This window comes from Mustela nigripes, chromosome 5 (assembly GCF_022355385.1).
Source record: "Mustela nigripes isolate SB6536 chromosome 5, MUSNIG.SB6536, whole genome shotgun sequence".
NCBI lineage: Eukaryota > Metazoa > Chordata > Mammalia > Carnivora > Mustelidae > Mustela > Mustela nigripes.
Window position 1 is genome coordinate 56,828,180 of NC_081561.1, and position 144,179 is coordinate 56,972,358.

The 144,179-nt window shown below is 42.2% G+C and overlaps 2 protein-coding genes and 1 long non-coding RNA gene across 11 annotated transcripts in view; 2 read left to right on the forward strand and 1 right to left on the reverse strand.

The window, feature by feature from the left end:
* Positions 1-12,145: 12,145 nt before the first annotated feature.
* Positions 12,146-55,362, forward strand: ADGRF1 (adhesion G protein-coupled receptor F1). 3 transcript variants are annotated; one of them, XM_059400294.1, is made up of 16 exons: positions 12,146-12,303; positions 21,181-21,243; positions 29,190-29,346; positions 30,651-30,708; positions 32,981-33,130; positions 34,341-34,514; positions 36,155-36,255; positions 37,113-37,171; positions 40,630-40,790; positions 41,942-42,105; positions 43,723-43,911; positions 45,602-46,975; positions 48,890-48,931; positions 49,965-50,024; positions 53,632-53,698; positions 55,145-55,362. In XM_059400294.1, the coding sequence occupies exons 3-16, from the start codon at positions 29,272-29,274 to the stop codon at positions 55,216-55,218; spliced, it is 2,748 nt and encodes a 915-aa protein (XP_059256277.1). In that variant the 5' UTR covers positions 12,146-12,303; positions 21,181-21,243; positions 29,190-29,271; the 3' UTR covers positions 55,219-55,362. The 3 variants fall into 3 exon arrangements, with proteins under 3 accessions (XP_059256277.1, XP_059256279.1, XP_059256278.1); XM_059400296.1 differs by having other exon boundaries at positions 21,186-21,243; XM_059400295.1 differs by lacking the exon at positions 21,181-21,243.
* On the reverse strand, positions 32,714-68,008 carry LOC132017987 (uncharacterized). Its single transcript, XR_009404433.1, has 3 exons — positions 67,786-68,008; positions 62,148-62,239; positions 32,714-33,017 (listed from the first exon to the last, which is right to left on the reverse strand). It is a non-coding gene; the product is annotated as an uncharacterized LOC132017987 (long non-coding RNA).
* Positions 68,009-102,527: 34,519 nt separating this feature from the next.
* ADGRF5 (adhesion G protein-coupled receptor F5) overlaps positions 102,528-144,179 on the forward strand; it is a 97,148-nt gene continuing 55,496 nt past the window's right edge. For 4 of the 7 annotated variants that reach the window (XM_059400297.1, XM_059400303.1, XM_059400301.1 and 1 more), the window contains exon 1: positions 130,449-130,730. The gene's annotated coding sequence lies outside the window, so the exon portion shown is untranslated. Of the gene's footprint in view, positions 102,685-130,447; positions 130,731-139,963; positions 140,032-144,179 lie in introns of those variants that run through there. The other 3 variants (XM_059400299.1, XM_059400302.1, XM_059400300.1) reach the window with 3 other exon arrangements.

The following is a 144,179-nucleotide window of genomic DNA, read 5'->3' on the forward strand; positions in this document are numbered from 1 at the left end:
CCTGCTGCCTAACTGTGAGCTGCTATTACAAGAGGGAACTAGGAAAAAGAATATAGGTTTATAAAGATAAATTTATACTACCCCTTAAAATCCTCTATTTGAGGATTTATATGGATTTTTCTTTAAAAGTTTCTGTTAAAAAGTTTTGTATACGACAAATTACAAATTAGGTCTCCAGCCTGCAAAGTGTGAGTGTGAGAATGTGTTTGATCAAGTTTATGAATAAAGGTTTAGAGAGTACGTGAAAGAAGCATTAAATTTGAGAATCCGCCACATAAGAGTTGCTTTGAGGTCTGAAAATTAGAGTTAAGTCAAGTTAAAAGAAGTCTTTTAAGAGAGGTTGTCACTAATCAGTACCAATGCTTGCCTGGGCACCAAACACATATCTCAAAAGAAACATTTTAGATTTCTTCGTCATCATCTGTAGTACCCTCCCCCACCATGCCTTAAGAGGCAGAGGGACTGCCAACATGAGGAAGAGATGGAAGGGAGAGGAGTAAAACAGGGGGGTAACAAAGAGAGACTGGTAATTAAGCATGCTTTGACCATGCTTACATTTCATCTGTGTACAGAAAAATAGAAGCTGTCTGCAAATGCACATCACATCCCAAGGGCATAAAGAAGGAGCAGCAACAACCATAAATAACCAGAGCAGCAAAAGTGAGTTTTTTTTTTTTTCCTCACCCTGTCTTCTTTCCTCTCCCCAGCCACCCTTTCTCTATGAAAGAAATTTCTTTCTAAAGGTGTATCTTTTTTTTTTCACCTGTTTCTCCCAGTAGCTCCTCTTTGCACTTTCATAGTAAACTGGCAATGGAACATTATTCTGAGTGAAATTATTTCTCAACATCACGTTAATTTTGTTTTGTATTTAAATGATACATGTGAGCATATGCACGTACTTCACAAGCCTTGGATGTAGTTCTCTTGTGTTCTTTAGTAAATTTGGAAAATTTCTTCATATTGATCTTGTATATTTGTTGGAATCATTCCTTACTATTTTATTTGAACAAATAGAAAATCAAGCAATATTAATTATGGGAGCTTGGCATTCAAAAGACATTAATTATGGGGCGCCTGGGTGGTTCAGTGGGTTAAGCCACTGCTTTCTGCTCAGGTCATGATCTCAGGGTCCTGGGATCGAGTCCCACATCGGACTCTCTGCTCAGCGGGGAGCCTGCTTCCCTCCCTCCCTCTCTCTCTCTCTCTGCCTGCCTCTCTGCCTACTTGTGATCTCTCTCTGTCAAATAAATAAATAAAATCTTAAAAAAAGATATTAATTATGCTCAAGTTTAACTATACATTTAATATGATCTCAATAAATATATTAATAGATTTGGGGGGCACCTGGGTATCTCAGTCAGTTAAGTGTCTGCCTTTGGCTCAGGTCAGGATCTCAGGGTCCTGGAATAGAGCACTGCATCAGGCTCCCTGCTGAGAGGGGAGTCTGCATCTCCCTCTCCCTCTGTCCCTCCCCCTGCTCATGATCAATCTCTCTCAAATAAATAAATATGTAAAATCTTTAAAATAAATAGATTTTGAAGGAGGTAGTATCTGTTGAAGGGAGGGACTCACAAGCTGATTTTAAAGCCTAAATGGAAAATTATTCCAAAATTTCTATAAAAATTATTTAAAAATACAAAGAAAAAAATTGAAAAGGAAGAATGATAAGGGAGAACTATTATATTGGATACAAAAATGTATCATGAAGCTACAGGAAAGTTGAGCTTGCTCTTGAGTAAACACAGATGAATGAAAAGAACAACAAAGTCCATAAATAGACCCAAGACACATAAGAATTTCATATTTAATGAAACTGACATCTCAAGACAATGAGGAAAAGATGGATTTTTCAAACCAGCAGTATTGGAACAAATAGCTAGATAACTGGGGAAAAAAAACAAAACAGTTATTAGCATGATTTAGCTGCTACTGGCCCTCTTAGACTACATAGCCCAAGAAAACAATGATGAGTTCTCAAGCAGGAGTAAAACGGAGAAAAAATAAGAACAAAAATTCCAGACAGAAGGTGCAACTAATTCCCACCTCTAACTAGTAAAATATACAACTGAGATAGACTTTTAGTGATTAGGACCAATTACAGCTAAACCTCCTGACAAGGAGCAAGTCAGCATATGGCCATCAAACCTGGTTGCTTAAACAACTAATTAAGGTTTTAAGTAAATCCTTTCAGTTATAAAAATTGCTCAGGGAAAAGAGGAGACCAAAGGTGTGGCTGTCCCCATGGAGCCTGAGTCCCTCAAGGTATCTTTTGGAGAAGAATGGGGGGCATAGCTATTGACACTAAGAGTTCTGTATCCAGTTCCAATGCATGTTGGGGGGGATGGGTTCCCCCACATGTCCAAGCAGTTTTTGGACACTAGCTGGGTGACCTACAATTTAACTCAATTCTGACATTGTCTATCTGGAGACAGCATCAGATTCCGTAGGTTAAGAGCTAGTCCCACAAGACTGTCCCCACACCCCTCACTTCAGATGCCAGTTGTATAACTCCAGGTTGTTATCTGTACTTATAAAAGACTGGCTATAAATCAGAGGTTCCCACCATGACCTTCTTGGGGTTGTGCAATTTGCTAGAGTGGCTCATAGAACTCAGAGAAACATTTTATTTACTAGATTACCAATTTATTATAAAAGGATATTACTCAGGAACTGCCAGCTGGAACTGATACATAAAGCGATGTTTGGGAGAGAGCTGGAGCCCTCTCCTGGTGTGCCACTGTCCCCAAATCGCCACATGTTTGCCAACCTGGAAGCTCTCTGAAACCTGTCTTTTTGGATTTTTATGTAGGTTTCATTACACAGGCATGGTTGATAAAATCAATTGGCCACTGATTCAACCTCCTGCACCTTATCCCTTCCAAGGAGGGGTGGGGTAAAACCTTCTAATCTTTCAATCACTCAGTTAGTTCTCCTGGCACCCAGTGCTCCCATCCTTGGGTGCTAAACAAAAATTATCTCCTTAACATAAGACAGTTTTACTGCATTCATTACTTAGGAAATTCAAAGGGTTTTAGGAGCTCTGTGCCAGAAACAGGGACAATGTTTCTTATTAGTCACGGTATCAGAGGCACATAGAGCTAATTGGAATAAAACAGATTAAAAGCCAACTATGTTTTTAAGAGAGCTGTACTGTCAGGAGAGCCTCTGTTATACTAGAAGGGATTCTAGCTTCATTGCCTAAAGACACAAGCTTGGTTAGCACCTCATCTGCCATCCAACTTCACACAAATGTTTCACTGTATCCCATCAACCACCTCTGTTCTTTTCCAATAAGTTTCCTTGTTTCCCATTTGCCAGACCAGAAGTAAATGCTACAGACTTTCAGATTTCTCTTAAGAAAGACTCTGTCCCACTCTTGGTACCTTTTTCTGTATTAACTTAAGCTAATTTACACTGTACTAACAATTTCAGGATTTCAATTACTTAAAACAAAGAAAAAAGTTTATATTTTGGACACATAGCATATTTTAAGCAAATATTATCCACCACATCTACCGATGGACTTTAAAAAAAAAAAGATTTTATTTATTTATTTGAGAGAGAGAGAGAGAGAGATCACAAGGAGGCAGAGAGGCAGGCAGAGAGAGAGGAGGATGCAGGCTCCCCGCCGAGGAGAGAGCCAGCACAGGGCTTTATCCCAGGATTCTGAGACCAGGACCTGAGCAGAAGAGAGATGCTTAACCCACAAGCCATCCAGGCACTTTAATTCTTCCCTGGATATATTTGTATAGATATTGTATTTGTATAGATATTGTACTTGAAAAATATATTTGTATCACTTGGCACACCAGCAAGCATATTTGTAGGTTATATTTCTAGAAAGACAGGCATACGTTGGAGACACTGACAGTTTAGTTCCTTCCCACCACAATAAGGTGAATAGAGCAATAAAGCAAGTCAAATGAAATGAAATGAAAATTTTGGTTTCCCAGTGCATGTAAATTTATGTTTACACTACAGTCTACTAAGCATGCAATAACATTATGTCTAAAAATACAAGGTACATTCCTTAATTAAAAGTACTTTATTGCTAAAAATTGCTAACCATCATCTGAGTTTTCAGCCAGTTGTAATTACTGATCACATATCACCATAACAAATACAATGGAAAAGTCTGAAATACTGTGAGAATTACCAAAATGTGACACAGAGACAAGAAATGAGCAAATGTTGCTGGAAAAATTGGCACTGATAGATTTCCTTGATTCCTTGATTCAGAGTTGCCCTAAACCTTCAACTTGTAAAACATGCATTATCTGTGGAGCACAACAAAGGGAAGTGCAATAGAAGGATGGATACCTGTAGAATGGCTTGGCCAAAGGTTACATGCATTTTAAAATTTGATACAGAATTACTAGATTATAGGGGCGCCTGGGTGGCTCAGTGGGTTAAAGCCTCTGCCTTCGGCTCAGGTCATGGTCCCAGGGTCCTGGGATCGAGTCCCGCATCGGGCTCTCTGCTCAGCGGAAGCCTGCTTCCCTTCCTCTCTCTCTCTCTGTCTGCCTCTCTGCCTACTTGTGATCTCTGCCTGTCAAATAAATACATAAAATCTTAAAAAAAATACTAGATTATACACCCATTAGCTGTATAGGAGACTCTCTGTTTCCCCCCTAACTACAAAAATATTATCAATTCTTTTGATTTTTTCTCATCTGAGGGGTAAAAACTAACTTTTCCCCATTTTTATATATCTTAGAACTATTCATATCCTTTTTTGGTTTATTCCTGTTTGCCCATTTGATTCTCTGGTTGCGTTCTCTTTCTTACTGATTTATAAGAACTAATTACACACTCAAGAGTCATTTATGATATAAATCAAGGTTATTTTTCCTATTACTTACTTATATTTGGATGCTGTTCACTGTATGTTTTGCCGTGAAGAATTTTCCCCCCTTTTTAGGTAGTCAAATACCAACCTGTGTGTGATGTCCAAGTGATGGTCTTTCTTTACAAAAGGTCTTTTTCATAAATGAACATATTATTTAAAGTATACAGTGGAAACAACTTTTTTTCTTCTAGTATTTGTAGTTTCATATGTTGTTTTAAAATTTGTAATACAGTTAAAATTAATTTTGGGGTAAGGGAGGGATACATTCAATCTCTAACTGGTAATAATATTGAGGGTCTTTGTAGGTGATGATTTGGTGGTGGTGCAGCAAGGCATAGTGGAACCCAATTTTCCAATGAATATATTCTTGTAATTCTGACTTTTGCATCCCGTTTATATGACATTTACTAAAATTTCACTGAAATAAGTAAATTCATTGTTGTTAGGAAAAAAGGAACAGGGAGGTAAAGAGCCCCTACTCCAGCTTCAAGAACTCCAGTCAAATATCACCCTAGAGGGATATGGAAACAATGTTGTCAGATCTTCTGATTTTTCAAAAGAAGCTGAAATCTGGATTTCCCTGTGAAATCCCTGATGTTTAAATGTTAGCAACCAATTCAGAGTTTTAAAAACACTGCATGGGCCAAGCAAAACACATGTGCAGGCCAGATGGGACGCACAGGGTGCCAGTTTGAGACCTGTGGTTTAGAGATTCTCACCCTTGGGGATACATTTAATTGCCTTTTCGATGGGCCACTACAATATAGAGTGGTCAGCTCTTATCACATGTATTTTAGCTGATTTTTGCTAGCCTAGTCTTTCTAGTAAGCTACAAGATCCTTGAAGGCACTATATACAGATTTTTGAGGTCCCCATGGCCTAGGAGCATCTTGTACCTAGTTGATATTTAACATGGGTTGTTTGTTGAATGAATAAATGGAGAAATGTTTGAACTCCACTGCACGCGGACTCCCTGCCAAGCATCTAAACAAAGTGACTCAGGGTCTCAGAGGTTACCTGATTCAGACCATTCCTTCTTTTTCCTCCCTTCTCACCTAATTCACCCTCATGGCAACTAAACCTCTGTACCCTACAGGGATTTTGTAAACAGGTGGCCTTGTCCACGGATGCGAGTCTTGGCCACTAGGTGTCTCCCTTTGCCTAAAGCACGATCTGAAGCCCTGGGGTCAATTGGCGGTTTGCTAAACAGAAACACTTACGCAAAAAAGAATGTCTTAATCTTAGGCCACATCTTCAGATATTTGTCCTCAGGAGGAAGTTGAGCACAGCCACAATGTCAAAGCAAAAATGCCCAGGCATAGGATCAGATTTATTTTGTTCTGGGAGAGCTTCTCACGCACAGGAATTCTCCCCTGGAGGACTGAGTGACAATCTGTTGGGTTTCAGCCTCTAATTCTGCAGACCCTACGCTGGTCTTCTGGAGCCCCCTTTGGATTTTTCTGCTGTTATCGGCCAACGGAGAAGTGCGTCTTACTGTTAAGGGTCTGGGGTTCTACAACTTGCATTGTAAAAGCAGGATTCTTCTCAACTGTGTCAGATCAAGCTTCACCGAGGCTGCCCTGATGCGCATGCGCATTTCCCCACCTCTCCTGGCTGCAGGGGCACGTGTTCCCTTGCCTGCAGCAGTGCCTTCCTTGCAGCCCCAGGAAGGTACCCCCAGCTTAGACAGGAGGAGGCTTGATACTGTGTAATTCTCATCTTAAAGACAGGTAGACGGAAGAAAAAAAAAAAAAGCAAAATTAATTGCTTTTATTGTCCATGGCTTTCTCGGTGTTAGCTCTGGCATTCAGATACCCTACGCTCTGAACTGATGAAAGGCAATATTGCAATTTTGCCTGGTGCTGCTAAATTTGCCAGGCCTTGGATTTTAGTGACACTGGAAGCTTCCTTGTTGGACGAAATGGAGAGGTGGAATCTCTAGGGCTTTGGTGGCTCTGCAATTTACTATGCAAGGTTCAGATAAGAATGGTTGTCTCATTGGCACCTAAAACATAATGTCACTTTTGCCTTTTCTTTGGTTATTTTGCATGGGTTGGATACTCCTGTTTGCACTTCTCATCTGTATTTGAGAAGTAGCAGAGTACAGAATTTAATATATCACAGACTTTGAAGGTGGGCTGGCTTGGTACCCTGGCCCATCATTTGCTTAGCCTCTCTTATACCTCCATTTTCTCACCTGTGAAATGCAGTGATCGTTGTAGTGCCTCACAGGTTGCTGGGAGTATAAAAGCACATGGACACTGATCAGAACAGTTCTTGGAACATAGTAAGTGCTTAGTAAATGAGAGCTGTTACTAGGGGCTTGATCATTGATCCCTTCTCTGGTTTTCTGTCCAGGCCAGAGTTCATGTCTATAGATTGTTACACTCGTCTCTGATACCAATGGGAAAAGTTTTCCTACAGTTTTGTGAATTTTCCCTCTGTTTATTTGAATGTACTTTATTTTAAGGCTAAGTAGCATTTACAATTATTATTAAATACCACCTCCCCCAAACAGTTTCTCATAAGTCCCTTCGACTAAGCTTTATCCTCAAATAGCTCAATAATTCCCTGTCCACCTCTTTTTATTTTAGTCCTAGTTCTGAGTGTTAAAAGACTATATCTTGCGGTGCCTGGGTGGCTCAGTCATTAACATCTGCCTTCAGCTCAGCTCATGATCCCAGAGTTCTGGGATTGATCCCCGTATTGGACTCCCTTCTCCACAGGGGACCTGCTTCTTTCTCTCCCACTCCTTCTGGTGTCTTCCTTCTCTGGCTGTGTTCTCTCTCTGTCAAATAAATAAATAAAATCTTAAAAAAAAAAAAAACTAAATCTATTATGATAAAATCTTATCATATTAGTTAAGAAAACTTTCTTGCTATAATTTACATTTTATATTCAATTCTTCTTCTTTCTACGGTTCCTTTTAGGGTTTAAAAATATATATACCTGAAATATTTTCCTTTCCTTTCCTCTTTCTTTCTCTCTCTCTTTCTTTTTTTCTTTCTTTCTCTCTCTCTCTCTTTTTAGAGAAAGAGAGAGTAAGAATGAGTGGGGGAAGGGGCAGAGGGAGAGGGAGAGAGACTCTTTTTTTTTTGTTTGTTCTTAAAAGGGAGAGAGACTCTTAAGCAGGCTCCACACCCAGTGTGGAGCCCAATGCAGGGCTTGACTTCACAACACTGAGATCATGACATGAACCAAAATCAGGAGCTGGATGCTTAACAGACTGAGCTACCGGGCGCCCCATACCTGAAATATATTTTTTAAGATTTTATTTATTTATTTATTATTATTTTTTAAGATTTTATTTATTGATTTGAGAGGGAGCACCAGAGAGAGAGCAAGCGCAGGTGGAGGGAGGAGCAGAGGGAGATGGAGAAGCAGGCTCTCTGAGGAACAGGGAGCCCAATGCAGGGCTTAATTTCAGGGACCCTTGAGCTAAAGACAGACACTTAACCGACTGAGCCAATCAGGGGTCCCTAAATTTTTTTTTTTTTTAAATTTTTATCTATTTAATTACATCTTTGAGACAGAGAGAGTGAATGTGAGCCGGAGCAGGAGGGGGGAAGAGCAGAAGGAGAGGGACAAGCAGACTTGGCACTGAGCCTGATGTGGGGCTCGATCTCCTGATCTCCTGATCCCGAGATCCTGACCTGAGCCGAAATCAAGAATCGGATGCTCAACCAACTGAACCACCCAGGCACCCCTCAGATACTTCTTACTGCACTGAATCATTTCATAATATGGAATGAAACACCTGAAACAGCTCAGGGCCCGTCTCACTCTTGAGTCACCATATCATTCAAGGTGACCAACTGTGTCTGCAGCCCCGGCTTAGACTGAGGCAGATAGAGGGATAGAGACTGCTGCTGGCTCCAGCCCCTTTGCATCTCTGGCTCCCCTTTGCTCCTGCTAAGGCCATGAAAAGACCCAATAGCCGTCCCCTTCGGTTAGGATAAGATAACAAGTCCTAGCTCCTGCTGAGACAGGAGAACAAGACCAGAAGCCTATCTGTTTGAATAAGAAAAGAAAAAGAAACGGTCCCCTGGGGTGATTTAGCACTCTCCTGAGACCCCTCCGCAGAGATTATACTGCCACAGGAAGGGGCCTTTTGGCCTTGGGAGACCCTGAAAACTTTCCATTACCATCCCCCATCACCCATAACGATAAAAACTCACTCCTAACCCTGTCGGGTGCTCAGCTTTTGGGAGGGGATCCCACTGAGCCCGCTGGTGATAATAAAGCTTAAGCTTTCCCTGCTTTCCTGGGTGCCCCTTGAGTTTCCTCGGTCACTTCAGATTTTCCGCAACAAGATCTCTGAGACCAAGGGCACAGAATGCCTAGCATCTCCGATGGATATACACTGTTGTCCAGAATCCTCTTCGGGTTCACCTGCTGACCTCATTCAGATAGCACCTCCACCCAGTGATAAGATGAGATGAAATTTAGGAAATGAGTTCTAATACTATGATTCTGTTTGCCAGTTCCTTTCTTCAGGGTCTCAGGTTTGTTGCTGTTTATTCCTGTAACTCTTCTCTTTTGCTGGGAAACCAAGCGGTCGGACTGTTCGGGAAACCAACAGAAACAAACAGATGACATGGCAGGTCTTAACATGCTCCTGCAGCCTCTGGTTTTCCTCCTTGTTCTCTTGGGCATCTACAGGATGCCAGGCCCTGCCTAATCAAGGAAGCTCTGTGGTCAGGATTACCAGGGAAGAGATGTAAAGTAGACCAGATGGACCAAAACACATTTATTTACCTGCTTTTGTATGCTCAGGTTAATACCTTTTTCCAGGTGAGCGTGTGTGAGATTTCTTAGCAGAATTATACCAGAGGAGCAAGCCTTCCTCAACTCTGCCGTCACGGAAGGTCAGCTCTTCTTGGGCACAGAACAATATGTCGCAATAATGCCACAGTGCTCAAAATCCATGTTGCTTTCTTTTGGTCTCTGTCTTCTGCAGGGAAGGGAGAGCCCCATAACCTGACCAGGAAGTATAGAGGAATTCAGCATCTCATATGTTAGTAGGTTATTAGGAGGAAACTAGAAGTGGATATGTGGCTTACTGGTGAGTCATCAGTAATTCAAAAGCACACCTTAAACATTGGGCATACACTATGATCTTCTTCCATTAAATATGGAATCAACAAGCAATTAAATATATTCATTTCTTTGGATTCAGCTCTTCCCCCCAAATCAATGTGCTCAAGAAATTATTAACGTCTATTGGTTGCCTAATTTTCTACTATCTGCTAAAACGTTTTTGATCTAATAAGACACTGTAGGGATCCCTTTGTTTCCTTGGGCCATAGACCAGCCCTTAGGAAGTTACTGGGCTTTAGAATACAATGAACTGGAGGTCAGTAACAGACCTTCTACTTGAGGTTCAAGGTTTCCCCACTTGAAACTCCACAGTGACTGGCCATTTTGTCTGCCTTACTCCTTCCCTTTATCCTTGTCCAGTTCCACAGTCACTTTCCTCCCTAAGTCATTGGTAGATTATTAGTCCCATTTTATAAACACACTGATACTAAGGTATCAGTCAGTGACTTCTGTGCTCCTACAGGCACTTAACGATTTTATATAGTTAATAGAAAAAGGCCAGCACTGAACTGAAAAGACAGCATCTAATCCTAGGACTTCAGACACTGGATCAACTGAGCGAAGTTCTTCTGGAAGCTCTCCATTCTCTGTGTTTGGTCTCCACATATAACTGGTGGATCAGGAAAGAGGCAAAATCCTACAGAAAGAGCACAGAGGAGAAAGGAATTAACTTGATTAACTTATGAGATCAGCTTTATTCTACCCAGGTTGGTGGGAGACAAAGGCTGTTGATGCCTTTGAACAGTTAGGGATGGTCATGTAGGCCTTGTTCTCCTGATAGCTTTTTCCTGGATTCCGACATGAGCATGAAAAACTGTGCTAAAAACCAAGTGGCTCAGCTGGAAACAAGAGGGTCACGTTGTGTTTGGGCCCTCTTAGCACAAAAGGTCTTCAACATGAAATTATGGGCTCCAATCTTATTTGGAGTATTGTTCACTCTATAAAAGATTTCTATTCCAGTTTAGTGCTCTGAAGATCATTTTCTCCTTCCTAAGAAGATGAATGTTTCCTCTTTTGTGATAAGAACAATATACCTGATTAGCTTCCCTTTCTCTTTGAGTGCTAGGAAGCTCTGTCCCTGAAGGGAAGTTTCACATTTATAAAATAGTGTAGATACCTCATATTCGCATTATTTTTCTTAATTGATGCTCTACTTTTATAGACTTTTTAAAATAGTTTGTGTAGTTTATATAGAAATTTTGTAGTTTGTGTTTCCTTATTTCTATTCTTTTTTTTTAAGGATTTTATTTATTTATTTGACAGAGAGAGAGAAGAAGAGAGAGAGAGAGAGAGAAAAGCAGGAGGAGGGACAGAGACAAAGGGAGAAGCAGGCTCCAGAATGAGCAGGGGGTAGGTGGGGGACTAGATCCCAGTACTCTGGAATCTTGACCTGAGCCTAAGGCGGACTCTTAAAGGACTGAGCCCCCCAAGTGCCCTCCCTATTTCTATTCTAATATAATTTTTTTTAGTGCACTGGCATTGTGAGCCATCCTAAGTCATTTGCAAAACAGGGAGTGGCTTAAGGCCACTTGAAGTCATTTGTAATACACACAGTGTTAGTTTTCATACCAGATGGGTACTTAGGTAGGAAAGAAACATTTATTGAAAAGTTGAATATACAGAAAGCATTCACCTTCAGCATCTACACTGCTACTCTGTTTCGACAGTCCCGGTTCCATGTTATCCCACCAGCGGGTCTGAGCTTCCTTTGTCTGGGAAAGAACCAAGTTGGGGTTCTTCAGCTTTGAGAGCAAAAGCCAGAAAAGGAATAATAATATGGACCTCTCCTTTCACTCCACTGGTATTGCCCACCTCCCCCAACTGGAATGATACATGAAGGTCACATTCCTTCTGCTTTATGCAGGTGACGGGGTGGGGGGGTTGGAGGGGTGGGGGGTGGTGTCCTGAGGCTGGACTCAAAAGCTTGATAGAGCAGCATTTTGCAGCAGACAGATTTAGGACAGAAGTGTTCCGCATTCCCCTAGAGCATTTTTCTCCCATTTTCCTTTTGTGGTTTCTGAAATCTTTTTGTGTCAGCGGCAAGAATCATTAGGTCTTGGGCTCAGAGCTCCTTCCTCTTACCGGCCTGGTATTGACTCCACGTGGGAGGGAGAGTCAGCAGAAAGGTATTTCTCTTTTCCTTCTGGAAGGGGGTGTGTCCTAGGCTTGTCTGCCTTCAAGGGCAGCCACAGGAACCAAGAGTGGCTTAGGTGTCAGTGGATCTGCAGGAGAGCCCAGGAGCAGCTGTTCAGATGTTAATTAGCGATGTCTTTCTGAACATTATTAAGAAGTGATTGAACCCTAAGTACAGTGGAGGAAGGGCTTCCAGAGGCTGTGAGGAGAGGAGTCACCAGGTAAGCCCGACATCTGTGATTTGATGCCTTAGAATGTGTATGACTATCACCAGTATTATCTGTTACTTTGAGATACCCCCCCCCGCCCCCACCCCAGGTAAAACTCTCATTTCAAGATCCCATTTCCGGAGGAAGGTTGAATAAAGGAATAGGGAAGGAGAAAGCAATGAGAAGAGAGACAAAAGAGTTCATCCTCGTGTGACTGTATTAACTGAGGTGATTTGCTGGTTCTGACTACAGGTTTTCTGACTCAAAGCACAAAGTTCTCTCTATGCCTTAGAACGGAGGACCTCCTGTTCCTCAGGTGTGTGAGGTAGATCTACTGGAATAAAGAAGGAGCCACCAAGGATACTTGTTAAAAACATCAATTTCACGACTGCTGCTGGTCAGTAATACATTAGCTTTAGCAAACTCTTAAAATAAAAATATGCTGGAGCAGATTCAGTTTATTTTTACTTTAGATGAATTCATAAAGCTTTGCTGAACCAGTATAAATTTGAGAAGTACTTTCCAACTTAGCTCCTACCTTGGACTCAGAAAAATCCCCAAATCGGCCCTTATAATCATTTCTCCTGTTCCTTCCCAGTAATAAATACAAAGTGATACCCTGTATTTTCTGACAGGCCTTGAAAATTGGCAACTTTTCCTTTTCCTTTTCTTTCCTTTTTTTAAAGAAAAATCCATTTGTGTAAACCCAATATCCTAGATGTTGGGAAATTACTGAAGAAAGTACACAAAGAAGATCAAAGTGGAAGAGATGCGGAGAAATGATGCCTGTGGCTTTTCCACAATGATATCCACTAAATGAATTCTGATAATAACACAGATAGGTGGGAAATTACAGATAGAAAAGAAATAATAAAAATAGATAAACATATAATTTATTCAAATATTAGCACAGCCTTTTATGTTCTTTCCCTGTAATAGAACCACTGCTAATTATCCAGTCATAACCAAAATTCAAAACAGTATTACAAAATGGCTACAGAAATAGCACTTTATTCAACTATTAGCAAGTAGAATGGTAGAACGTAGAATGTAGAATGTAGAATGGTGGCAATAAGCATCGAGATTTAAAGTAAGATCTAAATTAAGATTTGAAATGTGTGTATGCATACTGATGCTTCTCTGGCTGTCTTGCAGACCCTTCTATTTTGTGCACAGCCACACATTGATGGGAATTACTCTCTAAAAAGGGAGTAAATTTAATTTCTTTCTCAAGTAGGGATAGGGTTACCATTATAGGATTTATCTCTTATTGTGCTGAAGGTAAGGGGGAACACCAGACTTGCACCCATACGCCCTCTGATGTCATAATTAAATGAATGCAACTGTTCTCCTAGAAAAAAATAAATGAGCGCATTCATTTAAACTAGGGTATAAGCGACTAATTTTAGTACTTTGGTTGGGAGTGAAAGCAAGCTGGAAGCAGCAAGAGGGTCCAGGTTATTGAAGGTGAAATGCCCAAATTCCGAGACCCCTCCAAAGACGACCACCAGAGTCCAGAGTCAAAGCCAAACAGCAAGGGTCGTTTATTACAAGTTCGAACCCGGACCTCCACGCACTCGTTACCGGTGACGCTAAGAGGTCCCGAGATCGGGATCACAACACCTGTTATACATTATTTTTGGGGAGGCAGGGACTTAGCATACATCATAGTATCTTGTAACAAATCGCCACATACCGCGGGAAAATCATAAAGCAACTCTATAATATGACTGGCGCGCTACACAGCGGGAAAAGGCTGGGAACAGATTATTGGTTAGGTCAAAGGGCTGTCATTCTTCGAACTGCTTGGTTGGCACTGCTAGGGTATGTGTCACCTCAGGATTGGTCGGGGTCTCCCTGTCAAGCCAGGGGGCGCCAGATGGTTATTATCTCTTGCACCCAGAGCCAGGTGGGGGGTCCGGGAGCAGTCATGCTGTCATTTCCAATTCTGGGTGGGGGTTTCTCTGGTACCAGATGGCTTGTTATCTCTCAGCCCAGAGCCGGGTGGGGGTCCGGGATTGGCCATTCTGTCAGGTTCAGTTCTGGGCAGGGGATGTGTGGTTACAGAGTGTCTATAGAAAGTCTGCTGGTATTTTTCCATCTCCTCATGGGTTAGCAAGCGAAGGTATAAAAGCAGAAATAGTGGTAATGGTCATGATTTTATTCCCTAAGCTTCTCAAAGGGTGTCACCAGTGGTAGGGGTGTGTCACGAGGGTGAAGAGCTCAGAAGATGGACAAGTGGCATCCTTGGGACAGTTTCGCTGAATTCTCAGTTTTGCTGAATGCCACTCCTTATGAAACCATGTTCCACCCAATCCAAACATGTATTTGCAGCTTTAACAATATTCTACCTTGTTCTCTTTCTAAAGTTCTTTGGCAGGAACTACCCATAGCTCCAGAAAAGGGGAAACCCTGTTCCCAAACATGGCAGAGTTTGAGTTGTGTGCGAGCAGGGAAGTGCTCACGGGATGTCCAGGTCTCCATGTTCAGTCTGAGACAAGCTAGAAACCTGATCTTAATAGTTGTGAAAATAATCTAGAAACTTGGGGGGATGGTGCAAAAGGTCTATAGCATCATGGACTGACACATCATCTCTCACACGCCCCGCTGGTTCCAGCCTTGCTGAAATCTACAACCACAGTGTCCAAACCCATGGAAAAGGGAAGTTTTCCTCCCACACCCCTCCCCAGCAAGCCACAGAGAGTGTCAGAGGCTCCTGTCTGATAGCAAGTGGAAACCTGGAATTCTGCAATGTTGAGAATGAAAAGCCATGAGAATTAATAAGTGGGAAAGTGCCCTGGCATTTCCTGGAGTTGAAGTAAATTCCCCGTGCACAGTTGGTTGGGTAAATGGTATGTAAAGAGGAAAACAATGGTGAGGTATGCAGCCCTCAGACTGTGCACACTGGAATTAAATCTTGTTGATGGGGCTTCTCAGGCCCCCGTGAGGTCTCCAGATCCTCAGTTCTAATGTCCAGTTTTGATCTCTGTGGCCTACAAACCTTGGAAACTCTAGTTTTTTCATTTTGTTTTAAATAAAGCCCTTTAAAATGAAGACTTTAAAGTCCAAGATAATTTCCTTGTTTGCTTTTTTCATCCTAAGATAACATTTAAAAAAGCTGATTGTAGAAGTTCCTTGATTGTTTAGGGATAAGCAGGCATTACTATAAATTAGCGGAGTTAGGTAACTTGTCACAATGGAACAGATCCACACCTGCAAAATTTTGGGTAAAGAGACTTTGTATTAAGCAGATTATATTTTCCATGAAAACCCTGCATACTTGTGTTTGTAGTTTTGCTCAATTTTGCTTAAAGACTTCCCTGTGCTTAATGTCTTAGAAAATCAGGCTAATTGTTTCTCATAAGAAACTTAAGGATATAGTTCTTAATCATATAACACTGTATGATGTTGTTGACCAAGGTACTAATTAAGTAAATAGGAGAAAAAAAAGACACAGCAGTAGAATTTATACATATTGAAGTCAGAACTTTATTATACAATGAAGGTGGCCTTTAAAACTGATAAAGAATTATCAAGTTATCTTGTTAAAGAATGGTTTAGTCAAGAAACGTAGTTGGGATAATTGGTTGTTTATTTGGAGGAAAATCAAAGTAAACACTTATTTCATACCAAAACCTAAAGTAACTCCAGGAGGATTAAAAGTTTAAATGTATTTTAAAGTTAAAGAAGGTTTAAAAGAAAATATATGTATATTTTTACAGTCCTTTTATAAAAAAATTTTTTGAGCATGATCCCTAGTTTAAAATACATAATGGAAAGGAGTGACAGATGTGATTTCATGAGCTCTTGTGCAGAACACAGGAAGTTAAAAAATTTTTTAACAGAATTTATAATGGAAGTGACAAAGAGCTAATATCCATGTTATATAAAAGTTCCAAAGAAGCAGTTCTTAAGAAAAAGGAAACATTCCAATAGAAAAACTTAGAATAGTGACTTAAAAAGTCAAGCCAGAAAAAAACAAAAAGCAAAAACAACAAATGACTAATAAACATCTGAAAAAAAAAAATGGCATACTCTTTGAGATAATCAGAGACATGGAAATTAAAACAATTAGACAAAAAGTTTGTCTTTTTGTCGGCAAACATTAAAAAAGGTACTGGGGACAGTGTGATGACATTGGCATTTCTACGCCTCCCTGGAGTGTGTAGCTGGGTACAAATGGGAGGGCATTTGGCCATGCTGATCAAAATTTAAAAATGTGTGGACCTTTTGAAGCAGCACTTTACTCAAACCTGGAAAAAAAATCCCAGGTTGCCCAGAATTAAGAACCCACAAGAAGAAGCTTAACAGGAGGAACATTTGAGGGCAGATTATAGGAGTCCAAATAACGAACCTGCCACCATAATGCGTGTGCTCTTTATCTGAACATAGTGTGGAGCCTGGAAAGCTTTGGAGTATGGACTGACATAATATTTGCAGGATAGATGGAATGCTAGGAAACTGGTTCTTTGTCTAGTAGAATAATTTAGGGAATATGATTGGGAAACTTAGTTTTATTCATTAGGAAGCTATGATGAAAATACTGTTAATAGGCATAGGGAAACAAAGAAAGAGTGTCTTTTAGTATACTTGAAATAGTTGAGATTTATCGGTCTAAGCCTTGAATGAAAGTTGGATATCAGTTTTACTCTTGTTTAGAAAGGTACCCAAGAGGAGCCTGTAGCATCTTCAATCTGACAATTAACATAGAAGATGCCACAAACGCTATTCTCTGTTCTTTCCAATAGGCCTGATAAAGTGTGTTTTCATCCTTAGACACTGACGACACACATTTGCTAGGAGGATAGATTTGAAATGTATATTCTTCTTTTTCCTGAACAAAGAAGTTTTGTAAGGAACTCGGATGGACATTAGATGAACAATCAGGACCTTATTAAAAATCATATCCCAAACAACAAAAGGCACTGGCTCAGAGTCCAAGAGAAATATTAGATTCTTCGGGGAGAGAAATTTGAAGAAATAGTTGATAAATTCTTTTTATTTAGAATTTAAAGTCTACCCTTCTCATTTTCGGCAAGCGTGAAATGGAAATAATCCCCACTTTATTTACAAGATTGCCAAAATAACCAAAGGGATACATATACGAACATTTAGTGAATTACAAAGAATTTTTCTTGTTTCTTATTATGTAACCTAACCATCACCTCCCTCAAGAGCGATTCAAGTACTTTTTCAAGGGAACAATCTAAGAGGAAGTTCAAATTCCATGGGTTTTTACCTGTTCTAAGTAAGCAGAGTCATGTGGGGAAGATGGGAAAGAAACCTGACCTGGGGATTCCCGGTAGGCTGGTCCCCACTGCTAAGCGGAAGGATTGGCTGGAAGAAACAACTGGCACGTTCTCTGGAATGCCATTAATCGTCCTTTAAGAGCTTGGTACTAATGTTGGCTCTACTGAACCATGAATGACAGGAGAATATCTTCAGTTATAAGGGGTTGGAAAAGAGCCAGCCCCTGAGGCTGGCAGTCAGGCTCTTACAAAGGGATTGAGCTGAACTTGGCTGTGGGAAATGAACTCTACCAGCACATGGGAAGAAGTGTTGGGTGATGAGCTAAGAACAATAGATCATCCTGTATCTTTGCTGAGATATAAAGTACAGAACCTTTGTTAGTGGGGAGCACACAGCCATGCCAGGCTGACAGCACCAGCAATAGGAGAAAGTTTTGTAACCAAAGTTCCCACGAGTGAGAAAGGACACACAGACTTGTAAAAAATATTTCTCAATTTGGGGATCGAAGGGGATCCGGTGAAGATGTAGGGTCACACAATGACTCTGAAGGGAGATCCATTCAAGGAAATACTGCAGGGTTTAAAATAGGGAACAGGGGTGCCTGGGTGGCTTAGTGGGTTAAGCCTCTGCCTTCAGCTCAGGTCATGATATCAGAGTCTTGGGATCGAACCCCACATCGGGCACTCTGCTCCGCGGGGAGTCGCTTCCTCCTCTCTCTCTGCCTACTTGTGATCTCTCTCTCTCTCTTTATGAAATAAAATCTTTTAAAAATAAAATAAAATAGGGAACAAAGAGACCCCAGCCACCCAGCGGATGTCTTCAGAAGTGGGTCTGGAGAACAGCTTTTGGAGTTTCCCTTACTGGGTGGAGCTAGCGTGTGTGAACTGCCCGTGCTGTGAACTCCCCCACGTCTGGCATAGTGCCTGGGAAATTGGAGGCGCTCAATATCCAAATTAGAGTTTAGCAGATTGGTAAAATTAGAATTTAGCATCCTGGGGAAGGAATGACAAGCTAGGTCATTCCTTTTGTCTCATCCAGCCTTATGATTCTAAGATTTTTAAAAACCACACCTCTCTTCTCAACTCAAGGACTTTATTCTTAGTAGGTGCTCAGCGCATCTCAACAGATAGTGCAGAATTATAATAACCAGTTTGAGGAGGAAACAGGTATAAACCCCAGGAAAACATATTACCCTTTCCCAGCTTAGATGTAATGGCTGACAGACACTAAAGAAAAGAATAATTAAATAATTAATACCCAAAGAGAAACTGGGAAATGGGCATAGAATCTGAATGTGAGTAGATCTGAGCTCAGCTTATACTATTGCTTATTTTATAGAAGAGAAAACTGAGTTCCAACATTTTTTTTTTCCCTTTAACTTTCATAAGTTCTGACCCATGGGAGACAAACCTGGGGCTAGGTTCTAATTCATCTAGCTCTTTTCTGTTACGTTGCTACAACAGAAGAACACTAAAAACATGCTAAAATATAAAACATGTGCTTTAAATTGTACTACACACTCATATTTATATAGATACTCACAGATTTTCGGTAACTAAATTGTAGTTCTTCCAAAAGAAGGGTGTCTAACTGAAGATTCACCAAACCTCCCAATATTTTTCCAGATGTGAATTGGTTGTCTTTTCTGTCCCCACCTAACCTTTTCACCTGACTTCTACTAGATCTGTCCACTTAAAGGAGCATAAAGAAACTCTTCTCAAAGACAAAAGGCCCAAGGATTCCTCCACAAAGACAGAACCCAATGAAAGTGTTACCAAAACGTTATAAAATAAAACGTGAAATAAAACCAAGCTTTTATAGGTCCTCTGTTGGTAAAAACAATCGGTTCTATTTGAGTCATGATGTCCTTCAGATCCTAATTGGAGATCTGCTATTTCCATGACTGTGTACATGCAGACGCTCGCATGTGTGTGTGTTATGCCCCTGTAAGTCCAAGACAGAGAGGAGGGAGACAACTATATTGGGAATTCTATTTATAGAGGAAGAAACAGTCCCATAAATATTAGTGCCAGGAAAGCGGCCCAAGTGTGCAACAGGGTCTAAGATTAGAATGTTGCTGCAAATGCTGGGAAGTGTAGGTGTGAGCAGTTCCAACTCAGCACCACTGTTGATAAGGTGACAACTGTTGACATGAATAAATAATATTTGGAGCCCATAAATACGTAACTGGAAGAATGGAGAGACAATGGACAGCCTTCTCTAGAGGCGTAGTAGCAAATCCTAATGATTGTTCTCTGCAAACTGAAGGACAGGGATTATCAAGAATGAATTCACTTGAATGAATTCAAGGAAGTGAGGGGGGGGTTTTACTGTGGCCAAGCCTTCCCACTGCAGCTGGTGCCAACACAGCTGTGGGTCAGGCATCATCGGCCCCCAGCTGCCACAGGGCGAGTGATATAAACACAGGTACTCTGATGTCAACAACAACTCCTCGTCTGCGGCAGGGGCACACAGATTCTGAGAAGGTTTTTAATAATCAGGACACTTTCCGCTTGGAAGGAAGTGCTGAAATACCCTGAGGATTGCCTCTAGTAAAGTCAAAGTTAGGTAGAATTTGAGATTACCCTAGGCACACACACACACAGACACACACACACACACACACACACACACACACACACACACACATTTCTTGATATCCACACTGTCCAGGACTCTCTTTTGAGTCAGATAATTCAGTTACTGTAACAATGTATTTTTATTACCTTGTAACTGGGGTCCATCTTTTCATTTATATCGTGTTGGCCATTGACCTGGAAGCACCTTTTATTTGGTGAGCTAATTTGATTCACAACTGAAGTCAAATTCTGCACAATTCAATAAGTAATTATAAATAATAGTGATGAATTTAAAATTTAGTAATGCTAGTATGAATCGCTAACCATAATTGAGGCTTACCACCTACCAGACATTGTTTTAGGTATTGTACATGCAATAATGCATTCAAATCTCTGAATTAATACCATTTCCTCCATAAGACAGATTAGTAAACTGAGGTATGGAAAGCCTGAGAAAATGTCAGGGGACGCCCACTTGATCAATGTCAAAGCTGGTACCTGAGCCCTGGGCAATCCAGTCACAGTGCTTGGGTCCCATTCGTCTTGAAACACTATTTTCCCACCTTTGACTAGTTGTCAAATAGAGGATGCCCGTTTACAAGTTAAATTTGAATTTCAGAAATACGACAGATAATTCTGAGCAATGAATATGGTCTCAAATATTGTGTGGCACATACTGAACACTAAAAAAAATTAGTCATTTACCTGAAATTGAGTCTTCCCACCTTACCCCAGAAGGAGGTGCATGTACCAAGGAAGCAAAGAAAACATTTTGATTAGTTTGAGCTTTGGTTCCAAACGCCACAGCAGAATCCAAATCACAGGCTTGGCCTTGGAGCTGAACTCCTGTTTTCTATCCCAGAACCAGTCTAGAGTAACAATTCTTAAACTTGCCTAGAGGTCAGCATCCCTCGGTTGCTTTAATTATGCACCTGGCTGGGCCTGGTGGAATGGGGGCACCTGTATTTTCTAATGAGCTTCCAAATATTTTCTTTTCTCTCCCTCCTCTTTCTTCCCCACACTCTCCCCACGCCCCCTTCCTCCTCCTCCTTTTTTATAGTCCAGCTATTCATGATTGGCCTAGAGAGCAGTGACCGGGAATCACTGGTCTGAAACCCTGACCGTAAGTAACAATTTGTCATTTCTAGCAAGTCCAAGGAGACCGCCCAGAATTCACCCTCCACATGGGAGGCAGAGGGGATAAACAAACCAAGAGTATGAGAGAGCGTTTCCTCACAGTGCCCAGGCTGCCATCCAGGCCTCCTTGAGATGGGTTTACTGTCTCAAGCCTAGACAACATGAGGGAGAAAGAAGGTTTTTCAGAGAGAGAGGGACTGAGAGAAATGATTGAGAGAAAGAACCGTAAAAGGGCCAGGCCTCTCATTGGGAAGCCTCCCTTCTCCTCCCCGGCATGAGGAGAAGATAGGTCACACCCACATGCATGGGTGGGCTCCAGCACTAAAGACCATGGTCTAAACAGTGCTCAGTGTCAGGAACTTACATTAAAACGTTTTCCCTGAAGTAGAGAAAAAGTGAGAATGATATTTTTTAAATAATTAATTAAGCAATCATGCAAAGATTTTATTTATTTATTTATTTATTTATTTATTTATTTATTTATTTGACAGAGAAAGATCACAAGTAGGCAGAGCAGCAGGCAGAGAGAGGAAGGGAAGCAGGCTTCCCAGTGAGCAGAGAACCTGATGCGGGACTGGATCCCAGGACCCTGAGATCATGACCTGAGTTGAAGGCAGAGCCTTAACCCGCTGAGCCACCCAGGCACCCCTAAATTTATTTATTTTTATTATCTATGTTAGTCACTGTATAGTACATCATTAATTTTTGATGTAGCGTTCCGTGATTCATTGGTTTGCATTTAACACCCAGTGCTCCTTACAATCTGTGCCCTCCTTAATACACATCACCAGGCTAATACATCCCCCCACTCCTTTTCCTCTAAAACCCTCAGATTGTTTCTCAGAGTCTGTAATCTCTCATGGTTCCTCTCCCCCTCTGATTACCTCCCCTTCATTTTTCCCTTCCTTCTCCTAATGTCTTCCGTGCTATTCCTTACATAAATAAGTGAAACCATATGATAATTGATTTTCTCTGCTTGACTTATTCCACTCAGGATAATCTCTCCAGTCCTATCAATGTTGATGTAAAAGCTGGGTATTCATCCTTTCTGATGGCTGAGTAATATTCCATTGTATATATGGACCATATGTTATCCATTCTTCTTATGGATAAGATGAATGGATAAGAAGGGAACACTCTTCAATTTCATAAAATCCATTCTCAAATTTCATAAAATTCATTTGCTGAAGGGCATCTTGGCTCCTACCACAGTTTTGCTATTATGGACATTGGTGCTATGAACACTGGGGTACATATGACCCTTTTCCTCACTACATCTGTACCTTTGTAGTAAATATCTAGTAGTACAACTGCTGGGTCATAGGGAAGTTCTATTTTTAATTTTTTGAGACACCTTCACACTGTTTTCTAAAGTGGCTGCACCAAGTTGCATTCCCACCAACAGTGCAAGAGGTTTCCCCTTTCTCCACATCCTCTCCAACATTTGTTGTTTCTTGCCTTGTCAATTTTGGCCATTCTAACTGGTGTATGGTGGTATCTCAATGTGGTTTTGATTTGAATTTCCCTGATGGCTAATGATGATGAACATTTTCTCATGTGTCTGTTAGCCATTTGTATGTCTTCTTTGGAGAAGTGTCTGCTCATGTCTTTTGCCCATTTTTTGACTTGATTATTTATTTTTGGGGTGTTGAGTTTGAGAAGTTTTTTATAGATCTTGAATATCAGCCCTTTGTCTATAGTGTCATTTGTAAATATCTTCTCCCATTCCGTGGGTTGCCTCTTTGTTTTGTTGACTATTTCCTTTGCTGTGCAGAAGCTTTTTAACTTTAAGTTCATTTAAGTTCATTTTATTTAAGTTCATTTTAAATGAACTTTAAGTTCATTTTTGCTTTTGTTTCCCTTGCCTTTGGAGACATGTCTTGAAAGAAGTTGCTGTGGCCGATGTTGAAGAGGTTATTGACTATGTTCTCCTCTAGGTTTTTGATGGATTTGAGGTCTTTCATCCATTTTGAGTTTATATTTGTGTATGATCCAGTTTCATTCTTCTGAATATAGCTGTCCGATTTTCCCAGCACCATCTATTAAAGAGGTTGTCTTTTTTCCACTGGATATTTTTTCCTTCTTTGTCGAAGATTATCTGACCATAGAGTTGAGTGTCCATATCTGGGTTCACTATTCTATTCCATTGTGTCTGTTTTTGTGCCCGTACCATGCTGTCTTGGTGATCGCAGCTTTTAATATAGCTTGAAATCAGGTAACATGATACCCCCAGCTTTGTTTTCTTTTTCAACATTTCCTTGGTGATTTGGGATCTTTTCTGGTTCCATACAAAATTTAGGATTGTTTGTTCCAAAACTTTGAAAAATGCTGATCGTATTTTGATTGGGATGGCATTGAAAGTATAGATTGCTCTGGGCAGCATAGGCATTTTAACAATGTTTATTCTTCCAGTCCAAGAGCATTGAAGGTTTTTCCATCTTTTTGTGTCTTCTTTGATTTCTTTCATGAGTGTTCTGTAGTTTCTAGAGTTTAGATCCTTTACCTCTTTGGTTAGGTTTATTTCAAGATCTTATGGCTTTTGGTGTTATTGTAAGTGAAATCGATTCTCTGATTTTTCTTTCTATAGTTACATTGTTAGTATATAAGAAAGCAACTGATTTCTGTGTATTGATTTTGTATCCTGCCACATTACTGAATTGCTGTATGAGTTCTAGTACTTTGGGGGTGGAGGCGTTTGGGTTTTCCACATTAAGGATCATGTCGTCTATGAAGAGAGAGAGAGTTTGACTTCTTTGCCAATTTGAATATATTTTATTTCTTTTTGTTGACTGATTGCTGTTGCTGGGACTTCTAGTACTATGTTGAACAATAGTGGTGAGGGTGGGCATCCTTGTCGTGTTCCTGATCTTAAGGGAAAGGCTCTCAGCTTTTCCCCATTGAGAATGATATTTGCTGTGGGCTTTTCATGTATGGATTTTATGAAATTGGAGAATGTTCCCTCTATCACTATACTCTGAAGAGTTTTAATCAGTAAAAGAGGCTGTATTTTGTCAATTGCTTTTTCTGCATCAATTGAGAGAACCATGCAGTTCTTGTCTCTTCTCTTACTTATGTGTTCTATCACATTGACTGATTTGCAAATGTTGAACCACCGTTGCATCCCCCAGGGATAAATCCTTACCTGGTTGTGGTGGATAATCCTTTTAGTGTACTATTGGATCCTATTAGCTAGGATCTTGTTGGGAATTTTGGCATCCATGATCATCAGGGATATCGAATGAATGAAATTCTCATTTTTGATGGGGTCTTTGCCTAGTTTGGGGATCAAGGTAATGCTAGTTTAATAATCTGGAAGTTTCTTTCTGCTTTGATTTTTTGAAACAGCTTGAGGAGAATAGGTATTATTTCTCTTTTGAATGTTTGGTAGAATTACCCAGGAAATCTATTAGGTCCTGGATTCTGTTTTTGAGAGGTTTTTGATCACTGTTTCTATCTCATTACTGGTTATTGGTCTATTCAGGTTGTCAATGTCTTCCTGTTTCAGTCTTGGTAGTTTATAGGTTTCCAGGAATGCATCCATTTCTTCTAGGTTGCTTAACTTACTGGCAATAGCTGTTGATAATAATTTCTGGTAATTTGTGTTAGTCATGATCTCTCCCTTTTCATTCATAATTTTATTAATTTGGGTCCTTTCTCTTTTCTTTTGGGTAAGTCTTACAATGGTTTATTGATCTTATTAATTCTTTCAAAGAAGCAGCTTCTAGTTTCATTGATGTGTTCTACTGTATGTCTGGTTTCTAATTCATTGATCGCTGCTCTAATTTTAATTATTTCCCTTCTTGTGCATGAGTTAGGCTTAATTTGTTGTTGATTCTCTAGTTCTTGAAGTTGTAAAAAATAGTTTGTGCATTTGGGATTTTTCTATTTTTTTGAATGAGGCTTGGATGACCATGTATTTCTCCCTTAGGACCGCCTTTGCCATATCCAATAGGTTTCGGACTGATGTGTTTTCATTCTCATTGATTTCCATGAATTGTTTAAGTTCTTCTTTGATTTCCTGGTTAACCCAAACATTCTTGAGCAGGATGGTCTTTAGCTTCCATGTGTTTGAATTTCTTCAAAACTTTTTCTTGTTTCAAAAAACAAAACAAAATAAAACAAAAACAAAACTCTTCTTGAATTCCAGTTTCAAAACATTGTGGTCTGAGGATATGTAGGGAATAATCTCATTATTTGGTATGGGTTGAGACCGATTTGTGAACTCGATATGGTCTATTGAGGAGAAAGTTCCATGTGTGTTCAAGAAAAATGAGTATTCTGTTGTTTTAGGGTGGAATGCTCTCTCTCTCTCTCTCTCTCTCTCTATATATATATATATATATATATGAGGTCCATCTGGTCCAATGTGTCATTCAAAGTTCTGTTTCTTTGTTGATTTTCTGCTTAGATGATCTATTGCTGAGAATAGAGTGTTAAGGTCTCCTACAATTAATGTATTATTATCAATGTGTTTCTTTATTTTGGTTAACAGTTGGCATCTGTGGTTGGCTGCTCCCATGCTGGGGGCATAGATATTTACAATTGTTATATCTAGTTCTTGGATATACCTTTAAGAATGATATAGTGTCCTTCTGTATCTCTAACTACAGTCTTTAGCTTAAAATCTAATTTATCTGATATGCAAATTGTTACCACAGCTTTCTTTTGAGGTCCGTTGACATGAAAGATAGTTCTCCATCCCTTCAATTTCAATCTGGGTGTAACTTTAGGTTCAAAATGAGTCTCTTGTAGACAGCATATGGATGGGTCCCGTCTTTTTATCTGATCTGCAACCCTGTGACGTTTTATGGTAGCACTTAGGCTATTCATGTTGAGAGTGATTATTGAAACATATGATTTTATGGTCATCGTGTTGCCTGTGAGGTCGTTGTTTCTATAGATTGTCTCTGTAAATTTCTGTTCTATATCACTCTTGGGGTCTTTCTCCTTTTATAGAATCTCCCTTAATATTTCTTGTGGGGCTGACTTAGTGGTCATATATTCTTTAAGTTTTTGCCAGTCTTGGAAGCTCTTTATCTCTTCATCCATTCTAAATGACAGCCTTGTCAGACAAAGTATTCTTGGCTGCATGTTCTTTTCATTTAATACCCTGAATATGTCTAGCGAGTCCTTTCTGGCTTGCCGGGTCTCTGAATTTTTCCCGTGTTGAGGGTTCCTCTTCTTAGTCATTCTATTGAGGGGTGGTTGAGAGAATATATAGAGTCCAAGTTATTGACCACAAACCAAGCAAGATGTGCCTGTTTTAAAGGGACCTTAGGGTTGTTCTTCTTGTTCTTCTAGCTTGTCTTCTGGGGGAGGGGCCTGCCACACTATTACTCAGGCAATGCTATTTGGGCAGAGTTGACCTGCCCCCTTTTGGGGTGGGCAGTGAAAACTGGTTTGGGCTCAGTGAAAACTGCTTTGCGGGGGCTTTTGTTCTCGGTGACTTTCTTTGGTAGCTTTCTGACTCTCTTCCAAAAGTCAGAGCAGAAGTAACTGAGAGACCTCAGCCTGTTCTTCAGTAAGCACTGTAGGCCACACTGACTTCATTTTTGTCTATACTGCTAAAAAACCACAGTGTACTAGCTTGTGTGCCCTACAGCCACACTCCCAGCCTTCATTTCCAGGCTCAGGCACGTCTCTGCCCTTTGTGCTTCTAAAACTGCCAGCCACCCCCAGTTCACATGTGTGCCCCACAGATCTAGGTTTCATTCTGGGGGGCTGCCCCAAAGTCTGCAGGCAGTTCCCAGTGTGAGAGGATTTTGCCCTCTGGTGCAAGATCCCAGAGGATCCCTCCCCCTTCCATTTATCTTCTGATATCTGCCTGCAGAATCATCCCTCAATAGAATGATTTCAGGGTAACAGTTATGCAGACAATGGCTATGTTGGAGAAAACCACTAGTGGAAAAATAGATTCTCTAAGGGCAGAAAAGAGAACTTATCTGGCAGAACTTAAAAATGCTATCAGTGAGATCCAATCTAATCTAGATACTCTAACAGCTAGGGTAAACGAAGCAGAAGAATGAATTAGTGATCTAGAAGTTACTGTACCCAAACCTCTGTCTCAGAACAGAGAGTGGTGTTCACCTAAGGGGAGATGGGAAACATAAAAGTTGTATGTGTTTCATTGCTTGCTTTTCATGCTTCCCTAGAAAGCCCTGGAAAGGCTCTCTGCTGACATGTATGCCATTTCTGTGGTATTCTTTATCCTGTCTCTATCATCTTTTTTATTTTCTTGTAGATCAGAGAGCAAAGTGTGGGGTAGTACTTTCAGGCATGGCAGGGTTTTATGAGGGTTAAGGTATACCTGAGAAACAAGGGAAAGGCTGGAATGGAGGGTCCACCTTTGCATTTTCTGTGCTGCTAATCAAGGACACTTATTCTCGTGGTGGGTTAGTGAGTTTGGGAATTAGAGATTTTCATTTTTTCCCATGGAGATGTAAAAGAACATGGAGAGGCCATAAGGATGCATTCCTTCATTTCTGTCAGTGCTGTCCAGTACAACTTTTCAAAATGGTATTAAAATGCCACATAACACAAATGTACCATCTTAACCATTTTTAAGTGTGCAGTGTCAGTAGTGTGAAGTATATTCATGTTGGGCATGATATCTCTGGAACTTTTTCACCTGATAACATTAAATAACAAGTCCCTGTTTTCCCCTCCTCCAAGCCCTTGGCAACAGCCATTCTACTTTCTATTTCTATGAGCTTGACTTCTTTAGATACTTCATAGAAGTGGAATCATACAGGATTTGTCTTTTTCCGATTGGTTTCTTTTTTAAATCTAATGCCCTTGAGGTTTATCCATGTTGTATCATGTGACAGGATTTCCTTCTATTTTAAGGCTAAATACTATTCCGTGACTAATACAACTTTGGGCAATAATGGAAGTGTTTTGGAGTGCCTGGGTGGTTCAGTCAGTTGACGTCTTGATTTCAGCTCAAGTCATGATCTCAGGGTCGTGGGATCAATCCCTGTGTCCCGATCTCCACTCAGTGTGGAGTCTGCTTGAGATTCTCTCCTCTCCCTCTGCCCCTCCCTTTGCCCTCCCCCTGTGCATGTCTTTCTCTCTCTCTAAATAGTCTATAAATAATCAATCAATCTTTAAAAAAAATAAAAATAATAAAAATATAAAATATTTAAAAATTTAAAAATAAAAAATATCTTAAAAAATAGTGGAAGTGTTATGTGTCTACACTGCCTGACATTGGTGGCCACTAGCTACATGGCCACTAGCTATTGAGCCCTTGAAATGTGGACATTGTGACTGAGAAATTTCATTTCATTTTGTTGTAATTAAAATTAAAATTTAGATTGTCATATGTAACTGTAGGCTAGCATATTAGACAGAACAGTTCTAACTTACCATGATTTTAAATTTTTGTTGACACCAAATAACCTGGGTATATGCAGTTAATTTTGTGACCATAACTATGTGTTGAATTTTGTCCAAATTATTCTGATAGAAGCATAAACAAGGATAATTTGTTTATAATTACATCAACTATAAAGAAAGAAATTTGCTGGATTTGTTCATTATTATTTTTATGCTTAAGCACTCTGATTCTATCCTTATATTCATGGTTCTAAGGATCTTTGGTTATTTTAATGCTTGTTTTTCCTGAGATGAAAAGAAAACCTTGAAATATAAAAAGGCTGGATGTCAAATGCATTTGGTTGCAAAGTTAAGCAAGTCATGATTTTAAAATAGCCTGTGTTTAGTCAAATGTGATCTTCGAGAAGAGAGCTCTTGAGCAATTTTCTAGGCAGTTTGTAAAGATGGAAATTTACGACTTCTGCTACTGGAGTGGAAGTAATGGTCTTGAAGTAGAAAAATCATCAATCACTCAGGGCTTCTGATACACTCAGTTAGGCCCTACCACTGTACATTTTTAAGTTTTGGCTTGAATTACTTGTTTTTGTGCCTCAGCCTTGCATGGTACATCCGTTTTCTAGCCACAGACTGTGGCCCCAGTTGTTTATGCTGAGTCCAGGAGAAGGAGGGAGGCCAAATGAAGATGCAAGTCCACGTGCTCTGGTTCATCTCTTTCTTCATCCTCATTGAAGGCCAAGATGGCTTCCTGGGGGTGAGTTGGCATATGCCCTGTTTTCCCTCTCTACCACCTCTTCTTCTCTTCCTCTGTACTTTGAAAACCCATCAGGCTCTAGGCCACTGGAACTACATAATTTAATAGACTTGGCATCAGAAGCCTGGATTCTTGTTTCAATGTGATCCACATTAGCTGCGTGTAACCTGAGATAAGAAGTTTCATCTCTCAGAATTTAGAGGACCTAACTACAAAATAAGGCACTCAGACTGAGCCATCTAGAGAACTCCACTAGCTCAGCACATTTCTTCCTATTGTTTATTTGACCAAGGAAAGACATAGAGATTGACATGGCCAATCCTTGGACTCTCTTTCCTAACTACACTCACATTCTTGACACTTTTATCTAGGATCATGGTTTTAATGTTCTTTATACCTTGATGGCGCCCAAATTTACATCTGCATCTCAACCTTCTCCCCTGAACTCTACACCCATGTATCTACTATCTCTGTGGTATCTCTAATTGGGTGTCCAATAGGCCCCTTAACTGAAGATGTCCAAAATTAAATTCTTAATTTATTTTTCTCCACCAAACCTGCTTCTCCTTTCCCATCTCAGCAAGTGGTATCATTGTCCTTCTGGATGGTTGGGCAAAAAAAATGATTTTCATGTTTGACTCTTTCCATAATCCATATCTAAACCATTGGCTCTTGTTTCATTTTGCTTTGCTTTATCTTTAAAATACACCAATAATTCAAACATTTCTCACTCCCTCTATGGCTACCATCTTGATCCACACTTTCAGTATCTCTCACATGTGTTTTTCAATAACTCCTGAGATGCTCTCTCATTGCTTCTGTGCTTGTCTATTCTTAACATGGCTACAGGATTGAGCCTTCCAAAAAGTAAAGTAGAGCACTCTCACCTGTGTTCAGAACTTTCTGGTGGGTTCCTATCTCATTCAAATAAAAGCTAAACCATTGCCCTATAAAAAATCTACACAGCCTACCTCCTTGGAGATACTCTCTGACCTCACTTCCTGCCCCTCTCCTCTTACCCACTTCACAGAGCTACTCTGACCTCCTCACTCAGTCTTCAAATGCCAGGCATATTCTTACACCAGGGCCATTGCTGTTGCCTCTTCCAGGAAAGTTCTTTTTCTAGGGCTCCTCAATTCCCCACCTCCTTGAGAATTGTGCTCAAAAATTGTCTCAGGGAGGCCTTTCCTAGCAACCTCCCCATCATCTCTACCTTGGATTTTAGATCCATAATTTCCATTCATCCAGGAGATCCAACAAGGCCTTAGGAAGCCCTGCCGTAATTACTCTTTTCTTTTAAACAGAGAAATGAAGGCATCAACACAAGAAGAGGACTCATTGTTGATAAGAAAAAGCATCCAGGTGAGCCTCCCTTAGAGAGTGTGGTACAGTAGACCCTAATGCCAAGGGACCAGGGTTTCAACCTTAGAGGTGTTTCTGACTAGTTGTATGATTTTTTTTTAAATTTTATTTATTTGACAGAGAGAGAGAGAGAGATCACAAGTAGGCAGAGAGGCAGACAGAGAGAGAAGGGGAAGCAGGCTCCATGCTGAGCAGAGAGCCTGATGCGGGGCTCAAGCCCAGGATTCTAAGATCACGACCTGAGCTGAAAGCAGAGGCTTAACCCACTAAGCCACCCGATCCCCTGGTCGTATGATCTTTAACACACTATGAAACACCTCAAATCTGGGAAATGAGACAATCCCTACTAGCAAAATATTTGTGAAGATTAAATAATACATAAAGGCATGGTATCCTGCTCCATACCTGGCAAGTAGCTATTCCATACCCTTCCTTTTCTTCCTTATCTCAATCCTAACCATGTAATTAGTGGATACAACCCTCAGTGTACTAATAGGTTGTGTTCCTAATTTAATTTGTTTTTCTGATGTTTCAATCACTGAATGTATTTCTTCATGGAAAGAATGATGCAGACAGATGGTTGTTAGATTCCTGGGTCAGTTCACAAAAGCCTTTCTCCAGGGCAGGGATCTGTCATACGACAGTGTGCAAATAGTGTCATTGAACTTACCACCACACAAGGCTGCAGTTCTCCAGAAAATGAAATTAAAAATTCAATTTGGAATGCCATGCCATGAAAACATTTTCCCTGACAGTAAAAATATAGTTGGCATTTAGTGAGCTCTTCCTAGGTGCCAGGCACTATTTTAAGTGCATTAGGTGGGTTAAATCCTTACAATGACCCTCTGATTTAGGCACAATGGTCATCTTTATTTTACAGATGGTGAAATTAAGACACAGAGCTAAGGAATTGGAGGAATAATTCAATTCTGGACAGTCTGGCTCCAGGACCAGGGCCATGCACCTCTGACACTGACCATTTCCCCACTTCTTACCTGCTTGGGCAGTGGGAGCAAGAGTCCCGTTAGCTTTCTCTACTTGGTGTGGCTCCCAAGACCTGGGACAGGTTCCAGCCTGCAAGCAGAGGGGAGAGGAAAAGAGGGGCTGAGATTCCATGAAGTGAGATGGTAGAAGTTATGGCAGACAGAAAGCTCTTGTCCATGTTATGAGACATGTCAGACTCAACCAACTTCCTGCGGCCCTCTTGACTGCCTTCTAAAAAGTCTAGGAACTGATCCATTAATTTCCTTCTCTATAAATTTCCCTTCTGCCTGGCTCCCTGGATCCTTAAGAACAGGGATGGTCTCAGAGAAGCTCCCCATCTCATTTGTCCCTGCAGAAAGCTTGGATGTCTTGAGAAGTCTGAGACTTCTAAGAGATTTCACCAGTGGCAGTCAAAGGAGACCCAGGATAAAAGGATGTTCACCTTTTCCCCCTTTTTCTCTGAAGTCCTTACATTCCTAATCTGAAGTGCATAGATATGTTTGGGATGATCTGGAAATGCCATGAAATCTCACATTGTGTTTCATGCAAATGTGCCTAAATGAGTTCTGGGAGGGAGAATACTACTAGAATTCATGGTCTCCTGAGCCTAGAACACATAACAACAAAAAGTGCTGTTAGGGAAACAAAAGGTGCTGTTCAGGAGTGATAAGACTGAGAAGGGGGTGCATAAAGTCTCAAGTAAGGTTTGGTTTGGTTTTGCTTTTGCATTTCATGAAAGGTACTCAAAGTTGGCTAATTACTGAAACCTCTTTACAGTAGAAAAAAGTGGCTCTTTGGAGAGGAAATTGTGAGACTGGAGGTTTTTTGTTTTTTTGGTTTGTGTTTTTGTTTTGTTTTGTTTTGTTTTGTTTTTTAACATCCTTCAAGGAGGCTGGAGCTGGGAGAGCAAGAGGCAAGAGTGACTAGGATTTTCTCACCTCTTCTCCCTTGGGTCTTGATGCCTGAATCTTGACCTTGGATACATCCTGAGGAGCTATGTAAGGTCAGGAGGGTGATTGATGCCAGGATGGGTCAGGGAGAGTGGGAGCCCCTGGCCTGTCAAATTGGGAGAATAAACATAGATCAGACACATATGAGGCTATCTGCAAGTTTTCCTCCAGATGCTCATTTTTACTTAATGATTGGCAGAGCAGAAGTCAGTAACAAGCACCATGGCAAAGCCCATGACCCCCAGATGACATGTGATGAACACTTCCTGGTGGCTTCCTTGGCAATATTTCTCTTCCAGACTGAAAAAGGAGGCTCTTGACTATCTTCCTCTCTTTAGGCCCAGTCCAGGAGTATGAGCTGCTGCTTCAGGTGGCCTATAGAGATTCCAAGGAGAAGAGAGACATGAAGAATTTTCTGAAGCTTCTGAAGCCTCCATCATTATGGTTACAGAAACAAGTGAAGATTATTAGAGCAAAGGCCACTACATGTAAATCTCCCCTCTGGGGACTGGGAGTGGAAGGGGGAAGGTGGGTAGTAAGGATAGGTTAGGTTATGCTATGGAGACAGTCATCCCCAGAATATCTGTGACTTGAAAGAACACATGTTTTATTTCTTCTTCACGCTCTATCTTTATTAAACTTTGGCAGTGGGGTTTTGTTGGTGTGGTCACTTGGGAATCCAGGCTAATGAATCACACGCTATCTCAAATATACCCAGTTGGAGTCAAGAAAGAATAGAACACGCACGGGTTTCACACTAGCAGTTGAATTCTCTAACTCAGAATTGACACACATTAATTCTGCTCACAACTTATTGACCCATGTTGGTTTCATGGCCCCACTCAACATCAGGGGGCCAGGATATGTAATCCTACTATGTGCCCAGAAAAGAGCAAGAAGTAATTGACAAACAGCACTAATAATTAGAACACTCGGTTTCAGAGACGTTGAAAGATTGTCTAAAGCAGTAGTTCTCAATGTGTGGTGCCCTGATTAACAGCAGTAGTATCAGGGACCTTAATGGAAATGCAAATCCTTAGCCCCATCCCAGACTTACTGAATTAGAAATTTTGGGATGAAACCCTCCAGGTGATTCCCACACATGACAAAGCTTGAGAATCATTCACTATATATCATAATGCATATTTTTGCAAAAATGTCTGATGGCTTTGTCCCAATTTTTTTTTTTTGTCCATTATAAAGGAAAGCCTTTGGATGGGTGTTTTAGGTCATTCAGTGGGAATGAGCATACAGATTTGACTGATGGAATTTTTCATCATCTCCTCAGTTTTGCCATCTTGCTTATGGGATCTACCTGAGAATGGTGGTAGGTGGGTAGGAGGAGCCTCCAATAAAATAGTGGAAAAATAATTTCTAGATCTCTCTTAAATAACTTTCAGGTTAGCACACCCTCTTCTGCTTCTCTTTCCCATTCCAAGGACTATCTACTGGTCATCCATCCTTCTTTTGGATGCTAGACCCAGCCACTTGATTTTACGTTTGGTATCAGGCTCAGAATCTATTAGGTTGGACATATCCTTACCTTAAACATACTGCCACCATAGTTTTATCCTTCTAGCTCTTGGTGAGACACACTTGGTTCAGATTCTAAGTCAAAGCCAAGGATGAGAACTCAGCGTGGGTCAGTTTATAAACAAGATCCTGTGAGACCAAGTTCCGTTTTTTTTTTTGGTGCAGACTGTGGCAACCAGAATGGGGTTTTGCAGTGTGCCTGTGAGGATGGCTACACCTGGTTTCCACCCTCATGCCTTGATCCCCAGAAATGCTACCTTCACACAGCTGGAGGGCTCCAGAGCTGTCACTGTCATCTCAACAACCTCACCCACAGCATCAATTTCTGTGAAAGAACAAGTAAGGTTGGAAGGGTGCCAGGAGGAGAGCTCTGGTGTGGGGGAAGGAGGGGGGTGGTTCTCAGGCCCAACATGCCACAGGGAGGGAACTCTAGCTTCTCACCCACGTGTTAACTCTTTGTCTCCCTGAGCAGAGCTAGTGTTTGCAGGGTCACCAAAGGGCAATAGCAATATACCTCACTAGGCTTAGCAGGACACAGCAAGAAGTTCACAAGTATAGAAAATTCAGAAATGCGAATTGACATTTGGGCATCAGTTCAACCTTCATCCAGCTCAGCTCTGCAATTCTATGATTTTATTGAGATGGAGGGGGATTCACAGAAATCTCAAGTAGGAGAAATGCTTGAATAAATACAATTTTTTCCCTGCCTTCTTTGCATTGCTTTTGCCAATATCGATTTCTAGAAAAGGAAAGTCTAGAGGTGTGAGAGCAGAGAGGAGCACATAATTATTATACTGAAATATATGTTCTAGATGGACAACAAGTATGTGTACTGAATGCATTACCAAAACAAAACAGAAGGTAAAGGTCTAGCTTAGGAAACCAGTGGAAGCTGAGGGAGCTAAGTCTCCTTCAGTTTATGTTCAGTGGATGAAAAAGTGAGCCAAATGACATGGGCTCCAGGGCTTGAAGGACTTTAGGAAGTTTCCTCGGGGACTACATCAGTTTTCTTGAAACTCTGAATTTTGGTAGAGCTGTGCAAAGAGAGGGAGAATGTGAAATAACTCAGATTTCCTGGGCATTCCTGGTTCCCCTTCCCAGGACCATGCCAGTTCATGAAGGCCACACATATTTATTAGATGCCATCTTTACACCCAGATCTGAGGCAAATTATGGGAGGACACAATGAAGCATTTCTCTCTCCCTGTCTGAATTAGCAGCCCAGTTGGCGAGGATAGGCTATAATACAAAAAAGAAGACAGTGTAATTTCTTCAATAAATTTGAATGAAAGTCTACCTTTTGAAAGGTCTGTGTCTGATGCACCTTGAAGAAATAAAAAGATGGATCAGACAAGGATCACACTGTCTCCCCAAAGTGGAGTGGGTTCTTATAAACATGAGAAATGCTCATAAACAGGTATGTTGGTACAAGGGGTTGTAAAGAGGATATGAAAAGAGTACTGTAGGAATTTAGAGGTGGGAAGGAATCTTTGCATTTGGGGAACAGGAGAAGTCTTGCAGAGGAGGTCCATTTGCCTAGATCCTGAATGCAGGATAAACAGGGTTTGTCTATATGAAAATGAGCTACAATCGGTCCCAGCACAGAAAAACACCAGCAATGGGAAAGCAAGGGGTATGTTGGAGTTAGCAAGTAGTGTTTACTGCTTTCAATGCCTAGATGGGTGCACATTTCAGTGTTAAGTAACTGCCTTTCTTAACCACATGTGGTTGACCACACATTTACCTACTTAAAAGGTTGCCTTGATCACCAGCACCTTCTCATTATATTCCAAATCCACAATTTAAAAGTCTAGTTTTGTGTACACTTCCTATACTATTTTAGGTGAACATTCATTACAAGAAGAAATTGAAATACTGCTGTTGAATAGACGGGCTTCAAATGTCCTGCTATAATTTTATGCTGTGATAAATTCAAGTGACTAATTTTTATATCTGTAAAACTTTTTTATTTCCCATAGAGGTTTGGGGCACTTTCAAAATTAATGAAAGATTTGCCAAAGACCTTTTGAATTCATCTTCTCCTTCATACTCCAAATATGCCACTGGAATTGAAATTCAAGTAAGCACTTTCTACTTTCTACATAGGAAATTGTTGGCTAAACATGAGTTCAGATGTTTTCAATTCAGCATGTTTATTTAATACATATTCTTAATTATTCACGTTCATTGAGTTATTACAGAGCAGTTAATCACATTGCCCACAACTTACGTATGTTGAACATTTTCTTTCTGGGAGAGTTTTAGCCGTTGACTTCTTTCCATTTCTCTTGTGTTCACTTTTGCTCATTTATGTGAGTCATATTCTAGCAAGACTTCTTGGTTATTTTCTGTTTTTTATTTGTCAAAAGGAAATTTTTCATGCTCTAGGCTCAATTGTCAGCATTTTGGATTTGTTCCATAAAGCAGCCTTGCTTGTTAGGGGCTAAACAGAGTTACTGAACAGAATTCTGGACTATGTAATGAAGTCACAGAAAAACTAAATCACTGTCTTTCTATCTATAATGCTGATTCAGGTGTCATTTTCACTAAAGATATACACAAATACTTTCTAGATATTCAGCTTAAATTCATATGGAAATGTAGGGCTTATGTTTTTGAAGGAGAAAACAGATTTTGGAAAAATTTATATTATCTGGCACCCAATCCCTTATTCTAAGCAATTGATTCTTCAATTCTGAGCAGTTGGTTAGCATCTTTATTAGTCAACTCAAAAATAAATGACATGTGTGTATGTATACAATTGTCAACTGTCATTTGAACTGTGTTTGTATAATATGCCTTTACCTCCTGTGGTAGCTCTTTCTTTTCTTCAGTAGTTCTGTTGGTTTATTTATTGTCTGCATCAATTTTTTTGCTAAAATATCTTCCTTGTATGGGGACAAAAATCAACATATTGCCCCTTTTTCTCTTTATAAGCTTAAAGAAACATTCAAAAGAATTCAAGATTTTGAGTCAGTTCATGTCACCCAATTTCGGTAAGTAACACAATGGCCTTAGAAGGACATCCCCAGAGGGGTGCCTGAGTGGCTTAGTCAGTTGAACACCTGCTTCTTGATTTCAGCTCAGGTCATGATCTCAGGGTCCTGAAATGGAGCCCTCTGTTGGGCTCCGAGCTCAGCAGGAAGTCTGCTTGAGATTCTCTCTCTCTCTCCTTCTGCCCTTTTTCTTGTGCACTCTCTCTCTCTCTCTTTCAAATAAACAAATAAATCTTAAAAAAGAGAATGGCATCTCCAGAATTGTGCAGCCATCTTACAGAATGCCAGTCCTATTCCCAAATCACCTTGACAAACAAAAAAACAGGGAAGAACAGGTCTTTCTAGTAGGATTCTTACTAAAATTGGACAAAGTCTGTGATGCTTCTCAAAGTCAGAAGAGGAAACTTAAATACTGAATGGCATTCTCCAAAGTATAGATCAGAGGCTGGAACTGCAACCCCATAGTTGCAGAACTTGGGATGAAGCAGATCATGGTATGCATATATGGGAATGGACGAGGGCTGGAGGTAAGGGCTGTGGGTGCAGAGGGGTGGTTCTTCTCTGTCCACAAGCACAGCGGGGTATGATACAAAGATACAAAGTTGTATAATTGGGAGCCAAGAGGGAAGCCTGGGGGAAGCTATCATATTTTTGTATAGATACCATGTATGCACCATAGCTCAAAACCCAGTAGGCATTGTCTACAGCAAATAAAGAGATATTTAGTAAATTATCCTTTTGTTTATGCTTTCATTCCAAAAGTTATTTGGTTAGTTAGCCATGTGTGCATTGATACTATGAATAGTCTGCTTGATAGAGGAAGTGGCTTAGAGGTCAGAGAACTTGACTTCTTGTGTATATATATTTTTTCACGGTTAACTTATGGAACAGCTATAGGAAATTTTCAGCAGCATTGCTATAAATATACCGTCCTGGATATTAGCCTTCCGGTTATCTCATGTTCTTATATAAAGGCCCATGTGTATAATTTTCTTTATATTTCAATGCTAGGAAAGACACTGCTGCTTTTTTCTTATACCAAGTTCTATTTAATGAATTATATTTTCCTTTCTGACCTTGCAGTCACTGAATGCATAGACACACTTGAAACTCACAGTAATTTTTATTCAATATTCATATTTTTCTTTACATTGGCCCTGGCTTCCTACTTATATTTCTAACACATATTTCATTTCCTATATCTTATGAGCTGACTCCAATATTTGTAAATAAAATTATAAAGTAGGCATAAATCTATGAAATGCAATTATTTAGGTTTTACTCTTTATGTTTATGATTTAAAGTAAATCTTAATCTCTTAGTGTCTCAATTTGCTTCTCTGACCCAAATATCCAACTGCCTCCACCGGATTTTCTGGTAGGCATGTCAAACATAATGTGTCCAAAACAGAGGTCATCCCACTTTTCTCCTCAAACCTTTTTGTCCCCCCTCAAAACCATCAAGCTACTTCTCCCACTGCTTCATCCATCCCAGTTACAGGGACACCTAGTGTCACCCAGAGTGAGTGTTGCACGCACTCAGACCTGGAGTCATCCTCTATCATCCTCTGTCATCATTTTTTATTGAGGTATAACTGACATACGGCATACGGCAATAGCTCAGGCCTTATGCATACAGTTTCATAAGCTTTGACAGATGTTTTTACTAGCCGCCTTTTAAGGATACAGAACATTTTCATCACCCGAAAAGTTCCCTTGTGTTCCTCTCCAGCCAATTCTATGCCCACCCCTACCTCCCACCAGAAATCACCACTGCTTTTATTCGTATCATCGTAGGTCAGTTTTGTCTACCTAGAACTTCACATAAATGGAATCGCCCAGTGTGTCGTTTTTGTGTATGTCTGGCTTCTTTCCCTCAGCATGTCTCTGAGCGTCATCCTTGTTTTTCGGAGTGTCAGGGGTTCTTTCCTTTTGCTATGGTTGTTTTTTAAGATTTATTTATTTTAGAGAGGGAGAAGGAGAGAGGGAGGGAGGGAGAGGGAGAGAGAGCGGGGGGCAGGGGGAGAAGGAGAGAGAGTCTTAAGCAGACTGCACAGTGAATGGGGAGCCCATCTTGGGACTCAATCTCATAATCCTGAGATCACGACCTGAGCTGAAACCAAGAGTCAACACTCAACCACCTGAACCACCCAGGTGCCCCTGGGGAGGGGGACAGGGGCTCCTTCCTTTTTATTGCCCAGTGCTATTCCTTTGTATGAATACACTGCAATTTGTTTTTCTATCCCTTACAGTCTTTTCTTGACTGGTTCCTTTCTCCATGCCCAGCATCCTTCACAATTCCTGTGGCTCAGTCTTCAAGTACAGCTTGACCACTTCTCCCCACGGGTACTGCCCCCAAATTCAAGTCACCATCACTTCTTTCCTGGTGGGTCCTCCTATTTCCCTGCTTGCCCCCTTCAGCCCATTATGCAGCAGCCAGAGTGACACTCTTAAGCAGTAAACATGAGCATGCCTCTGACTTTTCCTAAAGAAAGAAACCTTTTAATAAAAATAAAATTCAAACTCTAACGCCTTATCTGATCCACCTCCTGGCCACTTACCTAATATCATACCCTACCATTTCTCTCCTGCTCACTGAAACTTAGTTATGCTAAAATGAATTAATCAATTTTTGTCTTCTAACTAAAACTGATTTTATTGAATTCAATAAACTGAATTCAATTTATTCTCCCTAGGAAAATTCAAACCCACTCTGAAGCCTTTCTGCATTGAGAAACTCTGGTTCTTGACCTGGCAGCAGGTCTTCAAATTTGTTTAACTCACAGGCATTTTCCTGCCTCAGGACCTTCACACATGCTGGCAAACTACATTGATGTTCTTTGTAACTGTAGCCTTTTCTTCGCATTGTTTAGGCCTCAGCTTTCACCCTCTGACCAGCTTTATTTAAAGCAGGCCAACAAAAAAAAAAGTCACTCTGTAAAGGGGGCCTCATCCGGACACCTGGGTTTCTCAGTTGGTTACGCATCAGACTCTTGCTATTGGCTCAGGACATGAGCTCATGCATCTTGAGATGAAGTCCTGCCTCAGTTTTCACAGTCATCTGGGAGTCTGCCAGAGATTCTCTCCCACTGCCCCCCTCCCACTCATGCATGTGCATGCTCTCCCTTTCTCTCTCTCTCTCTCTCTCAAATAAATAAATAAATAAATAAATCTTTTAAAAAGTGGGCCCCATCTCCACCTGCTATTCTATTCTTATCACATCTGTCTCGCGTAATACTTAACTAAACACATAGATATATTTTTTATATACAATTATATAATTACTTACATATGATAATTACTGGTTTCTTGCTTGCCTTGTCTTCTCTGCTAGAGTGTAAGCTCTATGAAGGCAAGGACAATACCAGTTTGATGTCCTCCCATGGCCCCAGTGACATGCATACACACGGCAGGCCCCGAGTGACCGACTGAATGAATCTCATTTTTTTTTTCACACAGTCATTCCAATGATGGAAGCATCATTGTCGGGTTTGAAGTTGTGGGTTCCAGCAGCACATCTGAGCTGCTGTCAGCCATTGAACAAGTGGCCGAGAAGGTGAAGGCAGGACTTTACAAGCTGTTCCTGCTTGAAGATGGCTCTTTCAGAGTATTTGGAAAAGGTAATTCTGAATTCCCATCCCCCGCTTAGGTTATAGGAGTCCTCTACTTAGTAGCTCATTTGTGTCTTCAGGAAGTAGACTGGAAATCTTTATGATACAGAATTGTTCTAAGACTGACTGAGACATAGGCAGCGATTTTCTCCCCACACCATGATGAAACTCCATTTCAGTCTCTGATTTCAGATCCTTGCTGACCAGCGATGTGTTCTCCAGCTCCCAGGGTAACACTGTGGAGCACTGAGCTCTCTGCAGGCCCTGATGGAACTCACTCAGCAATAGTCTACTGCAACACATGCTCCAAGAGCCCTGGGGCTGACATATTCCTAAATCATAATCCAAGGAACCAAAGAAAGAATGCATTTGTCTAGATCTTTAACACACACACACACACACACACACACACTCTCCACAGACACACACAGACACATGACACTCTACTACTTTTCTTCAGATTTTTCCCTTTCTTTTTTACATTCAATCTTAAGCCTTGTGCACCTGGATATGAGCCACTTTCAATAACATTTATTCAACAGTATTTACAAACTGTCTAGGCACTTAGGATGCAGTACTGGGAAAAACAAGCATACCTCAGAATCCTGGAGGATCTTCCCTGCACAGTTTCCTTCTCCTGGTCCCAATCACAGTCAGAATATACTACCAAGGGTCAGCTGTGGGCGTAACTAGTGGCTGGTCACAACGTGAAAAGCTTTAACAAAGGGCAAAAAGTTGGGTATGTCACTCTAAAATGGCAGCTGTCCAATTTGTTACCATATCATTACTGCTACGTTCCATAGCTTCTTGCAGATTTTCTGATTTTCTGACATTTCCTTACAGAATGAAGCTCTTTCCCAAGAGTGATCACACTCTGTCTTTTTTTCACCTGGTGCTTATTAGTTTATGGCTCACTAAAAGCAAGGCTGTTGGCACAGTTCAGACAACTGGAGGGCAAGGGGCCGGCCTTGGGGAGGGCATCAGAAAGGAGAAAGGGTGTTGAGAGGGATGAAGCTGAGCATCAAGGACCAATTTCTACTCCTGAATTTTGTATGGGTTTTGTCTCTGGAAACATGAATTCTACAGCACTGCCATATGCTTTGTACAAAGTGCCAGGATATTGACACATTTTTTCTTTTTGTTTCCATTTTTCCTCCCAGCCCAGTGTAACAGCATTGTCTTTGGATTTGGGTCCATGAATGATGAGTATATTCTTCCCTGTAGCAGTGGCTACACTGGGAACATTACAGCCAGGTGCCAGCCTTCTGGGTGGCGGATCCTCAGGGAGACGTGTGTGCATTCTCAGCTGGAGGAACTGAAGAAGGTAAAGCATCTGCGTCTTGTGTTCTTAGTTTCACCGTGGGCATCTCCCAGTGAGCATGGCTAGGTGGAGAATAATATATCAGTTTGTCTCATTGGTCAGTGCACAGAAGTCAAGGCTATTATCAGACCTGGTAATCATAGGCACTGTTGGAATGAGTAGCAGGGTCTAGGTAGAAGCCAAGAGAGACAGAAAAAGTCAGAGTTGATGGTTCCATTGGGGAGGGAGCTATAGAGGAATGAATCAGTGCTGAAGATGTCTATGATAGATGGTAAGACAGCAATTAAGCTGGTCTTAGAAGTGCAGAAAGCCTGGAAAACAAAGATCCAAGTAGAGATGTGAGTCAGCTCAGTACGAGTGAGGATGTACATATGTCAGAAATTTGGGCCGGGAGTGGCTCAGACAGAGGTGTACCAAATACAATGACAGAACTACAATGGATTTTAAGGGTCATCTGGCTTATCAACCTGTTTTTATAGATCAGGAAATGAAAGACTAAGAGGCTGATGGTCCCTCTGGTAACAGTAGTGTTGAACTAGAAACATGGTCACTTGATTTCCAGTCCAGAACTAGGAATTCCACATGACATTTTTCTTAGGAAGGTTCAAGTTCTTAAGGCAAGGCAGATATAAGGAAGGAAGGAAATGGTGAGGAATTCGAACTCAAGTCATGGAAAAGAGGGACTCTTGAGACTGTCTTGCAAATAGATGTCCATATTGAGCAGAACTCCTCTCCCAGCCAGGGACCCCACTATTGCAGATGAAACTCAGAATGGTATTTCCCAAGGGACTATAGAATGTTTACTGCTTCATTCTGAGGTTTTTCCTCTGTAAACTGGGTGGGGGAGATTGGACCAGATGGCTTCTGGAGTCTATCCTTGTTCTTGCTTTCTTTGTGACGGTTCTAGACATGGACCATAGCTGGGACTTGTCCAACCCAGGGTGTGAAGGCAGGCAAGTCCCAGCTCAAAGTAGAGAACACAACAGTGAGCTGAGAAGAGCAAAAAGAAATACAGATGAGGGTTGCCTGTTTGGCTCAGTTGGTTAAGTGTTCAACTCTTGATTTTTGTTCAGGTCATGATCTCAGGGGTGTGAGTCTGAGCTCCTGTCAGGCTCTGCACTGAGCCTGGACCCTGCTTTAGACCCTCTCTCTCTGCCCCTCTTTGTCCCACTCATGCTCACACTCATGCTCTCAAAAACAAACAAACAACCCCCCCCCAAAAACAAAAAACAAAAAACCAGATGGGATCTGGTTCTTGGGTTGACTTGTTTTGAATGGAAAAGACTGTCCCTTTTTTGGTGGCCTTCCAAGATAACTTAGTGTAGTGGAAACAGAGCGGAGCCTCAGAGAAGAAGCAAAACTCCAAGCCAATGACAAAGTGTAGTCAGATTTCCATGCATGTCCCTCTATCTTCTCATCCTACAAGGATTTCTCAGCATAGCATAGTTGATAAAACAGAATTTAGTACCAGGAGACACTAACTTTCCACTTCCTCGCTGGGTACTGTTTGGAAAGTCACTGAATCTCACTGAATATATATTTCTGTATAATTAGGATAATAATTTATATGAAAAGCAAACATCCCATTGTTCTCTAGAACTTAACCATTTTTATTCCTAGAATTTCAGTGTGATCACAGGCAATGCTACCGAGACAGCCGTGTCATCCTTGGTGCGAAATCTTTCTGTTGTGATTCAGCAAAACCCATCAACCACAGCCGGCAATCTGGCTTCAGTGGTGTCAATTCTGGACAACGTCTTGTCTCTGTCACTGGCAAGCCATTTCAAAGTGTCCAGTTCAACAATGGAGGTATGTTCTGTCTGCCTGTGTTTATAGGACTTGCTTTAGAGGCTCAGTCTTTCAGGAGGAATGACAAAAACCCGAGCTGAAATCTCACTAATGGAAAAGAGGCAAGGGGTCATAGGTCAATTGTTGTATGAGACTTATTGTGTCCTCCACAGTGTACCAAAAATTCTTGGGATTAGTTATGTGAGTTCAAAGCAAGAGGGGGCTACCTCTAGGCAGGCTTAGAGGAAGGTGTGAGAATCTGCACCATATGCACTGTGTGACACCATATGATACCATATGACAACATATGACACGTGTTCACTGTTTAATGTCTTTGCAGTTGTCTTTCTTGTGGCTAAGAGCTCTGACTTCAGTAGTGTGTATTTTAAGAATACCCTCTTTTTGACTGGGGTATTCATGATTTAGTCTGGTATTTAAAAATTAGCTTAAATTTTATGCAAATAAAACTTGCTTACTAAGAAATGCAAATAGACCAAAAAAAAAAAAAAAGATATGTAATCTGGTCACCCTAGAATAGCTACTGCTTGCATTTTAGGTATCACCTCCAGTGCCTAGAAAATGAAAAGTAGTACATAGCAGGTACTCAATAAATACTGTTAAATGAATGTCCTTCCAAACATTTTGGATGTGTGCATTCTATATGTTAAAGTATATTATATTTTTGAAAAATTATATTATCGAATTGTATGGTTACATATCACACGATTATACTTTAGCTATATAAGGTGACATTATGTCAGAGATGACATTAAATATAAATAAGTTAAAACTCTGTGAACCAAAGAGAAGATGATCAAGTTTTTTTTTAAGCCTGACTTTGTGTTGTTTACAAGAGACCAACTAAAACAAAATGACACAGAGAGTCTAAAAATAAAATGAAGGGCACAAACAGAGCAGGCAAACAAACCAAAAGAAGACAGAGGTTAGAGGGCAGTAGAAGAAGCATGCTATGGGACTCAGGGCCAAAAGCTGCAGAGGGCTCATTTAGGATAAGACTCTGTCAGAGTGATGATGACTCTGAGGAAGAATGCCTGGGAACCAGAGCCATAAGCCAGAGACAGGGTCCTGCTGGGGAAAGTGGCAGCTTTCAAGGTCTTGTTTGGAAAAGGAATCTCTTCAGCTGAGACTGACCCTTAAAACCCACAACAGTTCGATGCTTCTCAGTCACTTGTCCAGTGTTTGAGGATTTTTGCTTTTGTATTCTCTTTTGCTTTATATTCTCTCCTATTAATTCATAAATTCAACTTGGATGTCCATGACATGAATTTAGAACTTCTGATGTTAGCAAAACAAACATAATGTTGGAAAGGAGTTCAATTTAATGTCTCACTCTCTGAGCCTCAGCTGGAGCAGTAAGGCAACCATGTTTGTCATCACTGTGGAAGGAAGTGAGCCTGATAGAGCACACACCACAGGATTCTTTCTCAGCCTTGCTAGAACCCCAGTGTGCATACAAATGTCCTGGGGAGATCACTCTGGAACTTATGTGATTCTGCTGACCCTAGTTTCTTAACCCAAAACTTTCACTGCGCAGTGACTAAACTGATTTTCACTGATACATTTGCTATGGTCTTCAACTGGGCCAACTCTTTGGGCAATTGTGCTATCCTTAATACTAATGACTCTCCCCTCCTAGTCCTCTTGAGCTGCTTATTCAAAACACAAACTGATTTTCATCCTTGTATTTCAGGATGTCATCAGTATAGCTGACCACATCCTGAATTCATCATCAGTAACCAACTGGACGGTGTTACTACAGGAAGAACAGCATGCCAGCTCGCGGTTACTGAAGACACTGGAAAACATCAGCAGCCTTGTACCTCCAACAGCTCTGCCTCTGAATTTTTCTCGGGAATTCATTAACTGGAAAGGGAGTCCAGTGTCCCCAAGCCAACTCAAGATGGGTTACAACTATCAGACTGAAATGTTCCCTCCAAATGCCTCCATTCCCATAAGAGGCCGTGTGTTAATTGAGTCAGACCAATTCCAGCGATCCCTTCCAGAAACCATCATCAGCATGGCCTCGTTGACCCTGGGGACTATCCTATCTGTTACCAAAAATGGAAATGCTCAGGTCAATGGCCCCGTGATATCCACGATTATTCAAAACTATTCCATAAATGAGGTTTTCCTGATTTTTTCCAAGATAGAGTCGAATCTGAGCCAGCCTCATTGTGTGTTTTGGGATTTCGGTCTTTTGCAATGGAACAATGCAGGCTGCCACCTGGTGAACGAAACTCCAGACATGGTGATGTGCCGATGTACTCACCTGACCTCCTTCTCGGTACTGATGTCCCCCTTTGTCCCCTCTGCCATCATCCCTGTGGTTAAATGGATCACCTTTGTGGGACTAGGTATCTCCATCGGAAGTCTCACCTTATGCCTGATCATTGAAGCTCTGTTTTGGAAGCAGGTCAAGAAAAACCAGACCTCTTACACCCGTCATGTTTGCATGGTGAACATAGCCCTGTGCCTCCTGATTGCTGATGTTTGGTTCCTTGTCGCTGCCACTGGAGACTCCCCCGTAAACCTTTCCAGAGTCTGTGTAGCTGCTGTGTTCTTCATGCACTTTTTCTACCTCTCCTTGTTCTTTTGGATGCTCACACTTGGCATCCTGCTGGCCTATCGGATCCTCCTCGTATTCCATCACATGGCCATGCCTTCGATGATAGCCATCGGCTTCTGCCTGGGCTACGGGTGCCCTCTCATCATATGTGCCATCACGATTGCTGTCACGCAGCCAAGCAATGGCTACACAAGGAAAGACGTGTGTTGGCTTAACTGGTCCGATAGGAGCAAACCCCTCTTAGCCTTTGCTGTTCCTGCACTGACTATTGTGGCTGTGAACTTGGTGGTGGTGCTATTGGTTCTCAGGAAGCTCTGGAGGCCCACTGTTGGAGAAAGACCCGGTCAGGAGAACAAGGCCACTATTGTCCGCATGGGGAAGAGCCTTCTCATCCTGACCCCTCTGCTGGGGCTCACCTGGGGCTTTGGCATAGGAACAATAGTAGACAACCAGAATCTGGCTTGGCATGTTGTTTTTGCATTACTCAATGCATTCCAGGTGAGAACAATAAGAATAACTTCTTCTTCTTCTTCTTCTTCTTCTTCTTCTTCTTCTTCTTTTTTAAGAATAACCTCTTACATCATCAGGTGACTAGGGGTAATTATAGAGAACTGAGGTTGGTAACACCACTCTGGATGCTAACTCATCTCCCATTGCCTGCAGCAGGTCTGTGAGCAACACTGCCAGGCAGCAGTGAATCCAAGAGAAATAAACAAATAACAGAATCTGTATTTTCCAGCAGGTATTACTGAAGCAGAGTATTAGACTTGTTCAGGAATCCATCCCAGGATTTTAGATGTTTGGGTTTATAAACCTAATGTTAACCCTTTTTGCTGCCAGCTCAGCCCTCTTTCTCCTGGGCAGACCTCTGCAAAAGCACACAAGGAAAGGAAAAGGACTCAAAACCACTTGTTGACTCTGAATGGTTCACAGGATGTCTCCAGAGCACAACAGAGCAGGAGCTGACAAACTGTAACCAGCGCTGTTTTTGTCAATAAAGTTTTTTTTTTCCTTTTTTTGTTTTTTGTTTTGTTTTTTTTTTTTTTTTTTACAGGCAGAGATCACAAGTAGGCAGAGACGCAGGCAGAGAGAGGAGGAAGCAGGCTCTCCGCAGAGCAGAGAGCCCGATGTGGGGCTCGATCCCAGGACCCTGGGATCATGACCTGGGCTGAAGGCAGAGGCTTTAACCCACTGAGCCACCCAGGCGCCCCTGTCAATAAAGTTTTATTGGAGCACTGCCATGCCCATTTGTGTAGATATGGTCTGTGGCTGCTTTCTTTACCTTGGCAAAGTTGAACAGTTGCAACTGTACCTCCTGAGAAGCCTAAAACACATCCTATCTGGCTCTTTGCAGAAGTTTGCCTACACCTGCTGAAGAGCATGGGTTTTACATTTCACAATCGAAGAGTGTTCAGAGAGTAGGCAGAAAAAGTAATCTTTTGGTTTCTGTGAGTCTGGAAGAGAGTCTTTGATCTTGGTTCAATGAATGTTTGCTCGTCACTTCTGCATGATGTCTCAAGGAAGGGGTGGTTAAAGGCTTGAGCTGTGGGGTTAAATAGGTCTGGGCTCAAATATGGCACATTGTCAACTGTGACCTCTGAGAAATATTTAATCTCTCTTTCAGTTCTCTCGTCTGTTAGAGAGGGATAATATTATTACCTATATCATAAAATAATTTACATGACATAATTTAGCTCTCAGCACTGTGCCTGGCATGTAGGAAGTGCTAATTCATCTTCTAAAAGCAACTGGTTCTCCACCTACTTTTAGCACACCAGCGAACGTTTCATTGGTAAGCGCAAATGGCGAACCTTGAGAGCATATGCCTAATGGTGGCAGGTGTAGGGAGCTTTTGCCGAGAGCAGCTCCATGGTGAAATGCTGTAGGAATAGGCACCCACTGGGGGTGCTCTGACTGGGAGAAGGATCTCATAGTCCAAGAAAGCCTTGGCCAAGGGTTCCACAAGGACTGGACTTGATAGCAAGGGTGCAGATAGAATAACCCTCTGCTGAGGGTTGGACCTCAGTGCCTGCAGGTGTCACAGATTCACGTTCACTCCATCAATGTTGATTTAATGCCCACTCTAAAGGAAGACTAAGCTATAGAATATATTTGTTTGGTGTTTAGGATGACACAAAAGGGAAAAGAATGTTCCATATACACTTAAAACCTTATTCACTCATTTATTTGTTTGTACCTTCAAGAAAAACATTTTTTTTTTGAGTGCTTTGTGTTATACCAGGCATGGTGGAATCAGCCAGTGTCCTTGCCTCTGATGAGTCCACAGACTAGGAGAGAGACCAGCAAGAAAATAATGTTGGGTGATAGAATAGAATTACACAGCCATGTTTTCTTCTTTGGCGGAGAAAAGACCACACAGGTGATTTCTTTCTTTCTTTTTTATTTTTTAAGGGTTTTTTCATCTTATGTTTTGGAATGCTCTTGGACAGTAAGGTAGGTGTATTCATTTCTCTCTTCATCTCTTTATTCTAATGCACGCATTAGAATCCTTCAGTTCTAGGCTCTTATTCACATATAAGAGGTGAGACCATGAGTACTCTTGTCATCAAATTCTATAATTTTATAAAAGTCAGTGAAAACACTCACTGTTGATAAGAAAATATATAGAACTAATCACCACATATAGAATGTGCTGATAAGAAAACAATATAGAACCAATCACAACGTATAATGTGAACATTATAGAAAAAAAGGGAAATTGTTCTTACTTTTCATTTTGCTACTTTAATCTATGGTTTGGCAATCATCAAAGAGCAAAAAGTACATCCTGCTGGGGTGATTCTCTTTTCCTCCTTTATTAAATGTAGCATTTACATAGAATATGCTGAAGGATGTATCTACTTCTACATTCCTATGGTAAATATAAATAACTTTTAACATTAAATAAAATCCCTAAGGAAGGATGGCCAATGTAGGGAAAATTATGGAAAAAAAAAGTCTACATAAACTTGTTTCATTATTTTTCCCAAGGGTCGAGGAACTCTATTGAGAGAGGCAAAGAGAGAAAGTAAGCTAAGCGACAGAGACTTTGTTTTTAATAAGAAGATAAGAAGATTTTATAATTAGCACAATTGTAGCACGTACACAAAATCCCTGTTTACAAAGAAGCAATTTGCTGTTCTTGGTTGGACTAAATAATTCTCTCAATGGCCCCATTCACAAGGTTAGGAAACTCTTTACTTCAGAGATAAATTTTAATTTAGCAATTATTGCCAATTACTATTGTCTAGAATCTGAATTATTATGGTTTTTGGTATTATTGTTCTTTGTTTAATCCTAGGTCTGTTTATAGGTAAAGCAAACAAATAAAAGAAATCTTTTCATCAGATAGCCATGCTGATGGTCTATTAAGGGCTTCCAGGAAATACCTCTATTAAGTAACAGTTCCAGTCTGCAATTTTGTTCTGCATTTGTCTAGTATGATAGTGTATGTGCCTCTTCTCAGTATTTCTTTGTTGCCTTCTAGCTGCGACAATTGCTGTTCAGCAAATTGTCTCCTTTAAGCTCTTGGAAGCAAGCATCCAAGGTAATTATCTCCTGCTGCCACAGGTCCAACGCATGAAGTTCCGGTTTCGCACTTTTCTCTGTATGCAGTCGCACGGCGAGCCCACTTTTGTGTCATCCCCCTGAGCCTCTGTCGCCATTTTATTTCTGCTCCCTGGCATGGTGCCCAGCACAGGGTCACTACTCATAACGTTGAATGAGTGAGAAAATGAACAAGGGAATGAGTGAATGAGAAGCCACGGAAAAGTACAAAGATGCTCAGGCACTGAGGTCTGTGGGTGCTGTGGTGGGCAAACAACCTTTGGATGGTGTCATCTTCTTTAGTCAGACTTGCCTTTCAACATCTAGAGTCAATGAGACCCTTTTCTCTGGCTGACTTTTGGGACCTCCTATAGATCATTTTGCCTTTGCAAAAGGAAAGTATGAAATCTTGGTCAACTTTTTTTTTTTTTTTTAAGATTTTATTTATTTATTTGAGAGAGAGAGAATAAGAGAGAGTGAGCATGAGAGGGGGAAGGTCAGAGGGAGAAGCAGACCCCCTGCTGAGTAGGGGACCCTTTTACCCCCACCCCCCAGTGTGGGACTCAATCCTGGGACTCCAGGATCATGAACTGAGCTGAACGCAGTCTCTCAAGCAACTGAGCTACCCAGGTGCCTGGAATTCTGGTCGACTTCTAATCTGTGAGATGTTCTCTGAGTTTTCCCTCTTCAGCTGGCATGGCATAACTGACTCAATCCCTTGCAAATTGAGCACTTAAATCTACCAACTGAGACATTTGGATGGAGGCAGAGGATTCCTGGTTTGTTCTTTCTCATGAAAGTCCAGTCCATAGAAGGAGTATAGAGTTAACAACAGACGCCCTTATGTTCAGATTTTGTATTTTTGAAGTTGGTTTAGATTTCTGCCCTTCAGCAAAACACTGAAGGCCTTTCAGAAGGAGCTCTAAGGCAAAGATTTCTGTGTCTGATAAAAAATCAGCTGACTTAAGTGCCTGAAGAGCTACGTGGGTGTTTAGAGATTTTTACAAGGGGCACTATAATCTTTTGAAATAGTAATTTTTAAAAATTGAGGAAATTAACCTTTGACCTTAAAAATTTTTCCAGGGTCTGCGTTTCCTCATATCGGCCTGTGCTGTGAATTAGGCAGCATAGACCCCCTCGCCAGCTGACCTGCCCTGTTATTTCTGACTCAGTCAATGATTGGCTGAGTGATCTTAGGGAAGTCACACGGTACCGTTCAGTTTGGGGTTTTTTCCCAACTGTGGACATTAACTGTTGGACTCGTTAATTCAAAGCAGAGGTTCTGACTTTCTGTAATTTTGAATTTATGTCTTGAAGAACTAAAATCTCTTGAACAGAGAATATGAAACTAATAAATCAGTCACTGTGCTTAAGAAAAGAAAGGAGCTACAGTCTATGTGTCTGCAGTATAGAAAAACCTGACCCTGAAGTTGAGACAGGACACCCCCTGCCCTGCCAGGAAGTGAGCATTTTTCTCCTTTGAAAACCAAAGAAAGAAAAACACCCCAAAGTAAATTAAAATGAGAACAAAAGTAAGGATGCCCAGCAGTGTTTTTTCTCCGTTTCTAATGTCAAGTGTTGACACGTTCCTTTGCATCTTCTAGATTTGTACTCCCTTCCCTATGTCATTTTTAAATCAGATGATAAAAGTGGGACTTTGTTTTCAGGTTAGGTGGCTCATTTGGGTTAAAATAAATGCATATTTGGCAGAAGAGAAGATGGGTATTTGTAATTTTCTGAGGGAGTTTGAGTGTAAAACAGGAACCCAGATTATAGCAGTTGAGGAGAAAGAAGGCAAAGAAAAGATACCTCAGTAAGAATGTTCCTGTCAAGAGACTCGTGAGAGAAAAGAGAATGAGGGTGGAAACCAGACACAGACTCGGGACCAGCAGCGATGGTAGAGCTGAGTCACGAGGATGTGCAAAAGTCCATATGGTGGGAGGGATGAGCCAGCAAAGAGAGTCTTAGAGAGTCTGAAGACAACTGGGGGTGGGGTGGCTGAAGGAAGAGGATTCCTGGAAAGGCAGATGAAGTGAGTGGACTGAAGATGGAGGGATCAGCCTCTTCCCCGGACACAGGAAGCTTCAGTCTGATGCAGATGGGGCAACATGGGCAGATTGGGTCACGGTGTGAGAGAATTCAGACCTGGACACCTTTTTGTTTTGTTTTGTTTTGTTTTGTTTTGTTTTGTTTTTAAAGTAGAGGAGAAAAGGCTATGCACTAAGAGATGGGAAATGGATGGTAAAACTGGAGTCTTAAAAGCAGTGAAAATTTGAGTTGTTGGCTGAAAGGAATGAAAGAAGCCAATGATGTTCTCCGTAAGGACCATCCCTCAAGGCACCGTGACACTGTATGGACCCACAGTGTGGTTTCTCTCAAAATCCTCTCCCTGTTGGGGACGCCGGACCCCTTCCTAGCCCTTCCATTGTCCCCGGCTAAGTTCTCTGTGACTCTTCTCTGAAAGATAGACACTGGTGACCCCTACAGATTCTCTCTCCAGAGAGAAGAGGTTTATTTGTTAATGGTTCCAATGACTTGGGTCCTGTTATTTGACCAACAGCTTAGCCCCATGTCTGAAGAGGCTGCTTTTCCCCAGACTGTGTAGAGCCCCTGGGTGTCTTGTAATCTAAGATTGTTCTCTCCAAATGGGATGAGATTCAGTTTTAAATGCAATGATGATGACTATAGAATTTGTCTTTAGGACTACAGTATTATATGTTTACTGAGTCCAAACTTACAGAAAATCAATTACTTTGCTTTAGAATTTTTAGACATTTCTCATCCTTGTCTCTGTGGTAATTCCCCCCACCACCCCAGGGCTCAATGTGGGATAGCCATTTATATATTTCAGTGAAAATTAGGAGTTATCATCAGGCTGCCCACTGCATATAACGAGAACTTATTTCTCCCATCTTGATTTAGCTTCCTTATGACATGGACTGTGGCAGGAAATGGAAGCTCATTCTTTCCAATATTCCTAGTGTCTAGCACATGGTGGTACTCAATAGGAGACATTAAATTAATGAATAAGTCAATTATCGAATAGACAAAGACACAATTTTCTTAAACTCCCACCTTTCCCCAAAAGTATGATTTTTATTTAAATATTTTATTTCCATTAGAAAATTCAGTTTTCAAAATTTTGAACTCCGTTTAGCCTCTGCTCCAGTTACTAAAGGATTATTCACAAAGGGATTTGAATGCTAAGATGAGTGAGAATAAGGCAATTTATTTGAGACCATTTTTATAGAACTATTGTTTTTTCTCCATGGGTTCCTCTTCTAGAGATAAATGTGTAAACCAAATAAATTTAAGCATGGACGTACAAAAAGATAATGCCTTCCTTAAAACTATTTTCTAGTTTGTTGTTAAAAGTTGTGAGAATAAACAGGAACAAAAGATTCACTTAGAAATATGTTCTTAAGCATTTTAAATAGATTAAAGCCAGAGAAGGGGTAAGAAAAGAGTACTCTAATTTCTTGAAAAGAGAACAGGGCACCACATAAGTGAAGTAAAGAATCACTAATGACATTAAGATGTCAGGAAATGCAGAGCGTGACTCAAAGAATACTATTAATGTACAAATGACTTGTTTTTCTTTGATGCAGCAAGACTCATCAGATGTGTCTGCCAAACCCAAATTCCCAAAAACTTTCAACCCATTGCAGCACAAAGGTGAGTTAACAGTAAGCCAAAGGTTAACAAAAAATAGAAGAGTGTGAATATATCATAGGAGGAAAACTGAAGGGCTACCTTTAAATTTATTTTTATTTATTTTTTATTATTTGAGAGAGTGTGTGAGAGAGAGAACAATGGGGGGAGGTAGGGGCAGAAGGAGAGGGAGAAGCAGACTCCTCGCTGAGCAGGGAGCCCAATATGGGGCTCAACCCCAGGACTCTGAGATCATAACCTGAGCTGAAGGCAGACACGTTAAGTGAGCCAACTGAGCCACCCAGGCACCCCTGAAGGGCTACTTTTAACAGCCTCATGGGAGAAGTGCAGGTGTATCTGCTGGTCACGTTTCTGGAGCTCATCGGGATGGTGCTCAGGGCTAACAGAACATGGTGGGGAAGTTGATGCTCATGGAGACCACTATTGTCCCTTTTAATTTCATCACTTCCATTCCGTCACTTAGACATTCTATAAATCGGTGACATTGATCGTCGAGGTCATGGGGTGCGGGAGTGTGGTCAAATACCAATTGTGTCACTGGAGAGTGGCCCTTCTTGTGCCACCTGCTGAGCAGTGGGCATGGGCTATGTGTTTGTGCTCCATCAAATGTACTCTCCTGCCTAAAATGTCCCCAAGTTCACCAAGGGGAAGCCATCACCTGCTATGGGTGAGAAAGCACTGTCCCCTCCACCTGGGACATGCATTGCTTTTATACTCACATATTGGATATTGCTAAAGTCAATGATATTCAGCTCCTGGAAGACTGTTATGTATGTAAGCATTGCAGATTGTTGTCCTATGCCTGGAGGAGAAGAGTGGAGCATGGGGGTGAGGAAAAGTCACTGCATGACAAGTCAAGCTGAAGTCATCTTTTAGTGCCTGAGTTCCATTTCCTGTTAAATTATGTTAATATCTTTATTAAAGCAGGGAAATGGGCCATTCATTTTAGATTGTAAGCAAAATTATTTGACTTCCAAAATAAAGTTCAAGGTTCTGAACTTGAAACAGCACTTCCCTCCCCAAATGTTCAGCATGCTCACCCAGAAGACTTGGGTCCCATTATCACTGTCACCAACCAGTCTGAGTGCTTTTTACAAACCTCTTAACCTTTTGGATGCATGTCCCTCATCAGTAAAATGAAAAACGAAGAGATCATGAAGTTTCCTTCTAGCAATAACATTTTATGATCTCACATCTACTTTATCTCATTTTCCACAGCATCTGAAAGATGTGATGCTTCTCTTCTCAAATGAGAGATGTCTGACAAATGCACGTCTCTTTGGCATTAATGAAATACTGCCTGTCAACCAATTGCCTTCTGTAGCTTTCCTTGCCATCTTCCTGGAACTGGCCAGACTTGCAAGGATTTGCACAGGCTTATTTTCATTTTGGTCTCATGCTTGATTCCGACGTAGAAACGTAACTCTTATCCTCTTTTTCCTCTCATAGGCATTTATGCACTTTCTCATGCTGGAGAATCCTCAAACGACATCATGCTAACTCAGTTTTTATCAACTGAATAAGGCTGCGAACCATAAACTCAAGAAAAATTTTTGGGTGCAACTTGACATTTAGAGCTAAATGTCAGTGAAAAAATTAGCTCAATCTTAAATGGAATTTTTTGGTTTAGGAGTCTGGAATAAAATAAGAAGCTTTCAGCAGCTTCATCACTGCTCTTTGTATCTTCAGTTAAATGGAACGATTTATTTCCATGTGGTTTGATTCAAAGGAATTGCATCATAAATGTAGAAAGTAGGTTTTATTGGAAATCACGTCAGTGGTACCAACTTTTCACTGCTACAACCTATGATTTCCTTTCTTATAAAATAGCATTATTCAAGTGACCTTTCCAGTTATCTGAATTGGAGTAAGAAAACTTCACGAAATCACCTTGGATAAACTGATGGGCCATGTGCACTTTCTATCAAAGAGTCATTGATGCAAATTTCCTAGAGAAAGGGCATTTACCTCCCCAATTTTTCAGTTGAATTATATGCTTATTTTTGCCTTTTAGGTATAGTTACTTAATTTTGAAATGTAATCAGAAATCAAATGAAAAATTCTATTTCAGACAGCCTTGTAGGAGTTAGTTGGGAAGTACAGTAATATTTCATAAGTAATACAACCTTTTTCAGTCTACAAGGTGCTTTCATCTGGCCCCCAGTCCAGTGAAGTGAAGTGTTCAGGCTGATCTAGAGCAGGGATGAGGAAACAGATGTTCAGACCAGCAGAGTGACATGTGAAGGCTGGGAAGCCAGTAAACGGGCCCTGGGACTTTTAAGACCTGGGGTCCCTAGTCCAGTTCTATAGCCCATAACAGTTTTTGGAAATCACTTGCAACACTAACAGAATTTATAAGGTCAGATATTAGATTCAATACTGCCATAATTCTCTCTGTGTAAGAGGAAAACTGAAGGAGATTTTGGTTGTCTATGGAGCTACCCTAATACATCCCGGTTTTCATTGTATTTTGGGATTCCTTGAATCTATAGCCAATGCCACTGTTGGATGAAATATAATACAGCAGGCAGAGAGACACTATATGAAACAACATTTCCTTTCCACACTTTCACCCCTTGGGCTCACATGAGTTTCAACCCTGATTGCTGGACCAGAAGAAAGGAGCCTTTTAATTCAATCCTGTTTCCAGAAATCTTAGAAATCCTAGAAATCTGCACAGGTAGTGTTTCAAGTAAGTGTCCACTATTCTAAGTGCCTTGCCTATAGTAATTCATTTAATCTTTATAATAAGTTTGTGAATAGAGAACATGAGTGTCCCTGTTTGACAGCTGCAGAAAAAGAAGCCACGAATAGGTTAAAGACTGTGAGCAGGGCAGCATGGATGGTGAACAGGCAGTGCCAGCACAGTAGCAGTGGATGTTGAATTATAATGGGAAGCAGGTTGTATAAGTCAGACTAGAAGGAAATGGCATTGTTTATGTACTTGTAACTAGGATCCTACACTCTTTGGTCTGTAGAATCCTCTAGTGGTCTTGCATCATCTAGTTACTATTTTTTGTGTTGCCCTGATAGCCTGAACATTACAAGATGAAGTCATGTTCACTTTTAATGGCTCTCTACAGTAGTATATTAACTCAGACCACTGTAACAAAATACCACCAACTGGGTGGTTTAATCAACAGAAATTCTTTTTCTCACAGTTCTGGAGGTTAGGACATCCATGATCAAGCTGTCTTTAGGGTTATTTTCTGATGAGACCACTCTTCCTCATAGACTGCCACCTTCTTGGTGGGTCATCACATGGTCTCTGTCCTCATAGAGGACAGAGGTTTCTGGTGTCTCTTCTTCTTATAAGAGCACCAACCCTATCAGATGAGGACCCCACCCTGATCACCTCATTGAACCTTAGATGCCTCCTAAATCGCCTTATCTCCAAATACAGGCACATTGGAGATTAGGGCTTCAACTTATGAACTTTGCGGAAACACAGTTTGGTCCATAATATTATCTAGAGTTCTTATTTGTCTCTTTAATTGAAATTAGGATTTTTCAACATGTCCTCCTAGTCATTTCTTAAAGTCTCCAAGGGAATGATGAAGGACAACCTGACAGTTTCATCACACAGGGCTTCACAGGCTGTGTAGTGAAGAGGGTGCCCCTCTCCTGCCTGCACTATTAATGGTGCTACCGTAAGTGGTCTAGGCCATAATCTGCACGGTCATTTGTGATAAACCTGACTAGGCCCACCCAGCTTTGCCTCCCTTTCTTGTTCTGCCTTTCATACATTCACAGTTGCGGCTTACAGAATCTCTTTGGTGAAACCTCAGCCCCATATCTCTCTCTCTCATGGACATTCCAATGTCCCTCCCAAGAGTTCTGATCCTAGATGTCTCTAAGGCTCCTGATGCTCATGGTGTCAGAGTGACTCAGGGTAGCTTCCTCCCCATCTCTGCCTCAGTTTGCCTGGGTATATCCCCAGGCAGCAGTTCTGTCTTTCAGGCTAGAGAGGTCAGATGTGAGTACCAGCACTTAGTCAAGAGCAAACCCATAAAGGTCAAACTCCAGAGTGGACAGTCTCTCCCCACATTCTTTCACTCTTCTCCTCCTGACAAGAGACGAGATGTAGATGCATTTTCATGGTGCCCATTTGGAGTCACTGTTGGAGGACGGCAACAGAGTATGTGAATTTGTGCCAAACATTTGGTACTCAGGCCAGGCTCTTTATCAAAACATGTCCTGCTCAGGGCAGTGCATCTTGAATTCAGTCCCATGGACACATTGAACATTCAGTAGGCATGTTCAAGTAGGGCAGAGAACAGATTTCTGAATGGGTCATTTTAAGAGTTATAAAGTCTAAAGTATCTGTTAGTCTCCCGACACGAGTAGCCTTCATAATATTCAAATGGAAAGGAAAGAGGGATTTCTAGTTAATGGTCGTGGATGAAATAGGCATACATACAGCAAGCGAAAATGTAAGGTTCCCCGTGGCACCAAGATGCAGCACACGTGAAATGCTAAAATGAGATAGTCAAAGGAAATGATGGGGGAACCAGTAGATGGTTTCATACTCTACAGAGATGAACAAATCAAAAGAAAAAACAATTTTTTGAGAATTTCCTCGGAGAAAGCTGCTCCACGAACCTTCTCGTCTACTCCAGAAGGTGAGAGAAGAAGAGATGCTTGTCCCTTGACAAACTTAATGAAAGATTTCTCTGCCCTCCCTTAGATCACATGGCTGACTAGGAGAAGGAAAGGAGGGTTCTGATGCTTGCCTGGGACCGGGGCCATAGCTCTTAGCAGTGGGATCCTGAATGGTCTCTGCATTGAAACCAGCCTCCACGCCTAGGCTTTGGCAGGTGAAGCGTGTCTGTGTGCTTCCCCTACATGTGGTGCATGGTGAGACCAGCAAGTAAGAGAGAGACAATATGGGTTTGGCTTGAGTACTGTGTGACACAGGGCCACTCAAAGTGGTGGAGCAGCAAGAAGGTAGAGATGAAGCCAGATTAGGGGACAAGGAAGGAGTCCTAAGTGAGCACACAGAATACAGATGAATTTGCATGAGTTGAAGGAATTACATGTGAGAGAGGTCAGGGATCCGAAATTTCTGAAGAGCTCCCAAATGCACCTTCCCTTATTATCCAGAGAAACCTGACACTGTGTGAAGGCAGCCCAGTCTTGTAACAAGTCTTTCCTGAACTTGAGAGAAAGGAGGTCAGAAGCCTCAGTGCCCAAGATGGGGTAGAAGGAGCATAAGAAAATCTATGCAAAAATGTCCATCAGCAAAGCTGTGCCAGTGCAAACAGTCAACCCAAAGCAGGACTCTGTTGGGGGAGAAGAGAAATTTAACACAACATTATTTGTATTTATTACTATTACATGAGATTGGACATGCTCATCACCAAACTGAGAGCATGTTAGCTATTGAAAGTGACCACAGTGCTGCGTTGGGCAGAACACGTTGGAGTGATAACTGGAACGTACCGGGTGGGAAGCAAAAGCTTTACCCACTCAATTAATTTTATAAGGATGACTTTTTTAAAAAGTGTGTTTGATCACATCATATGTCGTGTTTCTCTAACCCATTGATTACACACAATATTCACCTCAGCTCCTTCCCCAAATGCTACTAAAAACAATCAAAGAGTCCGAAAGAGTAAGACATTGCAATCGTTGCTATTGTGGAATTTAAAAATTGCTACAAGCTTACAAGCTTGAAACAACACATGTTTATTATCACACAGGTTCAATGGACCAGGAGTCCAGGTGCAGCTAACTGGGTCCTCTGCTCAGGGTCTCACAGGACTGTAATCAGGGCTGCATTTTCAGCTGGAGGCTTGACTGGGAAACTCCAGCTCCATCAAGTGGTTGATATAATTCATTTGCTTGTAGTTGTGGGGATGAGAACCTTGAATTTTTGCTGACTGTTGCCCAGAGGACACCCTGAGACCCTAGAGGTCCTCTCTACTTCCCTGCCACATGGGATTCTCCTACATGGCTACTTATACCCTTATGCCTGCAAGAAGAGTCTCTTACTCCTGTCTGCTTTTAAAACAGAATATGGCATGAGGTAATCAAGGGAGTGACAGCACATACTTCTACCACATTCTATTGCTCAAAGTAAGTCACAGGTCCTGGCCACACTCAAGGAGTTGATAAGTGAAAATAGACCCAGGGTCTCTCAAGCGTTTGTGTCCCTCCAAATTCAAGTATTAATACCTAACCCCCCAGCTGATAGTAGTAAGAAGTGGGGCCTTTGGGAAGGATTTGGATCATGGTGGTGGAGACTTTGAAATGGGATTAGCACTCTTTTTAAAAAATATCTTATTTATTTGAGAGAGAGAGAGAAGGAGAGAGCACAAGCAGGAGGAGGGTTAGCAGACTTCCCACTGAGCAGGGAGCCTGACACAGGGCTTGATCCCAGGACCCTGGGATCATGATCTGAGCTGAAGGCAGACACTTAACCAACTGAGCCACCCAGGTGCCCTGGTACTAGTGCTCTTATGAAAGACTCCACAGAGATCCCTAGCCCCTTCCATCAAATGTGGACAAAACCCAAAGTTGGCAGTCTGCATCTCAGAAGAGGGCCTTTGCCAGACCTGACAATACTGGCATCCTGATCCTGGACTTAAAGCCTTCAGAACTATGGGGAATAAATATTGTTTATGAGGCACTCAATCTACGGTAATATCAGCCTGAACCAACTAAGACAACACCACTGTGAAATTTCAGGTCACAGAAGAGAAAAAGAAGACCCAAAGATTTTCATTGGGAAAAAAAAAAAAAAGGTTTTGTGTGAAAGATCAAAATCAGAATATTATCGAACTCTTCACAGTTCTATTGTGAGCTAAATAACAATGGAGAATGGTTTCAAAATATTGAGAAAAAATTATTGCAACCCAGAAGCAATTAAGTGCAAGGAAGAAATAAGATCTCTTCAGACACAGAAATTCTCCCTAAATTCTCCTGCAATTCTTCCTTTCCCAAAAGCTGTTGGGAAATAGACTATACCAAATGTGGCAATAAATCCAGAAAGAAAAAGATTGGGACTGCAGAAATGAAAGATGTAAAGATGTGTTAGAAGAGAGAGCAGAGAGCCTCCAGGGTGGGGATAAAATGACTTGCTACCTGGACAACCGCCTGGGGCAGATCCAGGTTGGATCTGCAGGAAGATCACTCAAGAAGATGAAAATAATAGGACACCTAATAGATCCAAGTGTTATTTAGAAGAGATTTACACACCTGGGGGGGTGTTGGGATTAATTTTTGATGAGAATACAGAAATCCAAACAAATGGGGAAAAAAGTGTTACATCTTACAGAATCAAAATGTGCAGAAAAAAAAAATTAAACATATCATCTAGCTCAGCTATGAATAGAATATACAGAATACCAATCACGTAAAGTGATTTTGTTTTAACCAACATAATAACAATATAAGTATTTGGGAATAGGATGTCTAGCTGGGAAGATGGCAGAAGAGATCTAAATCTTCTTTCTTTGTGTTTGGAAATCAATTAAACTGAGAAAACAAGATATAACACTATAATCATGAAACTTAGAAATATGGAAATAACTATCACAAGAATAAGATAAAATAATTAACAGATTTTCCCTGAGAAGCAGGAAATCACAGTTTTTTGAGTCCTGAAACCATATCCATGTAGCCATGGTTAAATATAAATAAATGTGGTGTTTGTGTGTGTGTGTGTCTAAATTGGAGAAGGCATGAGTTATCTTAACGTTGGAAGTCCCCTTGATTCATTTCCTTGATCTCAGAGGCCCCAGGGCTGTCCAAACTCATGCTGGCCAGCTGCTTCAGGTCTTTGAGATGCCTACAAGACCTCCAATTTGAGATGTCAAGGTGGCTGCTGGGTTCACTAGTCTATTGGGCTAAAGATAGTGCTTAAAGCTATAGGACCCAATGAAATCACCTAGTGAGTACAGGGCAGAAGTGAGGAAGTTCAAGAACTGAGCCCGGGCATCATCATCTAGACATAAAGAGAGGAGGAACATCCAGGAAAGGCAAATGAGAAGGAGCAGCTTGTGAAGTAGAAAGGAAATCAGGAGAACGGGGCTTCCAAACAATTTGAGAGAGATTTCAAAGATGCAAGAGTCAAGGAAGATAAAGACCTCGACATGCTCATTCCAATCTTGTGTCAGGATATAAGAATATAACAGGCATGCAGAATAAGAAATCCCACTGTTGGAAGGTTTCACACTTAATATAGAATGGAATCGTGTTTAGACTTTGCCTGGTCGAATATTGGATTAGCTCTTCTAGATCTGTAACTAGAAATTTTGTAAAGATAAATTTTCTCCAAGTTGCTCTGTCTCTTTCAGAACAAATAAAGGGGCTGAGGAAGCACCTAGAAGGTCTCTCAGACTGATGCAGATTTTAGCAAGATTCCTAAATCTGTGTCCTTTCAAGCGATTCCGTAGTGGAAAGAGAGTTTGTCTTTTATTGAGAAGGTAGTGGGCTGTGCTGTACTTACCTTTCTCAAACTTCAGGGGGCGGACTCTGACCAAGAAATAATCCTGGACAAATTGCTCAAAGCTTCCATACACCAGACATGCACTCTGGAATCTAGGGGGAATAAAAGGTGTTTTAATCCAACTACTCTAATTAGGAACAATTTGCAGTGTTTCTGCTGTGTTTTGTGCAGTAAAAGAGATTAGGGAGCTAAGAACATAATAGCTCTGTTTCCTGGGTTTATGCCCAAGGGTGCTGGTGAGGAGTGAAGGCTGCCTGTTTCTAAGCCAAGCAAGAATTAGCCACGGTTGGCCCGAGACTCCCACCTGCTAGAAAGGCAGTATTTTATTTAAATTTAGCCACATCGACGGGATATCTTTGGGTGCTTTGGGCAAATTCAGAGTTAATTCAAGAACGTGGTACAAAATAGATTGAGAATGTTCTGGGGTTTTTGGATGCATCTCTTCCTTCAGGAGGAAGTCGCTTAGCATATCTTACAGTTTTGTCAGAGACTAGCGGCACACTCCGTGACTGAGCTATCACTCTTTACAGATTCCATTTTGTACCTAACGTCTTAGGGACAGATGGAACAAAACAACACGAACAAACATCAAACTGGCTGTATTTAGAGCAGCCCTCAGAGCTTCCTCGGGAAGGATCAGGCCACTTGCAGGGCACTCTTCCACCCTCACTTGAGCACCAGCGCTCATCTTAGCGCTCAGCGTGATATGAAGAAAGAATGGAAGAGGAAGCAGAAACTAATGAGCCTTCTGTATTCCAGTTTCTGCACTAGACTCAGCATAGATGACCTCCCTTGTTCCTCAAAACAACATAGCAAATTATACATCAATTTCCTCTCTTTAGAAGGAGGTCGGGGCTCAGGGTTTGGGTAACCTGCCTGTGGTGAGAACCAACATGGAGGGAGGAGAATCTGCTCCAAGGTGTCCTACTCTGCCTCACTTCCCTTAGTCAGAAAGTCTCCTGGCCTCCATCCACACAAGGAACAATGGTGCCTGATGTTTTACCAACAGAGATTTACCCCTTTGGGATCATTATTGGGCCCCCGAGGCTGTCTTTTAAAAGTGTACCATGGCTGGGATACCTGGGTGGTTCCCACGGTTAAGTGTCTGCTGTCGGCTCAGGCCATGATCCCAAGATCCTGGGATCAAGTCCCGCATCAGGCTCCCTGCTCAGCGGAAAGTCTGTTTCTCCCTCTCCCTCTGCTTCTCCCTCTGCTTGTGCTCTCTCTCTTTCTCTCAAATGAATAAACAAAACATCGAAAAAAGTTTAAAAAAAATAAATAAAAGAGTACCATGGTACCAAGATATCATGATGTTACTTTTCCAGACACTTTATTTCAGATTCAGTGAGGTTGGGGGGAAGGGCTGGGGCTTGAGAAATAACCCAAACCATAAGCGAAGAGTGCCCTGTTCATAGATGACAATGAGTTTCCCCAGAGTGGGGGGAAGGGCTGGGGCTTGAGAAATAACCCAAACCATAAGGGAAGAGTGCCCTGTTCATAGATGACAATGAGTTTCCCCAGAATGGGTCTGCATTTCACCTTGCTTGATCCCAACCAACCGAGCTAGTTACGTTTCCTTGATGGCGTCCTTGGGCGGATGTAGAGGGTTTTCTTTGGAAAGGAAACTTCCTGAGGCCAAGTCTTCAGTTGCCTAGGGCATTTCTCCCAGCTTCAGTTCCCTTTCAGTAAAACTACAGAGCTGCATTCATTAGATAAGCTCAGAGAATCCAGCCAGTCCTGCCTTTCTCTGATCCTGTGTCTCCTCTAGGTCACATGCTGAGAGAAGAGAAATTTATCACCAAAGAGTACCAGCCCGAGTGGGTTTGGCAGGACCTTATCTTGCTGGGTAGGAATCATAGATAAAGCATTGCCAATAGCTACATTTATGCCAACCAGATGGGAGGCAACACCCCTTTGGAATTCTGACCTGATGCTTGAAACCAGAGCAGAGGAGCGCCCCAGTGTGATGTGTTGCCAAGGGACACATTGGCTTTGTGGATAAGATTTCCTGGTTCTTAGATGTCAGCCATGTTCCCCAACTGGGCAGGAGCAAGGCAGCTGTGAATTCCATGACAATGTGCTGCTGGGCACTGCCAAGGACAACTCTTAGAGGCATGAGAGCTTTGCTGGCCCTGGCGATAATGTAGGTTTGTTTTCCTGAAGCTGCCTGGGTCCAGGAGCTAGTTCCACCTGTCCTCAGCCTCACCTGATGGTGGGGACCGTTATACGACCTCCCTCCCCATCGACTTTGAAAAGGAATAAAAACAAAGTCACATTTACAGAATCACTTGCAGAATTTACCTTGACAGTTGTTTACATGTGGAAGTCTGCCACAACATGAGGTGCAGACCAGAGTGATGATTCTTCAAGTGTGTTCCCAAACAGCAGTACCAGCATGACCAGGAGCTTGTGAAAAAGGTTGTGTCCCAACCTTAGGACAGGCTACCTTATCTTCCTTTGTTTGTAAAATGGGAAAGATCCAGGGGTCACCGGAAAGCTCAGATCAAGTCTGTAAAGCAGCTTGTTTCGTGCCTATGTACTATAGGTGTTAAATTTTCTTTTTCCTTCCTTCCCCAAATTTTAAGAGGATGAAGGTCAGTGTGCCAGGGATTTAATCAAGCAAAATATTCATATTGGGACACTATCTGGATGGCTTAGAAAATACTTGTTTGGGGAGGGCACCTGGGTGCTCAGTCAGTTAAGTGTCTGCCTTCGGCTCGGGTCATGATCTCAGGATCCTGGGATTGAGCCCTGTGTCAGGCTCCTTGCTCAGCAGGCAGTTTGCTTCTCCCTCTCCCCCTGTCTGCTGCTCCCCCTGCTTGTGCTCTCTCTCTCTCTCGTCAGATAAATAAAGTCTTTAAAAAACAAATAAATAAAAGGGAAAGGAAAGACCAGAGGAGGCCATGAAGGAGAGGACCCCATTATGTATATTTCTTTTTCTTATTCATTATCCTATAGAAAAATTTAATGACTCTTGATCTGTCAAAAGAAAAAATCCCTAGGCAAAAGAAAGCTTTTAGAAAGAAGATTACTAAGGAGTTACAAACCAGAAGAAAGTTTGAATGATTTTATTTTGTTAATATAAAACAGACTTCAAAAGTGTATCAAAGGGCATTACTATAACTTCTAGTTAGGATTCCAAATGTGCAGTGCTCAGTTTCCTAAATTACAGGATCTTTCTAGCTCATCTCTCTCTCTGCCTTTTGTTTTCTACTTTAAGGAAGACCAACCAGCAGCCTCAGATATCTTTTTCTGGGCTCTCTTGTTTTCTACCCCCGCCCCCAACAGATACGCATTGTCCTTACCCTGGCATGGCAGGTGCTGGGAAGGGTTTTGTAGCCCAGTAATACACATTTTTTTGACAGACAGAGATCACAAGTAGGCAGAGAGGCAGGCAGAGAGAGAGAGAGGAGGAAGCACGCTCCCCGCTGAGCAGAGAGCCCGATGTGGGGCTCGATCCCAGCACCCTGGGATCATGACCTGAGCCGAAGGCAGAGGCTTAACCCACTGAACCACCCAGGCGCCCCCCCCCCCCGTAATACACATTTGAGTGAGTGTTGAAATAAACCAAACTTTACATTCCAAGTATAAGCATGAGAAGGACTGGAGGTGTGACAATGAGGTAGCAAGACTGACTCTTTGTTCTTCAGAAAGGAATTTTAACTTGTATTTATTTGCTCAGTTGAGGACATTGACTATGGCGGCCAGAAGGACAGACTCTGAACTCCACATTTGCACTCACTATCTTCTACTCAGCCACGTGTGCCTGGCAAACGATTCAGCTCCTGCAAGACCTCATTTTCCTCGATGGTAAAATTGAGGCGGTGATGGTACCTGCTCACAGGGAATTAAAAGAATTAAATAAAATAGTGCGTGTAGCACAATTCCTGGAACATAGTATGCGTTCCGTATATGTTAGCTCTTCTTACTTTTAGCTTTTATTTTATTATAAATATAAAAAGTATATAAGATAGAAAGTAAAAAATCCTTTCCTTATTATACTTTTGCACCCCCCCCCCCATACCCCATCCTTCCGAGAAATAATCATTGTTAAAAATTTGGGATGTATTTTTTAAAAACTATCCTTGCCCACAAAGGGGGCCCCCTGTATGTCTTCTCCCTTGTAAGCTTACATTTGATGTTTATTTCAAAAATTCACATAAAGGAAGTTTAGAAATTTTCTATGAGATTGAAATAGATAAGAAATACAGAGGGAATAGATCTTGTAGGTTTAGAACTTTAGAGCTATACCTGATTTTCAAAATAAAGACTGCCTTGTTTTACATGGCTACTTATATCCATAAAAGTGGTCTGGATGAATTTCGTTTTTTCAAAACCTTCCCGCCCCTCTCAAAGCTGCTGATTTTGTCATCATAGCAGATATTCAGAAGATTGGGATGCTGACCTTGAAGCTAACTCCAACAGAAGTGTTAACTCCCCACCGCCTCACACACACACAGAAACACACACCCTACCTCCTCCCATCTCCATGCCAGGCCCAGCAGGGCAATCAAGTCCCCATTCCAGGTATTAACTCTGGGACTCCCCCTCCAGGGCAGCTGGTAAACCAGTTCACAAGCAAAAATACATAGTGAACATAGATGTAGGCAATGAGCAGCTTTTCTTTTTTTTTTTTTTTTTAATTTGATAGACAGAGATCACAAGTAGACAGAGAGGCAGGCAGAGAGAGAGAGAGAGGAGGAGAGAGCAGATAGCCTGATGCCTGGCTCAATCCCAGGACCCTGAGATCATGACCAGAGCCGAAGGCAGAGGCTTTAACCCACTGAGCCACCCAGGAGCCCCTGCAATGAGCAGCTTTGATCAAGACCTGACATCCTCCGCACCTTGGCAGGAGACAGCAACTTCGACCGCCAAGAGGTCAGACTTCATTACGGCATCCCAACATTTTCTTTGCAAATGCTTCTGGATGAACTAATGTACGGTATACGTGGCTCAGTTATCTTATGACATTTCCAGGAGGAGGAGGATTAGTAACAGGGAGATCAGAATAAGGCATCAGACACACACACACATACACACACACACACACACACACACACACACCATTCTAAGACCTAGCTGTGCCTCCTGGTTGGACATGTGCCTAGGTACAGGTATATTTTCCTTGTGCTACCAATGACTGAATGTTCATGGTGATCATCTCTACCTTGTCCAGAAAGAGTCCACTCAAGTCGACTTACTAAAGATCAGCACCACATAGACTCAGTAAGCGTTCTATTATAAATCTTCTGAGTCCCATTTACATGACTTTACACAGAGAGTGCCACTTACTCCTCCTTATAATTATCCTCTCAGTTCTATAGATGAGGGAACAGAGACAGAGTTTACCTAAAAAGTAACAACAGAGAGTTTTAAACTCAGAAATTCTTGCTCCAATACCGTTTTTCTTTCTGCTCCCAAACTACTCAAGATCCGAGAATCGCTAAAACGCTGGTAAGAGATTACCAAAATGCCTTATGATAGTTATGATAGTCAGAAATATCATCATTTTAACCACTGAAACACTGACCACAGAATTCGTAGTTGGTGGTCTTCTGCTGGGTCTACCTACATCCTTCACGGGATGTGTACCCACGCCAGAGAGCACAGGATCCAATCTTTGCTTCCCCAACCTTACCTTCCACAGTCCGTGGACAGACGAGAATATCGAGAAGGCTGAATGTCCTCTGAGGAGCGTGAGGGCACACTCAAAGGCACCCAGGCTTCTAGGCTGAATATCCTGAATGGGAAGGTAATGCGGTTCTTCTTGCCCCAGGGGAGGAGTCAAAATGTGGGTCACCCAAGCCTCGGAAGTATTCCATGTTCATTCTCTGCCCTTTTCCCCAGATCCTGGGCACAGGGGCGACCTGCCAGCAAACAAAGGAAAAACAAACACATAAGTAAAAATCCTTCATTGGGTGTTGGAAAGCATGAAGGCATGAGCGGGAGAAAAAAATGCAAAAAGACAGAGAGGACAATGATTTATATTCTTACTGCTGCTGAGAGTATGTGGTGGAGAAATCACAAAGGGTTTCACATTCTTAGAAGAAAAACAAAACGCAGATATCGAAGGTTACTGTATGGAGGGCATGAGCGTTTCCTGAAAGGCTTGCGAGACCACACAAGAAGAAAGAGGTCTGTATTTGGGAGAATCTCTTTATTTCCTTCTATGTGTCAGAAGTTAAAGGTCTGGGTGGAAGAGGTGGAGAGCACGAGAAGATGAGGACAGCGTCATTTTCAGAAAACACAAATATCACAGTTACCCTTAGTTTTAGGATAAGGAATAAAACATGGTCTCCTTTTTATTCTCATCGTATGAATTGACACATCAACTCATTTCACGTTTTCCTAGGGCATTTCCTCCTCCTGAATATATCCTGTAAATCTTGGGACAGATCCTTTCTTTGCATTTACTTGCAGCTAAATTCGGGAATTTGACTAGACTTGAAGCCATTATACACGACAAACTCTACCGCATATTCTCAATCCTCAGAGGGAACACGTGACACAGGAAAAATAAATAACCGGCTCGTTTGTAAAGGGCTGAACACTTTTGTGACCTTTATTAACACTGGTAGTCATGAGAACTTTGGAATGAGGAATCAAACTTCATTCTTCTGGGCCTGAGTGGGGAGTAGGTCAGCTTAGCAAAGGACATTTAGCTTCATGCACTTCTGAAGGGAAAAGAAAGAACACTCGAGGTTTTTGTGGGTTTTTTTTTTTTTTCACCTTTACTCTAATGGAGAAGTGGTCTGTATTTTCAGCAAACACAACTGAGACTAGTCCATTCAGGAAAACAAACACAACACTCACTCTGCAGGTTTCTAAATATGGTTCTGCTTGGAAGTACACAAACCTGAGACTCCCTTTGAGCCTTTCCAAGATTCATTCATTCACCTACTCCACAAAAATCTGCTGGGCTCATAGGATGGGTCAAGCACTGTGGTAGGTATTAGGGATCCAGTAGGGAGCAAGATGAACGAGGCAGGTGAGGTTCCCGTCCATATGACATCTATGTGTTGCTCACCCTTCCTGCATTTCCACAGTCTGTCAGCCCATCACAAGCCTACAGCTTTGCAGCTTGCCTGGTTAATTTCTTGCTGTCTCCTAACCTCTGCCATCTTGCAAGGTGTTATTTGTATGGATTTGGAACATATAGTCCCCATCGATAAACAATGTAACCACTCACCATATAATTTCACCCACCTAAAAGCCCACCTACTCTCTTCCCACTGTAGCAAATCTCCCTGGTTCTTCAAGATGCTCATGGCACCCACATCCAGTGGGAAGACTTTCCTTCTGCTCCTGCCTCTGTCAGTTCCCCTCTCCTCTGAAACCTTGTAACACTCAACTAGGCTCCAAGATGTTCCGGGGGTGGGTATTTACTGCATCCCTTTTCTACATTTGCTGTTCTTCGTCTCCTCTAATGTCGTTTCACACGCTAGATGACACTCCTTCACAGCAAGGACTGTGCTTTATTCTCTGATGGTAGCTAGCTCATTGTATCAGATTTGCATATGAATTCTATACACTTGAAATATACATTTCCATTTTCTCATTAAAATCTTTTAATAATTGAGTTATGTTCTGAATCATTTGCATATATATCCGTTTAACATAGTCTAAGTTCCTGTTATGTCCCAAATGATCTGGTGCTGTGGGGGCTAGGAAGGAAATTGACAACACAATGTATGCCCTTGAGAAGTCGTATTTTCCAAAATGAGTCAAGAAAGGCCAAGGAACGATTCAATGACTTTGAAATTAAAAATAATCCTGTGTCGTAATTCTTGATTCTGGTTATCAGAAGTTGCGCGCGTGTGTGTGTACGTGTGTGAGTGTGCCTTCATGAGTGGGTGTGGTGTGCATTACACTTAGTTGATAAGAGGAAAGGCTAGCTTTAGCCCTATTTTGGTCAAATTTTATATTATGCTAAAATTGTCTACCAGAAAACCAGGCCATTGGATAAAAGCTAAAAATGATTCAGTTGATCATTAGATGTTGGAAATGTAGACAAGAATCCACTAGAAGACAGCCATATATTTTCTCAACACTGACCAATTAACCTGTGAGCTGGATTTAAGTAATTAGTCATTCACAGATATTTCTTTCTTCGTGTAACTTGAAAAATGGGCACCACTCTGGTCAAAATGATTTTTCTTTCTCTATTGTTTATTTGTAAATCTGGTATAGGAAAAAAGTAGCTCTGTGTGTGGCAGAAAAAAATATGGTCAAGAAGATGAGGAAAGTGAGGTCCTTTCATTTAATGTGACTCTGTATCTACCTTAACACACCATGATCCAGAGCCCCTCACACCTCTCTGTTTTCCTTTTAAAACAGATGAAGGCTTCAAGCAGCTTTTTGGTTATTTTCCCATCATGATTCTCTCCACTGTTTGCCAAGCCCTCTGGACAAGCCAAAATGAAAAGCGTTTCCTTCTTGGTGGTTGGTTGGTATGTGGACCTGTGTTTGCGTAAACTTGTGTGTACACTGCCTGGCTTATACTAGGGATCTCAAAGCCCCTGGGCTTTGAATGGAGCAGAAAGGTGGAACTTGGTTTTGAACTTAGCAATAACAATGTTGACTTTTGGAGTGCTTGAGAAAACCCCCAACTCTGCATGGAAACGACTGACTTAGATACTATACACAGCAACTGTGACAGTCACTAGGAATGTTGCCACAGACAACTTTGAAGGGTCCTAGAACAAAATCATATTTGGTTCTATTTCCTCAAATAGGATATGCTGATTATTTCTATAGTCTTTTTTCTGAGGTTACGGTGTTTTCCACTTTGCATCTCTGTGTTATACTTGTATTTATTAAAGAATATTTATCATTTACTCCTTCAGTCAGTCATTTTGGTCAATGAAAAGAAACATGTATTTTCATTTTGTTCTATTTTGTCATTATTGTGTTTTGCTTGTTTTCTTCTAAAACAAATCTTAAAGCCAGAAATAAGGGTAAAGTACCATGAAATCACTGAGGATGAAATATGGAAACCCCGCCATCAATTAAGTATCTCCTGAAGATGTCTGTCCTGCCTTCCTCATGTCTTGGATAGCAATGTAATGTGCCTTTTGAACATGAGGATTGAAAGGAGATCTGTGGTCAAACTCCAAAGTAAATAGAAATCGGAATCGGATTCTGTGTCCATACGGTAACAGACGCTTGAGTCCCCATCCTACTATTACATCCTGGGATCCGGGTGTGGCCTGGAAGCTACAGGATAAGATCCATGGAAGAAGGACGGTTCTATCGTAAACGCCTTACCTCACACCGATTTTCTGAGTTTCTGGATTGGAACATGCTAGAGCAATTGGTTTTTTGTAGGGTGAGAAGACACCTTTGTCATTATGCAGTATCTTCTCCTTTATATGTTTCTTTCGGGGACCAGATTCCCAGCCCATTGGATGTAGGTTGTATCTATGGCTCACTCACCTGTAAGCCCCTGGTCCTAACAAATTCTATTAGATTTGTTCTGTGAATGAAGGAATGAAAGATTACATTTAATAGGCAGAGAAACCGAATTCTTACCAAGAAACTCTCTTCTCCGTTCGAGTGACTTTCCAAGGTAAATTTCCATCCTTTGACTTTAAACATTGACATGAGGCCGGGTCTGGGGATAAAGATAACAGGAAGGAAGGACACATCTCTGTTTTCCTGTAAGGAAATGCAAAACTTGAATGGGAGAATAAAAAATACGTTTCTTGGAAACTGAAGGTGACTGAAAAAAAAATCATTAATGCAGAAGAATATAAATATATCACAGTTGAGCTAAAAGACATCACACAGACACATGCACGCATACCCCCAATTTAGAAGACCTACATAAGACTATGCTCTGCAAATTTCCCCATGTCATAAGTTTCAAAACATAATTTTAATGAGCTGCATGCTCTCCCATCACGTTGTTGTGCTGGATTTAATCATTTAACCAACCCCTCATTTGCAGGGCTCTGGAGTAAAGAATTAATCTTACCCTAAAAGAGGTTTGGCCTTTATTTTGGCTACTGGGAAATATTCTTTTGGCTTCTGGAATGTCCTGCCTGATAAGGGTGTCTTTGTTTACCTTAGGGATTTGTGCCACACTGTGCAGTCTAACAGTGTGATTTATGACGGAGGTTTTAGGGCCATGTGGCCTCGGTTTTCCCTCCGGAGGGGCTGAACACAAAGTGGGACATGCCACACTGTCACACAGGTAATCAATCATGTATTCGTGCCTGAGCCCCAATAAAAACTCCAGACATCCAAGAATCAGTTGGCCTTCTCAAGTTGGCAATACTTTGTCATATTGTCACACGTTGTTGCCAGGGGATTTCACGCTGACCATGATTCTACTGGAAGGAGACAAACAGAAGCTCCCCATTTGGAATTTTCTGGAACTCTGCCCTAGGCATATCTTCCCTTGGCTGACTTTCACCTGTACTCTTTCATTATAATAAATCATTACCATAAGTATAACAGTTTTTGGTGAATTCTGTGAATCCTGGTTTTGAATTATCAAACCTGAAGTTGACTCTGCAGTTGGCATCAGAAACAAGGGTGATTTTGTGGTCTGTGCTCCCTAATTCCCCAGAAGCACAATTTTAAGTTCCTAATTCCCTTTAAGTTGTCCATGATTTTTAAATGAAAGATGGTTTTAAAAGAGCATTTCTTAGAATAAAGGAAAAATTACATTAGGTATGTGTCATTTTTAATATGTATTAGAGAAGTTAAAAAAGTACAGCTCTTAGAATTAGGAAAATAAAACAAATTGTTTCAACTTTTGTAATGTAAATAATATAGTAATACATAGTATGCACATATGTTTGTATCTTTCACCTTTTCCTTTCCTCAGATTCATAAAAGTAGAATTAATGAAATAAAATGCCTGGGCATCAAACTTAGAAAAGTGGAAGCATTTGAATGTGTAGCATGAGAAGGGGGAAAGAGAAAAGGCAAATGCATGGAGGCAGGGAGGCACAAGATTGTTTGAAAGTCAGTGAGGGAATGATCTCAGCTGCACAGATGAAAGCTTAAACAGGTGAGTATTTGAGGAAAAGGATTAAGAAGGTGACTCCATGATGACAGGCCTTCCAAGAGTCTAGCTGCCATGAAACCTCATTGCACAAAGGATTTGAGGGAGCTGAAAGCCCTATAAAAGGTGAAGCTTAAAAAAGTTGATTATTTCAGAACAACCAGAGGAGGTTGATAGCAAGCAGATTATATGTCATATGGGTAGAATCCAGACTCAGAGCCTAGCCTTTAAAGATTTTATTTATTTATTTGTTTATTTGAGAGAGAGAGAGAAAGAGAGAAAATGTAAGCGAGTGCAAGAGGGAGCAGAGGAAGAGGGAGACAAAGATAGAGAATCTGTCTTAGAATCTCAAGCAGACTCCTCACTGAGCACAGAGCCCAGCACGGAGTTTGAGCCCAGACCCTGACACCATGACCTGAGCCGAAATCAAGAGTTGGAGGTTCAACTGACTGAGTCACGCAGGCACCCCAGAGCCCTCTGAAGTATTTGATACTTAATATAAGGGTAACGACTAAGACCTCAAAAGTCTTATAGTCCTTAGGCACAATTTGAAATAATGCCAGTCTTTCTTCTGAAAATTAATTGTAAGAAAATCTAAGCTTTCCCATGAGAATGGATTAACGTTTTTTTTGTTGTTGTTTATTTAGAGATGGAGAGAGAGTGACCAAGGGCATGGGGTGGTGGCAATGCAGAGGGAGAAAGAGAGAATTTTAAAACATTTATTTGTTTACTTATTTAGATGGAGAGGGAGAGAGATAATCTCAAACTGACTCCCCACTGAGCATGGAGATCAACACAGGACTTGATCTCACAACCCTGAGATCATGACCTGAGCCAAAAATCAAGGGTCAAATGCTTAACCAACTGAGCCACCCAGATGCCCTATACTAACACTTTTAATGAAAGCTTCTAACTAGTTCCCCAGCTCCCAGGATAGACTCTTGCACATAGCAGGTACTTGATAAATGTTATGTCAAGAAATTAACAGATGGACAGGTGGGTGGATGGGTAGATGGATGGATGGACATCATTATCCAAATTGTAAACCTCGGATCGGGGAGGATATACTTACTTTCCAAAAGTATGGTGTTCAAATATTGTGAGATTTCCAAAGATTCTTTTCCAAACAATTTGAGAAGATTGATGGAAATTACTAAATTTAAGAGAAAATGCTCAATGGGTCTAGAAAGTGATGGGAAAAGATGTGTAGCTTCCCTGTGATTTCACTCATTTCTAAGGTTCACTACCAATGTAGCCCAGAAAACAGTTCTCCTCTCTAGGTACTCCCATTAGGGCCAGCTTCACTGGTGTGTGAACTGTGAGTTGCACAGAGTCCTACATTTTGAAGGGCCCACAAATGGATTAATGTTCTGCTATCACTGTCTTAGAATTCTTTGAACCAGGAGTCCACATTTTCACTTTGCACTGGGCTATGCAAATGATGCACCAGGGCCTGGCTCCTATTGCCAGGTGATTTCCCAAAGAGGAACTGAAAAGCTGTCAACAGTGGCTAATTGCTTAAAAACACCTCAAAGTTGGTGTAACCACCTGAAGAAACAAATAGCATCTTAACAAAACAGTTTTCTTTACTCACACTAACACTTCAAAATTTACTAAAGAGGTTATTTTAATAGTGTTCTCCCTCTCTTATCTCTTCGTGTCTGAATGACTTTCACTCTGTGTTTCTCTAGTCTACCTTTTCAGATCATTAAGCCAGGCTTTTAAGCATGGTGCAGTGATTAGAGTTTCTGAGAAGTCCTTAAGGTCAAACCTATTATCAACATAGCATTAAAATATAATTTGCCTTTTTTACTCTCATTTTCTTGTATTCAATAATGAGACTTTCCAAAGACTGCATGACACGTGATATAAACCACAGGTTGAATACAGAAATAAGTATGAGGATCCAGCTTTCTTCTGTTAAACATAAAGAGATTTGCAAAAATGTAAATCAATGCCACTCTTGTCACTCAATTTGTTCTTGCTTTGGAAAACATAATTATTTTTCATGAAAATGTTGTTTTTTGTTAACATGTGATGCATTGATTATTGCCATTTTAAATGATTTACCAAAAATGAAGAACAAAACTGGAGGTATCACAACCCTAGATTTCAAGATATACTACAAAACTGTAGTATTCAAAACAGTATGATACTGATACAAAAACAGACACATAGATCAATGGAACAGAATGAAGGCCCAGAAATAAACCCATGATTATATGGCTAACTAGTGTACAACAAAGGAGGCAAGAATATGCAATTGGAAAAAGACAGTCTCTTCAACAAGTGATGTTGGGAAAAACTGGACAGCTACATGCAAAAGAATGAAATTGGACCACTCTCTTTAAATCATACATAAAAGTAAACTTAAAATAGATTAAAGACCTAAATGTACTACTTGAAGCCATAAAAATCCCAGAAGAGAGCACAGACAGTAATTTCTCTAACATTGGATGTAGCAACATTTTTCTAGATAGACCTCCCCAGGCAAAGGAAACAAAAGCAAAAGTAAAACATTGGGACTGTATCAAAATAAAAATCTTCTGCACAGCAAATAAAATAATCAACAAAACGAGAAAACCATCTATTGAATGGGAGAAGATATTTGCAAATGACATACCCAATAAGGGATTAGTATCCAAAGTATATAAAGAACTTATATAACTTAATACCAAAAAATAATCCAATTTACAATCCAAAGTACAATAGGCAGAAGACATGAAGAGATATTTGTCCAAGGAAGACAAACAGATGACCAATAGACATATTAAAAGATGCTAACATCACCATTCATCAGGAAAATGCAAATAAAAACCATAGTGAGCTATCACCTGATACCTATCAAACAAGTATTGACAAGATAAGGAGAAAAGGGACCCTCATGCACACTAGAGAAGCTACTATGGAATACAGTTTGGAGCTGCCTCAAAAAATTAAAAATACAGTTACCATATGATCCAGTAATACTATTGCTGGGTATTTGCTTATTCAAAAAGGTACATGCATCCCTATGTTTATTGCAATACTGTTTACAATAGCCAAATTATGGAAACAGCCCAAGTGTTCACCCATGGATGAATGGGTAAAGAATATGTGGCATACACACACGCACACACGTACACACACACGGGATTACATATAATGGAATATTACTCAGCCACAAAAGAGAATGAAATCTTACCATTTGCAACATGGATGTATCTAGAGAGTAAGATGTGAAGTGAAGTAAGTCAGTCAGAGAAAGACAAATACTGTATGATTTCACCCATACGTAGAATTTAACAAACTAAACAAATGAACAAAGAAAAAAGAAATAAGAAACAGATTTGTAAATACAGAAAATAAACTTGTGGTTACCAGAGGGGAAATTGGTTGGGGGATGGGGGAACAGATGAAGGAGATTAAGAGGACATTTATCATAATGAGCCCTGAGTAATGTATAGAACTGTGGAATCAGTATATTGTACACCTGGAGCTAATACTGTGCATTAATGCTAAACATTAATTATAATACTGCACATTAATTATACTGGAATTTTTAAAAAATACAAAAATAAAATGAAAAAATAAAACAAGATGAATTATCAAATAATTTTTACATTTCTGATTTAATTCCCAATATGGTTAATATTGATAAACATTAAGAGTACAAGAACATCAGCACAAACAAAGGCTCTAATTTTTAACATCAGGAGTTCCCAAGACCAGTGAGAGTAGCACTAGCTTTGACAAAAGAAAATGTTTCCAGAAAAACTTGCTAGGAGAAAATGTATGTCATCACGATGCTTCATTTGGACTGATAGACTTTTTTTTTTTGCACTGTTAGCGTTATGGGGGGGGCGTGGAACTCATTCAATCGAGCTCTCTAGATGAGTGACTTATTAAATACTTCCTCACTTCATAGGCTAGAGAATAAAAATGTCATCAGCAGACTGTGCTTTTCCTGGAAGGTGGAAGCCTGAGAGTCAGGAAGAGACAGCCAGAACCACATTTGGAACCCAGGTCAAGTTTAAAGTGCTCCTACTTTGTGCTCCTAAGTAACCAGAGAGAAAATTCTCTTCTCACGAATTCGAGCCCCTTAACCCTAGACCTCTGTCTCAAGGGAAAGCTGTGTCTCCTCTTTTGTTTTCAGGCTCAGCTCTCTCTTGCTTTCTGAATATATTTCAAAGGGTTTGAGAAGTGACGGGTTTAAGGACTGCGTGAAGAATAGGACTGCTTTGTATAAGAAAGTGATACAGCCTTGAGTTTCCCAATTTGCATAAGAGCAACAGCATGTCCAAATGCTGGCTGCATCACTTACTGGGATGGGAGACTGACTTTGGGCAAATGTTCAATTTTTTAGAGCCTCACTGAAAATGCACATCCACACCCATCTTGAAAAGTGGTAATGAGCATTAAGTAAGAAAATATGGTATACATGAAGTGCTTATCAGTGTCTGTTTTGCAATATATTATAACCATTCTAATTGTAATCATTTATATTAAAAGAATATATAAAGCATTGTTCTTCATTTTATATCCAAAAACATGCTACTTCATGTTAAATAGACACGGTCTCTAAGTCTATTTAAAAGTGAGTAGCGGGGGCACCTGGATGGCTCAGTGGGTTAAACCTCTGCCTTCGGCTCAGGTCATGATCTCAGGGTCCTGGGATCGAGCCCCGCATCGGGCTTTCTGCTCAATGGGGAGCCTGCTTCCTTCTCTCTCTCTCTCTCTCTCTTTCTCTGCCTGCCTCTTCACCTACTTGAGATTGAAATAAATAATATCTTAAAAAAAAAAAAAGTAAGTAGGGGCACCTGGGTGGCTCAGTTGGTTAAGTGTCTGACTCTTGATTTTGGCTCAGGTCATGATCTCAGGGTTATAAGATCAAGCCCCGAGTCAGGCTCTGTGCTTAGTATGGAGTCTGCTTCAGATCCTCTCTCCCTCCCTCTTCCTCTCATTCACTCTCTCTAGTTCTCAAATAAATAAATAAAATCTTTTTAAAAAGTAAATGATAACTATAATGATAATTACAGTCAAAAGTATTGTATTGAGCACCTACTACGTGCTAGAAACGGATATAAGTACTTTTACATATATTAACTCATTTAATCTTCGCAACAATTCCACTGAGAGGTTTGCAGCACTTATCCCCATTTTATGTGTGAGGAAGCTGAGGCACAGAGCAGCTTAGAAACTTCCCCAATACCGCACGTGCTGTAAATGGTAAAGGTAGGCTCCCCTGATGGGCAGCCCTCTCCCTGCTGTATACACGATTCAGCCCAAGGTCTAGTTTTTCATTCTTCCTAGGGGAAAAAAAGAAAAACACCTTCTGAAGTCAGGACCTGTGCCTTACATGTCTCTTACCTCTTACAAAACTGAAGGCACTGTACACAATAACTGTTCTTGAATAATGGATTCTATTTTGATGTTATATTCAAATTTTAACTTGGGAGAAAAATCTGATTTTCAAAAAAATATGTTTATTAGCCTTAATAAGCAATTATCAAAACTAAACTTGGGAATCTTTAAGCTTCTCCCAACCCCGTACTTTGTCCATATATTTCTCACTCCTAACAACCCTGGTTTATTCCACCTCTGAATTTTGCTCACCATCGTGATGCACATTCCTCTCTTTAAACATTTTTTTTGTGAGTGTGGTCTCATTTCTTCCTAATTTTGTATTCTCTATACCTCTAGAACCAGATAATCAACAGCTCCCAAATAATAGCTGACATTTCTTCTGAAATAAAAGCATCAGAACCATCTTTCAGACAGAATAGAAACAGCCTTTATGTTTTCAGCAACGGACACCTACTTCTTTGAAAGCCTAGTTCTCTTTGAGTGTTTACCATCCTATCTTTTCAAACCTCCTTAGAAGAACTCAATTATTGGCCGTGTTGTCCTTCTTAAAGCAATGTTGTTTTTCCCAGTCTGTGAAAATCAGCCCTTACAGATTCAGTAACACTATCTTTCTCTTCAACAGCATGTTCCCAGGGGGCCTTGCTTCAAAGTGTCAGGATGAACCAGTTTCATCAGAAAGTGGCATGGCCTTCTCCTGAATTTCAAGGCACAGAAGCTGTAGTGCTGGGCTTAAGGTTGGTGCAAAGGCTCTTTTGTGACTTTTTATGGAACAACAGAGGATTCAATCCTCATAACAGGATTTTAGAACTTGAGTTTTTATTATATTTTCTTCCCCCTCTTTATATATAAAATTATTCATCCTATCCACAAAGCACCTGCTTGTCTGCCCCATCGATTCATCAGTTTTGAAGTGGGTAAGTGAGAGGGTTGATGTCAGTTGCCTTGGTCATTCTCAGCTGTCTTTAGGCTGGGAAAGAATAAAATATCTAAATTATCCCACCCATTAAAAAAAAAAAATTTCTTCCAGTTAAAACCATCCCCAATTCATCGGAATTACAGTTTTTCCCTTCACCCTCTAATGAGTAGCCAAAGGGCTACTACCCTCAGCAAAATGCCTGGTGCTGGGGCATCTGGGTGGCTCAGTGGCTTAAAGCCTCTGCCTTCAGCTCAGGTCATGATCGCAGGGTCCTGGGATTGAGCCCCACATTGCATCTGGCTCTCTGCTCAGCAGGGAGCCTGCTTCCTCCTCTCTCTCTCTCTCGGCCTGCTTCTCTGCCTACTTGTGATCTTTGTCTGTCAAATAAATAAATAAAATCTTTAAAAAAATAATGCCTGGTGCTCATTCAGTCAGCATGTATGTGTGAATAGAGTAAAATTTAAATACAGTCAAAATTAACTTTGAAAAATACCTTCATGAGGCATACACAGCTATCTAAAAGCCCATATTGACAGACAGGTCAGACTGGGACAAACACAACACAGTGTCACAGTGAGTCCATCATGGCCTGTGATTTCTCAGGGTTAGAAATGATGGCTGTGTCCTACCTGGTATCGGGAACAGTAGTTGACTTTCATTCAAGGACTTTGTGATACGAGTAATGTATCTCTTAATCCTAAAAACACAGACAGTGTGGCAAGAGTCACACTCACTGTCAGAGGAACATGGGCACCGAGCAACAGAGGAAGTGACCAGCCTAAATCTTCCTTCTCCAGACCCTCTCCTTGCTTTTTGTGACAACTGGGACAAGAATATAAATAGACGCTCACAGAACATATGTCCCTACATTTTTTGAAGTTATAAATCAAGCAAATAACTGTCAAATAAAATGTATTTCATCTTTCTTCTTTGACCAGATGACTTTCATCATAATGGCCTAGAGGGAGGGAGGGGCGCCTGGGTGGCTCTGTCGATAACTGTCCCACTCTTGACTCTTGATTTTGGCTCAGATCATGATCTCAGGGTCGTGAGATCAAACCCTGTGTTCGGCTCCACACCTGGTATGGAGTTTGCTTGGGATTCCCCCTCTTCCCCTCCTTCTGCCCCTCCTCCACCCTGCTCACAAACACACTGTATGCCTCTCTCTCTCTCTCTCTAAAAAAAAAAAGAAAAGAAAGAAAAGAAAAAGTGGCTGCACGGACAGGTTCAAATTGAGAAATTTTCAGACTCCTTAAAGTTTTGTGCCAATGTGAGGCAGTGAAGAGAGAGGTCATCCTCCAACCACACCTCTCCTTATAGGGCCCAAGGGACAAACCTATCCAGAGCCCATGACCCATACTCTTCACCACAGCAATCCAGGACCCTGGAACTCCCTGCCAAACACCTCACCCTAGCTTTCTGGGCTTGTGTAGCCTTTGTTACCAGAATGCATTGTACAACTGGTGTGCAGTACCCCACAGGGTGACCAAGCGTGTGTGCTTAGAGTCTAGATGCGCTAACCTGGATAGTCATACCCTTTTGTGTGAGGTCCCTTGTGGAGCGGGAAGGGGACAGGAGCGTGCGGTGGAGGAGGACACTCCTGCTCAGATCTGGGGGTCCTGTGCCCTACTGACTTATTAGGAGGCCTCTGTCAATTGAGCGGGGTGGCAGTTAGAATCCCCTCAACTATTTAAGTTCTTCTTCTTTTTTTTTTTTTTAATTCCTCTGTGGTTGGTGTGTATTTGAATCAACCTAACTTTGTTAGATGTACTACAGATCCCCATGAGATGGGGTTGAGGGGACAAAAGTGGTGCCAGTGGAATCTGAGGTGTAGGGAACGTCCCGCAGTCTGACTGGGACAGCTGAGGTATCTCCTTAGATCCAGACTCTACATGAATGGCTTCTACTGCCATAGCTTAGGGAGGAATCTGGGATTCTTTCCTGATCTCAAACACCAAACTGCATCTTCCTTTCGTATTCTCCTTCTCAGGAAATGTCTCCATCATTGGTCTCCTCAGTCCCTCTAACCACCTCGGGCCTGGTCTTCAGCACCTTCTACTTCCTCACCACACTCTCTCCCCACCAGTCTACTACCAAATCCTTCTTGCCACCCAAATTTTTCTCACATCCTGTCCCCCTCTCTTTAGTTCAAAGAAGGGCCCTGGAGATAAATGTACAAAGCCTGGCACCGTGTAAGCCCCAAGTGCTCCAAGTGAGCTCTGGGTCTTCCTGGCAGTCCCCAGTGTGGTCAAGGATTGAAGAACAGTTCAAGGTTGTAATGTTCTTGCTTTGTTCCATTGTTTTTTACAGGTGTGTTGTACTGTTATTTCTGTAAATATTTTGTATTGTGTGAGAACTGTGTAATAGGGTCCTGTGTAACTCACACAGATAACAACTGACTCTAGACAGTTAAGATTTTTCATTTTATATTTAACATTACAGGTCGTGCTGTCTCAGAGTTTCTTTCCTCAAACTAAGAATGTTACCTAAGTGAAAATAGCTTTCTTTTCCAAATTTTTACAAAGTCCCCAATGTATCTGTGAATCCTCTCTTTTAAAACTTACTTTTCTGAGACTGATCTGTATGCGGAAAATCAATTTTGTGTTGGTCACAGGTATATTTCCTGATGGCTTGGGTAAATATTTGCCTTCATGTTTCAGAGGGGTAGGAGCAAAGTGTTGAAATAAAGGTATCACTTGCCTTCGGTGTGAATTGCCCTAGTAAATCTCAAAATGTTTACTTTCTTGACGCAGGGACTTCTCAGTTTGGTCAGGTGAATCACATTTTATCAGGAGGTGTCTGTACTTTGGGGAGCAAATGAGAACTTTGGAGAAAATAGTCACATTGGTGGAACAAGGATGGTATTTAGGAGGAATGAATTAATTATCCTCCATTAACAACATGTCATATTTATGGCTTTGCAAGACAATTAGTTTTAGGGGAAAAGATCACTTCCACTTTTCCCAGGCTCGGGCTCTGTTCTTTCTTTTTCTCTTTCTAGAGGACAGAATGTCCCTCAACATGAAAACAAGCAGACCAGGTAGGCAAAATATCTTAGAATATTCTCATTTAAACAAACAGGAACAAACATCCTTAGGGAGGTTTTCTCTAGTTTGATGTTAGAGTTCCGGTTGAGATTTTTCAAACAGAAGTTTTGAAAACAAATATACCCCACAGTCTCTTACCCTTGAAAAGCCGTAGTCATTCCTTTTTCTGCAGGTGTTTTCATGCCCATGAAAAACTGAGATCTTTTCCTGAATCAGCAATTAGATTATTACCCTTGTGTGTGTTCTTTCGGATCCGTCTGCCTAAACTAGAGATGCTAGTAATCAGTAATAACAGGCATAACTGTGTACGTGAATATAGACATGGAACGGGAGTAGACGTGAAGCTTCTCTGTACATTCAAAATTCTGGATTCTAGTCCAGTTTCTGTCTTCAGGGAGTAATGTATCTTAAAACCAGTCATTCCAACTTTCTGAGGTCCAGGCTTCCCACCTGTACAACAAGAGAGGTGAACTAGGTTAAGTTCATCAAACATACTGCACACATGTTGTCCTTTCTCCTCCTATGTCCTTGGCAGATACTGCTAACCCATCACTGATCTCTTTACAAACCACGTAGCCTTGACTTTGTAATACATTCCTTCTCAACTAAATGCTATAGGCAACTGCTACCAACTGACAAATTGGGTAGACTTGGTATGCTGAAGATGTGATCCATTCATTACTTCAAGGCTAGATATTATCTAACAGCTTTTTCAATCCAAGATCCTATTTTCTTGTGTTAACAGAAGAAATCTTGGGAAAAATTTTAGTATAGTCTGTGGAAATTTTAGTGTATAATTTAAACTTAAACAACAGTATGCAGAGTGCAGGAAATTTAAAAAATGCTGGTTTAGTGGGTGGATGGATGGAATTCTCACTTTCCATTTACAAATCTACTTCACTCTTTCAAAATTAGCTTATTAATACCGGCTCGATTAACTTACAGATGCTCTGAGCATCATCTGTGTATGGAAATATTTTGGGATCTCTTTTTTTAAGTTTTTATTTTAAGTCCGGTTGGTAACATAATGTTGTATTCATTTCAAGTGTACAGTATAGTGATTCAGCACTTCCATACATCATCCCTGGCCCATCGTGTCAAGCGCACGCCTTGATCCACACCGTCTATTTCACCCATCTGCCAACCCACCCCCAACTCTGGTAACCCTCTGTTTGTTCTCTGTAGTTAAGAGTCTGTTTTCTGGTCTCTCTCTCTTCTTTCTTCCTTTTCTCTCTCTTTTTGTTTCCTAAACTGCTCATGTGAATGAAATCAGTATTTGTCTTTCTCTGACTTATTTCACTTAGCATAATACTCTTTAGCTCTATGTCATTGCAAATGGCAAGATTGCATTCTTTTTTATGGCTGAATAATATTCTGTGTGTGTGTGTGTGTGTCCCCTTCCATATCTTGACTATTGTAAATAATTCTGCTATAAACATAGAGGTGAACATATCCCTTCAAATCAGTTTGTTTTTCTGTATTCTTTAGGTAAATACCCAGTAGTGTGATTGCTGGATTGTAGGGCTGCTTTATTTTTAACTTTTGGAGGATTCTCCGCATTGTTTTCTATAATGGCTGCACGAGTTTGCATCCCCGCCAACACCACCATGAGTGCTCCTTTTTCTCCATATGCATGGCAACACCTGTTGTTTCTTGTGTTGTTGATTTAAGCCATTCTGACAGATGTAAAATGATAATTCATTGTAGTTTTGATGATTCTAAGTGATTATGAACATTTTTTTAATGTGTCTGTTAGCCCAACGGATGTCTTCTTTAGAGAAATGTCTGTTCATGTCCTCTGTCCATTTTTAAAATGAATTATTTGCTTCTCTGGGTGTTAAGATTTGTAAGTTCTTTATATATTTTGGATCCTAACCCTTTATCTGATATACCATTTGCAAATACTGGGTCTCTTAAATGAGATAGAATTGTAAGGTTTATCTGTTATCTTGCCTTCATATTTGGAGGACTGAGGAACCCTATTAAGGGGTTCCAGTAATATTTCATCTCCACTTCTCTTCCCTTTTTTTTAATGCTGAAGGAAAGACAGCTCTAAGTCATTTCTGCTTACAACTTACAACTACACTAATACATTAGGCTAGAAAGTTTGTTCACAGGTCTGGAATTTGAAGGATAGTCATATAATGGGGAGCTGTAAAGAAAGATTGCCTTTAATTCCTTAGGAGAAGTTCTATTCGACCACAAATTTCTGGATATTCCAGACAAAGAAAATTTTTTTCATAAAAATTTAATCTGAATAAATATTAAAATGGGCTCCTTTAGAAGAGGAAACTTCTATAAATCTCTGTATAATTTAGCAAATATTTAGTATATATAGTATCATGTCAAGGACACAGGGGAGATAAAGAATAGGAAAACCAAGAATTTGACCACAAGAATTTATAGTTTAGTAAGGGGAATAAGAGAAGTAATGAGACAACAACAAAGCAAGACAAAATGTTCTTCCCAGAGGAGATTAGGGGATTCAAGAGGGAGTCATCCTCTGGTTGAAAGGATCAACTAAAGCTTCATGGAAGAAGAAACAACTGAATTTGATTTTAGAAAATGTATAGGATATCCACAAATGAAAATCAGGCTGAGATTTTGAAGAATGAGTGTGGTACCAGTGCATGGTTTGACTTGAACAGGAGAGAGTCTGGGAGAAGGGTACCCAATTTGGGAAATAATAATGGCCCAAACTGGGGAAGAGTTAGTAAAGACCAGGAAACAGGGGACAGATAGGAAGGAAAAGGACTGCCAGAACTTGGAAACTGACATCCATCATGAGGTGAAAGGGAGTTAGAGACAGCCCCATGTGTCCAGTCCAGGGACTGGAGGAATAGCCACACTGTCAGCAGAAGGGCTAACCTCAGAGGAGATTGGCTTCATTAACACATTCGGAGTAGGCTGAAATGTTAGCATTATAGGCAAAATAATTTTAAAGGAGGACATTTTGTCTCTGCAAAGAAATAGAGCTACCACTGCAAAAGCTTGTCACTTTTGCCTTAGTCCTTTTTGATAACTTAAGTGGTATGATACAGTGGCTTTTGTCTTCAAAACATATTTCTTTACAGATATACATATTGGAATGGATGCTAATGCTCTCAATGAGAGATGTCCTTTAAAATTTTAACTTATAGGGACCCATGGGTGGCTCAGTCAGTTAGGCCACTGCCTTCGGCTCAGGTCATGATCCCAGCATCCTGGGATCAAGTCCCACATCAGGCTCCTTGCTTGGCAGGGAGCCTGCTTCTCTCCCCCCCTCTGCCTGCTTATGCGCTCTCACTCTCTCTCTCTCTCTTTATGACAAGTAAAATCTTTAAAGAAAATTTTTTTTAATTTATAGGTATTTTTGCATGAAATTTTCTGGCTATTTTAAAAAAACCAATAAAACTGAAATATGCTTCTAGCTATTATCTAATTGGTTTTTATTTTTTTTTAAAGATTTTATGTATGTATGTATGTATGTATTTATTTATTTGAGAGAGAACATACTGGGGGGGGCACAGAGGGAGGGGGAAAAGGGACAAAAGAGACAAAGGCTGGACTGAGCATTGAGTCCAGCATGGGACTCAATCTCAGGATCCTGAGATCATGACCTGAGCGGAAATCAAGAGTCAAATGCTTAACTGACTGAGCCACCCAGTTGCTCCTCTAATTGGTTTTTATAATAAAAGTTCAAAACGAGAGTGTTTTGATACCACTGGTACATGTTGTGCAATCCATTTTCAAGGTCATCTTTGGCCAATGAAGATATCTGTGACTGGAAATTCTTAAGCTCTCAAAAGAAAGAACATAAACAATGCAACCCCCCCCCCACCCCTGAAAGCAAATAGTAATCAGAACTAAAAAAAAATTTTAAAGGTTGAATAAATGGGAAAAAATTGCTAATATTTAATCACTGAAATAGACCATTAGGCAATAGGTGATATTATTAAAAGAATAATGGTGTATCCAGTATTCATCCAAGCATGATGATTGTTTTTGTGGCAATAATAGAATAATATTTACAGAAAACACTGGGAAACTTTTAGGTTAAGCAGGAATGATTTTGAAATTTGATGCTAAACTGGACAAACAGATAAAAACCCAGATTAAAAAATGATTAAACAAATGATCACTACCTAGAATGGAAAATTTGGGGGTTTTAATTAATTAATTTTTAAAAATTTTATCCCTTCTCAGCTATATATTAATGTATGATATATTATTTGTTTCAGGGGTACAGGTCTGTGAAATCAGTCTTACACAATTCACAGCACTCACCATAGCACATACCCTCCCCAATGTCCATCACCCAGCCACCCCATCCCTCCTACCCCTACCCCCTTCAGCAACCCTCAGTTTGTTTCCTGAGATTAAGAGTCTTATGGATTATCTCCCTCCCCAGTCCCATCTTGCTTCATTTTTCCTCCCTTTTCCCAAATCTACCCTCCTCGAATTCCTTATATTAGTGAGATCATATAATTTTCTTTCTCTAATTGACTTATTTCCCTTAACATAATACCCTCTAGTTCCATCCACCTCATTGAAAATGGCAAGATTTCATTTTTTAATGGCTGTATAGTACAATGTATTCCATTGTAGATATATACCATATCTTCTTTAACCATAGAATGAAAAATTTTAAAAGGGAATGCTAATCGTGAATAATAAAATAGGAAATTTTAATACATAAAATTTTAAAGTATGCATACTTCAGGTCAACTAGATTATATAATGACAAGGGTCTTCTTGTATCCCTACATTTATCGTATAATTTATGAAAGACCACTGGATGAAAAAAGAAAGAAATCAAAATTTATAAGTGTTTTTACATCTTTTGTTGTAAGTGACAGTTCTGGCTTTTACAAAAAAGCTGAAAGAACCCATTTCAGTTTTAGGCATTGATTTAGAAGTTTGTTGAGGGGCGCCTAGGTGGCTCAGTGAGGTGAGCAGCCATCTTGATTTTGTCCCAGGTCATTAACTCAGAGTTGCGGGATAGAGTCCCACATCAGGCTCCATGCTGGGCCTGGAGCCTGCTTGGTATTCTCTCTCCCTCACTCCCTCTGCCCTTCCCCCTGCAAAAAAAAGTTTGTTGAGAATTATATTCAGGTAAAGAAAAACATATCATCAAGTATTCAGTGTAGTTTGAGTTTGTTACCAGAAGACAAAGCATTAACTTCTGGATAAAATTGGCATTCTATGGAACAACAAAAAAATCACATACACTATTGTCCATATCCATTGCCAAAAGATGGAAAATGGAAGAAACCAATGTCAAATTTGGCCATGCACCCGTCCTTAGACACATCATGGCAATGCTGACTGAACACTGTTGAACAGGAAGGTTTTATTTGGGAAAAATATCAGATGGCAAGATATCGGATGGTATATCAGATGGTAGGGAAGTGAAACAAGAAGATAACTTCAAATAAACTGCAAACATGGTCTTCAGCAAAAATACATGTAATTTTGAATATGAACTGCACCCGTTATTTTATTATTTGGAATGAACTTTGTTGTCTCGGTATGAACATATGAAAGAGAAGATCAGAGTTGCACCATTTCACTTATAAGAGGGTCACAGATGTTTTTTAGAAGTTTTAAAGAAAAAATGTTTCTGGGAATCAAAAGAAACTGCACATGACCTGTACAGCAAAGTGACCTTCCAATAAAATATGTTAATTAAACAAGAAAACAAAAATGTGTACATGAATATAAACATTTATGCACAAATAATTCCAAAAGAAAGCCCTGTAAGGATGATTTTCTTGTCATTATGGATCAAGGTATGCTCCCTACCAAAGAGAGATTTGAACAAATGTAGCAACATGGGGATATTTTTAGTTTTCTTTACACTATGTCAGCTTTGAAACACTCGAAAGAAAATGAAATGTAAAAATATCATATGGATATAAATTCGGGTTTGTGAGATGGTTAAAACTGCAATATGTGATACAAAATTTATATGATAAAATTAAACTGTATTACAGTAGTTTCTGTGATAATGCTAATTTCTTCTACGTGATTATATCATAATATTTGAAAAAGACATGTGAAGTTCATGGTCATTTCCCAATCTAAAAATTTCTTTAAGACATTTTGTTATAATTCTAGCATTACCTCCCACACAGAGCAAAAACATTATTCAATCCAATAGTAATCTAAGTGTTTCCCTGAAGGTATTTTGTAGATATGATTTATACCTATAATCTGTTGATCGTAAGTACAGGAGATTATTATTGATAACCTAGGTGGGTCTGATTTTATCCACTGAAAGTCCTTTAGAACAGAATTGGGGTTTCCTGAGGTAGAAGAAATTCTGCTTAGGGAAGGAAAAATTCTGCCTGGGGACTGCAGGGTCAGAGTTTGACCTCTTCTCTCTGACCACCTGCCCTACAGTTCTCAGACTTACCTAGCCAGTTTCCACAATTGCATAAACCAAATTTTGCAGTAAATTTTTTAATAAATGTCTCCATCTGCTTCTCTTTTGCTGTTGAGGTCCCGACAGATACAGTGAGCTTAATTTATGATTTTTAGATATTGAAACCTAGAGGATGTAGCACTCCATGTGTACTCTTGCTCAGCCCTGCAAGCACTTGGCCCTTTTCCTCAAAATGGCTTCTCCAAATTTGACCTGAAATAGCTCCTTTTCCTCTTTTTTAATCATCTCTTCACTCTTTTTGGTCTTTCTTGCCTGCCAGTTGGATTTTGACCATTGCATTGAAAATCTACATATTTTAAGCTCCTCTCTGACCTCCACCCCATCTAGCTTTCCCAGGACTGGGGTGAGCCCAGCAGCCAACGCTCCAGAGCTAAGGTTCCTCAGAGGTGAGTGATGAGTGGGCAGCAGATCATCTTGAAAGCTAATTCCATTGCTCACTTGTAAACTAGGTATGAACAGTTAGGCTCTTCTGTTTATTCATTACTTTTCAGCTTCTAATAATATTTTGCTTTCCTCTCTACCAATTCTTTTGCAAAGACACTTGAAGAATTGGTCCTTCTCCTTCTTTTGACATCAACAGCCTCAAGCTGGGGACCCTCAGACCACTTGCATTGGAACTGCGGGAGACAGGTAAAGGCTGTTAAAAGATCCAAGGTCAGTCTTCCCCAGGTGTGCAGGACTCAGTGGCTAGGGCTGCAGGCCTGTTCATTGTCTTGCCCACATGCTTTCTTAATTCAGGTGACTCTCTTGGAACTAGCCAGACCTGGAACTTGGCCAGACCTTTGACCACTCATCAACCTCTATCCTCCTCATCAGTTTTTGAATGCTTGTTGGGCCTACTCTCCAGACCTATGACCTCATGGATCCTATTTTTTTCTTTTTATCAAACTGCCAGTCTGTGCCTGCCCTCCTCAGTGCAGTGCCTCCAGCTCCCGAGTTTTGATTCTTCGTGGGCTCCCTGAGAGGTATGGTGAAGGGATTGAAGAAACAGGCAATTGCACTCCTGGGTCTTTACCCCCAAAGATATAGATGTAGTGAAAAGAAGGGCCATCTGTACCCCAATGTTCATAGCAGCAATGGCCACAGTCGCCAAATGTGGAAAGACCCAAGATGCCCTTCAACGGATGAATGGATAAAGAAGATGTGGTCTGTATACACTATGGAGAATTATGCCTCCATCAGAAAGGATGAAGACCCAACTTTTGTATCAGCATGGATGGGACTGGAGTAGATTATGCTGAGTGAAATAAGTCAAGCAGAGAGAGTCAATTATCGTATGGTTTCACTTACTTGTGAAACCTAAGGAATAACATGGAGGACATTAGAAGAAGGAAAGGAAAATTGAATTGGGGGAAATTGGAGGGGGAAATGAAGCATGAGAGTTTGTGGACTCTGAGAAACAAACTGAGGGTTTTGGAAGGGAGGGGAGTAGTGGGATGGGTGAGCCTGGTGGTGGGGGTTAAGGAGGATGGGTGTTGTATGTAAACAATGAATCTTGGAACTCTACATCAAAAACTAACGATGTATGGTGATAACATAACACAATTTTAAACAAAGAGTAGGTCAGATAAGCATAATCAGTAACATTAAAGAATTAATATCTCCTCCAAACCCACATATACCTAAGAAATCATCAGTACAATTCTTGATAACTTAAAGGAAATTTTGCTTGCCTTTCAGTCAGAATAATACATTTTTTAAAAAAATAGTTCTGTCATACTTTTTAAATAATAGAATTATCATTTCAACTACTAATGAATGTATTTGTTTATTTTTTTTTGAGCTATAGCAAATATAGCTATATAATATTTTTGGAAATTTCTATACACTTCAAATGAAAGATTACTAAAGATGAGTATTTATGAACATATTGATGTCACTACTGGATGTAGAGGACTGGAGGAAGTGGGATAGCTGAGAATTTTGTTCCTATCAGGATTTGATGCAGAGTCTCTAATAATGACAAGGGATCATAAGATATAAAATGTGGAGTCACCGCCCTTGAGTTTCTGCCACCTGTAATTAGGGTTGTTTTATTTTGTTCATTGTGACATCTAAAAGAAAATTTGTCATGATGGTAAAAATAAAAGTAGTGAAAAGAAATACTAGTAGCAAGGAAATGTAAAGCCAAACTTTCCAAGCAAAATTTAAAGTAACGAGAATTATCTCCTCAAACAGTTCATCTCCCCCTCCTTTATTTGTACCAGTTCGAGACGAACACCAGACTTCAATGTAAAAATCTGTTTTATCCCAAATTTACTGATTTTCTGCACAATTTTATTATTAAATTATAATTATTCTTTTGTGCTTATTTTTCTTTGCAAAAGAACAATTACATAGGTAGTGTGGGTCATTTCAGGAAGCCACTGGTTCACATACCTAGTCATTCTTTCCTTAATGTATTTATTCGATATTTACTATGAGAGCCAAAAAATAAACTACATTTTTAAAGCACAGCTGAGTGACTGTGAGTAAGTTACATAACCTCTCTGAACTTTAGTTTCCTATCAGAGAAGGGAGTCTTCGTACCCACCTTTCAGAGTCGTTATTGGAATTAAGTGAAATATCATTCAACCTAGCATTACCTCTGGTACGTGATAAATATTCAACAAATGACAACAATTATTTTTGTTGTTATTTTAGGAATTTTGTTTTTTCTTAAAAATACATCCTGCATATCCAAATAAATGACTGTGTTTGGAACAGAACACTTTTTTGACTTCTAAACTGTCTTACCCACATTTCTATCCTATTTTCATCACATAAGGGACAATGGGGAGGACAATTGAGATAAGAGCAAATAGTTATTCTTTCCAGATGACGTGAAAGTTGTATTCAGACTCTCAAGGAGGTTAAGGTTCTGAAGTTCAGGTGTTTCTAAACTTAAATAGTTAAGAAATGATTGCTTCAACTGTGAGCCCCTGGAGTCTTCGGTGCTGAGAACAAAACCTGACATGGAGACTGGAATCGGACTGTCCGGTCTTTGATGGTGTCCACAGATTTTTCTCCCTTAATGTAGCTGGGGATGATTAGGAACTAAGTCTGTTAAATGCATATTCTTTGTGATTCTTAGAGAGTAATAAAGAACACTTTTTTAAAAAATAATTTCCAGTTGATTTGAAGAACTAATAGTTGGGGAATTTATTGTTTCTGTGAAAAGAAATGACAGTTTATTGAGGCGCGGAGAATGGGAGCCATTCCCCTGGGAATGACCTGAATGTTAGCTTTAGGGCCATGTCAACAATGATAAACCAAAGGAAGTGGTTCAACCAATTGCTGCCCACACCCTGACACGAGGGTTCAGTCCAGGGGGACCTTGGTGGTGGCTTATTTTTCCTACATTTCTCATTCCAGGAAAAAAAGGGGGGTTTACTGAGGAAGAATACCTCATGTCATTTTCTAAAATATTCAGTACTCAGAGAATACATTTTGTAATCTAGGCCAAGTAAAGAGGCAATGTATTCCGGAAATCACAAGGAACTTTCAAGACCTCACTGAACTCTGTGCCCTATTCTGTTTTCCAGCTTTGGGTCATCTGCAACCATGAAAAAGAGGCATCTATGTTTTTCTGATCTTCAATAGAAATCAATCCTTCCTTCTCTTTATCCATCTTCAAAGGACCTCTGTCCTTATGCCTTCTATCATTCTCTGTCTTATTTATTTCTTCAATAAGGATGTGACACAATGAAGGATACGAAGCTGGTAAGATACAGTCAAGATGCTTACAATATAGTATAAAAGAAGATAAGCCATGCATATACTAGGAAGATAAGCTAGGCACAGGTGAGGAGGAAAAGAAAGTGTTGCTATTTAAATCAATAAAAGTATTGTCACCTTCTAAGGGAGGGAGCAGCATAAAGATGAATGCTATTTTATTTTTTAAAAGATTTATTTATTTATTTGAAGAGGGAAGGGGCAGAGGGAGAGGAATTGGGCAAGGATCCCGTTGTGGGGCTCTATCTCAGGACCCTGAGATCACCATCTGACTCAAAATCAAGAGTCAGATGCTTAACTGATTGCACCATCGAGGCTCCCCAAGATGGACACTCTCTTAGAAGATATCTTCCTTAGGTGAGTTTGGAAGTGAAAGCTGAACCCCCCAGGCATTTGGATGAGTGGGTGCAAAACTAAGAAGAGAGATAAGCTGTTCTCCAACATGGAACGAGAAGAATGAGAAATTTTCACAGCAGTGAGAGGAGAGGACCCAGGGGAAGGAGAAGAGGGAGCTGCCAGGAGGCTCCGGAACAAAAGAAGAGTCTGAGCACATGATGTAGATAGAGGTTCAGGAGAACATAAGTTAGAGAAATTCCCTGTGGGGTGGTGGCAGAGGGACTTAAGGACCCTGCCTCCAGTCATGAATGTAAGTTGTTTTCTGGGCTTTGATGTACTCACCCTCTTCCTTTCCTTAGATCTTCAAAAAATCTGACCCAAAGTCTTATGTTGATGGGGTTTGGGGAAATTAAGGACATGGGGTTCAAAGGCAAGAACCAAGAGCAATGTCTTGGCAGCAATCATTTGGTGTGGTTTCCAGCTCAGCCTCCAGCCAGGATGGCTCAGAAGAACTCAACTGTCCCTCCCACACGTCTTCCTTGAAGATCCCAAAGGAATAAGCTGGGCTTTGGTGGATTTCCCATGTGATCTGGGAAAGAAAGCCCAACCATTCTTTTGCTATCATTTGGAAAGAGCTGAAATCATCCCACAGAACTGTTTCTTGGGAGAATGAAATGGGTTAATCTGGCAATATGATAATATGTTCACTTAGCATATAGGAAACACTCAATGAGATTTTGGTATTATTATTTCTATTATTTGAACAGCTCCTTGATGAAATCATAAATGGATAATATATAAGACAAAGAAGAGCACTTACAATGACACAGACAATATGTGTTCCAGGATTTTGGTGGCGGGAAAGATTACTTCTGGCCTCACTTATCAGAGAAAGTTTTGTGAGGGGGCTAGACATAGTGATGGGTGTGTGGACTTGTTTGAGACTAAGAGATGGCTTCAGCTGGAAGCCTAGCTCTCTGCAGAAAGGAGAGACAAAGGGGTCTGGAGCCAACACTTATGAGAAAAGTAAAGTTACACTGGAAAGGCAGAATGTGTATAGACTGGGAGGGTCTGGAATGGCAGTCTACAGAGTAAAGCGCTTTGGAAGGCCGTGTGTGTATGTCGTGTGCCTACAGGTGTTATGGGAAGAATGGAGCATCAGAATCATTGCTTTAAGGGAATGAACCTGGGAGGAAGGAATCCAAGGAAGGAAAGACTGAGGAAAAATTTTCAGTAGCTCAGGCTGGAAAAGGTAAATACAAGCATGGAGAGATGGCAATGGACATGCAAAGAAAGAGGCATATGGGAAAGATGTGTCAATAAAGTAATAATCAGCAGGTTCTGGAAACTGACGGGTTCAGGGAAAGGATGGGAGCTAAGAAAAAGAAGGTAGAAGGAAAGCTAATTATCATACCCCGGATTTGAACCTAAAGATCTGGAAGATTGGTGGTGTGTATGGACAGAACACAGGGTGTGAAGTACTTGGGGGGGAAGACCCTTACTTAAAGAGGAATGAGGAAAGGCCAGACCATGAGGGAGGGCATGGGAGGTCCGAGGATACAGCATTCAGGTGGTACAGAGGCAAGGGAAGAAGAGAGAGGAGTTTCAAGAAAGAATTGGTCAACATGTTAAAAGTTTCAAGATGAAAAAGATAAGACAATGAGAAAAGCCCTCATTAGCCTAAAGACATGGGTGACTTTCAAGAGGGTGCTTGAGAGAGAGAGAGATGGCTTGTAGAGCTTCACAGAGAGGAAGAAGAGGCTGGGTGATTATCTGTGAGTTTGGTCACAAGTTTGGGTGGAAAAGGAAGGGAAAAGAAAGGATGGTGATTCAAGAGTAGGCAGAGCTAAGGTAAGGTTTGTTACTAAAGTGTTTGTGGAATAAGAAATATGGATGCATTTTCAGGCACAAGGATTAAGGAATAAGTACAAAGCAAGAGACTGCACATGCTGGAAGAGGGTATTACACAGGACACACCTTAAGAGCACAAGTAGGCTGAGTCTTGCAAATCTTTGCCAAGCAGCTCCGAGGGTCCAGCTGTGTCCCATAGTCAGTCACAAAGAGAGCAGAGAACATGGATATGTCAGTCCGCCCATCCCAGTGCACGATGGAATGTCACAAAAGAAAAATATAATGGAAAGTTGGCAAAGAAAGCATTTAAATAGCTATCTATGGCCTCTCTCCCACCCTCTCCCTCTCCCTCCTCAAAAAAAAAAAAAAAAAGGAAAATAAAAATTTAAAAAGGGAGGCGCCTGGGGGGCTCAGTAGGTTAAACATCCAACTTTTGATTTAGAGTTAGCCTCAGGATGAAGATCTCAGAGTCCTGAGATCAAGCCCCGCACTGAGCTCTGCCCTGGGCAAGGAGGCTACTTAATTAAGATTCTGTCTCTCCTTCTCCCTGTGCCCATTCCCCTTGCTCTCTGTCTCTTAAATGAATGAATGAATAAATGAACGAACGAACGAATGAATGAATGAATAAATAAATAGTTATCTATGGCATCTAAGTTTGATAGGAAATTAAGAGTAATTTGAAACAGGTGGAGACTAAGGATGGTGGGGGGAGGGTGTAGAAGAACAGGGCAGACACCCAGTGGAGTGAGGAAGAGGAGGTAAAAGGGTGTGTCATCCTGTCCCCCCACCCCTCAACCCCTGGCCAAATTCAGATTTAGATTCATGTTTTGAAATCAGAGCGGTTCCAGATGTCAGCAACAGAGGGTGGCAGCTCTTACGGAAACACAGAATAGTTCCTAAGGAGCAGTGAATGTCATTGGCGTTGCCTTTGCAGGAGCTCCCAGGAAAGGAGAGGCCGGGGCCTTGAACGTGAGCATGCAGAGATCACAGGGACGGCTTGCAGAGTGGAGTGTGAGCCGAGTGCCGGCCTTCAGAGTGCAGTGGAGGAGCAGCAGTGACGGATGAGCATGGCAGGAGTGAAGGGATAACAGCGAGAGGGGAGGATTTGTGCCTGGGGGGCAGGCATGGTGACCAGGAGGACACCCAGAGAGAGAAGAAAGGGATCTTGAGAACGGAGGAGGCCTTTAACCCCAAGCCAGGGCTGTGGGGAAACCAGCCTCGGGGTGCAGATCCGCGAAGGCTCGTGTCATCGCCAGGGACTGTGATGTCATCGCAGTCGTCTCCTGGCCCACCAGGCGATTTCCCTCATTTTTAACGAGACCTGATCTCTGTTTGTTTATTCACTTTTCCATCTGAGATGTTGAATGGCAAGGTTGGGAGTGAGTCTGAAACAAGAACCACCCCTTACCTCACAGGAAACTCCGAGGGTAGAGAAATTTAGGTCATTTCCACAAAGCCATAGTTGTCTCCATTATCCCTATAACTAGGAAAAAAAAAAAAATTCCTCCATGTATTCTCAACTCACATCGGTTTGTTGCTAAAATTCCCCCAACCAAACCAACCAAACCAAATAGGATTTGTAATCACGTGCTGAATGCTTCAGTTTAACTTTTTAAAACAAGGTCTGCTTTATATCATCCAAATAAAATAATTTTTTTTTCAGACTTCCTAAGATACATACATTTTTGAAGCCAGTTGTTAAGGGGAAGTTTTTAGGTAAATTCATTGAGGCTCCACGCTTTCGCTCAAATGGAAGAGCATGCGCAGTAGAGGATGCTGATCTGTCAGTCAACACGCAGAACCCTGGAATACACCACCCTTGAACCGACCCCGGAGAAGACAAGGTTTCATTTCACTTGGAAGAAGTGAGCAAATCTGACCTTGATCCAGGTATAGCAATGCAAGTTTTGGGGAAAAAAAAATAGATTTTATTTATTTATTAATTAGAGAGTGAGAGAGAGAGAGAGAGAGAGAGAGAGCGAGCACAAGCAGGGGGGGCGGGGCAGACCTGAGCAGAAGGCAGAGGCTTAAGGACTGAGCCCACCCAAGAAGTCCAGGCAATGTCATTTCATTAAAGACTAAGGATAATCATGATTTCCCCTAGAGTTCTTTCACTAATAACTTTTTTCCCCAATCTCAGTTCCAGGTGGAGGATGTGAAAAGAACATGTTTAATCTATGACTCAAATGTCACTTTTTAAAAATTATTATTTTAGTGACTTTGTTTTCTTCTCTTTTTAAAAGACAAACTATGGAGAAAAATGATCCTCTGTATTACATGCCATATAGAATCAAAGTACTGATATTTTGCCATTTTTTTATACTGAAGATAAAATAACATGAGAAATCTTGTTTATTCTCTTCTTAGTCCTAGTCCATACCTTCCTTTTCGTGGGCTACATTGTGTATTCTTTCATTATTTATCATTTGTACATATGTTTCTGCAACTGCCTTTTCTCCCCACTTTTAAAAATATTTATTCATCCATGTTGATACACATAGATCTAGGGCATTATTTCTATAATAATACTGATTTTTAAAATCCATTTCCCTGACTGATTACATATATCTCTTTCTTTGGATTCTAACTCTTAATAATAAAGAGCATAATGGATATGCTCATGTTTTCTGCTTGTATATACAGGCAAGGCTTTTTCTAGAATGCATATAGTGAGCAGAATTTTGAACCCTCCTGGATACTGCCAAATTGCTCTCCAAAGTGATTTACCAAGTAACACCCAGCATCGTGAGAGTTCTTAATTCTCCACAAAACACTCTAGAGTGTATGAGAATTCCTAGTTTCCCTGAACACTTGGACTTGACATTTTTCTTACGATAGTAGTCTTACTTAAGGTGAGCTTTTTTCCCCCACAGAACAATCCTACTATGTTTCTTGTATATGCTCCCTCTTTTTATTTTTTAAGAATTTTTTTATTTATTTGTCAGAGAGAGAGAGGGAGAGGGAGAGAGCACAGGCAGACAGAATGGCAGGCAGAGACAGAGGGAGAAGCAGGCTCCCTGCCGAGCAAGAAGCCCAATGTGGGACTCGATCCCAGGACCCTGGGATCATGACCCGGGCCAAAGGCAGCTGCTTAACCAACTGAGCCACCCATATGCTCCCTCTTTGACAGGTTTGGTATAATGGAATACACCAATCCATTGGTGTTATCTCTGTGAAATACAGGAGGTCACAGAACTCCTTACTAGTCGCCTCTTAGCACCCCATCTTCAATGACGAATGTGATGTTGGTAGTTGGCAAAGCGAGAAACACCTAATGGAACAAGACTAGCCTCACCTCTGAAGTAGTTGGAGCCAAAGCTGTCAGGACTGATTCCCCCTTACAAAGACACTTAGAACTCCTGTAGAAAGAGCTGCATATTTGCAACAAGTGATCTCTGAGCATCTAACAGATCACATTTGTTCTGTTACTTGCCATGACTGTTAATACTTCTCATGATTCCTCCCAAATCAAGCATCATTCTTCTCAGAAAAACATCCATACTTCCACACTGGACTTTTAGGACTGTTATTTTTTCCCCTTCAAACAATGGAACTAATAACTTTCATTTAGGAAGTAAAAACCCAAAAAGCCTTTATGTTTCTGTGCTTATCGGGCATCAAGAAATTTAGGCAGCAGACTGAACTGACCAGATCATCCCTTAAAGATAAATTATTTTATGCCTTTGATATTACAAATCTATATGGCAATTTACAGCAGTTAAGAAGTATAACAAATATTAAAATTAAAGAGAAACCAGATCACACAAATATATTGATACTTTCTGGTCTCTTCCTGGCCAAGTGCCACTGACCCCTTTGTTGAAGGATTTGCTATAGCTGATTGATAGTGAGATACTTCTGGATGGTTGTCTGTGCAGCTAGAATTTCTGAAAATTCTGGGTTGTTTTTTTTTTTTTAAGATTTTGTTTATTTATTTGAGAGAGAGAGAGAGAGAACATGCATGGGGAGGAGAAGGAGACTCCCCCCTGAGCAGGGAGTCTCACTCGGGTCCCAATCTCAGGACCCTGGGATCATGACCTGAGCTGAAGGCAGACGTTTAACTGCCTGAGCAACTGAGGCGCCCCCTGAAAATACTGTTTTAAAGAACTATCAAATATCTGAAATATATGCCTTTTGCTTATGAAGGTCTTCTCACCTCCAAAGTACTAGTTTCCAAGAGTCCAGACTTGTGAACCTGTGTCCAGCTATGGCTTCATACATTTCCCACTTGGGGCTTTTCCTATACTCCTGCCCTCGCTGAGATGCTGTACTCTCCTAATTGTTCTGCTGAAGCAGTTCTGTTATTTACTTTGACAGTCAACATGCTTCATTTATTCCCTGTTTATATTTTACATTGCAGGGAATATATACAACTAAGCAAAAATATTGAGGGAAACAGAATTCTGCCACTGCAAATGCTCAATACAACTTACTGTATTCACTGATTGTAACCTGATTCCTGTTAAAAGATCATTTTCCAAAAGGTGAACTCATCACTCGCATACAATATAAAATGAACCTGAGGCAAAGATTTTTTTTAACTCATTAATTGATGAAGGGATGGTAAGATGTTAAAAGTGGATCAAAGAAAAATGTCAAAAGTAGCTATATTTACAACATAGGCCATCAGGAATGCTAAAGTGAATTTTCTAATAAATACAAAAACAATATCCTATGGAGTGCTAAAATGTGATACTTGGGATAATCATTTCTACGGGGTGGAAATCAATGGTCTTTATTAGAGAAAATTAATTTTCATTTCTCTGACTGAGAATCATTTGCATTACTATGTATCTGTATCTTTCAGAAGTATAAAGTAGCTGCGCAACTATAATGAAAGGTATAGACTCTTACGGATTCAGTTCCTCCCAGAGGATCTGGTAGATGGCACTTGACATTCTGTGACAGTCATCTTTTCCCACTTTAAATGAAGTCTCTATTTCCTTGACATTTCTTTTTTTCCCCCAAATATTTTATTTATTTGTGTATTTGAGAAAGCATATGCACAGGGGGAGGGGCAGGGGAAAGGGACAGAGGGAGGGAGAGAGTCCCAAGCTGACTCCCTGCTGAGCATGGAGCCTGGCTCAGGGCTGGATCCCAGAACCCTGAGATCATGACCTGAGCCTAAACCAGGAACTGGATGCTTACCTGACTAAGCCCCCCAGGTGCCCTGATAATTCTGTTTTTAATGGAAGTAACACTCATCAGTTAGAAACAAAATTGAGGGTCTGTCTGTGAAGAAAATTCAAATTATTTGTCTGATAAATGTTTCCTTTCTTATAGATATATGTGTATATTAAATTTCAATTAATTGCCCCAAACTAGATATTCAAGATCCAGCATCTTTAGGTTATTTTTATAGACATTTGATTATGGATCTGTTACCATAGTTTGCACTTTAATCAGAAGAGATCAACAGGGGCTTCTCAGACAAATGCAGCCCTTGGACATGCATGAAATGACTTGTTGGTTCAGAGGAATCACGAGAATGCACACTTGGCCATTCTAGTAGTAGCATTCTCGTACAAGTGTTCAAAACCATGACTAAAAATGTCTCCAAATCCAAACAACCCTCAGAACTTGATTTGTGTCATAATAGCAACCCTGTGGCATGTCCCTTGTCCCCCTTATGCCTTTTGATTTTTAGAAAACACAGTTTGATCCATGAGGGAGCTGAGAAAGTCACGGGCATTGGGAAGGTAGCGTGGAGCCCGCCTTGGGTGCTCTGCTTCTGGGTGAACTGCCAGCCCACCCTGTTATCTTTCCCGCTGTCCTCCTCCCACATCCGTTTTCCAGCCTCTGATGGATCTGTTGTCACCTCACCCGTACTTACTTGCCTCCCGTTCTTGCTCCCACGTTCCCCTCCTGTCCCCTCCCTCCTCTCCCTTTCCCGCATCATCTTCTCTCCCTCTCTCTCCTCACCTCCAGCATCTTCCCATTTTCCTTCACCCCAACTAACTTTGATCTTCCCGGCTGGCGGGTCTAAAGCTTCATTTTTTGGAATAGAAGTCATTTCCTCCCCACAGTACAGCCCAGTGAGAACGGGGAGGGACATCGCATGACAAATGGGCATCTTAATGAAGACTGAGCAAGAGCACTGTGATATCCCCTGTGGTACTGCTCCATTCTGCTGGGGTTTCAACTATAAAACCCTGATGATGATCTTCTTTTTTCCCCTGAGTCCTCTGTTTCTCCCTTTGCCTAAAGGGAGCCAGCTCTCTCCTGCTAACACTATACTTGCACAAAGCCCACCCTCCTGGGCCCTGGGTCCAGGATGAAACAGACACAGTCCGTGACTTCGCAGAGTTTACAGCTTAGCTTTGGGCCAGTGACAGTGGATGGATCTTCATCAGTTTGAGAGAAGCATGGTTTGCTGAGGAAGAAAAGTAAGGGGGACCTGGGAATCAGAAAAAAAATGTTACCGGAAGGATGAGAGATTTGAAAGACTGGGGGTCGGAGGGAGGGCGTTCTTCATAGAATGATTCCCAGCAGTGGGGAAAGGTGGGGGAGGAGGGAAAGAGAAGGGGGCAAGGGTGGAGGTGGGCTTTGAGGTGAGGCAGCGCCAGGTGCTGAAGGGGCTGGAAGCCTTGCAGAAGGACTTGGCCTTGGATGCTAGGCCACAGAGGGATTTTAAGCATTTTAAGCATGGACTTAAAATCCAATGCAATCGCGAGGATTGCATTTGAGAGAAATTATTCTGACTGCAGAGAGGAGAACAGATTGGAGGTGAGCCAAATTCTGCAAGAACACCCCTGGTGTGATGTTTGTGGTCTGGTCGTGCCTGCTCACACCCCCCACGCAGCATTTTCTACCCCTCCCCCACACCAGCCTTTAGTGCACTGCGTTTGAGGGCTGACTGTCACTTCTCCGAGCAAAATGTCGATGGTCCCAGACTCTTGGTCAGCTGGACCACACACCCATAGTTCTAGCCTTCCTAGAGCCTCCTGGATGTGCAAGATGTGGAGTTGCATAGAGGCCATATCAAAAGGGTCCTCGGACTGGATTTCATGGTCTGCTGTCACCAACCTGAAATCCTTAGTTTGTGGGCGAGTGGCCTTGCATTTTTATTTTTTTGCACTGAGCCCCACAAATTATGCAGAGGGTTCTGCTCCCAGCAATCTGTGGATGGCAGCCTTCGGATCATTCTTTAAACCCTAAGGCCAAATGGCCAGAGAACTCCACCAGTTGTCCCAAGATGAGGCACAGAAGGTCACCAGAGTCTTTCCTTCTGATGGCAAACAGACTCTTCAGGCCTGCTCTGACCTTCCTCCCTTCGGTGGCTCTGTAACACAACATCTGGACTGTGGCCAGAAAATGCTTCAGCCCAGTGGGCGAGGACGAGGGCATTCTTGACTTTTGCGGAGTTAAACACTTGGAGAAATTTCAGGAAGAAAGCACTTGGTGAAAGGTAAAAGCTAGCTGGCCGGTCAGCCCCCTGCCTGCTGCTCCGCTCATTTGGATTTTCATGGGTCTTAGCGTGTTTATTCTTGTCTTTCCAGTGGCCAAAGGATAAGTTTAAATTTCTTATTTCCTCTAGGGAGCCCGGAAAAAGGCAACAGGCACCAAATACAGGAAATCATGTGGAGAGGATCTCTTATTTATTATGGTTCCCTTATTACTTCCCCTCCCCCAGCCTCCGCCCCCACCTCCAGCCACACTGTGTCTTCCAGCTTTTTCCTGCTGCAGAGAACAGAAGGCAGTTCACCTCTGCTCCCTGAGGTCTGTGTGAGCCCTGAGGCTCTGAAGTCTGGTCTTGGAAACCCCACCCTCCTGTGTCTGTGTGACTGAATGGGAGGCCCTTGAGTTTCACCTCACCTAAGAGGTTCTTGGGAAGATCTCCAGGACTGGGTCAAATTTTAGGAGGCTGCAAATCACAGAAGAGAAAGGTAGGTCCCTGAATTATTTTGTTCTGTCTCGCTGTGGATCGAGCTGCTCTGAAGTAGATGTGTGTGTCCATATGGCTTCTCCAGTTGGGTGTGGGGTTTCAACATGTGTGTCTTGTTGAGATTTACTGATACCTGGACTGTGAGAAAAAGTTGTGAGCAGGGAGGTGACATTTGGGTTTTTTGAATTTGAAGGTCTTTGGATAAAGAAGACTAACTAGCATGGTACGTGAAACATGAAGGTGATTCTTATTTTCTTCAGAGGGCAAATCTCATTAGAAGTTGCATGTTTTGGGTCTCTGCATAAGGGGAAAAAGCTTACCACCTGCCTTTTCTTTTCAAAACAGACCCCTACCATGATTTTTTTAAAAAATTTCTTTCTAAGACGAGCTTCTTTTTTTGTTTTTATTTTTTATTTGATTCTGATTTTTTTTTTTTTTTGGAGTTAAAAATGTACCAGAGTTCACAAAGGATTTCTCACAGGAATAGAAATAGGTGTTTGTTTGTTTGTTTGTTTTAAGATTTTATTTGTTTATTTTAGAGAGAGAGAGCATGAGAGAGGGAGAGAGAGATGGATCATCAATGGGGAGAGGGATAGAGGGAGAAGCAGACTCCCTGCTGAGCAAGGAGCAGGACGTGGGACTCGATCCCAGGACTCTGGGATCATGACCTGAGCCGAAGGCAGACGCTTAACCAACTGAGCCACCCAGGCACCTGAAACAGGTGTTTCTAATTTAGAGTACCTGTAAGTTATAAGTAAATGAACAAGCATTCTGTTCAGGATCTGGTGGACTTCCATGTTAATTTTCCATGTTTGAAAATATGAAACCATTGCTCTCTCTGCTGTTTCCTGAAATCAGAAGTGTGTAGTGACAATGTCTATCAACTGGTGGCTGGAAGGCTGATTTTATTTATCCTGCTGTGATAACTGGTTGCCAGGATGGTGCTCACCCCTTGGCTGGTGGCTTTCATTGGTCACTATTGAGAGTCAAGATGATGTGTCAACCCAGACCTAGAGAGGGGTCAAGCTTTATTCAAATAATAGGACATATTTCTCTGGATTATTTTTTTGCCTTTCCTGTTTCTGTTGTTTCATTTTTGTCTTCACAACTGTGCCTTCTTCTGGAAGAAATATCTTCTGGTGGCGTCACAGAATATTAGCCAGTTTATAGTCATTTTTTGAATACTGGCTATTCTTCCCAAGCTTATTCAGTTCAGATGCTTGTGATTTCTTGCCACTTACGAATTCTACCTTAGCACAGTCTCCCTCCATTCCATCCTCCATCCTACTACAGGGTTCTTGGGAAAATGCAATTCTGATAATGTCATTCTCCTCAGTGAAATATTTCCTCTTCACCCCATTGCTTACATCCTTGCTACTTAAAGGGTAGACCGTTCTGAGAACAGCTGTATCACCCATCATTTGGAGCTTGTTAGGGATGCAAATTCTCCACTCCCCAGATTTAATGAATCTGTATTTTAACCAGGCCCCTGGGAGATTCATATGGACATTAAAGCTTCAAAAATTCCAACTTAAGAAAAGCAGACAAGACCTTCTAAGTTTGTTCGTTTTCATCCCATCCAGCCTTACCTCTCACCACCTGTCTTTCCTGCCATACTGAACACCTTCTCTTTCCCCAGGATGTGAGAGCTTAATGCCTACCTACACCTTTGTGTGCTGTTCTCCCTGTCCAGGAGGTCACCATTCATCTTCATCTGCAGCCTGCTAGGTCCCCCTCCATCCCCTCACCCAGTCTGCCTCAGACCAAGTGTCTCTCCAGTCCATGCTTTATAGCACTTGGTGAAATGCTTCTGTCATAGCCCATAGCATGCTCTTTTATGACTGCTATGCTTATTTTCATCTGTGAGAGTTATGGGCTTTTATTTTTGAATCTAGAACTCTTGAAGCAATCAATGTCAAGTGTTTACTGAATTCATGAAGAAATGAATGAATAACCGAATGGACATATTGACTGAAGAACCCAAATTAATTACCAGACTGAGATCTATAGTTTGAAGTTTTCCAAGGAGATTGCCAATCCCCATAATATTTTCCCATGCTGCCTTTTATGACACTTTGTTGGATTTTCTTCACCAAGTATTTTGAGTACCCACTGTGTGCCATACCTTTCAGAATCTATTTTTTCTAGAGAGAAAGAGAACACGTGTGAGTGGAGGTGGAGGGGGCAGAGGGAGAGGGAGAGAGAAAATCTTAAGCAGACTCCATACTCAGTTTGGAGCCCAACATGGGCCTTGATCTTATGACCCTGAGATCATGACCTGAGCCAAAATCAAGAGTTGGATGCTTAACCAACTGGACCACCAGGCGTCCCCAGAATCTTTTCTCTATGCCTCTATGGACAGCCTCTGCCATTAGGTGTTTCTCAACCAGTGCCCCTGTTGTCCACCACTCTACGTCAGAGACTTACTCATTTTTCAGCATCTGTGTACCAAGCACATGACACCTACTGGACACTGTGCTGTGCGCTTGGGGTATGATGGCAAATGACACAGATGTGACTACTGTCTCCATGCAGCTCCCCTTGCAGAGAGCACATTCTTGATCATCCTCTACCCCACTTCTCCCTAAAAGACGTTAAAGAAAGCTGAAGTCTGATCTCTAATCCATATTGGAACATCCAGGGAAAGGCATTAGGCTCTGGAAGGCAGCAGGATTTAGGAAAAAGAAAGCTGGGTTGGGTTTTGGGGCCCTGATTCAGTCCTGTACCTGGAACTCACTTGCCATGTGAATTAGGGTGGGGCCATACCCATTCTCTGAACTTTGATTTTTCTCGAGTGGTGAGCAAGATACAGAGTCATAAGAAGAGAAGCTCTTGCCTTTAAGGGCACATGGAGAAGATGATGTCCAGGGAGTCTCTGTGCTCACCTTCTCTCTTGCTGCATGTTGATTGAAAGCCAACGCTCTGTAGTACTCTGAGTCAAGTGGGCAAAGAATAGATCTTAAAGGAGTCGTGGCGTTGTTCTGCTGTGTGCTCAGCCAGCAAGCACAGTGTGGCAGTGTTTCCTAAGGAGCAGTGCCCTGCAGCTTGAAGAAACCCACTTGACATTAGCTGTTGGGTACAGAGCAACTAAGGAAGGAGACAATGTCATTCTCAGGCAATCTCTGTCTTTGGAAAGCAGCCAGAAGGGAAGGATATAGCTTTACCAAGTAGTCCAGTATGAATCTAAGAGTTTCAAGACATCTAGCCAGTCCCTGACCCTCACTGTGGCAGAGCTACAAAGATTTCTTTTTTCTTTTTCCACCTAAAGATCTGTGTCTTAAGCAGATGTCACCTAGAACTCAAGGTTGGGCAGGACATAGTATACGTTGTCCCCATGCTTGGTGCTCCCATGGGGCACATGGTCACCCTGTCTTTGTTATCCAGACACAACCAGCAGCTTAGTCTATGGCAAACTGCTTGGGCAATCCAGATAATGACTCTTTCAGTCTTCAAGCCCACTTGTGTTGCTCCCTGATTTTCTGGAGCTTCCAAAGGAAATGTCCCTAGATCTCCTGGATTCCTTCTTGCCACCTGTTACTCATGCATCTCTTTGCCTCCACCTTCCTGCACACCCGCCTTGTCTTTTTTCACCTTTCAGCAGCCAAAGTGTCTTCTGCTGGTCATTTCCTAGCCATTCAAGTTAACATTAATCTCTATAAGTAAGCACAAGTTGTAGCCACAAAAGGATGGTCAGCCTGCATAAGAGGTTTCTAATGGCCTCCCACCAATCTCACAATGTACCAGAGATCAACCTTGACCATACCTGGTCAACACTTCTTTTTAAAATCAGAGGCAGACCTGGTTTTGAATCCCCCTTCTGTCACTTCCTTTCATAAGTAACTACATCTTGCCAAGTTTTAGTTTCATTTTTGGAAAAGCGGATAATCTTTTGCACACAAGGTCGTAGAGATCAATCAGTTTCAGTACCTAATGTGTTGCCTCAAGGCACACATCAGATCTTAAAAGAGGAGGCTGGTGAACATGATAAAAATGAGGAAATTGTCATTTGCAGACTCTTTGAAGGAATGAGGTGATATTCAAAGTAAAAAGTTGGTCTCGTAGCAAGTGGAGGTTGTCTTCAAATATTTAAAGATTGCTCCATGTGGGAAAAGAAGTCAACAGAAGATTGATGAGTGAAAATTATAGGGTAACAGGTTTTAGTTCAACGTGTGGAAGTATTTACCCACCGTCAAGACTGTCTAAAACCGGGTGAGCTGCCTTGCGGCATGGTGAACGCCCTGTCCCAGGCAGTGTGCCAGCACCCTGTTAGCCCATGGCCGGGGTGTTCCCGAAGGGATGCCCGCACTGGGTGGGGTCCGGGTGATGACCTCTAGGTCCTTCCCGCTCAAAGCTACCAGGACTCTTGTGATGTCAGGTTCCCAACACAAACCACCAAAGGAGGGTTACCAAAAAAAAAAAAAAGCGTCAGGCTGTAGAGTGATCATAGCTGCATTTTTACTAGCTCACCCAACGTATCTGAAATGATCATTTCTAAATAGGGTCTTTGCCACAACAATAGAGCTACAATGGACTTCCAGGAAAAGCAAAAAAGAAATGAGAACAATGGAGTGGGAAAAGTTCACCCCAAACCACTCTTCTTGGGTTACTCTTTAACTAGATTGTGGGTTCCTCCTTGTGCTGCAAACACATTCTTATTTGATGGAAAATTGTCATATTTTGGTACATTTTCTACCAAACTAGTTTCAGGCAAGCAACAGCAAACTCATAGCTTTGTCTCTGATCTCTGCCATATCCAAGAAACAGAAGCACTACTCTATGGAGATGTATTCTTAGCTGTTCAGAAATCTAATTTTTATATCTTCTTTTTTTTTTAAGATTTTATTTATTTATTTGACAGAGAGAGAGAGATAGAGAGCAAGAGAGGGAACAAAAGACAGGAGAGTGGGAAGGGGAGAAGCAGGCTTCCTGCTGAGCAAGGACCCTAACACTGGGCTTGATCCCAGGACCCCGGGATCATGACCCGAGCTGAAGGTAGACGCTTAACCAACTGAGCTACACAGGTGCCCCCAGAAACCTTATTTTTTTTTTTTTTTATTTTCAGCATAACAGTATTCATTATTTTTGCACTACACCCAGTGCTCCATGCAATCCGTGCCCTCTATAATACCCACCACCTGGTACCCGGACCTCCCACCCCCCGCCCCTTCAAAACCCTCAGATTGTTTTTCAGAAACCTTATTTTTGAAAGTGCTAAATAAATGGTGCTACTTTCCTCTAAATGGTAGGGACCATAAGCAGGATACATGACTCTTGTTGGGGAGAAGAGAACCAGGCTGTCTGCCTGCTCTAAGTTGAGGTCTTTGGTCATTGTTCCCACCCACCTTTCTTTTCTGCTGAATGAGCCACATTGATCACAGCCTCTCTGCCAGTTAAGGACCTGGAGACTTAGAGTCGGGAGACGTTAGCTCAGGTGGGTCCCAGGTGCGTCCTGTATTGCTGAGCTACCCCAGTCTTCTTTGCTAGTACTTTAGCTTCATGGACTCCAAAGAACTGGCTGACCAAGTGTTTTTGAAACCTCACATTTTCTGCAGTAGGTTGGGGAACAAGTCAGTATGCCAGGCTCTTTTCAATCTTGTTTTAGGATCCCAGAGCAAAAGAGCAGTTGTCCTCGCCACAGAAATGGGTATCAGCAAATGCTCCGTTCTGTGAAAGCCAATCGAAACCGTGGTATATTTTATTCTCCAGGTTTACCTAGGCTTGCTCTCTTAAAAACAAAGTTAAAAAAAATCCCTTTGAAATATAAAGAACTGTGCATGGCAAAACCATAGACATCCATGCAGACCAGTGTGTTTATTTTTAGATGAACATCAGCCTGGCCAGCACAGCAAAGCAACTGTCTAATGTCCAAACTATGGCCCTGGGAATTTCCTCTAACAAGGCTGTGTTTCCGTGCATTGTTACAGTACAAAGGGCAGGAGGCCTGAGTGGAAGGCTAATGGTAACCCCGCCCAGCGAGAGATCTGGAACCTGTCATTCCCTCAATCTACATGGTCCTTAGTGCCGGGGTCAACATGAAGGTCGCCTGCCAGCTCTGGGCAGATGCAAATGAGTAGACATGTATGATTATTTCATCTAAAAATATCCCAGAGACCCGTGAGTCCATTTCAAAAATAAAGGCTCAGCTTTCTATCAACAGCCAAGGATCTAATCCTTACCCGGGCCATGAAGTGGATTCTGGTCTAGCCCAGAAACAGGGATGTCATTCAAAGGTTCTGCATTTGACTGCAATTAATAAAGGGGTTGTCAAGCATATTGTAGTACAAAAGCATCTGTGCCGCATACTACAGCCACACACACACACACACACACACACACACACACACACACACGGAGAGCAGGTATCAGATAGTTATCTGAATCACCCTGATCTTTACTGCTCTCTTAGGCCAGTTTCTGTTCCTTAATTTATCTATCTGTGAAATGGGTGCAACAAACCTCATGTCCTATTAGTTTTGGGGAGAAATAAGGTACAGTATTACAAATCAACTGACTCAAACTAGACTTCTGCTAAAAGTTTTACATTTGGGGCCTAATATGCTTGGTGCACCTTACAAGAAATTACTGTCAGAATTTTGACCATCAAGGCTATGGGGGGGATTTGGTTGTTGCTGTTTTGAGGGTTGCTTTTTTGTTTTTGTTTGTTTGATCTTCTATTATTGTTATTGTTATTATTGTTATTATTATTTGCCACTATAAAGAAAGAAACCTAATCTGTGACTTCATTGGCAGACTTTGCTAGTCGAGTTGTCATGGCATTGCCAAGCTGTCCCTGCTGCTGGGGAAGGTCACTGCATTAGACTCAAGGTCACAACACTCAGGGTTTTATCTGGGGGTCACTGCGGAAGATGAAGGGGTAGGTCTCAGGTCAGCGTGTAGCGGCCCCTGCCCACTCTCTGCAGGGTCTTCGACCTGCATTCCAGCAGCCTGTGTGGGGATGGGGCCCTGGTACCATCAAAGGCCAGAGGGGCAAGGGGACCGCACTTACACAGGGCAGCCCTGAGCTGGGATTGTAGGACTCTGTTAGTAGGTGGATGTCCAAACCCCTTCAGGTCTGCAGATGCAGGAAAAGGTGTTGTAGCCCTTTGAAGAAAATGCAAGAATGTTGTTAAAAACGCCTTTATGGATTGTTTTGTTTGCAAGTGTTTATTATCAGACACCCCTCAGGGGTTCACAGGGCAGGTTGCAAATGTCCGAAGTGGGGCCTGGGAATTTCCTTCTACAAAGGCCCTGCTTCCTCTCTTTGTTAATCCTCAGAGAACAAGTGGAAGCATTACTAGAGATCCTGACTTAACCCCTTCTCCTGTCCACCGCGCCTGGGTCCCCACTTCACGGAACAATCAAACCTCCATCCTGTTGAGGAGCAGAGAGATCTCAGGGTGCATGGGTGTGCACTTGTAGGGTTGTGTGTGTGTGTGTTGGTGAGAAATAGATAATAAAGCACAAAGCATAGCATTTTAAAAGCTTTCATTCAGTATCATAACATGCGCCCAATCATGGTTTAGACCAGGGAAAATTTCTACATTCTTTACCATATATGCTTCTCTATGAAAAAGGCTGATCTAGTTCTAGTTTCCTGTCTCTGGAGCCACGACCCTTCTGGAATGACAGTTGCTGTTCTCTTTTTGGGATCCACTTACTGCCTAACGTGGAACACCACGAATTGAAGATCTTCCAATCAACCCAGTGGTTTTATGCTAAGACCTAAATTCTACTGGGCACCAAGGAGAAGTAGACATTCTGCCTGCAAGAAATGTCAAAAATATGTAAATTTTACAGATATATACAGATCTGGCAAAGAAGCCAGATAACTGTAGAGTCTAAGTTTGGGGCGATCGGAAGAGATACATGAACTCTCACCCAGCTGAGATTCTAAATATCCCCAGAGACATTTTCAGTGTTTCCTTTGCTCACAAATCTCCAAACACCAGCATGAGTGAGTGCATGAGTACACATAGACACACATACGTGCATTCATGCGCACCCACACACACACAAACACACACACACACACACACACACACACACACGCGCACATATCAGTCCCAGGAAATAACTTTGCCTTCCCAGAGTAAATAACTCCCTTGCTTTCTCACACCAACTCCATGAAAGGATCAGCTTCAACACCCACCTCTTCCTCCTCCTTTCCTGTCTCCAGAGATGACCTTTCCCAAATCCAGAGCTCTGCTCCCCTCCCCTTCCCATCCCCCCCCACCCCCAATGGCCTCACTACTCTCCTCTCTGATTGGTTCTTTCCCATTATCCTCGAATTCTACACAGGTCCTTCTCATTTCAAAACGATAGGAACAGCAAATCTTCCACAATCCCATATTGCTCCTCCATCTTCTTTTTCTTTTGCCAAATATATATATATATATATTTTTTTTTTTTTTTAAGTGTTTTGCCGGTTTCCAGTCCCTAGTTCTTGATTCTGAAATTTTAGTTCTGCAGCTCTTCTTTTGATTTTTTTTAAAAAAATGTTTTCTTTATTTATCTGACAGAGATCACAAGTAGGCAGAGAGGCAGGCAGAGAGAGGAGGAAGCAGGCTCCCTGCAGAGCAGAGAGCCCGATGTGGGGCTCGATCCCAGGACCCTGGGATCATGACCTGAGCTGAAGGCAGAGACTTAACCCACTGAGCCACCCAGGTGCCCCTGCCAAATATATTTTTGAAGAATTTTGGTCGTGTCCACCTTCATGTCATCACCAAGCACTCAGCCTGCAAACCACAGGGTTCTGCTCCCCCACCTGCGCTCCCCGGTACATGCTGGAGAATGCGCTTGCCCAGACTCTCTCTAACCTCCATGTCCCTGAACCCGTTGCAGTTCCTTGCCCATGACACCTGTTGTTGATTACGGCCTCCCCCAGTCTGGTCCCTGCTTGCTGGGACCCCACAGTCTCCCTCCTCCTTCTCTTGCTGAGCCTTCCCCGTTTTCTTTGTAGGTCCTTCCCTCCTGCTGTGCCCTCCCCTTCCTGATGGCTGTGATCTGGACCACCTTCTCCACCTGTACCACCTCCCTGCCACACTCTGTTCCTCTGTCTAAAGTCCTCTTTTCTCCTTTCTCTGTCAACTAAACATGGGTCCTCCAGACCCCGTTTTAAATGTTCACACAGCGACTTGATTTGGGGCCCCCCCATCCATGTGCAGAACTCTCCTCTCTTCCAGCTGTTCGCACAGCACTTCCCCAAGCCTCTGCTAGAGGCCTTGTGTATTTGCATTCGCAGCAATTGTTCTCCTGCATGTTCTCCCAGGAGTCAGGGATGCCATCTTATTCATCTTTTTATTCCTGGCCCCTGGCATGGTACCTGGCACAGCAGGTTTTCAATCAATGTTTGATAGAAAATTGGGAAAGAAGTATCCTTTCACAGACATTTTGGTATAAGCTTATCCCTGAGTTTGAATAACACCTGTACTGTTATGCGATGGCTGTATTAAGAAGCCTTGATATTTTAAAAAGATTTATTTGTTTATTTATTTATTTGACAGAGAGATCACAAGTGGGCAGAGCAGCAGGCAGAGAGAGAGAGAGAGAGAGAGTGAGAGTGGGAGAAGCAGGCTCCCTGCTGAGCAGAGAGGCCAATGCAGGGCTCATCTCAGGACCCCAAGATCATAACCTGAGCTGAAAGCAGAGGCTTAACCCACTGAGCCACCCAGGTGCCCCCAAGAAGCTTTGATTTTAATATAATTTTTTAGAAGATTTATTTGAGAGAGCGAGAGAGGGGGGGGGGGCAAGGGAAAGGAAGAGAGATAATCTCCAGCAGGCTCCCCTTTGAGCATGGAGTCCAATGAGGGGCTCAATCCCAGGACCCCGAGATCATGACCTGAGCTGAAATCAAGAGTCGGACGTCCAACCGACTGAGCCACCCAGGCACCCCTCTTTTAATGTAATTTTTAAAACTAAGCTATGCACATTTAAGATACTAACAATACTTCACTTTTTCTCAAAACTGAAATCACAATTCTTAACACTTCTTATCTGAGGTTTCAAACCCTGTTTAAATGACAACTTGGACTTCATGTTGAATTTAAATTTCCCCTTGGGGAGAGTTTCTGATTGTGTCATGAATGACAATGTATTTTCATGCACCTGAAGTGGGGTGGCCATGTCAGAGCAGGACCAAGAGTTTGCCAAGGTCACTGCTGCTTCGCTGGGAAGCGGGTGTTGTGTAAACTGCACCTGCAGAAGCCAGAGATGGATTTGCACAGTTGTCTGCAGGAGGACTGGGGAGGCCCCAGGAGAATGAGGCTGAGCCCAGGCCGTGCAGAATCCAGCCGACCTGCAGTCTTCTGGCAGCTTGCAGGGCAGGTCAGCGCTTCAAGGACAGAGCCTGAGGTGGCCCAGCTCTGCAACCTCCCTGGGGCCAGGAGGAGAGAATAGGTGAACAGTTCTCTATTTTCAAGAATCTCAACCCTTTAAAAATCTCTGTATTGGGTTTTTGTGATAATGGGTGTAAAATATTAGCACGAGAGAACTAGCCATCACCCGCAGACAAACGGAATGGAGCACGGATCACAGTGCAGATTGCCGGGCCCTGCCCAGACCTATTCCCACCTGTGTGGGTAGGCAGGTGGGAACGGGGGCTGGGAAGGCGGCAGTCTGCAGAGTACGGGCTTTTCAAACAGCACATGAGATGAGGCTTCTAAGGCCTGATGCACACTGAGCTGTGCATAAGTCACAATATTTAGAAAGTATCTGCCAGCTTGTGTTGAGAAAAGCGCTGACGCTGATGGCATAGGGGGCCCTCCCTGCATTCCTCTTGTAGGTTAATAGTTTTGCCATCTGGGCTCATCTTTGCAGGGACCCTCTTCCTATCAAAGTTGCAACCCTTCTCTGAGCCGCAAGTTTGGAGGAGAATCCTACACGGCTTTGTACCATTGCTCATACTATCACGTGTTTAACTTTTGGTGTGTTTATGTCGTGGCAGCTTGTTCAGGGCACAATGGAGTGCAGGGACAGGAGCCGCATTTGGGGTTCAGATTCTGCCTCAAATTCTTCCATTTGTTTGCCCTCAAATCTGTATAGGGTTTTTTTTTAAAGATTTTATTCACTTACTTGACAGAGAAAGAGATCAGAAGTAGGCAGAGAGGCAGGCAAAGAGAGAGGGGGAAGCAGGCTCCCCGATGAGCAGAGCCCCCAATGCGGGGCTTGATCCCAGGACCCTGTGATTATGACCTGAACCAAAGGCAGAGTCTTAACCCACTGAGCCACCCAGGCGCCCCTAAATCTGTATAGTTTTTAAACGAGGCTTGGCAAATTGATGGACTGTTCTAAGCCTCCCTCTCTCAGATGGGAATAGCTAAGGAGTTCATAGAGTGTTGTGAAAATTAAATGACATCGTGCATGACCCATTTCTTTAAAGTGCTCAGCCCAGCCCCTGTGGTGGAGTTGGTTCTCTCCCAGAGGCAGCGATTAATAATAAAAACAAAAGTATCATCGATGGACTCTGGCAACTGAGGAACAGAGAGAATACATAATTTACCCGAATTTACATAGCTAGTAAGTGGTAGAACTCGGACTTGAACCCAGGTACTCTGGTGCCAGATCCCACGCTCTTGACCTCTTAGAGCACCTCCGATTGTGCGCTCACCATTCGTAAGCACTGGCCTACTCTGTGCCCAATGCTATGCTAGGTGCCAGGCATTCCACAATAGACAGATGGGGTCCTGCCTTGGGGCTGAGAGTGAGGAAAACAGGGATCACACATAGACCATGCCAGCACAGTTCAGTAAGGGCTCTGACAGAGGGCTGTGAGGGGCAGAGGTGTACACACAACTAGAGGGAGTCAGAGACAGCCTCTTGCACAGAATGACCTTGACTCGGACCTTGAAGGACAATGGGAGTTAGACAAGTGAACATGGAGGAAGGAGGCAGTTCTGGACAGAGGCTGGAGAACACAGTGGTTGCAGGGCACTGAGGGGCTTCAAGGGGAGAGAAGAAGATGAGGACAAAGTGGCAGAGGGAGGTAAAGCTGGATAGGTAGGCAGAAGCCCTACGGTTAAGGGTTTTAGCTGAAGGTAATTTGTCATTTGGAGAAAAGGAAAGACTCTCCATGAACTAAGCCAGCAGCTCCCCATCTGTCAATGTTTCTCTAAACAAACACGGAACTTTTGATTCAACAGGCCTCGGCCTGGGGACCAGGCAACAGTATTTTCCTCCAAAAAAAAAAAAAAAAATCATGTTCTATCTTAGTGCTTATTAAACTTTTGTGTACCTCAGAGTCACCTCGGAGAGCTTGTTTTAACGCTGATCACTGGGCCTACTCCCCAGGATTTTTGGAACCTGGAGGTCAGGGTAGTCTCAAGAATTGGCATTTCTAACAAATTCCCGAGTGGTGTTTGTGCTACTGGTTTGTGGTCCTGTAGAGCACAATCTCCAATCATATAGTCAAGAACTTAGGTTTAATTACTTATTTGTGTGATTCTTTTTTTTTTTAATTAAATTCAATTTAGTTAACATATAGTGTTTCATTAGTTTCGGGGTAGAGTTTAATGATTCATTAGTTGCATATAACACGCAGTGTTCATTACATCATGTACCCACCCTAATGTCCATCACCCGGTCCCCCCCTCCCCCCCCCCCCCCCCCCCCCGCCACCCTCAGTTCCTTCTTTATAATTAAGAGTCTTTTAATGGTTTGCCTTCCTCTATTTTCATCTTATTTTATTTTTTCTTCCCTTCCTCTACGTTCATCTGTTTTGTGTGATTCTTTTCTTTTTTAAAGGAAAGGTTTTGTGTCGTTCAAAGATTTTATTCATTTATTTGTCAGAGAGAGAGAGAGCACAAGCAGGGGAGGAGGGAGAAGCAGGCTTTCCACTAAACAAGGAGCCCAAAGCAGGACTTGATTCCAGGACCTTGGGATTGAGATCTGAGCTGAAGGAAGATGCTTAACCAACTGAGCCAGCCAGGCATCTCTGTTTTGTGTGATTCTTCAGCTGTATTAAAATTTGAAAATTCCTGCAAGGAAGAATGACTAAATCTTTTACCTTCTTTTCTCTAATGTTTCTTTAACTTTTGAATATTTCTGTAGTTGAAGAAAATTTAATCCAAATATTCCTGAAATTCTGGTTGATTTTGATCGGTAAGTGCTCAAAATATGGTGACTTGTAGGTTTCATTGGAATTTCAAAAATCAACCTTTGAAACTTCTATTTGCAAAGCAGGAAGTCGCTTGTGGCCCAGAGCAAACACTTCAGGTGAAGGGTTTGCCCGTTTGGAGGCCTTTAGAGTCTCAGCTTTTGAGCGTGTTTCTCTGCCTTTTAAAACAGTGTGATTCTGGGGCGCCTGGGTGACTCAGTGGGTTAAAGCCTCTGCCTTCGGCTCAGATCATGATCCCAGGATCCTGGGATCAAGCCCTGCATGGGGTTCTCTGCTCAGCAGGGAGCCTGCTTCCCTTTCTCTCTCTCTACCTGCCTCTCTGCCTGCTTGTGATCTCTGTCAAATAAAAAAAACAAAAAACAAACAAACAAACAAACAACAAAAAAAAAAACCAGTGTGATTCTGAGTCTTTACAGAATGGGCTGTGGATGTGGAAATAGGCAATTGGTGTCTTTGAGTGTGACCAGCTGGCTAAGAGCAACATATATCCCGATGGTTGTTATTTCCTCCTTGATAGATAAAGCAGGAAGAGGCTGGGAAACGCAAAGTCACCCCAGACAAGGGATCCTTGAAAGGATGGATGGAGAAGAAAGGATCTTGGAAGCTTCATGTTTCTCTTCGCTTACCAAACCAAACCGAAAAACTTACCTTTTTAAATGTCATAGTCACAAACTAAATTTTCCACACCAAAGATTTGGAAGAAAAAGATAGATGTGAAAAATAGTAAGTGGCCTTAACCAGGCCTTAACCATGATTAACACGAGTGATGGATCCAAGTGAGAGTCCAGGAGCAGAAAAAAAAAAACAAGTTTCTGTGAGGGTTTGATGACCTATCCAGTAGCTTAAATTCCTCTATCTGTAGTATTAAAATGCAAACACCATTCTGGATATCTGGGAACATCTGGACATCCTCATCCATCCAAAGCAGATTCAATTCCATTAACAGTCTCTGTTGCAGATAGAAGAAATGGGCTAAATGTGTATTTCAGGATTTTTTTCGATCCTACCCAATTTTGCTCCTGAGTTTATCAATGAAATACATTAACTCTGCCTTCCGTATCCTCCCAACAAAATTCAACATTTAATGAAAGTCACCTTTGAGTTTTGAAACGATGAGTTCGAAGGGAACTTACTAAAAATAATTGAAATTAACAGCAATTGTATAAAAAGGAAATAAGCAGAAATGACTTTCATTGAGCCCAAGAAGCAATGAATGTGCTCTTTCTCCTCATTTATTTAATTTCTACATAGGGATTTTAGTTGATGTCCCCCAGATTTATCAGTGTGGTTGTCTACTCAGTTGCTCTGAGCTCCCCCAAGCCCTTGGGGGAGCCAGTGCCCTCGCATTTCCTGACGTCCCCACCACACCTTTGTGCTACCTCGGTCCCAACCCCCGCCTGCACTCAACCCAGACAGGTGGACCTTGGCCAGTCAACATGCATGAAAGCAAGACTTCCACCCTTACAGGTAGAAAAGCTCACACACATACACATACATGCATACCTTATTGCCCTTACTCTGCTTTATGTTGCTCCACAGCATTTTTGCACATCTGATATATAACTTATGTTTACTGTCTATATTACTGGCAGAAAAGAAATGGCGGTGTCAAAGGCTAACTGGAAAACCATAGTCCGTTAAGTCAACAGAGCACGAGCGGGTAACATGAAGCCCTCGGTTGCCCCCCACAGGGCACAGAGAGGCAAGGAGGTTGATGCTGGGGTGTCAGAGAAGCCTGGCAAACCCTGTGGCTGAGGTAGAAGGAGTTCCCCAGAATTAAGCAGAGGGTGGAGGACCGTAGCCTGGCAAGGAAAGTAGGGAGCAAATACCTGGCTCCCCTTTCTTTCCATCCTGCGTCTCCTGCTGGGATCTCTCCCCTTCCCGTTCTTCTCATTGCCCTCCAAGATGACAAGGCACTGCAGGATGTAGGGTTGGCCTCCTGGCCACAAGAGCAGGGGAGAGAAAGGTAGAGGGGGAAACCTGGAAGTTTGTCAGCACTCTTGGCCAACAAGATCATAAGCTCCTACAGGACCCCTGTTTTATTTATGGCTTATCTCCAGCAGGTGAGTCTGGAACATTGGTTTTCATCAGTATTTGCTGAATGAATGAATGAATGAATGATGCATGGGTTTAGAAGAAGCAGCATGCGCAAGGAGGATCTGAGTAACACGGAGTGTGTGAGGCAAATCCACACACCATCGCTATTACCATATTTAAATCCATCCTTGCTCATAGTGCTTTCATGGGAAGGGATATTTTGAAGGGCAGGCAAACCTGGAAGAAAAGAACGAGAGGATACCTGGCATCTGATTGTACGCATATTATACTAAGAAGTTATTCAAAAGTTCACTTTATACATTTCTAAAATCTTGTTCGTCGCGCAGCTAGGTTTGACAAACGAGGGATGGTCCCCTGTGCTGTCCATCCAGCAGCACAACAACCATGATCTGAAGGTGATGCTCTGGGATCCACAGACACTGCTGTCCTGAATGGGGTTCAGCCCCAGCCAACCCCACCCCAGGCAGGACACAGGGCCTCAGACATGAGGCAGTTCTGTGTTCCATCCTCTCCAAATCAACTCTAAGACAGAGTTTTGTTCTCCCCCCTCTTTTTTAAAATATAAATTCAATTAGCCAACTTACAGTACATCATTAGTTTCAGATGTAGTGTTCAATAATTTACCAGTTGCGTAAATACCCAGTGCTTATTACGTCACTAAATACCATCGCTCAGTTACACCATCCCTCCAACCCCCCCTTTATTTGATTCCTATGGTTAAGAATCTCTTATGGTTTCTCTCTCTCTCTCTCTGATTTCTTCCCATTCAGTTTTTCCTCCCTTCCCCTATGATCCTCTGCGCTGTTCCTTAATATCCCACGTATGAGTGAAAGCATGTGCTAATTGTCTTTTTCTGCTTGGCTTATTTGGCTCAGCATAATAGCTTCCAGTTCCATCCATGTCGATGTAAATGGCAAGAGGGCATCATTTTTCATGGCTGAGTAATATTCCATTGTGTATATGAACCACATGAGATGGAGTTTCTAGTCTGTAACATGGGACAACAATTGCTCCTCCCTCACAGAGTTTTGAGACTTGCTCAGGGCTTGACCCTCACTGCCTGACAGGGTATAAACAGTAGTAACCAGAAGGATCATTTCTTATGCAAGATGCAGTCTTTAATCTCAGAAGTGGAAACTCGAAGGCAGTGCAGAGGCTCGGCTTTCTGTGCTGGAGCCATTCCTGCATGTTCTTGATTAGAGAGGGGGTCAGGAGGTAAGAGGACGGCTGGCCCTAGAGGATGGCTTCACCCCGGGCCCGGAGCAGGACTTCCTGCTTCCTTCCTTCAAGTCAAGTGAAGTTGAAGCTGGTGTCCCTTCTGACCCCTGGTCAGAGTAGCACACCGCCCTTTATTTTCAGGTGGTCTGGGGAGGGGGGATGCTCAGAACTGTGCTGAGAAAGAGGAGTGTGTGGCTCTTCCTTCCTCTGGCCGGAGAGCAGCCTCCAAATGGAGCTGAAGTGAGAAGCAGGTGAGGACCTCGGGGAAGGGGAAAGGCGAGGTCAGCTTCCCCTGGAGGAGATGGGAAATGCCTTAGTGAGTCTTGGGATTCACATGGGCTTCCTTCTCCGGCTCTCCCCCACTTTTCTTTGCCAGTGGCTTCCTCTACCTCCTTTGGGGTCTGTACCCCTGAAAGCACTGCTCCAGGTTAAAGAGATGAGGCTTGTGAATAAAGAGAGGAGCGACCCTCAGACTCCCAAGTTCTCCCAGGGTTCTGTGAGGACCTTGCAAGAGACCCCCTGAAACTGGGGGCCCCCGAGGGTGGCATGTGGGGAGAGGATCCCCTAGTTGCCGGCAATAAGGTGGTGTGAAATCTGTAGAGAATTTAAAATCGATAATAAAACCAACTAAAAGACTTTTAAAATATTATCACTGCATGGTAGCAATTCCAAACGCTGTCAGTGACAAAATACTCTTCCTAGAAAATCTTTTGTTGGTCTAACTTCTAGACAAGGGCTGCCATCACTGGTGAATTTCAGCAATATAAACTCCTGATAATCAGACTTCTATTCCTTATTTTTAAATAAAGATTGTATCCTACACAGAAGTGAACCTGCTAAGGGCACTTGGGTGGCTCAGTGGATTTAATCCAATCACTTGGATTAAAGCCTCTGCCTTCAGCTTGGGTCATGATCCCAGAGTCCTGGGATCCAGCCCTGCACAGGGCTCTCTGCTCAGCAGGGAGCCTGCTTCCCCACCCCCCTGCCTGCTTGTGATCTCTCTTTTCCTCTCTGTCAAATAAATAAAATCCTTAAAGAAAGATAAGTTAGAATAAGCTTTTTTTAAAAAATAAAAAATAAATAAACAAGGTTAGCATGGTGGTTGTATAGACCAAGAAGCGGAACAGAAGCTGATTCAACTCTCTTATTTTTTGGAACCACCTGAAGTTTTTATTTGCATTTAAAATTTTAAACGGTGAAGGGCTTGCCTGGGTGGCTCAGTCAGTTAAGCATCCAACTCTTCAGCTCAGGGCATGATCTCAGGGTCCTGGGACTGAGTCCCACGTCGGGCTCTGAGCTCAGTGAGCAGTCTACTTGGGATTAGGTGTGCGTGCTCACTCTCTCTCTCTCTCTCGTAATAATATCTTTAAAATTTTTTAAAAATAAATTAAAAAAAAGATTAAAACCATGAAGTAGAATACAACCCACAAATTATACTCTTTTTCATTTGGCAGGTACAAAACTTACCTCCCCCTTATATGTTTTATTGAATTTTAATGTTTTAGAGTGAAATGTTTTCTTTTTTAGCCATTCTAAATCTGAATAATTTCATCAAGAAAATAAGGATTATTACTGAAAATAATGTTCTCATGTACAAGAGGGAGGAGTTAGTAAGAGATCTGGTGGAGATGTCAACTATGCTAGATACCTCCATGGTCCAGAATTCCCAGCACTGACTGCCACTTTCTTCATTCTGCTTTAGCAAAGCAGAGAAGTGGCGGGACGGAGGTGGGGGAGAGAGAGAGAGAGAGAGAGAGTGTGTGTGTGTGTGTGTTAGCAGGTTTAGGAATCCACTTCTCTTTTTTCTTGGTTCCTGGAAATTTTCATTTTAAACATAGGTCTCTGCTCAAATATTGTTCCTGTTAGTGCACATAAATAATCCCTGGTATCCTGGGCAGGTACCTGATGTAGAAGGTAACTCTAGAACTTGTGAAGGGGCAATATCGGAGCACTTCTAACTGACTAGCAAGTGATCCGTGGGCCAGAGGTCATTCATAAGAGTGCCCATATTTAGCAAGAGCTCAGCAGGTTCAAATAAACAGCCCCAGACAGAAGAGCACCTGAAGTGTGTACACGTATTGTCCCGTAAAGCACAAAGCCAGATCTTGATGGCCTGGATGAAAATGGAAAGTTGAATAGCGTTAGAGGAATTCAGGAAAAGACTAAAAATAATACGTGGTTTTTCCCTCTGTTAATGTTCCAGGTCAAATGAGGCAAATTTAAGGGGTGTGGGCCTGGAATAATCATGTAATTGTTGATATGTAGCTGTGTTCTGTGTGCTATGTATCAGGACTAAAAATAATTTAGTGGTCCCTAGAGGCAGACTTTAATTTGTAGAAGGCAATGTAGTTAGGAGAGGTTTTGAACTTGGAAACTTGGACCCCTCGTTGTCTGGAATGGGCCATTGGAGTTGTGGGGGGATGGGCAACTTCCACGAAACAGGGTGACTGTGTGCCCGACAGTAGTCCATTTCAAAAGGCAGTAGCAACCACCATGAGCACATTTCCCCTAATCTCTTACCCATCTCTTCCTGAAAAACTCAAAAAGTACAGGCTAGACCCCAGGGCACCCTGCCTTTGGGTTCACCCAACTCAACTACCAGGCCTACTAGAAGCTCGGACAGACTCTGAGTTTGCCATAACGGTGTGGGAAATGGGAACAGATCGGTGAGTAAACAGGGTGCCAAAGTGGTGCCGTATCCACAGCTTAGATTTGAGGAGACAGGAAGTTGATAAATCTATGCATAAGCCACTCAAAGTAAACAACTAAGGCTTTTCCCCAACACTAAAACAAGCAAGTTTTTTGAACATGAGCCATTTTCCTGAGTAATACGCACTATCTGGGAATTATGAGCCCTTAACATTTTCTTTAAAAGTAATTTACTACAGGGGCGTGTGGGTGGCGTAGTTGGTTAGGCATCTGACTCTTGATTTCAGCTCAGGTCATGAGCTCAGGGTCCTGGGATCGAGCCCCACGTCGGGCTCCTTGCTCAGCACTGCGTCTGTTTGTCTCCCTCCCCCTCAGCTCCTCCCCTTGGTTAGGCTCTCTCTCTTTCAAATAAATAAAGAAAATCTAAAAAAAAAAAAAAAAAAGTAATTCACTACAGGTCATTTAAAATGTGGTGTCCTCGGTCTAACCAGACATTGCTAAGCGTGGAGTATTTGGGTTCCCCAAAGCTCAGTCATGAGTTCTGTTGTTTTCTCAGCATTCCACATCTCTGTGCTTTTCAAAGGCACATTCTTCCTTTCCCCAGGGAGTTGAACTTAAGAAGTTTTGATTAATTTTCGTTTGTGCTTCATTTTCCATTCTCACCACTGCTACCCCCAATTTTATGCTTCTCCTCAGCGGGGCTGAATTTCAGAGGCTTTGTTGTTCTTCATAGACATAGGCGTCAGCCAGTCTTTCTGATTTCTTTCTCAAGCAAACACTGTCATTGTGCCTGGCATATTATGTATTCTTGAAAGGACATTTAAAAAGAATGCATTATTCTTTTGTAGATTTGGGAGAAGTGTTAGTCCAGTGACATAACTGTTGGGTGTGATGTAGAGCCAGGAGTGGTGACTCTGGGTGAGAGGTGAGATGTACACTTGTGTGGGGGGTGAGTGGTACCACAAAGTGGCCTTCTGTGGCTGACCAGAGCTGGTATTGTCCTATTAGTGCTACCTCCATATTGCAGGTCTTGGCAATTTTACTGAGCACCAGTTATGTGCCAGGGATTTCCAGCTCTACTTCAGAAATTACTTCCACTCTTAGGCCAAGATGGTAGAGTTCCTTCCCGTCCATGTAGGGGGACTTCTGTAACCCTATTAATAAGCAGGACATCATGCAGGGGGGGCATTATTGTGCACAGTATTAGCAAAACCATGCTGGGACTTTGCTTTTGGAAGTACTAGATTCCCCTGACGGTGTGTATCTAGACCATCATGTTGCCATTGACAGTACTTTTGGTTCATCTACATTCCAACATGTTAGAAAGAATTGCTTAACTTTCTCCCATGAAAGAGCATAGGTATTGGAAAAATTGGTCTACTTTATGATTTAGGGCATCATTTCAAGCACTAATTAAGTTGTGAACCGAGCATGATAAAGAAAAGTCTACAAATTTAACTCAAGTATAATATCGTCTCTTTCTCTACTCAGAAATCACCACTAATGCCCTACCTGTACGATGCACTTGTTCCAATTTAGAAGTAGGAGGAGAAGGATCTGCACAGTATCCAGTGGGGGTGAGGTGAGGACACGCCCCAGGACAAGTTGGTGAAAATTCTGCATGGGAAGATAGAAGGTCTAAATTCCAGTTCTGGCTCTGACACTGATGGGTGTTGTGACCTTGGTCACCTCCCAATGTTCCTCTGCCAATAGATAGTTGGGATGAATGATCAGTGGGCCCCCGCAGTATAACATTCTTTGATTCTTACTTTTCTCCTAGCACGTGTGACTCCTTCACTCATATTTCTCTAGTGGTTTTGGCACCATGGCTGTTCACCAGTCAACTTCAGAAGAAGTGTGGCCCTGAAAACAGTAGAGAGCGATGGCAACTGGATGGGAGTTGCCCTTACAGGGACAGGGTTTTGCAAATCCAAACTCGGGGCTGTCACATATTTGCAGAGGACACTCTCTGCTACCTGAGGTACCTGATATCTGCTGATGCAGATCAGAGACACAAGAAAGGAGCAGAGGTTAGAACAGGAGTGACTGCCCAGTGTGCATGGACAGAAGAAGATGTGCAATGTAGAAGAAATGCAGCTTCCTTCTACATAGATTTCTGCCAAGACCAAGATAGGAAGGGATGCACATGTCCTCAAATAGCCTGCTCTTCACCATGATGCCTACAGAAGTGGTGAGCAGAGCAAGGAGGGCTGAAGGAGGAGGAATCCATGATGAATTTAGTCAATCGATGACTGACCTCCTGTCCATCACAGCTGGATGTGTGGGTGACGTATGTCATAGTGGGGGCATCAGCAAGCACTTCCTGTTATATGAATAGCATGTCACCTGTGTGAACTGAGGGCGAACCTGAAGGCTGGGGATGACTCCCAGGCCATGGATGTCAACCCTCCCCAAGGAAAGGTCAATAAAGGTCAAAAGAGAGCTGTTGATGACACCTCTATGGAGCCTGGTCCTGAATCTGCCTCCATTTCCCCATGTGCTGTCCTTCCTTCTGGGAAAATGTAGAGAGTTAATGCTGGATGTGGAGTCCAAAACAGGGTTCCATATGGGGTGTGCTTTGGATTTCTGAGAGAAGCCAGAGCCATCTCTGGGAGCCTAAAAAGGAAGGTACAATGAGGCTGTCAACTGCATCTAATTGGTTCAAAAGATGGAAGTTTGGAATCTTCCATAGCAATGTAATATCACTCTCTGGAAATTATGTGCACAGAGAAGGTGTAATAACTCTGTTTATCTGTCTGTTGGTGGAATGGGCTCAGGAACAGTAAAGTGCAAATTAAACCTGAGAGGCTCTAGCTGAGTGCAAATATGACCAACTCCAATTATCAGAGACTCTGCCAAGATATACACACAAAAGATAAGAATAAGACCATTTGTATACTATAAAACTGCCCAATTATTTGTTGGTTCCTTCCTTGCATAAGGACAGGTCAGTGCCGGAGGGGAATTTTCCTGGCCTTGATATAGAAACACCAAAAGAGAGCTGACCCTGGGCTGCAGGGGGTCAAAAGGGTTACCCACATCTGGTTGTAGATTAAAAAAAAAAAAACAGGGCTTATCCTGCCAAGAGGTGGAGGTGGGAGGGTTTTGTAAATTGAACCGTTGCGCACTTTTGTATATAATTCTGCTGTGTATGTGCTAACGCTGTAACATACACGACTTTGTATGTTACACTTTCAAATACTGTTGTTTAGTGAACAAACTAGGCGTCTCTGCCCTCCAGGAGCTTTCATGCTAGTGAAGTAGATGGAAGGTGGAAACAGACAATAAACAAAACAAATAAGTACATTATAGGATATGTGAGGTCATATGCAATATGGGAAAAAAGTAGGGAAGGAGGATTGGGAAATATGAAATAAGGCATTTAGCAAAGCCCTCAGTAAGAAAGCGTTGTTTGGACAACGGTGAGAATGAGGTGAAGGAGGAAGGCGCAAGGATATCTGGGCAAAGAACATTCCAAGTAGAGAGCACAGCAAGTGCCAAGACTCTGAGCTGGAACTGTGCTCGCAAGGAGGCCAGCATGGCTGGAGGGTTGTGAGTGAGGGGACAGAACTAGGGGAGGAATCAAGGGAAGAAACGGTGGGAGGAGCAGAGGCACGGGGTTGGAGGCAGATGTTACAGGTCACTGAAGGGCCTTGGACTTGGACTGTGTGAGGTGAGTATAGGTTAACCTCACACAGTGTACCTTTTATGAAGACCATTCTAACTCTGGTCTTGCACAGAGACCAATTAGAAGCCATAATAATAATGCAGCCAAGGGATAATGATGGCTTGATGAGAATGATGTTAATGGAAGGGGTAAGAAATGCCCAGTCATGCACATATTTGGAAGGTAGAGATGATGGGATTTGATGACAGGGAGAGCTCAAGGATGACCCTCAGAGCTGTGGTCTGGGCAACCTGGAAGGATGGCCATGCCCTTTACTAAGATGGGAGAGATGGTTAGAAGAGCTAGTTTGGGAGGGCAGATCAGGACCTTAGTTTTGGTCACATTCAATTTGAGATCTTACTGAATATCCAAGCAGGCAGATATCAAGTAGGCAGTTGGATATGGGTCAGAAATTCAGGAGAGAGGTCCATGATAGAGACGTACATTTGGAAGTTACCAACACAAAGTTTGAAACCATGTTGGAACTCACCTGGTAAATTAGTATCAACAAAGTAGAGTTGCAAAGACTGAGCCAATTAGGACACTGGGACATTGGGACACACCAGTGTTAAGAGAGGGAACCAGCAATGGATGAGATGGAGCACTTTCATTTTCTTTTTGCTTTTATTGATCACCTACTATATGTCAGCAAGATACTAGTTGCTAAGCATACAATAAATAAGACTAGTTCCTGCCCTCAAGGTGCTTACAGTCAATGCATTAAAATAATCATTTGGATGCGTGTGGTAACTGCAAAAAAAAAAAAAAAAAAAGACATGGACCTGGAATTATGGGTCCAGGGAGAAGGAACGCTTGTCCCAGACTGGGAGGGATAGGAGGGTCCTTGGAAGAAATAACACCTATAGCTTAAAAGGAGACTACAAGTTACCAAGGTGAGCAAGAGGGAAGGGCTGGGCAGTGAAGCAGTCTGGAACATGCTGGAAATACATGTTAATTTGGTGCCAACATTTCTGCCTGAGAAAACAGCTCTGTGTGGAATGAGGGGATATGCTCAAGTCCTAAGAGACAGGTCGTGCCTACAAACACATATAACATGACTGGTGCATTAGTTCGTCTGAAGGCATCACCACAGTCTGGTCGAAGAAGCTTGGGTTTGACGTGCCACTGACTCCAACATCTTAGAATTCAGGAGAAGGGCCTCTGACACAGCCATTGGAAGCCTCAGCCATGACAGGGCAAAGTCTCCCCATCAGCAGCTAATTCTGGGTTGCAGCCGAGACCATATGGTGGTTCCATTTTTTATTTGTCTTTGTTTTCATTGTAAAGTGAGTGGGACCAGCACAGAGTGTTCCTAGCAACAAGCGGGACTGTGGGTGAGAGAGGAATTGCTCTTCAGGGAAGCGAAGGGACAGCCACCTTGACAACGCCCGGTTCCATGTCCGAGAGCCAGCTGTGCCCACAGCCCACCCACAACTCAACCCAAGCAGGAAATCTCAGAGCAGTGAGTCCTGGAGCTCACTCTGACCGGGGGTATTTCTTCAGGCAAGACCTTGGTATTTACAAAAAGAAGAACAAAAAGACCTGGATATCAAGCTCCCTGACATTGTTACTCTTTTTTTAAGTACCAAGGTCTGAGAACTTCTCTTTCTCCTCCAGTGCCTTCTAACTGGCTATGGGGCATTTAGTTCTATCCTACAATTTCTTTTCCAAAGAGGTCTTCCCCCAAAATTCTTTTAGTGTTCTTTACTACCACATTAATGTCCAGTGACCTCCTGGTTTTTCTTCATTCCTCCCCCACACAGCCGGTGTGATTTATCTACATTTATCCTAATCCACGCAAGTTATCCCCAAAGGAACCAATCTCATGCCAAAGATAAGACATATTTCACAGGCATCTTCAAAGGGCCAATCTCTGCTGAAGTAGAGGCAAACCTGGCAGAAAGCAAATCCATACAGGCAGCCGTATTATAACCGCAAAAATTTCCTTTCCATGGAGGTAAAAATAACCAACACCTACACACGCTCCCTGTGTGCCAGGCACTGTTACAAGCATTTTAATCTTCACAGGGACCCTGAGGTAAGTACTATTCTTACTCTAATTTTACCAATGAGGAGACTGAGGCATAGAAAGATTAAGTAACATGTTGAAGTTCCCCGGAGCTACTGGTGGGCAGATCCAGGGTCCATACTCTCAACCCCCGGCTCCTTAAGGTTTTCAAGACTTGGGGGATTTTCCACTATTTATATTTAATATTGTAGATTTTTTAAAAGGATTTTATTTATTTATTTGACAGAGAGAAAGAAAGAGATCACAAGTAGGCAGAGAGGCAGGCAGAGAGAGAGGAGGAAGCAGGCTCCCCGATGAGCAGACAGCCCGATGCAGGGCTTGATCCCAGGACCCTGAGATCATGACCTGAGCCTAAGGCAGAGGCTTACCCACTGAGCCACCCAGGAGCCCCTAATATTGTAGATTTTTTTTTTTTTTAAGATTTTACTTATTTATTTGAGAAAGAGAGTGAGAGAGAGAGCATGAGAAGGGAGAGGTCAGAAGCAGACTCCCTGCCGAGCAAGGAGCCCGTTGTAGTACTCAATCCCAGGACTCCAGGATCATAACCTGAGCTGAAGGCAGTCGCTTAACCAACTGAGCCACCCAGATGCCCCAATATTGTATATTTTTAATGTAAAAAAGAATCTGGGGTATCTTTGTCCATTTCCTATAGAAAAATAAGTTAATATCTCCAATATCTAGCATGGGAAATTATTTTGGAGTATTTCAGAATGCGATTTAAGCCATCTGGCTCTGTGTGTATGTGTTTTAATGCTCTTCCTCGTATTTTTGGCGGGGGGGCAAGAGTAGTATTTTATATAGACTCAAAAGATTTATTCTTCATTGTGATTCACCACGTTACTATTTTTAGCTTTTAGCTACAGACAACAGAAACCCCCACTGGAACTGGATTACATAATAAGGACTTTTACTGTGCCCTGAAAGGTAAATCCGGAGGTAGTGAGCTACCACAGTCGGCCTCACGTCCAAGCACAGGCCGCTGCCCGGCAAGGAGAAGGAGATGAGCGTGTTTTAGACCAATCATGATGCCCCCAGACCCTAGGGAGCAGGCTGCCTTCCGTGGGTTCCCCAGCCAGACTTTGGGCGGGCAGCAAGGAGGAAGTGGGGAGTCAGCGGGGTGGGCAAATACCACATCTCCCGGTGACAATATGGTGGGATTTCTCTGCCTTCAGTGCCCATGGGTCTTGGTCACGCCGCTGTGAAGAAAGAAGAGGCAGACCAGACGAAGAGTGGTGGGCAGCAAAGCAGAGTTCATTGAGTAAGAGCACAAGCTCCTGGAGAGGAAGGGGGGCCCCAGAGGGCTGCCCCTGGAGTTTCTAAGTTTACAGGTTTTTATGAGCTCTTTTGCAGAACTGTCTTAAGCAATCAGAGTGTGCTGAGTCGTGCCAGTCAGGGCTTTGGCCACGTATCTGTTTAACTGTTAGGTTCCTGTCTACATGCTGATGGTCTTTTTTGCTGACAGCTGGTGGCTTAGGTCTTCACTGCCCCAGGCCCGTGATATTGACCAATGCCTTGTGGTTAACTGTCTTATTTTAGGCCATTTTGCAGAAGTCATTTCTGCAAAGGCTGCAAAGCAAAATGCTAGTGCGCTCCTGTCTGAGCGGCAAACGGGTTGTCAGTGCTGTTTGATCTTAGCTGTCCTGGCTCTGTATTTTCTTGCTGGGGACCCTGGCCCTGACTGCCTAACCGTCCAACCACGTCCTAACCAGGACATGGAATGAACTAGAGAGTGTAGTTGAGAATCAGCCCCAGAAGTTCGAATGACATTGTGAAGGGTCATCCTCTTTTGTCTCTCTCTCAAGCCTGAGTACCACTGGCAGTTGTCAACATGCCTAAGGGTGAGAGCTTTGACCGAATGGAAAGGTGGGCTAAAAGGAGAGAGAGGTGGTGTGAAGCAGGACAAGAGTATGAGCTTGTAGGATTAGAGCCCAGGTCCCCAGAGAGTCCCAAAGAGTTCTTGAGCTCCTCCTCTCTGCCAGGATAACCACTGGAACCTGTAAACTCAGCAGGACGGGTATCCACTCTCCACTCTCACACAAAATAAACCAAGTCTCAGAGAAGCGTTGTAATGTGTAAAAGGCCTCATAAATAGAAACCTGTGGGGCTACAGTTTGAATCCCCGTAGTCTGACCCTGGAGTCCTTGCTCTGACGTTTCAGGGGTTTCTCTAAACACAGTCTGGGGACTGCCTGCATCAGACCCACCTGAACCCCTTACTTGCAAGGCAGATTCGTCAACTTCCCCGTGGGGCCAGGGTCCGGAGTAGGAAACTGACCGTTGCCCACACTAACATGTAAGAATGAGTGAACGATACTCTGTTCCTTCTCATCTGTGTTCTGACCTGGGGCAATCACCGTTTTTCCTTGTATCCAAGTTTCCTGACATGCAAAATGAGGATGGGTAGGTCGCCTCCAGCTAAAAATCTCTGATTACAATTCATCTTTAAACCCATCAATCTGATTGCAGTCTGCCAACTGGCCCTTTTCCATGTTTCTTCTTACCTTGAAATATTAGTGTTGTTATTAAGATGATGTTTTAAGCATCACAGTATTTGAAGCATAAATATCCATAGAGTTTTCCCAGAAATCTGAGAGAACCAGCCATCCCCTTCATGTGGCAGATTTGAAGGGCAGCTCTCTCTAAAGCCCAGGGCTAGGACTAATGACAGTTCTAGGTCTTCTCATACTCTGCTGCGTATTTTTTTTTTTTTTTAATTTTCTGACTTCTTGACACTGCCAGAGACAAGGACTCATCACTGTTTTCCTCCCACTCTGAAAACATAATCCAATTTAGTGAACATCTCAGAAGGTCTAAACAAGGCATCCTATACCACCCCCTTAGCCCTAACCCATTTGGGGTTTGCTTTGGTTTCATTTTCCTCATTTTTTTCTTTGGTAAAAGGAAAGCAAGGACCAGGGGCATTGGCCAAACAAGTCTGGCCACTCAGTGGAGAGGTTTCCAGATAAGAAGGATCTGAAGGACTTCCCATGGGCGTAAGGGAAATCGCACACGCCTTCCGGGGAAGAGGACCAGGAAATCACTTCTTGTTTTTCAAACAGCAGCGAGCCTCTCACGGATGGCGCTGTGAGGCTCGGAGGACCACAGCAGGGGAGGCGTGGGACAGCGGTGAGGCTGAGCTCGGCACGGAGCTGCCAGTCCTGCCTGAGCCCTCACAATGAATCCTGCTCGGCTTTGCCTTCAACGGGTATAGGTTTTCTTGGAGACCGTGGGGCAGATGGCCTCATAGGGGAAATCTGGATGGTTTTAGGCGTCTGATCAGAGCAGAAGACAGCCTGGGGACTGCGGTGGCGGACAGGTAACATGTCTTCTGCTGTGGTTCACCTCCCTCTGTAGCAAGACCTCAGGGGCACCTCAGTCACTTCCACACTTCTTTTAAGACGTCGCCCAGTTCTGATCCTCTTTGCCTGATTTCCTTCTGTGTGGCTGTGACATGGATGTTGCCTGCGTAAAGCATATAAAGCATATTTGGTCAAGAGTGTTTGCAGGCTGTTGGCCAAGTTGATGAGACTGTGTTTAGGAAGACTAGGTATCATGTAACCAACTGGCATCTTTTAAGGGTTTCCGCTATAATAAAGAGCTTTCTTTGTCTTCCCTTTTCTTTCTTACTTTCTTTCCTTCTTTTCTTTTCTTTTCCTCTTTCTTTCCTTTTTTTGCTTTTATTTTTTTGTTCAATGAATTTTCCCATCCCCGAGCCAGAAAATACCATAAAGACAAGAGCATTCATGAACGCTGCCCTGAGTGTGTCCATGGCCAGGCAGCCATGTTGTGGTTGTGTGCTGACAAAGCAAGAGGCTACACCGTGAACTCTGTCAGCTCCCAGGCATTCACCTGGACAAGGGGTGATCCCCGAAGTGTTCAGCAGTCCCTTCTCACCCATGACGGAGGGGAAGAGTTTACGGTCAGTGCTAGGAAGGAAGATAAGAAAAGTGCTGGCTTTGGGAGATGGGCAGACTTGTCTTGAGCGTTCTAGAAGGAGGAGAGTCTCTCTGAAGTGTGGCTTGCTTAAACCATGTTTTCTTATGCTTTGTAGAAAGCCAGCCCATGCCACTTTACTGGCACTCAGTTTTTCCTTTCATGAAGGGCTCGGGTTTTTGGTCTTTCATGTTCGGATGGTACCAGTAGCACATGAATATATTCCTGCTGTAACAATGTCTCATGCTCTCTAGTACCCACTCTTGGTGCTCCTGGGTGGCTCAGTGGATTAAAGCCTCTGCCTTCGGCTTTACGCTTCTTCTCCCCACAAATACCCCATCAATAGTGTGTCGTGCATCTTCCCAGTTATTTCTGTCTTCTCAGCTCTCAGGACAAGCCAGGGCACAGAGTACAATAAATTCCCACTGTCAGATTCATTTACCTCTCTTTAACAGCACCGTCTCTCACGCAAAGATCAAATGACAAAGGGAGGGTGCAAACAGCACTTTCAGCACTTAGACGAGTCTGAAAGAGTTGTACTCATTTTTATCATTATTACTTTTGTGTTGATTTTGGCCTCATCAAGTAATATTAATAATAGTTCCCCATGGATTAAACTCTAGATTTTCCAACTGGAGGTTTGGTCCTCTCTTGAAGGCCATCAAAGGCAGCCTTGTTTTGGAAATGAAAGATGAAAAAGAAAGGAAAGGAAGGGAAAGGGAGGGGAAGAGAGGAGAGGAAAGAAAAGGAGAGGAAAGTGAGTTAGGTAGATGGATGAACGGATAGCTAGGTAGCTAACTAGGAGCGACTGAGATTAAGTGGTTCATCCAGGGAAGACAGGATAGGATGGGAGAGATTTCCCTTTTTATATAATTGATGATAACTTTTTTTTCAAAAAATTTTTTTAATTTACTTATTTGACAGACAGAGATCACAAGTAGGCAGAGAGGCAGGCAGAGAGAGAGAGAGAGGAGAAAGCAGGCTTCCCGCCAAACAGAGAGCCCGATGCGGGACTCGATCCCAGAACCCTGAGACCATGACCCGAGCTGAAGGCAGAGGCTTTAACCCACTGAGCCACCCAGGAGCCCCAATAACTTTTTTTTTTAAAACAGATAAGTTCACTTTCTACCTCTTCTAGCCTTCTGTACAAAAGGGACCTTTCATTTTTTTCCCCCATACAATGTTATGAGACAAGTGAAGAATTAAAAATCACTATGAACAAGTTGGTATGGGTCATGGAGAGAGAAGGTTTGGAAAGAAGTTACATATAGGCACTGTCAAATTTAAGAGTAGTTACAAAATACTTTCAGTTGTTTTTTGGTAATTTCTTGGCCTTCTCAAGGTTTCTGTAACCCAAAAAAGATGGCCTCTTGGCCCTGCTGAATTTGGACATTCTGTAGTGCTTCTTAAGCCTCCTGTTAAATTTGTCTGCCGGAACTTCTCTCCCAGGCCTGGCTAATCCAATTAACGTCTTCACTGTATGCCAGGGCACCAGCCCCGGCAGAGACCAGCCCCTTCTTTCACTCCACCACAGGGGAAGCAGATGTCCGATCTCATTTTATGGAACACAAAAATAAAAGGTTCAGAAACCAAGTGGTTTGCCCAGCATCACACAATGGATCTTTTGGGGGCACCAAGATAAGGAAAAAACCCAGGTCTCTGGCTTTCCCACCCCATTGTTGGGTAGTAATGTAAGGATAGGAAGCATGTTTAATAGAGAATTAACTGATCGGCTGGATCCTGTCAGCTCTGGAGCAACATGGATTCCCAGGTTTGCTGGAATTCTGTAGATAATTCTGTAGATAAATCTATTGCCTGGACCAGATCTTTGTGGATTCCAACACTTGCTGTCCATTAGTATCACCCCAGAAATTAACAAGAAAAGAAAAATGCCTAGGCACATCCCTGGAACAACGAAATCAGAATTTCTGGGCATTGTATATATTTTTTAATCTCTGAAGTAATTCTCTCATATAGCTAGATGTAAGAGATAAAGGGGCTAATTGGAGAAACAGAAGCCACCCTTCTTCGTGTGCCCGAGAAGCTGGGCCCAGGAGTGCCCGCGCTGTGAGCACGTGTGCAACATGTATTAGGATTCTGGCTGCTGCTGCCTACGGCAGAAGCAGACCCATCTCACACTCACACATGAGAATTCAGAGTTTTCCAGCTCGCCGACAAGGGCGATGCCACACCCCTGACTTCACTGCAAATAGACTGGTCCTTGCGGATTTTTCAAAACCCAGATTAAATGTTCTAGGTAAACAGGATGTGCTCGTCTAGTGCCAAATGATTATGGGGCCATCCACTTTATTCCATGTGACTTTAACACGAGTGTCCCAATCTCCAGAAAGAGAAGAAAGACTGAAATACTAATTATCCTTTGTGTAGATCAGTCCAGAAACTGGCGGATCAGCCACTTTCTGGACTGATCTACACATGGATAGACAATAAATCAGGGTTGGTTTTAAACCATAAAACGTGCCCCTAGAACCTTCTCTCCTCCCCACCAACATCTCTCAATATAGTTCAAGCTAGTGTGGGTCCTTGCTGTCATGTTTGTGTCCCGTGTAGAGAGCGCTGGGAAGGGCTCTCCCAGCTTAGGTCCATGTCCCCGGGGCCTGTGAGTTTTGGCACATAGTAGATGCCTCAGGAAGGCTTGTCAACCAAAATACCTGCGTGGGCTGTAGGTACACTTTGAATTCACAAGTTATTTACCCCCTTGGCGTTTCAACTCACATTGCATGATTCTGGTCCTGAAGGTTCGATAACTGACATCTTGCCAATTTCCTAAAAGTCATCGCCTAAGTGAAAACTTAAGAGGCAGAGTTTGGAGGAAACATTTGTGCTGGATAGACTGGCTAAGTGCTAGGGAATTACGAGGCAGAGAATCCTTTCCTTTAGTTAACGTACACGTTTTTGTTTTGTTTTGTTTTTTGGTTGTTGTTTGTTTGTTTTTTAAGATTTTATTTATTTAAGAGAGAGAGAGAGAGAGAGAGCATGAACTAGGGGGAAAGGCCGAGGTTCAGACTCGCCTGGTAAGCAGAGAGCCCGATGTAGGGCTCCATCCCAGGACCCTGGGATCATGATCCGAGCCAAAGGCAGATGCTTAACCTACTGAGCCACCCAGGTGCCCCAGTTAGCTCACACTCATAGCAGGAGGCAACACACAGGCATTGGGAATTTTAATAATAACTGGTAATATTTGCTGAGCATTTACTATGTGCCATGCTGCTCAGTGCTTTACAAAGACTGTTAACTCAGTTAGTTAGTTGTTCAATAACCTATACAGCAGGGGCTATTATAGTAGCAATCTTATTGATGAAGGGACACACGGTTGTAAGTTGCCCGAGACACGCAAAAGCAGCAACTAGTGTGGTCGAGACTGCAGCTCAGACAGTCTGACCTGAGTCATGCCTAATGACGATGTTATGCTATGACACTCACAAGAGCACTGCAGAAGGACATGCACAGCAGAGACTTGCAGGGCGGTCGGGAGAAAGTCGCGTCTCTGGAGGAGACGAGCAGAGCGGCAGTGTGCTCTAAAGATCAAGAGTTCAGACTTTGGCAACAGAATTACCTATTTTACTGTGTGACCTGGGGTGTGTTATTTAATTTACTCATGCCTCAGTTCCTTCACCTGTAAAGTGGGGACCACGGTAGTTTTACCAATATAGAATTTGAGGATTAAATGAGCCAAGTGCTCGCAGAGTGCTTAGTCTAATGCCTGGCATGTAGCAAGAACTTGATAAATGACAGCAACTGTCGCTGTTACTAAGGAAATAGCATGATCTGGAAGGAGTAAAGCTCAGAAAGGAGGAATGGGACATTTCAGTGGCCAAGGATGGTTTGAGAAGCAATCTATTCGACCAACATTTATGGTTAACATTTATGACGCCTTTTGCAAGAAAAGGCACAATGAAAGCTTGTGAGTGGTCTATCTGCTCTGTATCCAAGTGTGGTGGAAGAAAAATGTGGCAGAGCTGGGTTCACATTGGGGTTATGGTGATCATGCTCGCCAGGTAAAGGAGCTCAAATATTCCTCGGTCACTTGAGAAAGTTTGAAGAATTTGAATGCGGTAGACAGCAATCTATGGAAAATAGCGTTCCATGCAAATGCATCTGCTGATGGTGTGTTGGGTTATTGAGCAGGTGGAGGCAGAAGTGAGGAAGCCCATCCAGATGGCTGCAATCAGCCAGGTGTGGGATGATCACGTCCAAACCAGGGTGGTGACCAGGGTGTAGCAGGCAGCAGCAGAGGCCAGGACAGGACTCAGAGGCTGGTTGAGTCGCTGCTTCCTCTCCTGCTCACTACCTGTGGCGTGGTGCATCCGGGAACCTGGAGAGTGAGTGAGTCCAGCCATTGACAGATCTGGGAAGAGATAGGTTAGGAGGTAGCAGTGGGAGAGAAAAATGACATTCAGTCTCGGGTGAGCTGAATTTTGACCGAGGTGTGTGATATGTAGCAAAGAGATCAGGGTGGAAATAAAGCTTTGGGAATTCTCATGTAACTTGATAACTAAGACTACAGAAATGGGCAAGCTCCCTAAGAGAGAGGGTGTCAAGGGAGGTGAACCAAGGACCTAGGACAGGTTTTGATGGACTAATGGTGGAGCAGTTGCAGATGGTGAGGAGGAGGGAAGGGAGGACAGAGGAGAGAAGGGAGCAAAAGCTGGAGTGATAAGAGACTGGGGTGGGGTGGGGGGAGGTGCTGCAAAGGAAGAGGCGCTAAGTGACTTCAGAAACCAAGAACCCAAGGAGGACAGGGACTCGTGAAGAATGGCATTGATGATTAGAGAAATCTTGGAATGTTCATGATTTCTCAGGGTACTGTATTTTGGGGGAAAAAATAATAGTTTTTTCATCTTGAATCATATGCATACTTTATTCTTGAAGTCTAACAGAATCCCTAGAGGGGAAAATGAAAATTTCAGAGAAATGAAATCATTGGCCAAGGACAGCAATGCCTTGTTTCAGGAGACAGCGGGAGTAAGGGCTCCTGAAAGCAGGAGACACAGAGAGCTAAGGTGGTCCTGCCAATTCTTAAGATGTTGGAATATTTTAAGTTATGTTGTAAATGGCTGCCTTGAGCCCCTGGAATGCCCAGTGTGGTTCCTGCTCACATCCACCTCAGCCACCCAGCCCTCAGACCCTCCCACAGACCTCCCCACTCTCCAGAATGATGGCCTCCAAGCCTCTGCTCCTGCAGAGTGACCAGAGACTGCTCCAGTTGGTCCATTATTATTATGAGTATTACTCCAGTATTCTTTTGCATCAACTTGCTGAAGAGTAGAACCACAGAACTGGAAGGTTTGCACCCATACCCAAGCCCTCTGATGCTCTATCCAGCGCAACAGTCAACCACAGGGCTACCCTCCCTCGCCCCTGGAATGCACCCCTGGCATTGTTTTCCCGGGGCTTAGGGAAACCCCTCCACATGGCAAATGAGAGTAGCAAGATAGATGAGATAAGAGCCGAGTTAGGAACTTCGTGTTTTCATCAAGATGGCAATCTCTTGCTTAAAGGTTAAAACCCTCCAGGGATTTACAACAAGGGAAGAAGTATAAAAGGTTATCAACGCGGCACACATGTGCAGTGTGTTTTGGAAAACTTGACCCCATTGTGTACAAACAAATGTTCCTCTGTAATCTGAGAGTCCTGAGCCACCCAACACAATGCTGCTGCAGGACCTTAGTTCAAGGCAAGGGAAAATTAAATAGAAAAAAAGGTTTCAAGGCAGTCCTTTAATTGGCATTGTGATTCGTGTTCGTGTTAAATAAATATTTAGCTTCTCGTTCTGCATGTGCCAGGGATGAATCATCTAATTAAATAATGTCAGCAAAGATAGGTCTTATCGCCTCTGCAGTTGAAAATACAGATCTGCGAGGGCAGCTCTTAAAGTTATACTTGAGGATTTTTAACCTGTATTTCTGCAGTTCGGGACAGAGGTTACTGATGGTACCCTGTGCCTCATGGGATAAACCAAGAGCAATAATCCCAGAAAAACTCGCGACTCCTCTGAAATTTGGTATTACCATTTTGCACGTACCGTCAAAAGGAATCTGCTTTGAATTATCCTCCAGTTGTAGAATGATGTATGTTTATATGTAATTTCAGTCTCTCGCCTACTATTTGATCAGAAGTACATGTTTAAAACAATAGCTATATAACCATGTAGTCTGTACCCCAGAACGGGCAAAGCAGGGAAGAGGGAAACACACCAGGGGCTTCTTTCCAAGGGGATAGTAGCTTGTCTCGTTAGCCAGTCACAGGCCATGTGTTAGTAGGAGGCATGACTCCCCTTGGTAGAGTCCTCGCGTGCAATGCAATCAGCTCCTTTCTTAAAAAGAAAGTCACAACTATAACGGGAGAGCCAAGCTGGTTACATATGGGAAAAATCTCCACTCTCTCTTCCACCTTGCAACCAAATTTCTTAAGGTCTACACACTCACTGACTCTATGCCTTCATCTCCCACTCACTGTACAACTGCCCTCATTGTGGTTTCCTCCCCACTCACTCCAAGGAGAGGCCCCTTGCTGAGAAGACATCGTGTGTCCAAATCCAATAGGCAATCATATCCCCTTTGGATGCTCCTTTCAGCACCAATGGATGTAATTGACCACACTCTGCTACTTAAAACCTGACTCTCCCTGGTTCCAGACCCTCTTCTAGTCCTGGTTCCTTCCTGCCTCCTGGTCTCTCATTCCCAAACATCTTGGCTCAATCACTTTCTTTGACAAGACCTATGTTTGTTGGAATTCTGTGGGCCTCAGTTCTAGGCTGTCATTTCTACTTTCTCTATGGTCTTCCTAATCAATCTTACTACTCTTGTGGCCGCAATTATCCTGCCTTCCCTGGGTTCTGCTCACCTCAGAAGCCCTCCCATAACCATCCTCTCCTTCCTTTTGGTTTTCCAGACACTCTGGCCCATTCACAGCTCCTTGAATGTGCCATGCATTTTTCTACCTCAGGCCCTTTGCACAAGATCTTCCTTCTGCCTGGAACCCTCTTCCTCCTCTCCCTCTGACCTCTCTTTTGTTTTCAGCTAATTCCAACTCACAATTCAGATTTCAACCCCCTTAAATACTTTCTCCAGGATGCTGACCACAGATCCCCAGAACTAGGTCAAGACCCTGTGTTAACAAGCTTTATTAGACATTTGAGCACGGTGGTTAAAAGGGGCTCTGCAGTAACATTTCTCTGGTTCACGTTCTGGCTCTGCCACTTACTAGCTGTGTGATTTGGGGCAAAATACTTAACCATTCTGTTGCACAGTTCATTTCATATCATACTGTTCATTAGCTACCATACTACGCCCCTTGCACTGGAATTGTTGTGAGAATAAAAAGATTTAATATAGTCAATGCTTAGCTTGGTGCCTGGCACATAATAGGTTCTCAGCAATGGACTAGTGTTCTGATTGCTCTCCTTGGTCACACTTTCACGATCATAGTGAAACAATGAATTGTGTCACTGCTTCCACAATGATGCTTATCTCTTCCATTAGACTCTTAGCTCCACAGAGACAAGGAACAGTCCCTTGTTTTCTATTGCTTCCTCTGCACCTAGCAGAGGGCCTGCACTTAACAGGGCTTAATCAATGTTTGTGCAGTGAATGAATACAGAAAAGGATACACGAGTAAGGGAATAAATAGAATTGCTCCATGATATACTTAGAACAATAAATAGAATACAAGGAGGAAGGTTAGGGCCTAGATTAAGAGCAGGTGTTAGGAGAAAGTAGAGACTATTTATAGCTGAAGAGTTCAAGGAACCTTCAGCCAGGAGGATAGAAGTTGAATATGCAGTGATTTTCCTGAGTTTTAGAGGCAGAGAAAGTTGGAAATTACCAAACCAAGTAAATGGCAGGATTATTTTGGTTTTGCCAAACACTGAAAAGTAGTTTGACAATAAGACCTGCCCCTCCCCACTGCCAGGATTAATTCTCAAAGATCCATTTTTGCATTTCCACTTATGTAAGGACACTGGAAATCCCTTACACTCTTTTCAATTATGAAAAATCAGCCCCCTTCAGTGGTGAAAATCTGATCGATGCTTATTAACTATGCCTGCTCTGGAATATAAAATCCAGGTCCTGGAAGGTCTTGAGCATCAATGAAAGCAATTGCTTCTGGGGAGCTGAACAGGGAACATGCGAGAAGAGCACTTTTGGGAGATTAATCCTGTATCCATGTAGACGATGGAGGGAAAGAACGGAAGCCGTTGCAGTGGTGCAGGTGAGGGGCAGTGAAGACCTGAACTGTATCGTAAGTCAGCGGTGGGTGGGATAAATCCAAGAGAGAGTTATGTTTAGGCTCAGATGTCTAAGTGAGGTTACCTTGCTTTTGCAATAAACATGAGAGATTTTACACTCTTTGAACAGTAATGGGACCTCAGAGGCCAACTCCCATTCCACGGTACAGTCAACTCTCTTGTCTTTGCTGATAACACAGTTGAGACCCTGAAAGATGAAGGGACCTGCCCCAGATCACACAACTGGTTAGTGGCAGAGCGAGGCTAGAACTTGTAGTTCCAGTTGCCTGATCCATTGTCCATTCAGAGAAAGTTTTCCATTTATTCCTCTTGATATCCCACCAGGAAGGCCTTGCAACCCAAAGGGTGACCTGTGAGATGGACTGCTTAGCTTATAATTTTGTCACTACTGTGTGTCAACTGTGTGGCCTTGGTGAGTTACTCTTCCTTCTAACTTTTCATTTCTACCCCTGAAAAGTGGAGAGGATTGAGTGGTACCACAGAATCATTGAGAGGGTTACGTGACGTGATCCTTGGAGGGAGCTCAGCATCCCTGGATAGAGCAAGCACCTCATAAATTACAAGGATTGACTTACGTACTTCTCAGCATCATCTTTGATGACAATTACTGTCCATAATTGTATTAGAAATGGCTTGTCCGACTCTAGGACACTATTATTGTCTAGAATTTTAAGAATGCTCAGCTGACCTCCTGAGTCCTGACTTTGAGGCTGAGAGCCTTTGCAAGGCCTTAGCTTCCTCGTCTGAAAAACTAAGGGGTGTGGGAGGCTGGGGGCAGTGCTGAAAAGAGAGATGAACTCTAATTTGTCTCCCATTTTGGACAGCGTGTGTTTATGCTCTGTTCAGATAAACCAATAGTTCAGTTTTCAGTTTTCATAAAAACATACTCCGTATAAGCGCTCAATAAATGTTGAGCAGCAGACCAGAGGTCACACTCACCCTTTCTAAATAAAAAAATAGGGGTGTATCATGTTTATTGAATTCTAATTAGATTTCCAGAGCTGCCGTAACAAAGTCCCACAGACTAGACGGTATGAACAACAGAAATTTATTTCCTCACAGACCTGGAGCTTAAATTCAGAGACGAACAGGTCAGCAGGGGTGACCTCCTCAGAGGCCTCCCTCCTGGGCTGGTAGATCGTCCTCACCCTCAGAGATCTTCCCACGCACCTTCCTCTGTATCTGCGTGCTAGTCTCCTCTTCTTACAAGGTCAATGGTCATATGAGATGAGGGCCCACTGTAATGATCCCATTTTAACTTGATTACCTTTTTTAAGACCCTATCTTCAAATCAGGTCACATTCTGAGGTACTGGGGGTTAGACTTCAGCATACCAATTTTGGAGGGACACAGCTCAGCCCACAACAAATTACAAAGAGGACCAGGCCCTTTTGTCCTTCACGGATATGATCCCCAATGTCCACATCGATGCTGCAGTGTGAATGCTTAGATCCTTGTCATTCCTCCCAGAAGACAGGGGCTTTGTGGGGCCAAGTGTCTCACCCCTCATTGAGGCTGGAGCTCGAATCAGAACACCAGCCTGTTTCGCTTTGAAGTTGGTCCTCTTTCCACTCCAGTCTCCTACGGGAAGGAGGGAATCACCCAAGCCCTGATGCCACCAAATTCTCTTTCCAGATCACAGCAGAAATAACTCTGCCTTCTTTGGGGCCAGTCATTGTTTGGGAGAACAATACCCTCCTGGGGACCATGGCTGGGCCTACGTCACCATGGTTGGGCAGGCCGCTCAAGGGAACTCCCAGGAGGCGCACAGGGGACTGCTAAACCTCACCCTTTGGGCTTTTTTTGTTCCTCTGCTGATGCTGTTGTCTTACGCTTGAGGTTCTCTTTCCTTTCTTCATTACACATGAAAGCATCACCCATCCTTCAGAGTCTGGCCATGGACCCTAGACATTCCCAAACTCACCCCACTTTCCCCCAGTCCTCAGCTCTAGCCATGCTTATCACTTGCATACTGTGGCTCACTGGGGAGACAACTTGGGAACGGATCTGGCTCTGTTCCTTACTAGCTGCGTGTCCTAGGCGAATTCCACTGGGCCCTCGTTTTCTCATCTATGAATTAGGATAAAAATACCTATATCACGGGATCATTGTGAGAGGCAGGCGAAGCAAGTTAACCCATTGACTGCACTGAGCACTGTGCCTGGTATACAGCGCATACTCAGTACATAGTGGTTTTTATGTTGTTGTTTTTCAGGCTATGTTTGGCTCCTTCCCGATGAGACTGAGAGCTTCTTGGGGGCAAGGACCATGACTCCTTTCAGTTTGTGATGCAGAGCACAATTGGGGGCTGGAGAAAACACTCTGTATTTGTCAGTGCCTAAGTGTGCAACATATTTGATACTAAATGAGACATAAAATACAATCTCACTATTGGATTGTATTAGAAACTATTGAGTAAGGAGCACCTGGGGGGCTCAGTCTCTTAAAGCGTTTTGATTTTGGTTCAGGCCATGTATCAGGTCATGATCTCAGGGTCCTGAGACTGAGCCCCACGTGGGGCTTTGTGCAGAGTGTGGAGCCTCTGCAGGGGAATGCATTCTAGACTGCTGCATTAGATTGCTGAGGATACAGATCTGCAGACCTCAGACCTCTCTGTGCACCAGAAACAGCTTGGCTGGATACAGAATTTTGGCTCCCATCCCCCAGATGTTTTAGCTCAATGGGTCCAGGGTGATTTTAAAATAACAACCAAGCAAATGGAAAAAGAAAAACACGAAACTCCCCAGGTGATGGTTCTGGAGTACAGCCAGGGCCAAGAACCACTGGAGGAGATGAGGCACAAATACCCCAGGGAACTTTTTCACCCAGGCAATGCTAAGGGAAGAAATGCATGCCAGGCTGAAGTGGGGAGCAGAGCCCTGGGCTGGAGGCAGGAGGAGGCACCTGCTCAGAGATTGAGCCAATGTGGATTCACATTCTTGCCTCTCCTTCCTGCTACCCAGGAGGAGCCAGGAGACTATCCAGGCTAAAGTTCCCAGGCGAGAGGGGCTAAGGATATCAGAGGGCATGAAAAGGCAGAGCTGTGTAGAGCTTAGGAAATAAGTCATTTCCAGAATGAGTCCCACTATTGCCCTACTTACATGGAGCTGGAAGTCACAACTTGATGATGACATTGGGGCACCAGACCTCCAGACGTGGCCATTGTGTGAACATGCTTCTAACCTTGCAAAGGCACGTGAGCTCATTTGCTCCTCTTCACCACTCAGCACCCCCACCCCTGCTTCCTTGCCAATAAAGTCTGGGAAGGTCAGTGCTGATGAAGGGTTTCCAGGAGAGCAGTTGATTTGGAGCACTGGTGGGTGGTACCTAAGATCTGGGAGAACCGTTCCCTGGGCTGTTTCAGGTCATTTTCACAATGGCGGTTCCTGATGTGTAATCACTCCGCAAGAGAATGTCTTCAAGGAAGACGAACCCCCACCCTACAAATGTGGTGCTGCTGGGAATCCTGAGGACTTATTCCTGGCATATGACGTCAGGACACTTGATTTCCCTCTCCTTGTCTTCTAACTTCGCAGACAGAAAAATAGGGCCAGAGAAGATGGGAAGTTGCTCATCACCCCGGAGTTTGTACTGAGCATGAGATCATAGTTCCCAGCTTTTTCTAATAAGCATAAGAAGCATATGCTTCTAAGAAGCATAAGCTGGCTCATTCATGTTGGTAAGTTTTAGTAGAGACTATCCAGGATTTATAATTTAAAAAGAGAAGGAAATTGAGAACAACATCAGATCATTTTCTTACTTCTTTGCCTGTTTGTCTCTGCGTTTCTCGTTTCTTGGAGGTTGTCTGCCATTTAATCCAGGAATATAGCATGAATAGGAACTTCGAGAGGATTTACAATTAAAGGGACCCTACTGAAGATATATTGTCTTCAATATATCTATTCTACTAGATATATTAGGATCTACTCCCTGCTTTTAATTGGGTGAACTGGGATCTTTTTTTTTTTTTTCACCATTAGCCAAGTTAAACTGTCCATTGGCTCCTCATGGATGAGAACAGCTGTGAGCTGAGGGTTAATGAAAGATTGTTGATATAGGTAAGGGAAGTTTGTCTTCAGATATCTCCCAAAACCTAGGAACCCTAAAAGCTGAGCTGATCTTCAGCTGATATCACTGTTCTGATTGGGCAGGCCAGTGGTATGACCAAACAAACTGGTTGTCAAGTATTTTTAATATTATCTTTCCATCAACATGGTGACATCCTTCTACAAGTAGAGAACTCCCCCCTCACCATTACTGTGGAAGCAAACCCTATTCTTCTCCTGCATCCAGAGAACATTCCCTTCCCCATAGTGGGATCTCTATTGACTTGTGCTACATTTCTATTGACTTGTGAATTTGTTGTCACTAAATAGGTCAACAGAGAGACGAGTGTTAATTTCATCAAAAACTGTCCCTAGGGAAGCTGCGGGAACATGGGGACAGTGGGCAGTATTGGCCAGTAGCCTATACAAAAGGACTAGATGTGGCCATCTGGGGACGGTATAATTCCTGCTAATTCTGACCCCAAGGCCACCACTGGGAAACGGTGGAGAGGAT

What these genes read in the sequence shown, in the direction of transcription:
- ADGRF1 (XM_059400294.1), top strand. Translation starts at nt 29,272, where the DNA reads ATGAAGATGCAAGTCCACGTGCTCTGGTTCATCTCTTTCTTCATCCTC. An exon ending in GCCAAGATGGCTTCCTGGGG is followed by an intron (nt 29,347 to 30,650) that starts GTGAGTTGGCAT and finishes TCTTTTAAACAG; the next exon opens with AGAAATGAAGGCATCAACAC. An exon ending in TAGAGCAAAGGCCACTACAT is followed by an intron (nt 33,131 to 34,340) that starts GTAAATCTCCCC and finishes TTTTTGGTGCAG; the next exon opens with ACTGTGGCAACCAGAATGGG.